Source organism: Manis pentadactyla, chromosome 4, assembly GCF_030020395.1.
Source record: "Manis pentadactyla isolate mManPen7 chromosome 4, mManPen7.hap1, whole genome shotgun sequence".
Classification (NCBI taxonomy): domain Eukaryota; kingdom Metazoa; phylum Chordata; class Mammalia; order Pholidota; family Manidae; genus Manis; species Manis pentadactyla.
Genome location: NC_080022.1, coordinates 77,748,007 through 77,892,185, shown reverse-complemented (window position 1 = coordinate 77,892,185; position 144,179 = coordinate 77,748,007). Strand labels below are relative to the sequence as shown.

At 35.2% G+C, this 144,179-nt stretch overlaps 1 protein-coding gene and 1 long non-coding RNA gene across 16 annotated transcripts; one reads left to right on the top strand and one right to left on the bottom strand.

Moving 5' to 3' along the window:
- Positions 1 to 24,203: 24,203 nt before the first annotated feature.
- LOC130683380 (uncharacterized) lies at positions 24,204 to 25,649 on the bottom strand. The gene is made up of 3 exons (XR_008997062.1): positions 25,537 to 25,649; positions 25,313 to 25,424; positions 24,204 to 24,960 (listed from the first exon to the last, which is right to left on the bottom strand). It is a non-coding gene; the product is annotated as an uncharacterized LOC130683380 (long non-coding RNA).
- Positions 25,650 to 30,724: 5,075 nt separating this feature from the next.
- ZNF644 (zinc finger protein 644) lies at positions 30,725 to 143,434 on the top strand. Of its 15 annotated transcripts, none has more exons than XM_036889247.2 (10): positions 30,725 to 30,980; positions 31,776 to 32,362; positions 34,796 to 34,953; positions 56,812 to 56,872; positions 94,306 to 94,431; positions 120,951 to 123,985; positions 124,171 to 124,776; positions 126,666 to 126,788; positions 140,907 to 141,009; positions 141,736 to 143,434. In XM_036889247.2, the coding sequence occupies exons 4-10, from the start codon at positions 56,829 to 56,831 to the stop codon at positions 141,926 to 141,928; spliced, it is 4,230 nt and encodes a 1,409-aa protein (XP_036745142.2). In that variant the 5' UTR covers positions 30,725 to 30,980; positions 31,776 to 32,362; positions 34,796 to 34,953; positions 56,812 to 56,828; the 3' UTR covers positions 141,929 to 143,434. The 15 variants fall into 15 exon arrangements, with proteins under 15 accessions (XP_036745142.2, XP_036745151.2, XP_036745221.2 ...); XM_057500404.1 differs by lacking the exon at positions 30,725 to 30,980 and adding an exon at positions 30,991 to 31,356; XM_036889256.2 differs by lacking the exon at positions 34,796 to 34,953.
- The last annotated feature ends 745 nt before the right edge of the window (positions 143,435 to 144,179 follow it).

Below are 144,179 nucleotides of genomic sequence, written 5' to 3'. Positions count from 1 at the left end.
TACTGGTGTGAGGTGATATCTCATTGTGGTTTTAGTTTGCATTTCCCTGATGATTAGTGATGTGGAGCATCTTTTCATGTGTCTGTTGGCCATCTGAATTTCTTCTTTGGAGAATTGTCTCTTCTTATTCTCTGCCCATAAAAAAATCAGGTTATTTCCTTTTTGGTTGTTGAGGCATGTAAGTTTTTTTGTGTATTTTGGATGTCAACCCTTTATTGGATCTGTCATTTATGTATATATTCTCCCATACTGTAGGATGCCTTTTTGTTGCATTGATGGTGTCTATTTCCATACAGAAGCTTTTCAGCTTGATATAGTCCCACTTGTTCATTTTTGCTTTTGTTTCCCTTGCCCGGGAAGATGTGTTCATGAAAAAGTCGCTCATGTTTATGTCCAGGAGATTTTTGCCTATGTTTTTTTCTAAGAGTTTTATTTACTGAGGCTCTTTTTGTGGCCTAGTATATGATCTATTCTTGAAAATGTTCCATGTGCACTTGAGAAGACTGTGTATTATGCTGCTTTTGGGTGTAGAGTTCTGTAGATGTCTTTAGGTCCACCTGTTCTATTGTGTTGTTCAGTGCCTCTGTCTCCTTACTTATCTTCTGTCTGGTGGATCTGTCCTTCAGAGTTAGTGGAGTGTTGAAGTCTCCTAGAATGAATGCATTGCACTCTATTTCCCCTTTTAATTCTGTTAGTATTTGTTTCACATATGTAGGTGCTCCTGTGTTGTGTACATAGATATTTATAATGGTTATATCTTCTTTTTGGATTGAGCCTTAATAATTATGTAATGTCCTTCTTTGTCTCTTGTGACTTTGTTTTGACGTCTATTTTGTCTGATACAAGTACTGCAACTCCTGATTTTTTCTCCCTATTAGTTGCATGAAATATCTTTTTCCATCCCTTCACTTTAAGTCTGTGTATGTCTTTGGGTTTAAAGTGAGTCTCTTGTAGGCAGCATATAGATGGGTCTTGTTTTTTTATCCATTCAGTGGCTCTATGTCTTTTGATTGGTACATTCAGACAATTTACATTTAGGGTGATTATTGACAGGTATGTACTTATTGCCATTGCAGGCTTTAGATTCATGGTAACCAAAGGTTCAAGGTTAACTTCCTTACTATCTAAGAGTCTAACTTAACTCACTTAATATGCTATTACAAACACAATCTAAAGATTCTTTTCTTTTTCTCCTCCTTTTTCTTCCTCCTCCCTTCTTTATATATTAGGTATCATATTCTGTACTCTTTGTCTATCCCTTGATTGACTTTGGGGATAGTTGATTTAATTTTGCATTTGCTTAGTAATTAACTGTTCTACTTTCTTTACTGTGGTTTTATTACCTCTGGTGACAGCTATTAAACCTTAGGAACACTTCCATCTATAGCAGTCCCTCGAAAATACACTGTAGAGACCGTTTCTGGGAGGTAAATTCTCTCAGTTTTGCTTATCTGGAAATTGTTTAATCCCTCCTTCAAATTTAAAGGATAATCTTGCCAGATAAAGTATTCTTGGTTTGAGGCCCTTATGCTTTATTGCATTAAATACATCATGCCACTCCTTTCTGGCCTGTAAGGTTTCTGCTGAGAAGTCTGACGTTAGCCTGATTGGCTTTCCTTTGTATGTGATCTTATTTCTCTCTCTGGCTGCTTTTAGCAGTCTGTCCTTATCCTTGATCTTTGCCATTTTAATTACTATATGTCTTGGTGTTGTATTCCTTGGGTCCCCTGTGTTGGGAGATCTTTGCACCTCCACGGCCTGAGAGACTATCTCCTTCCCCACAATAGGGAAGTTTTCAGCAATTACCTCCTCAAAGACACTTTCTATCCCTTTCTCTCTCTTCTTCTTCTGGTACCCCTATAATACAAATATTGTTCCATTTGGATTTTCACACAGTTCTCTCAATATTTTTTCATTCTTAGAGATCCTTTTTTCTCTCTGTGCCTCAGCTTCTTTGTATCCTCTTCTTTAATTTCTATGTCATTTACCATCTCCTCCACTGTATCTAATCTGCTTTTAATACCCTCCATTGTGCTCTTCAAACATTGGATCTCTGACCGAAATTCATTCCTGAGTTCTTGAATATTTTTTTGTACCACCACGAGCATGTTAGTGATTTTTATTTTGAAATTGCTTTCAGGAAGATTCATGAGGTCAATTTCATTTGAATCTTTCTCAAGTGTTGTATTCATTATTTTACTTTGAACCAGGTTGCTTTGGCATCTCATATTTGTATATGGCGCCCTCTAGTGCCCAGAAGCTCTACTCTCTGGAGCTGCTCAGCCCCTGAAGTCTTATTGGGAATCACAGGGGAGCGGTATTGGTGCCTGGGAGGAGGAGAAAGGTGTTTCCTGCTTCCCGGCTGCTATGCCTGCCTCCACTGCCAGAAACAGTGGGCCCAGCACACAGGTATAAGCCTCTATGCTTTGCGTTTGTAGTTGCTATAGATAGGTCTCCCCTCTGGCTGGCCTAACACCAGGGTAGGGTTTGCGAGTTTGCAAGCCAGGTGGGGCTGGCCAGGGGAAAGTGCAGTAGGCTGCATATCATGGAGGGGGTCCTTTGAGCTGTGTAGCCAGCCAGGGAGCTGGAGTGCCTGAAGATCAAGAAAGTTCCCAACCTCCTGGGTAGAGTACACCCAGACAATTTTGTCTACCTGTCCTTTCTCTTGAGCAGTAAGCTCTGTGCAATCCTTGCCCCTTTAGCAGCCCTCTCACTGTTAGGAAGTCTCTTAGACTGTCTGCTTTTCTTTTGCCGCAGAGCAGCCAGATATGGATCCCTGCTTTCCGCAAGCAGCTGGAATCTCAGTCTCTCCAGGTTTTCTGCCTGTCTTAGCTTTCCAACCCTCTAATCATGAGAGTACCATGAAAGCACCATGAAATGTAGGTTTATGCTCCCAGAGCAGATCTCTGAAGTTAGGTATTCAGCAGTCCCAGGCCTCCACTCCCTCCCTGCTCCATTTCTCTTCTTCCTGCCAGTGATCTGGGGTTGGGGAAGGGCTTGGGTCCTGCTGGGCCATGGCTTTGGTATGTTACCCTGTTCTGTGAGGTTTATTCTTTTTTCCAGGTGTATTCAGTTTGGTGCAGCCCTCTTTCCTGTTGCTCTTTCAGGATTAGTCATATTAATTATATTTTCATATTATATGTGGTTTTAGGAAGGAGCCTCTGTCTCACATCTCATGCCACCATCTTTCAATAATTAAGTGCTTTTTAAAGGGTTGTATATGTATACCTAATTTATTTACATAATAGGAGAATATACTAATACCCTCTGAGTTAAAAGTGTCTTTTTCTTTCCCGAGTTATCCTTTAGATTTAGTACTAAGTGCTTTCAACCAATTGACTAAAGATATATTGGAAAGATAAAGTATCTGGGTTATCCTGTCTCTGATAGTTACAACTATAAACCTGGGATAAGTCATTTGCCCCTTTTTCCCTAACTATAGGTCTGGTGGAAGATGAAGTGAGTGTTTAACACTGTGCTTGGTGCACACTTAGTGCCCAATAAACAGTAAACAATGTTTACTAGTGCTACATGCTCCACTGGTCCTGTCTGATTTTTCCATTCCCTATGTACTTAGGGATTTAAGGATAATTCAATACATATATTTCAGCAATTGCCTATTTTTTTTACATGTTGACAAAATGCCCAGGTTAAATATAAAAATGTAATTGAACCTGAAAGTTAGAATAAGGTAGACACCAACAATTTTCACCCTAAAAGAAATTCTTTTGAATGCTTACCCAAACACAAGCCTATGTAGAAATAACTAATTTGATTATTAGACAGGAGGGTCTACCACTTTGCACAATTCTGGAAAGCACACCATTCACACTCTTTTCTTTGTGAAGTACATATGGGATTGTATGTCACAATGGCCATTGGTGAGATTTCTAAAATTGCAATAATATTTTCATATTTTGTTCTAAAAGATTTTCTTGTGCTTTGAACATCATTCAAAAAAACTGGAGAGGCAGTTACAGCTGACTAGTTAATAGTTGGGACCCTAGGAGCTAGTGTACTGAGTTTAGATGTCTCCTTTATTAGTTATTATCTATGTGATCTTTGGCAAGTTATTTGCCTTCCTGTACCTCAGTATCCTCTTCTGTAGAATCAAGAAAACCAAGATGCTGATAGTATCTACTCCATGAGGCTTCTTGTGAGGACTAAATAAGTTTATATATCTATATATACTTATCTAATCTCTATCTATCTATCTACCCATATATCATCTGTCTATCTTTGTCTTTTTCTCTCCATCTATCTGTCTATCTCCCTGTCATCTATCTCAAACTGTCATGTAACAGGCTCTGGGTATATACAAAGGAAAATATAGACACAGCACAATTCCTTGCCTCAGAGGTTTACAATCTATTGGGAAGACACTCGTGCAAAGATACAGTTATAAGAGAGTATGATAACTATTAACTCAGTGGTCTCCACAGAGTGAGTTTGTATGTGGGAAAAAGTGCTGAAGTCTAAATACCATCTATAAGCCTATGACTTCAAACTTTACATTTCTAACCTTGATCTCTTGCCTGCTTAGGCACATACAGAAAGTTATTTGGCATTTCCCCTTGGATGTCTAATGCTCTAATGTGAGTTACTAACATGCCTTTAAAATGGAATCAAGTGGTTCATTAAACAAACAAACAAATATAACACAATATAAACAGAATTCTTGATTTTTTTACCTTTTGGCTTCCCTGTCTTAGTAAATGCACCACCCACCATCCAAGCTAAACCGTTGCAGTCAGCTCCAAGGAAAGGAGTCAAGGAATTAAGAAATCAAGAAGAAGGGCTAGATCTAAGGAATATTTAACAGATTTTCCTTCCAGGCTAATGTGTCAGCAAATGCTCTTAATTTCATTTCTGGTCTGTTTGCTTTGCTCCTTCTCTATGGGGGCCACTCTCAGTAAGGACTCCATGGTATCCTGCTGAACTGCTGACATGACCTTCTAATGGCCCTTTCTGCTCCTATGCTTAGGCTTCTACACTCTGTTCCCCATAGAGCAAGAGTGAAGCCTTTACATGTCAATCAAATCATGTCACTGTCCTGCTCAAAACCCTCCCAATGGCTCCCCATTGCATTTAGCATAAAATCCAAACTCCTCTCCATAGCCTATAAGGCCCTGCATGATCTGGCCCTTGTTTGTATCTCTCTGGCCTCATGTTGGTCCACAGTTCCCCTCAGTACTGCTCTTCCACTACACTGCCATCTTTTCTTTTCTTGGAACATGCTAAATTCTAGGACCTTTTCACTTGAGGTTCCTCTGTCTGGACTGCCCTTCCATGGCTTATCTACATGGCTGGCTCATTTCATCCTACAGAGATGTATTCAAAGCCTTTAAACTCTATCATGTAAGGTCACTCTGATATCAAGGTCACTTCTATCATGTAAATCTGTTCATTCCATTCAAAGCACTCATCACAATATGAACTTATCTTAATTATTCATTTGATTGCTTACTTATTTTTATATTCTTCTCCTCTCAACTGAAATGGAAGCTCCATGAAAGGTTGGACTTTGCATGCCTTTTCATACCATCTACATGGAATAGTGCCTGGCACATAATAGGTACTAAATAATTATTTATTGAGTGAGTAAAAGAGAAACCATCAGGGAAAGTTAATGAGGTCTTCACAGGATGTAGCTCCTGGTTAGGACATGAATAATAAAAAAGTCCTCCAGGTCAATGTGTTCAGAAAGTAAGTGAATAACATGCATTCAGAGAATTGGGATACAAGGAGGACAGTAGTGGGGAGAGAGAGAGTGTCAGGAGAGCAAGCTACATGGGTAGGTTGGGAAAAGAGAAAGATGACATTTTTTTTCCTATGCTAAGGAGCTTAGATTTCATCATTTGTGTGACTGGAGCCACTCATTCATTTTGAGCAGCCAGGCTTTGTGTATTTGTTTCCTATTGATGCCATAACAAATTGCCACAACTTAAAATGACACCTGTAGGTTAGAAGCCCAACATAGGTTTCATGTAAAATAAAGGTGTCATCAGGGCTCTTTCTTATTGGAGGTTCCAGGAAAGAATCTACTCCCCCAATTCTTGTTGTTCATATTGTTAGCAGAATCCAGTCCTTTAAGGTTGTAGGACTAAGTTCTCCATTTCATTGTTGCTGTCACCAGGGGGCCATCCTTAGCATCTAAAGGCCTCTCTCTGGTCTGTGCACATAGGTCCCTACTTTCAGAGCCAATAACAGCCCCATCAAATCTTTTCCTCACTTGATATCTCTCTGAGTTCCCCTTCAGTCATATCTCTCTTTTTCCTCTTCACCATATTTCTCTGACTCCAGTTAAAGAAAGTTCTCTATTTTTAAGGGCTCATGTAATTAGATTGGGTCCACATGGATATTCCAGGACAATCTCTCTACATCAAGGTTTAAAAACTTGATTACTTCACTATGTAATGCAACACATTCAGAGTTCCAGGGATTGTGATAACATTTTCTTGTTAGATTACTCAGCAGGCTGTATAAGGTAATCTAACTAGAATAGAAGGGGGTAAGACTCATAATTGAGTGGCTATTCCAGTGGCTATGATGAAAGACTGAAAAAAATATAAAGAGCTGGAACTCAGGAGTATTTAATAGATTTTATTGCCAGGCTTTGGTAACTGATCAGATGTAGGGGCTGTGGCCAGGAAGACTCAACTCAGCTTTCAGGCAGCATCATTTGGTGGGATAGGGTAGAAGACAAGGCTGAGAAGAAGATGGTAGATTTCCTGAGGCTTTGTAGATACTCCCACATTTTGCTGATGAGTCATTTATGATTAGGAAATTACTCAAATGGTTATGTGGATAATTTTCAACATAGTATCCTTTACAGGTATTCTTAGCATATTGAGGATATTATATTAAAATACAATTAACAATATTTACTCACTCTTTCCCAAACTATAACAAACATGTGATAGGATAACAACCCTAAGTTTTTATTTGCGTAAAGCCTTGTAAAATCCTTTTTTTCTAGATGTTTGTAAACGTTGCTATATGTTTTACTTCTAAACTCTATTTAAGAGGACAAATAATGGCAATATCACAAAAATTACTGAAGGGTACCATAGGTGATACAAGAGGAAAAGGCATAGTTCCTCCTGGCCTTGGTCTTTGTGCTGGTCTTTGAGGGGCATTACAGGTTTGTATTATGCCATAGCTGATTAATTAGGACATACTCAAATCTGGTCACAATATTTTAAGGGAAAAGCAATCCAGGAAAGGATGGTTACTTGATAGGAAAGTGACACTCATCTGGAAAATTAGGACTTGTAAGTTCTAGCACGAATTTACTTGTTTATTTTTAAGAATAGCTACATTTTATTGAATATTCACTCTTAACAACATCTCACTTAATCCTTGTAATAAAACTGAGAAGTAGGGATTATTCCCATGTTCCAGAAAAGGAAACTAAGCCTAAAGGAGGTTACATAACTTGTCTAAATCGCATAGATAGGAAGTAATAGAGATATAATTCAAATCCAGAACTGTTTGATTCCAAACTTCATGCTCTTTACACAGAGCTCCAGGGCCTCATTCTTGGAAATTCAGGGAGAAATGAGACTTTCCAAACTACCATTTATTTGACTTCACCTTGGGGACTCTTCGTTGATCTACCTGACTACATTGTTTCCTTCTGCCTCTGTGTAGTTCCACATATACAACTTTTTGGGCACTTCTCTACAGTCGTAATTTACTTGTGTAATTATTGTCTATTTCCTCCCACTAGACAAAAATTCCATAGATTAGGTACCTCATGACTTTCAATTTACCTTCAAATTCCCACTTCTTAGCTCAGGGCTTAGCACATGGTAGGTAGGTGCTCAAAAACTCTTTGTTCAGTAAACGTATGCATGAATGAATGAATGAGTAAATGCCATTTAACTTCTCTGCACATCCAATCTATCATCCATAAAATGAAGAAACCAGGACAGATTAATTAATTCATCCACTCAAAAATATTTTCATGGGCCTACAAAATGATCTGCAGTTCCCCTCAGAGAGACACAATATAGTGAAGATATATATATCTAGTAGAAGTGTTATATATGTTTATTCCTGTTTATGTCTATCCATCTAGATATCTATCTCCTTTCTATGTATAACATTTTTTTCACCTATAATTGTTCATTACCACTGGGCTATTAATGAAATTCTTTACTGTTGAGTAAATTATTAAATATGCAGAAATATTTGAATCCTAATGTGTTCTACTATTAGTAGTATTATCACAGTTGATTTTTTTGAAATGCGTCCTTTTATATTTGAGGAAATTTTATAGATTTATGAATGCAGTTGGGTTAGCTTTATATCTTTTTCTTTTTAACTGCAAACTCTTTTAATGTTTTCCTGGTAATTGAAGCTGATAACATGAAGCACTGAATATAAGAGATACAAAGTGTTTATGTTGTTGTGTCCCATTTATTTCCTATTCTGCAGTTCTGTAATTGGAGCTACAGAGCACTACATTTTGTTTTCTTAAGGCTGCTGCTTGTTCTTTTTATTTGGTTTACTCTTAGTGCAAATGTGTTTTACATCCTCAAAAAGAGAAATTGTAAAGAAAAAGCCTTTTTTTCTCTATGTAAAGGAATGTTTGCTGTCATTGCTATTTCATTTATTAAAGCTAATTTATACATCTAGTTTTTTAAATATATTGACAGATAATAAGTAGCATTTAAAAAAATCTTTCAGTAGGTTTACTGTTCAGTTGTCTCTTAAATAGTGCAAGGATTAGGAACATCAATACCCTGCACACTGGAAAATCTGCATGTGAATTTTGACTCTCCAAATACTTATCTACTAATAGCCTGCTATAGATTTATGGTAGGAAATGATAAAATAGTCTAGTATCTACATATGTTTTATGCATTCATGACAAACCTAACTTTTTCTTAATATTGTCAGTATTTCTAGGCTATGCAGTTCATCAGCAAATTTTTAAAAATTATAGCAAATCTCCCCAAATTTTTCCAGTATATTTATTGAAAAAAAATCTGCATATAAGTGGACCCACACAGTTCAAACCTTAGTTGTTCAAGGGTCAGCTGTATTGACAATATACAAATATACTAATATTGGGATTGACATTCTTTTATGTATATAAATTGTCTGGTTTGGATAAGAATACTCATTTCAAGACAATTTACTTTTTTTACCTGTTAGTCTTTATGTATTAAAACTGATATCATAACAATTCTTCTAGATTTTTCTAATGATCTTTCAATAACTGAAAACTACTCAGGACTTGAGTATTTATTTTCTGTAAGATCCTCCATTTAATACTGATGAAGATGAACCAATTTAATGACCCTTTCTTACAAGTATCTTACTTGTAAGATACACAGTAGAGAATGATTTTGACCCATTGACCTCTATAGCCCATTCAATACCCTTTCACTGCTTATCTTTTTCCATTGCCAGTGATATTCTGAATAGCTTAAATTACTTCCCTGAGAACAGCTTCACATTCACCTGTGACTAGTAGCTGTAGAAGAAATACATTCTTACTTAATAATACACAGTATTATTAAAAAAAAACCTATTTGATAAAATAAATGAAATAGACACATCGCTAGCCAGACTTATCCAGAAAAAGAGAAACAGTATACAAACAAAATCAGAAAGAAAAAGAATAGTAATGATGAATATCACAGAAATACAACGAATTATAAGAGAATTCTATGAAAAATTATATGCCAATAAATTGTACAACCTATAAGGAATGGAAAAATTCCTAGAAAAATACAGCTTCCCAAGACTGACCCTGGAAGAAACAGAAAATATGAATAGACCAATTGCTAGTAACAAGATTGAATTGGTAATAAAAAACTCCCAACAAAAGTCCAGGGCCAGATAATTCACAAGTGAATCCTACCCAACATTTAAAGAAGAGCTAATACCCATCCTTCTTAAAGTATTCCAAGAAGTAGAAGAGGAGAGATAACTTGAAAACTCATTCTATGAGGCCAGCATTACTCTAATACCAAAACCAAAGACACTACCAAAAAGAAAATTTTAGACCAATATCCCTGATGAGCACAGATACAAAAATTCTCAACAAGATGTTAGCAAACCAAATTCAAAGATACATCAAAGGATCATCCATCATGACCAAGTGGGATTTATTCCAGGGATGCAAGGATGGTATAATGATTATCATACACCACATTAACAAAAAGGAGGATAGAAACCTCATGATCATCTCAATAGATGCTGAAAAAGCATTTGACAAAATTCAACTTCCTTTCATGATAAAAAGTCTCAACAAAATGGGTATAGAGGGTATGCACCTCAGATGCATAGCTAACATCATACTGAATGGTGAAAAGCTGAAAAATTTTCCTGTAAGATCAGGAACAAGACAAGGATGCCCACTCTCACCACTTTTATTCAACATAGTACTGGAGGTCCTAGCCATGACAATCAGCCAACACAAAGAGATAAAAGGCATCCAAATTGGTAAGGAAGAAGTTAAATTGTCACTATTTGCAGATGACATGATATTATGTATAGATATTATATACAGATAGATGCCACCAAAATACTGTTAGACTGGATTCAGCAAAGTTGCAGGATACAAAATTAATACACAGAAATCTGTTGTGTTTCTATATTTAACAATGAATTAACAGAAAGAGCAATAAGGAAAACAATTCCATTTACAATTGCACCAAAAAGAATGAAATACCTAGAAATAAACCTAACAAGGGAAGTGAAAGACTTGTACTCTGAAAACTATAAGACACTCATGAGAAAAATTGAAGAAGGCACAAATAAGTAGAAATTGATCCCATACTCATGGATAAGAATAATTAATATTGTCAAAACAGCCATCTACCCAAAGCAATTTACAGATTCAGTACAATCCCTATCAAAATATCAAAGGCACTTTTAAATAAACTAGTGCAAATAATCCTAAAATTTGAAAGGAATCACAAAAGACCCTGAATAGCCAAAGCAATCCTGAGAAAGAAGAATAAAGCTTGGGGGTATTGCATGCCCTGACTTCAAGCTCTCCTACAAAGCTACAGTATTCAAAACAGTATGGTACTGGCATAGGAACAGATTCATTGACCAATGGAACAGAATTGTGAGCCCAGATGTAAACCCATGCATATATGGTTGATTCATATATGAAAAAAGAGCCATGAATACACAATGGAGAAAACACAGTCCCTTCAACCATTGGTGATGGGAAAACTGGACAACTGCATTCAAGAGAATGAAAACTGGATTATTACTGTCTAACTCCATATACAAATGTAATCTCAAAATGGATCAAAGGCTTGAATGTAAGGCATGAAACCATAAAACTCTTAGAAGAAAACATAGGCAAAAATCTCTTGAACATGAGCATGAGCAATTTTTTCATGGACACATCTCCTCAAGCAAAGGAAACAAAATCAAAACTGAACAAGTGGGACTACATCAAACTAAAAAGCTTCTGTACAACAAAGGACCCCATCAGCAGAATAAAAAGGCAACCTACAGTATGGGAGAATATATTCATAAACAATTTATCCAATAAGGGGTTAACATCCAAAATGTATAAAGAACTCATATACCCCAACACCAAAAAGACAAATAACCTGATTAAAAAACGGGCAGAGGACTGGAACAGAATATTTCTCCAGAGAAGAAATACAGATGGCCAACAGGCACATGAAAGATTCTTCACATCTCTAATCATCAGGGAAATGCAAATCAAAACCACAATGAGATATCACCTCACACCAGTCAGTCAGAATGACCACTATCCAAAAGACAAAAAATAACAAGTGCTGACAAGGATGTGGAATAAAGGGAATGCCCCTACACTATTGGTAGGAATGTCAACTGGTACAGTCACTGTAGAAAGCAGTATGCAGGTTCCTCAAAAAACTAAAAATAGAACTACCATCTGACCTAGTAATTCCACTTCTAGGAATTTACCTGAAGAAAACAAAATCCCTGATTCAAAAAGATATATTCACTTCTATGTTTATTGCCCATTATTTATAATAGCCAAGGACTATAAAATAGTCCTTTGTTGTACAGAAGCTTTTTAGTTTGATGTAGTCCCACTTGTTCAGTTTTGATTTTGTTTCCTTTGCTTGAGGAGATGTGTCCAGGTTATTATTTATAATAACCAAAGTATCCATCAATAGATACATGGATAAAGAAGATGTGGTACATATACACAATGGAATATTATTCAGCCCTATGGAGGAAATCTTTGTGATTTTGAGTAAGCAAAGTTTTCTTGGATATTACACAAAAAGCACAAACAATGACATTTAAAAATTGATAAATTTAACTTTATCAAAACAAAATATGTCTGTTCTAAGAAAAACATTTTAAAAATTAAAAGGCAAGACATAGGCTGAGAGGAAATATTCACAAGACAGGTATTTCATAAAGGAGTTGCATCCAGAATATATACCCTTGGAAATCAAAAATAAAGACAAACAACCCAATAAAGACATGGGCAAAAGATTTGTTTAGTCACTTCATTCAATATACACACATGGCAACAAGCAAATGAAAAGACTCCCAGTATCATTAGTCATTAGTAAGTGCAAATTAAAATCATGAGATACCACTACATACCCACTAGAATGACTAAAATCTAGGACTGACAATCCCAGAGTTGACAAGGATTTAAAGAAACTAGAACCCATACACATTGTTACCAACACTTTTGGACAATTTAGCATTTTGGAGGAAAGTTGCTGTATAAGCCAGAATATCTACTCTTATATATCTAACCAAAAGAAATGAAAACATACGTCCTCACAAAACTCTTTTCATAATAGCATTACTCATAATAGCCAAAAATTGGGGATAACCCAAATGCCCATCAACAGTTATACTCCTATGAACATGTCATCACGTTTCTTTGCAGTCTTGTTTTAATGCATATTTTTATGTACTTGGATTTATAATTTTGTGAGCCAAAAATATTTTGGGAAGCCTGAAGAATTTTGTGAATTATTTGATGAGAAGTTCCATGCAATCAAATAATTATAACACTAAAGGAGAAGAATTCGGGCTAATAATAATAAGTAAGAATATACAGCTCATCAGAATGGAACACAGTGTTAAGTAACAAATACGTATTTCTTTTCACCACTGCCCCTCTCTCTTTGTACCTGTAACTAGTGCTTAACCTAAGAAATACTAACAGGTTTCTCTTTTTCAGGCCTTCTTATCATTAATAGACATAGGAAGTGAAAGGATATTGAATCTCTGTTTTGTTCTAGGAATTGTGCTGATTCATATAGCTGAGGATTCAGCAATGATCAGGAAATAACAGTCTTTCAAAGTCTCTTTCTGGAGGGGAAGCCAGCCATTATACATATAATTATAAATTATTAAATTATTACAAGCTTTGAGACTAAATTTAAACCTGTGTTCATTAGTCAATGCCCAATGTATAAGGCCACCCTCGGCCTTACATCTTCCATGTGCTATCATCCCCATAAGGCTCTGGATTCCTTGACCCTTGTTCAGCCCTTCCCCCAGTGTCCATTGTCTAAAGTCCCTCCTGACCTCTGGAACTGCTTCCCTTAAAAGGGAAGGGAAAGGGAAAAGGACCATAGTCTATGCAGTTGTATAAGCCCCATCTTCTGCTGAGGGAGATTTTCCATGTGTCCCCTTGCTCTTTGCTCTGCAGTTCCTCTGTTCTTTCTGTTCTTGAACGCATCTCAATCTCTCCTGCCCCGCGGCCTGTGATATGCTGTCCCCATGGGAAACACACTTCCTCCTCCCAGCTCACTACTGACTCCTCCTCAATTTTCAGGTCATATCAATCATCACATCCTTGGGGAACTTTTCTGTCCAACCTAGTTCCTTTTAAAGCATCGTGCACTTCTACTTCATAGCACTTTTCATAGTTATAATTTTACATTTATGTGTGTGATTATTCAATAACTTCTTTCCCATAAGGTTCTATGCTATGTAAGGAAGATACCATGTCCCTTTTCCTCACTAATATATATCCCTAGTTTCAGACACAGTACTTGGCCCCTAGCAGATTCTTGGTAAATGTCGGTAATACTGAGACACCAGGGTAAGAGGGGAGTTAGACTGCCAGTGAGGAGTTGTGAAAGTTTTGATAAGGAAGTGGCCTTTAAGTGAGACCTGTGCAACAACTCCATAGTCAGATGAAAATTAGGGCAGGACAGCAAAGCATTCCAGCCAGAGGGAACAATGAGTGGGAAAACCTATGAGGCAAGCAATAGCCTGGTAGTGTACCCCACGAAATATTCTTAAAAGTTTCAGAATGACTGGATCTAGGAGAGTGGTAAGCAGACAGCTTTATAAAGAGTTTGGAATTTATCCTAAGGGCAATGGGAAGCCTTTGAAGGGTTTTAAACTAGGAAGTAACACGGCTAGATTTGCATTTTCTGGGTGATGTGTAGAGACTGGATTGGGTCGGGGGCAAAGTGGACCCAGTGTGGGGAGACAATATGATATCCATACCTAAGAGGCTGAATGAATAGACTTGATGACTGATTAAGTGTGATGACTGAAGGAGAGGGTGGAATCAGGAATGACTGCCAGGTTTTTAATTTGGACAGCACTTGAGTGGATGGTGATGCACTAACTGAGACAGGTAACACTGAAGAGGAGATTTGGAAAGAAAAGTTAGCTTGGGGCATTCTAATTTTGAGGTGTTCTTAAGGTAACCAAGTGAAGATATGCACTAAATAATTGGAAATATGAGTCAGGTGGAGATAGGAGGGTTCATAAGAGACATGTGACACAGATATAAAAATGTGGGAGTTAACATTTAGATGATAATGGAATTCCTTGGAAATTATTGGTAATGGAGGAGGTGGCTTAGGATAGTATATGGCATGAGAAAAGCATCTCAGACAGTCTTGAGGGATTCCAACATCTAATGGTAAAGGAGAAAGACCCCACAAAGGAGACTGAGACAGACCTACCAGAGACTGCACAAAAACCAGGAGGGAGCAGTGTCGCAGAAGTCAAGGGAATACTGTGGTTTTTTGAGGAAACTGCCTCTTATATTAACAGTCCAATTTCTTGGAAGAAACTGATCTAAAATATTTTTCATTTACTGAGCCTATTTTGTTCCATCTTCCTGGAATGTCCTTTCTCCTTCCTTTGCTTTGGGAAAGAGAAAACGAAAGTCACTCTATTATTGTTTCTTAGGGCACCTTTCACATTTACTATAGTTGGTTGCTTCCAGGGCTGTTTCATCATGAGGAACACAATACCTGCCACACAGTGGGAGTTCAGTAAATGTTAAGTAAATGAATGAGTGAATAAATGAATATCAATGACATTAAGAATATCTATCATATATTGAATTTTTTTTCTGAGCTCTTGTGCTAGTGCTTGATTTACAGTCACACTCACTTTTAAGCCTTATAAAAACTTTATGGCCATACACAAAAGTAAATTGGAAATGGATCAAAAACCTGAATATAAGTCATGAACCATAAAACTCTTAGAAGAAAACATAGGCAATAATCTCTTGGACATAAACATGAGCAACTTCTTCATGAACGTATCTCTCCAGGCAAGGGAAACAAAAGCAAAAATGAAGAAGTGGGACTATATAAAGCTGAAAAGCTTCTGTACAGCAAAGGACACCATCAATAGAACAAAAAGACATCCTACAGTATGGGAGAATATATTCATAAATGACAGATTCAACAAAGGGTTGACATCCAAAATATATAAAGAGCTCACATACCTCAACAAACAAAAAGCAAATAATCCAATTAAAAAATGGGCACAGAATCTGACCAGACACTTCTCCAAAGAAGAAATTCAGAAGGCCAACAGGCACATGAAAAGATGCTCCACATTGCTAATCAGCAGAGAAATGCAAATTAAAACCACAATGAGATAGCACCTCACACCAGTTAGGATGGTCAAAATCCAAAAGACAAACAACAAATGTTGGCAAGGATGTGGAGAAAGGGGAATCCTCCTACACTGCTGGCGGGAATATAGATTAGTTCAACCATTGTGGAAAGCAGTATGGAGGTTCCTCCAAAAACTAAAAATAGAAATACCATTTGACCCAGGAATTCCACTTCTAGGAATTTACCCTAAGAATGCAGCAGCCCAGTTTGAAAAGACATATGCACGCCTATGTTTATCTCAGCACTATTTACAATAGCCAAGAAATGGAAGCAAACCTAAGTGTCCATCAGTAGATGAATTGATAAAGAAGAGGTGGTACATATACACAATGGAATATTATTCAGCCATAAGAAGAAAACAAATCCTACCATTTGCAACAACATGGATGGAGCTAGAGGGTATTATGCTCAGTGAAATAAGCCAGGCAGAGAAAGACAAGTACCAAATGATTTCATTCATATGTGGAGTATAAGAACAAAGAAAAAAACTGAAGGAACAAAACAGCAGCAGACTCACAGAACCCAAGAATGGACTAACAGTTACCAAAGGAAAAGGGAATGGGGAGGATGGGTGGGAAGGGAGGAACAAGGGGGAAAAGGGGGCATTACGATTGGCAGACATAATGTGGGGGGGGGGAATGGCGAGGGCTGTACAACACATAGAAGACAAGTAGTGATTCTATAGCATCTTACTATGCTGATGGACAGTGACTGTAATGGGGTATGCTGGGGGGGGACTTGATGATGGGGGGAGTCTAGTAACCATATGTTGCTCATGTAATTGTAGATTAATGATACCAAAAAAAAGAAAACCTTATGAGCAGGCATGATCATCCCCATCTTATCAGTGAAGAAACTGAGGCTAAGAGACACAGTAACTTATCCAAAGTTACACAGTAAGTTGCACAGCTGCAATTCACAAACAAGCAGGCCTGATTCCAAAGTCCATGCTTTTATCCACCACCTCTCCCAAGAGAAGTAAACATTCACATTTTCCAGACATCTGTGGAAGAGACATTTTTGAACTGGCAGCTTTCCCAGTTCATCTCAAATCATAGCACATAAGCAACAGTCTGCTTTTGCTCTAAGAATGCTCTGCTCCAGGTCTAACTGAGCTCTCACTGAGCTGCCCTCCCTAACTACAAAATTTTCTGCATTCACTCACCTGAGCCTGTCGGCCTGCGCCAACTCCAAGCAGGAGTTCTCTCTTCAGATCGGTACCTTAACTTCACTCTTCCTTTTCTAATAGTTATTATCCCACTTGATTCATAGGATTATCTAAGAATCCTTTTCTTGAAGTGTCCAGTATCAACTTACATATCAACTCCTAGAGTTAAACTACCATGAACATTCTAGAATGTAAGCTTCATGAGGACAGGGACCTTGAAATATTTTTCATAGAATTATGCCTAATATCACAAATGGTGTGATTCCCAGCACCCAGTTTGCACATGACAAATAATTTTGATTGAATCAGTCTGACAGTAATGCAGCCCCAAACTGGGCTGACTATCAGAGCAACATAGACATGCTGTGCTCTGGTACTGTACAAAATCCTAAATTCATGGATGCCAAGTACCTATCAAAAGTTCAGCTAAGAAACAACATTTCATGAGGTTTTCCTGAAGGCTCTTCAGGCCAATCCTTCCAGACACAAATCAACGAGGGAGTTAGGGGAGACAGAGTAAGTTGTTTTTGGGAAGAGGGAGAATTCTTCATAAGTCACCAAAGATAATTCACACACTGATCTGTCTTAAAAGTGATTTAGAATTATTTTTATAAGTATTCTTTATTTATTTAAAGAAAAAATACTGAGAGGATATTTTTTATAATAAGCTCTTATAATTCCCTATTCTCCAATCAATGGTTAAGGTTCCAAAGAGCTGGAGGAAATTGTGAATTCCAGCACCAATCTTTGTCATTTGGGGGGGTGGCGACTGATCAAACTTTAGTAAATTCATGGATCTTCTCTTGTTTTCTGTTAAAATTTCAGCAACTTCCTCTGGCAAGTATGATTGCAGACAAAATGTTAATAGTTGGCCAGATGTAGCTTTTACACTTAATTATGGATGGCGACCATCCTGGAATCTCCAGTCAGATTCCTTGCCATCTAAGACACATGGGGAATCTATGTATTGACCTGACTTAGGGAAATAGCTGGCATATGATTACTTTTCCTATTAAAAAATTCCTTATTACCCATAGGGATAGAAAGATTAATACTTTATCTCTTTAGGGATATTGCAGGGAGAGTCCCCTTTTTCTATTTTGTTCCTTAGGAAAATTTCATAGTCATAAGAAAGCTTCTCTCAGGGGCTATTACAAGACCACTTTGTTTTCCTTTGCGATTTTAAAAATTGTTGCTTTTTCAGTCCTGGTGCTACTTTGCAACATTTTTTTCTTATTAGTCATATTGGTTATTACTGCTCTTTTCCAAGGCCTTTTGCCAAACTCATCAATTTCTATTCCCAATTTTTATGGATTCGTTTTCCCCCTTTTCACCAAAAGAAACATCTCCTATGCATCTGTGTATATTTTTAATTTTTTGATTCTCAACAACAGTAGAGAAAAGAACATGCATGTATCTTTTTATACCTATTTTTTTAATTTTATTACTACTTAGCTATCTCTTCTGATTGTGACCTAACAGACAGATTATTGACAGTCAGCTAGATGACCAAATACACAGGATTCTGGCTAAGAATCATAATCTCATATGGGATTTCTTACTGTACTCCAATTAGACTTACAAAGGTAGAAAGAAACTCTTACTTTTCTATTTCCCCTCAAAGCAAGTATAATATGATGCCTAACTCAACATTCCACATACATGAATATACACTCATATGTATTTGACTATTATGCATCTTATATCTCTGTTTTAAGAGGATAAAGAAATAATATATCATTTCCATTTGATGCAGTAGTGCCACATTATTTAATATGCAAATATTTCTTAATAATTTGTTGTCAAAACTGGGTGAAACTGCAGGTTAGCATTCATCTTTAATGGAAGGTCATTGTGAAGGTTTATTGAATTTCAAGGGAAACAAATACCTGAAGATCTCACTGAAAGGGTTGTGCACATTCCCTTTTGCCCTTGGGTCTTTAGTTGCAGATCCTCGGAATTCGTGTTAGCCACATACTTCTCCCAGCTCACAATACCCACACTAGAAAGGAGGAACGTGACATGGGGCCAGTTTGAAAATGGGGACAATGTTGAAGCCACATTGATTATGGGTGACCATATGGCGTGTAGCTGGCATGAGGCCTAGGGGTGACCTACACTTGGGAAGTGTCTCATGCCCTGAGGTCTGCAAGGGACCAGAGTAGAGCCTCAGGTAGGAAGTTATTTAGGCATGGACCTGAAAGCAGGGATCATGTATATTTAGACTACTATATATGATGTATATTTAGACTACTAAACACCTCACACCTAAATTAAAGGGACTCAATAGATATTTATTGGATGAATGAACGAACAAGAAATGTCTTGACATGTTTGGTGAAATGGTGGAGCAGATGCCATAAAAATCTGAGTGTTCAAAAGATTAAAGAAGCTTCTGAAAGATAAGACATGTTCAGAGAAGTGAGAGGCCTGTTCCTTTACTTGTACTGCTAACTCATACTAGAGAAAATAACATAATGTTACAGAACTGTTCTCACTATATTTCTTGGTCTTTAACATCAACAGAAACCCTAATGCCCCCCAAATGCTAAGATCTCTGCTCACCCACTCTCTGTAGCTGCTGTTTCAAACTTACTCCACTCTGCTCGAGCTTTCTGCCTACCTCCTTCACATCATTTTGTTCAGAGAGGTTTGTTGCCAGTTTTACAGAGAAAAGAGACAACATCTAGCAAAAGAAATAATCTTATCTGCCCAACACCCCACATAGAAATGTTTCAAATTGGACTGTTATCTCTTCCTGTCCAAGTCTAATCTTAATACCCGACTCTTCCATCACTTCAAGGAGCTTGCTCCTTCCATTATCTCTCTTTTAGAAAATTTTAGGAGTTTTACTGAAACTCTTTTACAAACAACAAACTGTACTTATTTAAAATGTACAATTTGTTAAGTTTTGACATACATCTACACCCTGACACCATAATTACAATTAAAATAATGAACATATCCATTACCCCCAAATACATTCTCACGTCCATCTCTAATTCCCCCTCCCCATTCCTGTCCCCTTCTCCATAATAGGCAAAACACTGATCTGCTTTCTGTCACTGTAGATTAGTTTGCCTTTTCTAGAGTTGTACGTAAAAAAAATCATATAGTGAGTATTCTTTTGGGGGGCTGGCTGTATAAATTCACCTCCTGATGGATATTTGTGTTGTTTCCAGTTTGGAACTATTACAAATAAAACTGCTATGAATATTCTTATACAAGTCTTTGTGTGGATATTTATTTCTTTTACCTTGGGTAAATACCCAGGAGTGAAAGGGATGAATCATATTCACTATATGGTGTGATTAAGTTCTTAAAGAAACTGTCAAGTTTTTCTCAAGGTGGCTGTACCATTTTACATTTCCATAAGCAGTGTAGTAGAGGCCCAGTTGCTATGCATCCTGGATAACACTTGGCATGGCCAGTCTTGTTAATTTTAGCCATTCTCACAGGTATGTGGTGATACGTCATTATGGTTTTAATTTGCATTTTCCTCATGATTGGTGGACATTTTTCCAATGTTTATTTGATGTCAGTATATCTTTATTGGTGAAGTAACTGTTAATTCTTTTGTCCCTTTTGTATCAGGTTGTTTACTTATTGAGTTTTGAGGATTTTTATACATTATGGATGTAAGTCCTTTACCAATTAAGTGACTTGCAAAAAGTTTCTCCAATGCTGTGGGTTGTCTTTTCATTCCTCAACCGAGTCTTATGAAGAGCAAAAATTTTTAATTTTGATTAAGTCCATTTTATCAATTTTTTTCTTTAATGATTGTGTTTTCAGCTTCTCATACTTCATAAATCTTTGCCTAACTCAAGCTCACAAAGATTTTCTCCTAGAAGTTTTATGGTTTAGGTTTTGCATTAGGTCTATGATTCATTTGGGGTTAATTTTTATATATGGATCAAAGTTCAATTTTTTGTATATGGATATTGAGTTTTTCCAGTATCATTTGTTGAAAAGACTATTCTTTCTCCTCTGAATTGCCTTTTCCCCTTTGCTGAAAATTAATTGACTGTGTATTTGTGGCCTATATCTGGACCCTCTAATCTCTTACATCCACCTATTTGTCTATGATAATGCCACACTGTCTTGATTACTATTTTCCATGCTAGCTATGTCATAAACCACTTGCCCGCCTATGAATTGTTTTTTATAGGTTCCCATTCATGGTCCAGTAAGCTGCTGCCAAGAATTAACAGGGAGCAGGCTTGCAAAATACAAGCAAGACTGAGGATTATCTCTCCATGTGGGCTGAGGACTGGGCAGTTTCCTTAAGCATATACTATGGTTATATAGGCACCAAGCTGTATCTTGAAAACATTCCTCTCTCTCTCTGCATGCAATTTTGCCCCCTTTAATAAATTTTTCACACTGTAGATCTTTCTGAAATGCAAATCTGATCATACAATTTCCTTTTAAAAATCCATCAATAGTTTTCCATTGCCTTTAGGGTAAAGTCCAAGTTTCTTGGCCTTTGAGATCTGATTTCTGCTTTCCCTTTCAGCCTCAATTCTTACTACTCTCCACTCCTCACTCTCCATTCCTGGACTCTAGCCATGTGAATTACTTGCCATTCCCCAAACATGCCACACTAACTTGCATTTCTTAGGCTTTTTTCATGTTGCTCCCTCCGCACAGAATACTCCCCCCACCCTACTCTTTTGCTCCAGCTAGCTAGCTTTTAAAAGTCTTCGTGGTCTCAGCTTAGATATAACATCAGTTCAGTTCAGCAAATATTTATTAAGCAACTAATATGAGTTAAGAGCTGAGCTATGAACATCTAAAATGTCCTCATATAATATATAGTCTAGAGGAGGAGGTGGACATTAACCAAGTAATTATACCAAAATCCGTATCTATAATGATATAGAAAATGACATTGGTAAATCATGTTCCCTGAAAATATAAAAACAACTACAGTACTTCTCACCACTAATCCTGTCTTCTGCCCAGGTCCCATTTTCAGATGTGATGGGCTGAAGTTCTTAATTTGGGATGGGGAGGGGCAAGATTGAATGAAGGAATTGGAATTCTACATTTCCAGTATTCTCCCAACCCAATCTTCCTGATCAGGCAGATGAAGTGAGTACCAGGTAACTGGGATATTGCTGGGATCAGTGTTGTGATCCTGGAATTCCTAGCTAGTTACGGGACCTAGAAACACCCCAGTATATTTAGGCTGGAGAAGTCAAATATGAGCAGATTGCTCCAAACTCTAGCTGAGACCAGGATGGATTTTGATCACACAGACCCCTGGAACTCTAGTCAGCAAACTATGTGGGTTTTCTCCAGTCATTTCATTAGCTTCATAGTAATGTGATCTTGTAATTCATGAAATTTAATTTTTGGGCCCCATTTGTTCAGTTATAATGGGGGTTACTGTACATGTAAAAGAACTGTAAAATGAGGGGAAAGCATAGTGTGCTATTTGGGTATGAGGTAAGGGGGTGGGGGAAAATCTGGGAAAGGGCTATTTAACTGACATTTGAAGAATGAATTAGAGTTAGTGCAGGTGAAGGGGAAAGAAGATGGTTCCAGGTAGACAAAGCCTCCCGCAGGAAGCCTTCCCTGGTCCCCCAGGCTAGAGCTTAGGTCCTCCTTGGTGTTTCCAAGGCCCTACTGAGTGCTTACTCCTATTTACACTTACCACACATATCACAATGGTCTTTTTCTTTGTTTATTTCCCTCCATTAGACTGTAAGCTCCTTCAGGGCAGGGACTGAGGATTTAGGACCCAATCGCCTGTCAACTCCCTATGTGTGAAATAGGAGAAAAGAATTAGAGAAAGGCCCTCTTTGGGCAGAGGGACTGAAAAAGGTGATGATCTTTGCTGAGGAATTAGAAATAGGCTGATACAGGCCCACCGACACAAGGATTGCTCCATAAGGAAAGGCACTTTTGTGGGAAGAAGATGGCATCCTTTCCTGAATAAAGATTCAGCCCTGCACTAAGGGGAAATATTTGGTGAATGAAGAATAGCACTGATTTTAGCCTCCATTTACTGTTTGGAAGAGTGACTTTGTGTAGTACACGAACTCCATAACTATACATAGTGACACTATGGATTTTTCACTACAGTCTCTGCAGTGACTCTTAAAGGGCTTGACACATAGTAAGTAAATGTTTTAAAAACAGTCCTTAGAGGGAAAGGGACTGGGGAGGACGGGTGGGAAGGGAGGGATAAGGGCGGTAAAAAAAGAAAGGGGCCTTACGATTAACATGTATAGTGTGGGGGGTGGGCACGGGGAGGGCTGTGCAACACAGAGAAGACAAGTAGTGATTTTACAGCATCTTACTATGTTGATGGACAGTGACTGTGAACGGGGATGTGGGGGGGACTTGGTGAAGGGGGGAGCCTAGTAAACATAATGTCCTTCATGTAATTGTAGATTAATGATACCAAAATAAAATAAAATAAATAAAAACAGTCCTTAGAAATAAAAGCTTAGACTCCGGATCCTACTGCTGTCTGAGTACCATGTGTATTGCAGATTGTCAGATATGGCTATGCAGGTAGATGTCTCGCAAAAACTGGTGGTGCCATATGGCAGGCAGTAGTTTCCTGCAGAAGGTTTGCAGTAGTCACTGAAGAAAGCTTGTCTTATCAGGGCAATAATGAGGTAGCAAGTAGGACCTGATTCTGAGAACACAGAGAATCCCTCCAGCAGCTCTGCAAGGCTTTCAAGGGTCCTGCAGTACAAACTGGTGACAAAACCCAGGAAAGGTTACTCCTGGGTTACTTTAGGCAAACAGCAAAGAAGGCACTTGTATATGAACTGTACTCCAATGTTTTGTATGCCTTTTGAATTTAGCTCAATTATAATAGCCTGATCAGAATATGAATTGGGTAAAAAAAAACTTGACACAGTTTTTGAACTTAGAAACTCAGTAATGATATTCTGGGAAAACTAAGTTTATGAAAGTCAATTTACCAAAGCAGAATTGGGGGAGTTTCTAAAAATGTCAAACTGTTATTCCAAGATGTCACTGATTGAGATGCCACTATTTTATGAACACTTAAGAAAGAAAAAATGCCAATTACAAACTATGATTTGTAAAACATCTTGATTTCAGAGATTTTACAACATTTTTTTAAAGTGTTACAGAGTTGATGAAACATGGATTAGAAAATACTCCATCTTTTTGTGCTTTTAATATATATATCTTTAAGGAAAATAAGAGTTATTTTCCTGGTGAGAGCAGACTAATAGTTCAAATTCCCTTGATAGGTACATCTTCAAGGCAGAGTGCAGTTTGCTATCAAAGTTTCATGACACCATCTGTTATGATCATTATCATATAATTCCATGCTCATTGAGCAAGTAATTTGGCGTTCCTGGCACCCCTCTCTACAGGGGAGGGAATGTGTTGACCAACCTGCCTGAGTAATCCATTATGTTTGGCAGTCAAAACTTTTACTTTAAATTAATATTTTAACATGTGATTTATACAGTAGTTTCTTATACATTTCATGAATCTGAGCATAATCAATTCTGATCTCTTAAACTGCAAAGCTAAGAGCCAAGTCCTAGGGGAAAATGACTCCACGGCATTATCATCACCGTGGTTGAATAAACTGATCTCTTTGTCAACTTCAAAATGCAAATAGCGCTTTGAGCATGGGGCTTTTGATCTACTGACCATAAAATATTTGAGAGCTGAGTGTGTTAAAAAATATTTATCTTCACATCTTCTAAGTACAGTACTTGAAGCTTGTAGGTACCATATGAATATTAGAAGAAAGGATGATTCCGTATTTTCAGTGCATCTTTCAAGTCTGGGTGGAAGGATTAAATTCACCTGCTGCTTGGAGAACATAGCTGTTCTATGCTGAGGGTGAAGTATGACAATCAGGAAGGAAGTTGACAGAGAGTTTGTAACAGAAATCTTAATGCCCTGGAACAAAAAGAGAAATGGAGAAGAAGAATAAACATGACATTATGTTTTATTTTCAAACCTGTATTTCTATTTCAGGCTAAATGTTTTCTAAATCTATTATTTAAAGGTTGCAACCACCATTCTGGTCCTTCTTACAATATATATTTAGACAATTTAAGTTAATAATATATAATAGATATTTTAAAGTTCATTTTGAAGATATTAAATTTCATTTATAATTGAACTAGAGATATCAAAGTCCAATTTCTAAGTATTGCTATGCAGTTAAAAGAACACATTAGTACAATCATATCTCCCAATTATTCATTACAAAGGAAATTAATACTTATAGTGCAAAATATTGGCTTACTCTTTTATGTTCCTTTTCTTTAGTAAATCACATGGGAGGCTGAAATTACAAATGCCCTTTTTCCTTGGATGGATCTCAACCAAATATGCTGGAACATCTGGAATCTTTTGCTCTGGAAAAAAATAAATGATAACAGCATTTCTCAAGCTTAATGTGTGTGGAAGTTTGATGAAGGCCTAGTGAGGGCTTTCCTCTTACCAGGAGAAGGCTGGCTGGTTACTTACCAAGAATCCTTGAGCAGTGGCATTTATCTGTGCCTTCAGATTAGCCTCTCATCCTTGTGAGCCCCGTTGCTTGATCTTTTTATGTTTCCACAGTTCATCAGACTCAGTTGCTATTTCCTCCTTTTCTTTCCTTTTCATTCACTCCTGACCCCACTGCAGTGGGCTGAGCCACTCCCCTGATTTCACTCTTACCAAGGTCACCAATGATCTTGTACACCCAATGGAAACCATTTATCTTTTATAACCTCTTTGCTACATTTACTCAGGATATGCAGAGACCCTGCATTGTGCTCATCAGTCCCATTTCCTTTTCCTTCAGGGTACACAGCCTAACTACATTTCCCAGCCTCTGTCTGCAGTTAAGCCAGGCCATGTGACTAGCCTGCCGACTAGCCAAAAGTGAGAAGTAATGTTTTCCACTTAGGGGCTTGGCCACTTCAACTTACTGTACTCATGATTCTCCATGTGTGCTCTCTCTGTCTTTGCAGAGGTTCCAGTAGAAGACTCTAAGACATTAGGGAATGGCAAAGCCGTATGATGGAAGGAACTTAAGTACCTGAAAAACTGCTCCAAGGCCTCCACTTCCCTTGCTGCAGTGGTATGGTGACATGAATAAGAAATGAAACTTCACGGTGTTAAGTCATTGGTATAAGCTGTTACCACTTCCTTGGCTTCTGTATTGTTATACTCTGCCTAAATCTCCTATTATCTGTCTGTGTCTCCATTTCTTATTTTCTTGGACTTCTCTTCTACTCATTCCTTAGATATTTTTAATCTAAGTTTCCATGGCCCACTGTTTTCTTTCTCTACATGTGTTCTGTGAACACACTGATATATTCTCATGATTTACTTCTGATAGGAGGATGCATTAGAGTAGTAAATGTGTTCCTAATTATTAGGCATATTTTTACTACATGTATGTATATGTATATGTATTTCTAGTATGAGAATTTACATATACTAGAATACATAATTCTAGTATAATTCAGTATATATATATATATATGTATGTATACACACACATACACAACTAAACCTATTTTGTATCATTTTTTATGAGGTTTTATTTTAACTATGATCTTAAAATCTTTACTATATCCTCATCTCCCCCATTCCATGGTAAATTGAGAGTTGATTGTATCTTTTTGTCTAGTTCTTTTATTGTACCAAAAAAGCTACTTACTCATTCAACTACTATTTACTGGATACCTGTAAGGAACTGTTTCATTCCTCTTTTTGCCTAATACAGTGCCTCGCATAGAGTAAGTATTGTTGCACAGAGTAACAATTGTTGAATGTTGGCTTAATGCAGCAGAATTATGTATTGCTTATGTGCTATAAGTAAGGCTCTGTGCTGGGGTGAATGTGGATCAAAAATAATAAGACTTAATCTCTGTTTCTTCACCTCACTCTATGCCAAATGTCCTTCTACCCCACCCCAATTAACAAACAAATTGTTGTATCTACAGCTCCACAAATGAGACTACTTTACAGTTTTGATACTCAGAGATAGGTGCAGAATTAGTGAGGCCTAAGACAAATCCAAATTTGACTTTATTATGAGAAATTAATCAATGCTTTATTTTTTCTTTTTGCCTGATATTTGGAATTATTGGAATGTGGAGAATTACCTTTCATCCAACTTTAAACTGCATTTTCTTCTTGTTTAGGGCATTTGAGACAATAGTTTACTTTGTATCTTTTATTGGGTAATTCCATTCCCTGGAATAACTAATGGATTCAGATTTTGTGCTAATATTGTCAGATTTTAACATATTAACAATAGCCAGGTCTTGCTTTTCTTTTGTTTTTTTGTTGTTGCTTTTAAAGATTCTTTCACCAGTGTATTCATGAGAGCATTACTTTATTACAGTGAGTAGATGTGCTTTGTGAATTCCCTCCGGGTCAAACTGTTTTCCACATTTTGGTTTTCATTCTCAACTGCAATTTCCTTTTAATGTCTAGATATTTTGGATTGAGCACATAACTGGTCCTTAGATTTTTCCAATTGCCTGCATTTGTTTTCTTTTTGCATTGTCTTATTCAAGCTGTCTGTCCTGATCAAGTTTTCTCCCACTCATAGAAAGTTTTTTGACTTCTATCTTATTTTTTTTTTTGATATTGTTAATGTACAACTACTTGAACAACATTATGGTTCCTAGACTCCCTGTATTATCAAGTCCCCCCCACCTACCCCATTACAGTCACTGTCCATCAGTGTAGTAAGATGCTATAGAATCATTACTTGTCTTCTCTGCATATACTGCCTTCCCATGTCCCCACCCCCTATATTATGTGTGCTAATTGTGATGTCCCGTTTTCTCCCTTATTCTTCCCTTCCCACCCATCCTCCCCAGTCCCTTTCCCTTTGGTAACTGTTAGTCCATTCTTGGGTTCTGTGAGTTTGCTGCTGTTTTGTTCCTTCAGTTTTGTTCTTTGTTGTTATACTCCACAGATGAGTGAAATCATTTGATACTTGTCTTTCTCCACCTGGCTTATTTCACTGAGCATAATATCCTCTAGCTCCATCCATGTTGTTGCAAATGGTAGAATTTTTCTTCTTATGGCTGAATAATATTCCATTGTGTATATGTACCACCTCTTCTTTATCAATTCATCTACTGATGGACACTTAGGTTGCTTCCATTTCTTGGCTATTGTAAATAGTGCTGAGATAAACATAGGTATGCATATGTCTTTTCAAACTGGGCTGCTGCATTCTTAGGGTAAATTCCTAGAAGTGGAATTCCTGGGTCAAATGGTATTTCTATTTTTAGCTTTTTGAGGAACCTCTATACTGCTTTCCACAATAGTTGAACTAGTTTATATTCCCACCAGCAGTGTAAGAGGGTTCCCCTTTCTCCACATACTTGCCAACATTTGTTGTTGTTTGTCTTTTGGATGTTGGCCATCCTAACTGGTGTGAGGTGATATCTCATTGTGGTTTTAATTTGCATTTCTCTGATGATTAGCGATGTGGAGCATCTTTTCATGTGTCTGTTGGCCATCTGAATTTCTTCTTTGGAGAAGTGTCTGTTTAGATCCTGTGCCCATTTTTTTATTGGATTATTTGCTTTTTGTTTGTTGAGGTGTGTGAGCTCTTTATATATTTTGGATGTCAACCCTTTATCGGATCTGTCATTTATGAATATATTCTCCCATACTGTAGGATGTCTTTTTGTTCTACTGATGGTATCCTTTGGTGTACAGAAGCTTTTTAGTTTGATATAGTCCCACTTGTTCATTTTTGTTTTTGTTTCCCTTGCCCGGGGAGATATGTTCATGAAGAAATTGCTCATGTTTATGTCCAAGAGATTTTTTTGCCTATATTTTTTTCTAAGAGTTTTATGGTTTCATGACTTAACACATTCAGGTCTTTGATCTACTTTGAGTTTACTTTTGTGTATGGGGTTAGACAATAATCCAGTTTCATTCTCTTACATGTAGCTATCCAGTTTTGCCAACACCAGCTGTTGAAGAGGCTGTCATTTCCCCATTGTATATCCATGGCTCCTTTATCATATATTAGTTGACCATATATGCTTGGGTTTATTTCTGGACTCTCTAGTCTGTTCCACTGGTCTCTGGGGACATCTATCTTATTTATAAAGAGTTTCACCAACTATTGCTACTTTTACTATTACAATTATGACTATTACTTAACCTACTATTACTATTTCTCTAGTACTGTAGTTTACTTACTGAATTATAGTATAAATAAACAGTTTCATTGGTGAGACAAGTTCCTGGCTTTGGTTGAGATCTAAGTGGCTCTATTTGCTTGTGGTAGGATCTCTCTGCAAATCAGTCAGTCATTGCTGTACATTCACAGCAGAGTTTTAATTTTTGTTGATAATTGCTTTTGTAGTAATAGAATATTTTGAGAATTTTGTCGAACATAATATTTTTCGTTTATTGTAAGTCCAATAGTAAACTGAGAATGTCCAGTTTTAATGGGTTCTGCTGATGAAATGACCCAAAGTTATGCCCTTCAACACACATTTGCTGAAAATACATATATATTTATATTTTACTTTTTACCCATTTGTATAAATTAAGATGGAAAATTTGCATTTTGAAAGATCCCAGAGAGCTGTGTGACTGAGAAAATTATCTAACCACTTTTTGTTTCATTAGGTTATAGTGAATTCAAATTCGTTAGAACAATGCTTCGTGCATAGTAGGCACTCAAAAGTGTTAGCTATTACTGTTAACTAATGCAGCAAGGGTAAATATCTGTTGCTGGGAATCTATGTTTGCTGATAACGATTATGAAGTCACCAAACTATAGGAAGGAGAATGTTTCTCATTCTTGTCAAATAAGTACAATTATAGTGTATTTCTCTGGATGCCATTAACATCTGGAGAGGTTGGAGGGGCATAGCTTCTGATAGCTAATGTAATTTTTTTTTAGTGAAAAAACAGAATCAGAGAAGCCAAAGAATTTCTTAAGGGAGGACTAGTAGATTCCTGTCTGGTTCATGTCAAACATGCTTGCAACTTCTTGTTTGCTCAGTTCAAAAAGAAAAGAGAATAGCCCCTAATCAGTGTTTCTCCAGGTGTGGTGTGTGAAACTCTGCCCTCAGTCTCCGGTGGGTGGGGGGGGGGGCGGGATGCTTTTAAAAAGGAAGCGGTCCAGAACTCTCTTGGGACCTACTGATTCTTCAAAGGGTTAACCAGTATCTCAGGTGCTTCTAATGTAACTTTAATTTGGAGACCCATGACAAATTCAAGAAAGTAGAGAAAAAGTGTCTTCATAGAATCAAATCAGACCAAATCTAGGGCACCTTCTAGGGTAGGCTGTTCCACTGAGATGCCACATTTGATGCTTTGCCTGGCCATCAAGCATCATCTCCCGATTGGTCCCCTTAAGATCCAAAACCCTTCCTCTGCCATTACCCTTCAGTTGTAACAGGCAATCTTGAGGGTATTTTTAGCTGTTTCCTCAACAGTAGGAAAAGGACAGGAATTTAGGCACGCTAGTGACTATGGAAATCAAACACGGGCCTGTTCCACCTTAAAGAGCCCAGGCTTGCCTAAGTGGGTCTTGCGGAGTTTGGGCACCACCATATTTGGAGCGTGCCTACTTTGGGGCGGAAACCTCCTTGAGAGTGATTAGGTCAGCGCTGGGGGAGGTGACCTTGTTTGGTTTCTGGCACCCGAGAACAGTGGTACACTGTTTCTGCTGCCCCCATTTGTGTAATAGGCCCAGACGCTCCGCCAGAGCGAAGCCGCCCAAGAACTCCTCGCTGGCCACCCCCGCGGCCCGCGGCTCGGTAGAGGCGGGAAAGCAGCGCGCCTGCGCCGTGGGAACCGGGGCCGAAGGCGAAAAGCGGGGAACGGAGGGGGGCCGTTGGAGCCGAGTAGCGTACAGAGCGGCGTGTGACGCGGGGACGCCGCGCGCTCCCAACGTCGCCCCGGTTTGACGCACACGGCACCAAACTGTGAGTTTCAGGGATTATTTGATCAGATTTGTCGGGACCCAAGTGGGTTCGGGCTTCTGGGCTGTGGCGGCGGCGGGATTGAGGGTGGCGAGAGAAGTTGGGGACCCGGCCTTCGGTGCTCGGGCCCGGGGAACTACGCCCTAGGCTGGGTCCCAACCATCCAAAAGGACGCATTTTGCCGCACAGGCTAAGATGGCGGCGGCGGCCGAGGAGGCGGAGTTGGTGCTGCACAAGGAGCCCGGGATCCGGGCTCGGGGAGGCGGCCGCCGCGGCGGCCGCGGGGGGCGGCAGAGCTAGAGGTGAGCGGCGGCCTCCGCCGCGGGGCGGGACGCAGCGGTGGCAGGGGGACCTTTCCTCGGCGGCGTCGGAGGATCCGGTAGCGGACACAAAGGGGTGATCTGGGCACTAGACTTGGGGGTTTTGTTTAGTCACATGAAGTGGAGCAGCCAGTGAGCAGTAGGGGGAAGGGGCCGAGATCAGGCGGCTTGGGGAGCCTGGCGGTCGCCATTGCAACGCACTGAGTAACGGGGCGGTCCGAGAGCAGTCGCCAACCCCTCTCGCCGGGGCTGCTCGGTCTTGGCCTGAAGCGCCAGCTCTGGCATTAACTGTATACACCCCTCCCCTAAGGGGGATAAAGACCGCATAGCCCTCTCACCTCTCTCCCCGCCGCCCCGTTCTGCAAGATCTTAATGCCGCTAGGTGCCTGGGAAGTTAACAGCAAGAGGTAAATCGTTCAAAGTGTTTGGATTGCCAGGAGCTTGGTGGGTGTCCAGCTAAAGCTTTTTGCTTCTCCAGGTCTGATTCCCTGGCCTTTGTGTCCCTGGGAGCTTAATCTCTGCCAGAGGAAAGCAGGTGTGCTCCACTGCTCCCGTGAACCTGAAGATGAGTTGTCCCAGACCCTTCTCAGTGATTGGAAACTTAGGTGGTGGAGCTAAAGGTTTCTTGTTACCAGACTTCCGCAGACGACTCTCGTGTTGGGATCCATCCATGGTTTAGCAACATTAGTTGAAAACTTTTCTTGAACTGTTTAAGTAATATTGACATAAATTTAGTTGTTAAAAAACTTTTATGTTTAGTCTTCATATTTTGTGTGATTATTAAGAAGTACTCAACGAGGGGGTAAACACAACTGGGGGCCTAAATGACGGTCCTGTTTTGTATACAAGTTGATTTCAGCAAATACCAAAACAGCATCCTCTATTCTGGCCAGTTTTGATTAATGCCAGGCTCCTTGCATGTGGATTACAAATTAGATCGACCTTAATATTGCCTCTCTGCTGTTCAGTTACATTTTTTTTATTCCACCTGAAGGAAAGCATTTCAAAAGATAGACAACTCAAGTTACTCAAAGAAAGAAAACCTGTTTGCCTTCAGTGACATGTGTGAGTATCTAGGGAACTTGATGGCAGCAATATTTCATCAGTAGGCTTGGTAAGAAAAACATTAGTTTAATAAAGAAGTTATAATTTAGTCATTTTATAGGTGAATCATGTAGGTTTGACTAGTGTCAATACAGTGATAAGTATTTTGCTGTTAAAATCATGGCAGTGTAAGTTTCAGAATTTCTAAAAATTTTAAGTCACGCTGCACTTAACGGCTAGCTACATATTTTCTATATTGGGATTAACTAATATTTGAAGTGCAAAATTTGAAGGTAGCTAATGATTTGTTTTGGCTAAGTCATAACAAATTACTTGAAAGGATACTTTAAACATTTAGATCACGAACTTCTCTGTACAAATTGAAGATTACACTTCTCAACTTAAACGTTTCATTTTCCTTATTTTATACAGATAAATATTTTTCCCCTTCTAGCTTTTCTCCTGAAGGAGATCAATCACCCTTTGTATTAATTAAGAAGAGAGATACCAACATTGATAAAATGTATTATTGAGTCATACAGTTTTAGAGTGGAGGTAATCTCAGAGAACAACTCATCTTACTCTTTCTTCTACGATATATTAAGGGCCAGAGATGGTTAAGTTAGTGGTAAAATGAAAATTCTAAACTTCTACCCCATTGCTCTTTTCATTGGTCACATTGCTGAGATGAGGTGGTGACTATCTGCAACTACTAATGGCTAAAAATAAACTAGAGAATGTGTTTGATAATAATAGATAATATATTGAGAACTTCTGTGGCAGTAAATTAAAAACTTGTCTGACATGATAAGGTCAGTTCTTAAATTGACTTTCACTGAAACAAACTCAGATTCAAAATACATACACTTAAGATATCAGAGCAATGTTGCTTTTCAATTTTGAGGTTTTCAGAAAGCAATTTTGACCCAAAATTAAAAACAAAAACAGGTATCTTGATTAACTTCTTGGATGGTTTGAAATAATTGCTATTACTATCAGTTATTACATTAGAAATGAGATAGATGCTGGAAACAATGATGCTAGTGCCTTTCATTTTGTAATAGCATTTTATTAGTTGGATAAATGGACATGCCACTTAGACTGGCCCTTAAAACAACTTAAAACTGACTGCTAGTACTACTGAGCTGTAAATAGATCTGTAAGATATTAGGAGATTCAATAAATAGTGAAATCATTTATGGTAGGATCCTACAATTATTTTTAAATTCTTTGGAGGTCACAACAGTTAAATCGCCTTGATGTTTTAAAGCTTTTGTGGGTCTTTTAAGGTGTACTTAAATTACTGATTTTTCTAAGAAAGTTGATAAGCTGTTTCTTAATTTTTTAAACTGAGTGGATTTAATCATACTTTAGTCTTGTGATAGTTAGGATTACTTCCAGATTATTTGTAATTATAAAGTGAGTCTTGCCTACAAACCTGAAACATTTTGCAAGTTTTGTTATTGAAGTTATAAGAAGCAACATTTTGGTTGTGGTTGAATTGAGACTGTTATTGACAGGGGGAGAAAATAAAGACTCAAGAACAGTCGCTAGCAATAGTGGGGATAACCTGCAGTTTAGAGAAAATTCTCTCATCCCAAATACACAGTGTTTAAGGTTACTTATTTAGACTCTTTTCTCAGGGTCTGATTTCCAAAGGAAAAGAGTGGATCTTATCCTCGTAGGAATGCTTTTCAGGCAGATCTTAAGGCAGCTGTAGTCTGCATTGAATGCATAAATTGGTATGTTGAATTATCCAGTCCTAGTTTTAAGAAACACTGATTTTAGAAGCTCTTTTTAAAAAAATGTGTTTTAAATTTTATAAAACAATTGATAGCTCTATAAAACAAGACATGAGAATACGTGATAGCTGTTACAATATTTTGAATATCCAAATGAGCTCTTATTTTTTATAGCTGTTTCATTAATCCCTGTGTTATAGAGAATGTCTTTTGTAAATAGAGAATCTGTAAATATTGACAAAGTTATAAGATGTAGCACTGACTGAAGCAGTTTAGGAAGTCTTTTAATTAAGATTTATTAGAAGGAAATAAACTGCTTTTAATAGTGCAAACCATTTACACCTTTGAATTTTGAAAGACTTGAAAATAATCAAACTGATTCTAACATTAGCTCACCCTGCTGGTTGGCTAAAGTATTTCTCCTTACCTCTCTTAAAAATACAAGCATAAAAATCACTTGAGACCTAGAGAGTAAGAGCACCAAATTCAATTGATAGTCTTTCTTCAGGAAGATGGAGTCTCCACGAAAAAGGTGTCTTCTTGTCTCTGGAGCCTTCTGAGTTGCTTTACAATTTAGTTCAATTTTATCACAGATCTGCCAAAATTGAACTGTGGAGTTAACTGTCCTCTTTGCATTTACTGGGAACTATGCAATTATGGGGAGTTAGTATAATTTTGTTATTTCAAGTTCAGATAAGACATCCTTTGGCAGTTGTGAGATGTTAGCAAGAAAAACAAAAAGTCCTGTGAGATAATTTTCTCAGAAGAGCAAAGCAGAGGATTTCAAGAGGAAGAGGAGAGAAGCATGCCAGAGCTGAAGCAGCAGCAACAATGCACATTTCTCTTGGATGGGGGAAAATGAGACTTAAGGTTTGTGTTTCTAAGAGGTATCCTTTGTAGTCTCCCTCTGCTGATTTTTGCCTTACTTTTTCTGTCTGCAAGCTGTAGCCTTCCAATTCCATTTCTTGAAACTGTGATCTTGTAAGTAACTTTGATAAAAGTATAGATAAGTGTTTGTTCCTTGAAATGTAATTCTATTAGTCTAGATTGTGGTACAGTTGAAGTTGTTAGAGTGATAAATACAGATTTTAGGTATTAAGACTTTTACCATATGTATCATTCATTGAAGTTGGAAATACAGCTTTTAATAGACTTTGTACAAAATCCAGAAACTAAAATATGTTACGAGTCAAATGGATAATTAAAAAAATAATAATAAAGTGTTGGGATTAAAGTACTTTGCAGTTTACAAAGCATATTTATCTGTATTATACCAATTATCTATAGTTTTTATAAAAGATTAGCACTTTTATCTTTTCCATGGTGTTTATCCTGTTACTTGAAAGCTTAATGCCTATTTTTTTCATGCATTTCTCAAGGAAGATGCTAAATATGACTAGTACTTTCAAAACACCATTTATTGGGGAGGGGGGAATCCCAATTATTGAATGGTTTGTGAGGGTGGATGAAAACTGGCAAAGTTGCATTTAATTGCCCCTTGCTTACTGTTGACTTACTGAATTGTGCACACGTGCGCGCACACACACGTATGTGTATATATATATATGTACACCACACAGAAAAACATTACGTTTGTAAGCACTAAGCAAGTAGATTTTACAATAATGTCATCTTCATAGGGGCTTAAGGTTTACATTCCATAATTCACATAAAGTCCTTAGCTTTCTGGTACACAATGAATGCTGAGTGTTAGCTTTAATAGTAACTATTAAACCATTATTGTTTTTTTTTCTATAGTAACTTGAAGTTTTCTATAGTAACCTGAAAGTGATTTGGAGTAGTGTACTTTTTAGACTCATGTCTACAAATGCAAGGTTTATAAAAGAAGTCAAAGGTAGGCATCAAAGTGTGCCTTTTCCAGTTTATAGCAGCAAAAGCTACAACCAGGTTCAAAATTTCAGGAACACATTCCTTTTTTATGACTGTCAACTGATGAATAAATGTACTTAGGAATGAGTACATTTTAGTGAAGTTATTTCCCAACAAGTGTGTTGGTTTGTCTTTGTTACAACATCCTGAATTTCTTCACTCTCTCTTGAATTGTTTCCATGAAGCTGGTGATGACCGTTAGTAGAGAGAAAAGGGTGAGTGGCTATGTGTATTTGTAATAAACCCCAGGTGAGAGTGAGAAGTGGTTTCAAATTAGCGAGAATGAAGAGAGGCATATTTTCTCATTACTTAGTCTGAGTCGGGAATTTCCTCAAACAACATTTCCTTTTGCTGTTTTCCTTTCCACACTTCTGTATGTTTGTGCTGGTATGGTCTTAAACGTACTCCCCCCTTTAATTTTTCTTCTACCATCTACCTCTCCCACCACCAAAACAATTTAAAGAAAATTGGAAAAGGCAGCCCAGTAAAAGTAATTTTAAGTTCACATGAAGAAAGGTGTGAGCATAAAAAATTAGAAGTTTCATATATGCTTAAAAATATTTTCAGCAGTTTGGAAAATGAAGGGGGGACGTCACCCATAATCTTATCACTGTTATGTAACTTAGTAGGAAAGGAAAGGGAGATGAGACAACGTTAATAAAGCATCTACATGTGTTCCTTACAATAATACTGTAATGTATATATTCCATTTTACATGGAAAGAAACAAACTCAGATCACATATAGTAAATAATAGAGCAGCCAAGTTTAAAATTTAGGTGTATCTTGATTCTATAGATAAGACCTTTTTCTTCTGCCTTCCTGTTCTTTCTATATGTCAGTCCTTTAATTATATAATTTGTAAATTTTATCTCCTACTTATAAAACTTAATGTTAAAAAAGCATTTTCCTGTCTACCCTTATTTCAAGTGCTGTCTTATTGCCCACATTGTTTATTGATACCACCATATAAAGGCTCGTTGTCTTGGCTGCTGAACATTGGTACAACAACATTGGTCAAAATGGAAGCTGCCTTTTTCTTTGCTGAGTGACTAAGATGAAAAATAATCTCGTTTAATAAGATTGATAACTGTAGGATTAGAAATGCTAAGGGCTTAATATTGCCCTTTCTGGTATGACATTTAGTAACTCAAAATTGCATATATGTAAAATGTAGTTTATGTTATCAATTTATAACCATCTGAGTACAACTTTTCTTAGATTATTACACTCTGAAGTGTAAGCTTTAAGCTTCTTATTAAAATTCTTTAAAAAGTGATGTTAAAATTAAATAGGCACTTAGATCCTGTTTAGTTACTATTACTGATTCCTAATACAATAATATTTAATTTATAAAAGAAAAAACGTAATTATTGAATCCTTATGTTTTTGCTGGGTGAGTGATGTATATTAAAAGACTTGCGGAGCATTTATAAATAGATCGTATAAGTCAGCACTGCCTAGTGAAAATATGTTGTCACAAATGTGATTAACAATTTTTCATAGCCATGTTAAAAAGTAAAAATAATAGGTAAAATTAATTTTATTGATGTATTTAATCCATTATATCCAAAACATTATCATTTCAATATGTAAGCATGATTGAGATATTTTACATTTTTTTTCACTCCCAGTCTTAAACACCCAGTGTTGTTAATGAATTTAAAGCACATCTCAGTTCAGATTAGCCAGACTTCCAAGTGCTCTCTAGCCACATAGGGTCTGCTGTATTAGACACTGCAGATATAGATAGTACTGTATATGAATGAAGAAAGGATAAAGTAGAAGTTGAACTGAGCCTTAAAAGACAGCTGATAAAAGAGTATCCTGGGGGAGAACATTTCTGAAAAGAAGAGATGGGGATTAAAATAGGAAATACAATTTGAAACCAGGTAATTGAGCAGTTTAAATCCAGATTAAGGAATTCGCTTTGTATGGTGTGTGTGTGAGAGAGAGACATATGGGAGAGTGCCTGATTCATGTCTTGTACATGAGCACTGGCTGCATGTTCACTTAATGTTTAAATTAATTAATATGAGGCAGAATAAGAAAGATGCTGGAAGAGTACTGACAATGTTTTGTGGGTCTTCTAAAGGGGAGAGAATTGCATTTAGGGAAGATTGGTGTTCTGTAATTAGCAATATTAAAAAGGATGAGAATTGAGAAAGAATTTTTAGATTTGCTCATTATTGTTGACTTACTTTTAAATGTTTTATTTAAATATAACTTACATGCAGTGAAGTGCATTAATCTTACGAGTACAACTCAGTGAAATTTTACATATAAATACACCAAGGCAAGTTCTCCCCAGATTAAGGTAAACATTATCTGTACTGAAAATGGTACCTTGTGCCCTTTTCAGTGAATTCTCCCTCACAGAAGCAACCACTGTTTTGACCTCTGTCACCATAAAGGAGTTTGCTTACTTTTGAATTAACTTGGCATTTATGTCCTCCTTTCCAAGAGTAGTGAGAATTGGTGCTTGAATCTGACTCTCTTTTCTGTCCTTGTTTGGCATTGTTGTGTGAATTTGGAGGTATATCAGATGATAGGTAGTTGGTACTGTTGCCCATCTGTTGTTTTCCAGTGTGGTTTATGCCAAGATGAAAGAGAATTTTCTTAGTTTTCACTAATAGTAATCTTTGAGAAGTTTTATGGCAAGAAAATTTGTTTAGAATGCAGAGATTTGAATTGTTTCCACAGATAACATATTTGTCTGGCTTGCTTCCATTACAGTATTCCCTAGGCAAATAGCCAAGAAGGTAGAAGAGGTCTTGGATTGCCTCCTTATATAGATCCCATTTGGAAACTCTTTAATTGTAGCCTCTAGGCATTATGTAAGTTAGCTTTCAGGCATTTCAGGTTACTTAAGAAGGTATTTGCGTATTTCTGATTGTGATTGTATGGGTAGAAATAAATTGATATACTTCTGTTTACAGGTAAATGTCCACTCTCAGAAAGATTTTGACATTTATGTGTAAAGAACTAAAATGTTACCTTAAGGACAGTTACACAAAAGTTTCAACGGTTAAAATCCATAAAGGTTAAAATCCATAAAATCAATTTATAAAATGAGAACCAAAATGAAATTATTGATCATGATTTTTTACTTCTAGTTCTTGAATTTGTTTTCTTTTTCAAATGAAATTAATGGTAATAGCATTGTTTTTCATAAATAATGAGCAGTGAACACCTTATTGTAGTATATCAATTGGTCCTTTTGGGAGAAAGTATTTTTCTTGAAATATGTATTGCTTGTAATAAAGTTGTAAAAAGTACATAAGAATGAAAATATGTATCTTCATATTTTATATAGCTTTGAGGAATAGATGTTTGTAAATTGTTCAGAAATTGACATGAAAATACATTCTTATGTTTGAATTATGAATGCTTCTGTTTTTTTTGAATTTGTAATAAGTTTGCTTAATATACTCTTGCTCCAAGAATCTTAATAGTTATCTTGAAGAAATAAAACCTTATGTGTCAACATTTCTTATGTAGGTTTTGTATTTGTGAAGTATAGAAGGCCAAAGTAAAATTAGACATTGGAAATATATTTATCAACTATAAAATAGTAAGACTTTATAGAATATCTTTTGGGGGCTAGATTAAGAAAACCACAAGACAATTAGAAAGAAGGTTATTAACAGCTTTAAGAACTTTAAGAGCTGATTTCTGTGTGTAGAAAAATACATTTAAGGGTATGTTCCCTATTTTTGTGTTGTTTTGACAAAAATGGATGTTACAGTTGAGTTTAGCTTTGGGAGATTTGATATTTTTGTATTCAGAAAAACCTTGTTTGTGTGGTTGTACTTTCCCTAATCAGTGCTTGTTTTAACTGTGTTAGTTATACAAAATTCATTTAATACCTCACTAGAGGTAAGAATGAAAATATGTAGAACAAAGGATATGGTTCCTGTTCCAAAAAACTCATTATCTAAGACAAAAAGAGCATTTAATAATGAAATATTTGAATTACTGAGCTGATACAAAATAATATGAATGGTATATAGTAAGACTGGATGAATTAATAAGGCTTCTTGACAAAAACTTTTTATCTAGATTTTGAAGAGTATGTATAGATTGGAGAGGGAAGGAATTACCAGCTGGGGGAAAGTCATGTTAAAAATCACAGAGAAGGAATTGTGGAATACAAGCATTTTTCTTGAAGGAGTGTCTACTTTAAATGAATGTAATGAAAAATAAAGTTGGTAAGTTGTGGCCTGAGTTGGAAAAATTAAGAGAGTTTGAATTAGAAATAAGGAGTTCTAAAGCCCACTGAACAGTAGTACTACATGAAGAAAAGAAAGATTAGCAGTGAGAGAAGAGACTGAAGTGAGGAAGGCCAGTTAGAAATTACCTTGGTGGTTATTGGGGGAGGGTATATTAAGAGGAAGGATGGGTAGTTTTAAAATAAAGCATGTGAACTATGTGTCTCCTGAATTTGTAGTGCAAAGTTAAAAGACTAATGGACCAATTAAATTCTTTTCTGGTATTGAAAATAAATTTAATTGAACATGTGGTTTGCAAATAAGTTATTAACTAATTGAGGTACTCTGTTTCTTTCTATAAAAATACTGATGAGGTTTTAAAGTTTAATTTGAAAACCAAGTAAAACCCAATAAAGTTATGCTGTAGTGGTATTTCCAAGTTGCTAGTACTTTTGACAAAATATTCAAGATGAATAGTAAAAAGAGCTTATAATTATAATGCTATCTTTTGAGTTATAGTACATTTTAGCCATGGCATAAGAGACATTCTAATTGGTATAGTAGTTGGTGGGAAAACAGGAGATAATAAAAATTAATAATCTGGACTATCAATGTTTGCATTTATTTCAAAATAGATACTTGTTTTAAAATTAAGAAACAGTTCCAATACACTGCTTTTACAGGGGAAAAAACATCCCTAAGATATAGCCCTCTGAATAATAGTATTTTTCGATACTTGAAATGTAAAATGTTTTCTTCACTGGAGTTTTTAAGAGCTTTTGGATTGAATGTATTCTGTGTCTTATAGTAAGATTTAAGATTATTCTGAATATAGAAGAATTAGAAAAATATGAGAATGTTATAGAAGTAATACAATTAAAAAATCTTTTTGTCCCTTTTTTAGAGATAATAAATAGAACAGTTTGAGGGTTAATGGAGTCCAGAGTTTTATAAGATAGTATGTTAATCTTATTATAACAGCTTTACATTTTAACCATTCCAACAGCTAAGATAGGCTTAACTTCAGTAAACAAGTTAGGTTTCTGACAACATGGTAAATTAGGGAGGTACTTTTGACTCTGTCCTATTGAGGCAATAAGCTAAAGGAGAAGAATAGGTTGTTCCCTATTATCACTGGGAAATAGAAATATAATCTATACCTCAGAAATGTGGGATTTTCTGTATAGATAGTATGGGTGAGAAGGGAACAGTAGATTATCAAATTTCCTGATAATTCTGATGAACTAGTGTTATGGGAATAGTAGGCTTGCCTGAAAGCCCAGCCCTGAACCTCTTAATACCTGTTTGTGACTGCAGACTTCTTTGGAAGCAGATGCATCCCCACCTGTGTATGCTACTGTGGGTCTCTGAAAGTTGAAAGCAACTTGAACAATCACTACATGCCTCAGGGGAAGCAGCAGTTTGAAAGGGATAGGACTAAGAAACCAAATTGACTGTTCCATGTACATTTATCCTGCTGAAACAGGAAAGAGGTGGAGGAGATAGACATAATTTTCAGTGGCTGTGGTGGAACAAAAGTCTTAATGTTATGTCAGTGAATGTCTTAATGGTGGCAGTCCCACTAACAGTGAAACAAATGGCACCCTAAGTAGATGTCCTTTAGTGTGATATTGCTGTCTGATCTCCTGGTGTAACTTACTTTCCAAGTCTTACTCACCAACTTTCCTGTCAGGTTTGATTAACAATACCCTTCCAAAAGCTTTTTCTTAATTTAACTGGGATCGATCCCCCCACCCCTTTACAAATTGGATTACAAATTCTTGCCATGTGATTTTATGAGTTTTATCTAAGTCAAAATGTCACAAACGTTTAAAATAAAGGAACGGCAAAAATAATAATAAAACTTGCAAGTGTAATTGATGCTTAGCAAAGAGTAAAATCCTTTAAGCCCAGACATTTAAGTGAAAATAATTTAATTAATAAAAGGGACTGCTAAATACCAGGCTTGAACTTTTGTGTGTTAAGCTCAGACAAATAGTGTTGAAACATGGGAAATAGAGGTTCTTTAGGGAAATGGTAACACCAGTCTTTTTAGATTTTAATTTACCTCTCAGAATTTAGTAGATCAGGTAAAAGGCAAAAATTAAAGCTATAAAGATTTAAATAACATTCTTTATTCAATATGTGGCAAACTTAGTTCCCACTAGAGAATGCATATTCTTTTTAAAGTCCTGTGAATTTTTGTTTTTAATTGTCTTGGCCTCAAAGAGAATTTGAAATTTTAAGTGAGGAATAGGCCAATTATTTTTTTGATGACAGTATAGTAAAATTAGATATTCAAGCCAAAATAATTGTAACTACTTTGATGATGAAAAGTCTGTCCTACTGTAACTTGAATTTAAATTTCATACTATTTAGAAATGAACAACAGTGAGGACATGACATCTCATCAAAGCTGATGAGATGAATGTTCATTTAAACATGGTAGATTAAACAACCATTTACTTTGTTTGCTATCAAATCTCTATTAGAATTATAATAATGATTTAATAAAAGAAAATATAGGATGTCAAGGAAAGGAAAAACTGAGAAGTTGATCACAGAAGTAAAACTTTGGAAGCTGAAAATCAACCAGTGGTCACTAACTTCTGAGAAACTTCATTTTCTGCTGTTATTGGGGAAGGCCTAGAACTGGTGCTATAGGAGAGTCCTGGGGCACTGCAGGAATTGGGGCCTGGGTACAAGTACCCTGAAATAATTGTCTTAAAGTCTATAATAATAAGTAAGCAACACTCATGTGCCAGGACTGGGTCTCCTGTCTTACTCAGGTTTCTTCTCTGCTATTCAAGGGGGAGAATTTCTGTACTTGAGAATACTGAGCACAGCTAGGGTTAGGAGTGTCACCCTGAAAAACAGAATTGAGTAGAAATCTGCATGTTGAACTGGGAATTATATCCCACTTCTTTTCCTCTCCTACTTTGGAGAACACTGGGTGTCAGGCTCCCAACCCCAGATGTGAGATAGGAAGATTCATCCTGTTAACTGCAAACTAATGATCAGGAAAAAAGACCATCAGATAGAGACAGGTGGGATCTGCCAGGGAAATGGCCAGGACTGAGCATCTTACAGTGACACCTACCCACACATTATATTAACACAGAATTTCTAGGAAACTTTTAAATGTTTCATTTAAAAATGTGACCTTAAGGATCATTAAACATTTGAGGATAACCCCAATATGAAAGAGAAGGAAATAGCAACAATTCAAGAAGAAGAAAGTTTTTTTTAAAAGTTACTGACAGTTTGGAAGTAAAGGGATATTTGTGTATTTCTGAAACAGGAAAGGATGCTATAGAGCATTCCTCAGGAAACAAAGGAGCTCTTAAGACAGACAATATGCAATAGTTAATAGAAGGATTGGAAGTATAGAATATGAAATAATTGAGTTACAAATTTAGAATATTCTTAGAGACTTTAGAAAGTTAAAAGACAAAATTTGAGAAAATCTCCCATAAAGCAGGACGAGATAGGAGAAAATAAGGAAATTAAGAGGTTCACAGTTGGCAAGTTGAACCTATAAAAAATAAGAATTACAGAATGGGAGAAATTGGGTGAAGGAACTTACTTAGGAATAATTGAGCAAAAAAAACTTGAGTTTCTATATCAAAATGGCTCACAGAATGCTCACCATAGTAAGTGTAAAAAAGAACCACATACAAGTACATCTGGTGAAATTTCAGTCACCAGAAATAAAGGAGCTCTAATAGCTTTTAGGTGTGGAGCATATAAAAGATGATGAATCAGTAGCATTGGAAAGTAATTGATGATGGAACATCGCCTTCAAAATCCTGAAGGAAACTTGTTTCCAAAGTACTAATTCTATACCTTGACAAACTGTCAAGTGTGGGAATAGGCTAAAATTATGAAACATGAGGTTGTTAGAATATTTACTTCACATGTACTTTATCTCAGGAAGTTACTAGAGGGCTTCATCTAAATAATGGGGTAAATTAAAAGGAGGAAAGAGCCAGCACAAGGAAGAAGTAAAGTGAAAACCTAGGCTGATGGTGAAGAGAGATCCAAAGAAGGTGGCTGTGCATCAGATCTGAAGAATATCCAGTTCAGAGAGATAGGAAGACACAGATCTAGACCTTATGTCTTCAGAAAAACAAAAAAGTAATAGAGGGGATTTTTGTGACTTTATTCATAAGGGATATTTATCTGTAGTTTCCTTTTCCTGTGATATCTTTGTCTGGTGCTGGCATGAAATGGCCTCATAGACTGAATTAGGAAGTATGCCTTCCTCTTCTACTGTATGGAATAGTTTGAAAAGGATTGGTGTCAATTATTTAAACATTTGGTTTAAAGGTAGATTTCATCAGAGAAGCCCTCTGGTTCTGGGCTTCTTTCAGGGAAGTTTTTTCATTACTCAATCTCTTGTTATAGGGTGTATTCAGATTTCCTTGGTCTTTTTAAATCAGTTTTTATAGTTTGTTTTTTCCTACAAATTTGTCCATTTCACCTAGATTACTTAATTTATTGCTATAGTTGTTCCTATTGTTTTCTTGTAATTTTTATTTCTTACTATAAGGTGGATAGTAATGGCTGCTTTTTCATTCCTGACTGTAGTAATTTTTTGTTGTTGTTTGTTGGTCAGCCTAGCTGAAGGTTTTTCAGTGTTTTCAAAGAAAGCTTTCAAATATTGGTTTCATTAATTTTCTCTTACTATTTTTCTGTTCTCTGTTTCATTTATTTTTGCTGTAATCTTTATTATTTTCTGCTTTGGGTTTAGTTTGCTCTTTTTCTGGCTTCTTAATGTGGAGGGTTAGGTTATTGACTTGAGATCTTTTTTAATGTAGGCCTGTTTAGCCATAAAGTTCCCTTAAACAGTACTTTCACTTCCTCCCATAAGTTTTAGTGTATTGTGTTTTTGATTTCAACTCAACATATTTTATAATTTCCCATGTGATTTCTTCTTTTTACCTATTGCTTATTTAGGAGTTCCTTTATTTCCAAATATTTGTTAATTTCCCAAATTTCCTTTTGTCATTGATTTCTACTTTCATTCCATTGTGTTTGGAAAACTACTTTGTATGATTTCATTCCTTTTAAACTTACTGAGACTTGTTTCATGGCCTAACATATGGTGTTTCCTGGAGAAAATTCCATGTGCATTTGAGAAGAAAGTATTCTGCTGTCGATTAGTGTAGTGTTCTGTAGATGTCTGTTAAGTCAAATTAGTTTATAGTGTTCAAATCTTCTGTTTCATTGTTGGTCCTTGTCTGGTTCTGTGCATTACTAGAAGTGTGGTATAAAGTCTCCAGTAATTTTTGTTTTTGTTGTCTATTTCTCTTTTCAGTTCTGTGAGTTTCTACTTCATATATTTTAAGTCTTTGTGGTTAAAGATATATATGTTTATAACTGATATATAATTTTTGATGGATTGACCCTTTTATTATAGAATGTTCTCTAGTAACAATATTTTTATTAATGTTTATTGTGTCTGATGAGAGTATAGCCACTCCAGGTCTCTTTTGGTTATTGTTTACATAGTATATCATTTTCCATCCTTTTACGTTCAACTTACTTGAACTTTAAGTGAGTCACTTCTTGTAGATAGCGTATAGTTAGATTTTTTAAACCTATTCTGCCCATGTCTGCTTGTTGACTGAAATGGCCAATTAATTTGCTTTAATGTAATTACTTAATAAAGGAGGATTTATATCTACCATTTTGTCAATTATTTTCTGTGTGCCTTAAGATTTTTTCAGTTATTGTTCCTCTATCCCTCTTTTATTACCTTCTTTTGTCCTGAATAGATTATTTTCTAGTACCATTTCAATTTCTTGTGGGTTTCTTCAGTATATATATATTTTCATTTTCTTAGTCGTTGTCCGAGGAATTACAATGAGCAACTTCTCCACCTAGTTAGAGTAATAATAGTTTAATTTCAATTATATAAAAAAATTTGCTCCTTTATTGCTCCATTCCTTTACCTTCCTTTGTGCTGTTATTGTTATATAAATTATATCTTAATATATCTTTTAAATCAGATAGAAGAAAAAGTCACAAATTTAAAAATTATACTTTTATATTTACCTATCTAGGTACCTTTTCTATCCCCTTTATTTCTTCAGATAGATTTAAGTTACTGTCTAGTGTCCTTTCATTTCACCCATAAGAGCATCTTTAACTATTTCTTGTACAACAGGTCTGCTAGCAACCAGGTCTCTGGTTTTATTGTGAATGTCTTGAAAAGTAGTTATATAATTCTTGGTTGACAGTCTTATTTTTGCAGTACTTTGTGTATTTCCTACTATTTGTTGCCTTCTGGCATCCATGGTTTCTGATGAGAAATTAGCTATTACATTGAAGATGTCTATATGAGACAAATTGCTTGTATCTTGGCTTTTTGGGGGATTATCTTTGTTTTTTGACAGTTTGATTATGATGTGTGTTAGTGTGTGTCTCTGAGTTTATACTGCTTGTAGTTCTTTGAACTTTGTTAGTGTTTAGATTAATATTTTTCATTAAATTGGGGGGAATTTTTAGTCATTATTTAAGTATTCTTTCTGCCCCTTGCTCTGCTCTCTCTTTTTTGAGACTCCCATTGTGTGTATGTTGGCATGCTTAATGGTGTCTCTTGTGTTCTGGGTTTGTTTTTTGCTTTTCTTTTTTTCCCTCGGAGTGGATACTTTCAGTTGACATAACTTCACATTCACTGTTTGTTCTGCCTGCTCACATCTGCTGCTGAAACCTTGTAGTGAATTTTTCATTTTAGTTATTGTATTTTTCAACTCCAGGATTTCTCTTCTTGTTCATGAGTTCTAAGTATTGATACTTTCTATTTGTTGAGACACCCATTTCATATTTTCCTTTAGTTCTTTAGACACGGATTTCCATTAGTTCTTTAAACATGTTTAGTGCAACTGATTTATGACCTTTGTCTAGTAAGTTCAATGTCTTGAGTTTCCTCAGGGACAGTTTCTGTTGACTGCTTTTCCCTGCCATGTGCATGTGTATGAGCCATATATATATATATATATATATATATATATATATATTCTAACGTCTTTTCAGATTTGTTTTGGTTGAAAACTGTACATTTTAAATAATGTGGCAGATCTGATAGTCAGATATTCTCCCCTCCTGTATTTATTTAGTGGTTTTTGTGTACTCATTCTGTAAAATCTATATTCTTTGTCATGTGTGGCCACTGAAGTTTCTCTACTCAATTAGCTTAGTGTTCAGCTAATAATTGGACAGAGGTTTCCTTAAATGCCAGGAAGCAGAAAGTCTCCCAGTATTTGTTAAGAGGTTCTCTGTGTGTTGGGACACACCTGCTACACTCAGCCAGGAAGTTTGTAACTTTGTTTTGCCTTTTACTTGCTTGTACAGAGCTTCCTGGTTAGCCAGAGGTGGGCTTTTAGGGCCTTCTCAGGCCTTTTCTGAGTATGTGCACAGCCCTGTGTATACATGTGACCATCTAGATTCTCAGGAATATATTGGAGCTTTTCTAAGCCCAATTTTTCTTTTTAAGCATTTTGGTTAGGCTGTTGTCTAAACTCTTAACCACTGTCTCAGCTAGCTGCAATATAAAACAATTGCCTTTGATTATTTTTGACAAATGCCATGTGGGAAGACTTTCTTTGCACTGGGTGATCTGAGCCAGATCAAGTTAAGATAGTTTTGGGAGTGGGGTCTTCTGGAAACCACCAGACAGGTCAAACAATGATAGCCCTCTTGGCATGTGGTTGTGAAAGAGCTCCCACTGTGCTCTGCCCTCTCAAGGTAGCTGCCTGGGTGCTCATTTTCACCAGGCTTGTGGACTGTTGGCTTTCAAAGCTACTATGGAGCTGGGATGGGAGAATGTGAATAAGGTGAAAATTAAATGCTGAAAAATTTTCTGGTCTTACTAAGATACCTTCTAAAATAAACTCTACCAAGACTGCTGCAAACCTTTGGTCAATTTCTTTAGCGTTGAAAATCTTGATTGTTTTTGCCAGCATTCTTGTTGGTTTTATGGAGGAGATGATTTTCAAATGCCCAGCATTCTTGTTACTTTTATGGAAAGAGATGATTTTCAGATGTCCTTATTTTGATCTTTTTGCTGATGTCTTACTGTTTACTTGACAGTTCTCTTAGATACAAGTCTTTGTTAATATATAATTCATAAATGTTTTCTCCACATCTGTCACTTGATTTTTAATCCTCTTAACAGGATCATTCACAGAGTACAAGATTTTCATTTTGATAAAGTCCAATTTATCAAATTTTTCCTTTTATGGGTCATGCTTTTAGTTTTGTAAGAACTTTTTTCCTAGCTGTAGATTCTGATGATTTTTCTTCTGTCCTCTACACTAGGATTAGTAATTTTACATTTAAACCTATGATCCATTTTGAATTAGCATTGGTATAGCAAGTGAGATTTAGGGTGTTCTTCCCTTACCCCCACCCCATGTATATCCAGTTGCTCTAGCACCAGTTGCTGAAAAGACTTTTTCTCCATTGAATTGATTTTGCACTTCTGTCAAAAAAATCAACTAGCCATCCATAAGTAAGGGTATGGTATAATTTTGGGAGGTTACAGAGGGATATAAGAGAGTGAAGTTATTTCATATGTAGGAGGCCATCAGATCCAAAATGAAAGATCAAGATAACTATATAACTGTATTGTTTAAAAATGGGGGAGGGCTAGGGAAGTGGTGTTTGGTTGTGCTGTTTTTCATAACAAGCTTTATTTGATTTTTAAAATGTACATTTCTATAACTTTAATCAAAGTGAAAAATACTACAGGTTAATGTCAGTCCCTTAGGGGAAAATTCAAAGCTTTAGGTGTCTATATGTTTAGTTTTGAAACATCTTTACTGTGAAAAACATACTCACAAGAGTGCATGGAAAAAAAAATTAACTTAAGTATTCAAAAGTACATGACTGCTTAATCAACCTATAGTCAAGAATTCATTGCCAGATCCTCCACTCTGCCCCCTCCCAGCCAAACCTCTCCTTTCCTTAGGAAACTAACATCCTACCTTCTATAGTAGTCACTTTTTTGCTTTTTATTTTTACCATTTAAAAATACATTTTTTAACTGTATATTTTTTCTTATTAATATAATTTATGTAAATAGATCCTGCCTTTTCCTGAATTGTTTGTAAGATTTATCTTTGTTGTAATTAATGGGTTCATTCATTTTCATTGCTGTACAATATATTATATGAATATCCCACAGTTTAGTTTCATTATTGATGGAAGCTTGGGTTGTTTTTACTTTGCTGTACATGTCTCTTGTTGCACACATGCATGCATTTATATTTAGTAAATACATAGGAGTTTAATAGCTTGGTTTTAGAGTGTATTTGTGTTGGAGTTCAGAAGATACTCAAAACTTCTTTTCCCAAAATGTTTATTAACAGTTTACAATCTCATCCACAAAGTTACTTTGCACTTCATCTTCCTCAGCACTTTGTATTGTTAATCTTTAATTGTAGCCATTCTAGAGGGTGTGTAGTTGTATTTCATAGTGATTTTATTTTCCATTTCCCTGATTCCACAGGTGATTGTGCCTTTTTATTGTATTTATTGGCCAGATTTTGTAAATATTTTGTGTGTATTTGAAAAGTGTATTCTGCAGTTTTTTGGGTGCAGTATTATGTATCCTTGAAGTTCGGTTTTGTTAATCGTGTTCAAAACTTACTACATCCCCACTGATTTAATGTCTGCATATTCATTTAGATTTATTAAAATCTACTAGATTCTGGATTTGTCTTGTGTTACTTGTTACTTCTCTTTTTTGCTCTATATATTGGAATCTGTGTTATTAGGGGCACAAATTCAGAATTGTACTATGTTTCTGATGAGTTGAACCTTTTATCATTATTGTTTCTTAATATCTTTTGAAATGCTTTTTGCTTTGAAGTACTTGATAGATAATAACATAGCTACACTAGTTTTCTTGTAACTCGTATTTGTGTGGTTCATTTTCCTCCTCTAACCTTTCATTAAAATTTTTTTCTGTGCCTTTTGTTTTAGAGATGTTTCATGTGTACACCATATTTTTGTTTTCCTTTCAATTCCATCTAATACTTTTCTTTTAGTTATAAAGTTTGTTTGAATGTTGTTTAATTACTAATATATTGAGGCTTAAATGTGTAATCTTACTAAGTACTTTTTATTTATTCTGACTGCTGTGTTCTTTTTCTTGCCTTCCTTGACATTTTTGGGTTAAGCATTTTTATTACTTCTCTCCTTCCCCCACCTTATTTAAAAAAAAAACAAAAACTCTTGGTTTTGTCTGCTGTCCAAAAGTCTAATTTTTGTTTATGTGAAAAATATCTTTTTTTTTTTACATATATTTTTGAATGATAGTGTCACTGTATATAGAAGATGCTATTCCATTATCTCCCATTCCCCTCTTTTTTTGATGTTAGCTGTTACTTGTGTTGTTGCCATATATAACCACTCATTTTTCTCAGGATGCTCTTAAGGTTTCCTCAGCCTTTGTGAGCTTGACTGTGGTATGTATGTAGTGTGGTCTTTGAGTACATCTTGTTTGGATTTGTTGAGATACTTTGGATTTGTAAGTTAATGTTTTCTATCAAATTTGAGATGTTTTTGGCTATTGTTTCTTTGACAAAAGTTATTTTGTACCTTTTTCATTCTTGTCTCCTGCTCCATCTTATTATACATCTTTGTTGTTGAATTGCGTCTATGTTAGGCTGCCTGATGTTGCCCTATTGGTCTCTTGAGATGCTGTTCATTTTTCTTAAGTCATTTTACTTTCTGTTCTTTGGAGTGGGCAGTTTTTTGCCTTTATCGAGCTCACCAATTTTTTTCTTCTGCCATCTCTAATCACATCCTTTGAGTGAATTTTTCATCTCAGTTATTATATTTTTCAGCTTTTTCTTTTTTTATAGTTTCTGCTAACTTTGAAGGTATTTTAATTTTTGTAATGTTCTTAGGATACCTATTTTGAATTCTTTATATCTAACTCCAACATTCAGGGAACTCAGAATTAATGTCTATTGACTCCTCTTTTTTTCCTGCGTATGGATCAGGGTTTCTTGTTTCTTTGTACATAATGTAATTTTTGCTTGAAAAACTTGAGCATTATGAATATGTGTTAGTGGCTCTGGATTCTGTCAGTGTTCTGAGAATTGTTGGGTTTATAGTCAGATTGTGAAGCTTGCCTGATGGTTTTCTTGCTTCTGGGGAATTGCACTAATTCCAAGCTGTTCTGCTGAGTTTGGGTTCTATTCTTGCAGATTTCACCCTTGTAGGGTTTTATCTTCCTGCTCCCCTAACCGCACAGTAGAGGAATGCACCCTGTTGGAAAAGCATTTAACTCTCAGTAGAGCTCTGTTTTCCAAGCATAGTTTTCTCTCTGGTCTCTCCCAACTTCACCCCTTTGGCACCTTCAGTTCTTCACTGTTGCATACTAGTTTATCAGTTATCCAGTGATTTGGGCAAAGTTTGTACTGAGAATTTTTGTTTCACTCCCTCCTTTTCTGGTCTCACTGCCATGCTCTCTTAATTTGAATTTCCAGGTGCTTTTCCAGTCCTAAACCTACAATCATATTATCTGTTTCCAGAGATAATTTTTGTTTGCTTGTACCACACTTGGTGTCTTCAGCAGTCTGGGCTTACCTTATATTTTAGTGATTGAAATTTTTTATTTGGCCACCTAGGTGTCTTCAAGTAGAACTGCAGTAAATGAAATGCAAGGACTTTACTTCTGGCTCACTAGAGTTTAATCCCTTAGGGTCCCAACTCAAATAGTGGGCAGCATATAGTATGGTTCCCACCATTTTTGAACCTTGCACTCCCCTTTTGGTCCCCTAGGTCTACAACAATGTCAGAAATAATGATCGGTTTCTCAGCTGCCTCGTTGGGATTCACAAATAACCCCAAGGCAAAAGCATCTCCTAGTGCTGGGTTTATATCTGCAGGAGTCTCCATCTTTTCTTAGATTTTGGCCTGATCATTCTTCATAGTTGTGAGGCTTTTCAGTGCCTTCAAATTCATGAATTTTAATACTTATATTCAATTTCTCTTGTAGGTCTTGGTAGGAGGGTTGATAAATATTACCTATTCTGCTACAATTATTTCAGGCATGTTTGGATTGATAGGTGCATATGATATCATTCGGATGATGTCTCTATCTCTTGGCTTCGATTTTTTCTGTGGTGGCTTCATTCCTAAATGTTATCTCCACAAGATGCCAAAGGTGGCCGCTGGCTGCTCTGACCTACATCATTGTCATAGCTGTTCTTTCCACCTTTTCCAGTACTTGCAGACATCCTGAGAAGGATTCCAAGTTTCTCAGTTTGGGCTACATTCTCACCCATGAACAAATTAGTGTGGCCAAGAGGACAAGGTACTATGATCAGCCTGGTGTCACTTGTTCATCCCTTGTTCTAGCTGCCTAGGATTGGCACCATTTTAACCGTTGAGTAAGAGTGTTTCCTTAAAGGACAGTCAGGGTGCCATTAATATAAATAGGAAAAGAAATGTTAGGAATGATAGCAGATTGCTCTGTAACAGTTTTCATAGATTTTTAGAGTTCTCTTGAAAATTATCATTGTGTGGTTGAATCCAGTAAAGCTGCCTAGCAACAAAATTTCATAAAGTTATAGTTGACTGGTAACATTACTTGTAAAAATGATTTTGCTCAGTTTATGTATCTCTGAGATTGACAAACTGACAAATGTAGAGTCACTGCCAAAAAAAAAGAATTAAGATTTTTTTACATTTCTTTTTTCCCATGCTTTCAAAAGTTAAGAGCTCTAGCTCAATTGTTAATTTAAAATAACTCTTCTAGGGATAAGAATAATTTATATGGTATCCTTAAGCAGAGTTGCTATATCAGTCAACTATTGCTATGTAACAAATTCTAAAACTTGGTGGTTTTGAAACAGTTTACTATTAGAACAGATCTGTGAGTCAGCTAGCAGTATTTCTGTCTTGGTTGGGCTCATCTATGAGTCTGCATTCAGCAGCATATCAGGAAGGTTGCTCTGCTGCGCTTGGTTGGTTTCTCTAAGATGGCCTGGGGTAGGACATCTGAGCTGTCCTCTCATCCTCCAGTAGGTTAGAGTGGGCTTGTTCTCATGATTGTGGCAGATTTCCAAGAGAGCAGAAGTGTGCAAGGTCTCTTGAGGCCTAGCTCAGAACTGGCAAACTGACATCTGCTGCATTCTTACCTGTCTTCCTTCTAAGGTCAAGCCCAGAGTTTAAAAAGGTGGGAGAAACTGCACCTCTTAATGGGAGAAACTGCAAAGCTTCATTGCCAAATGTGTGAATAATGGGGTGGTACAGATTTGGGGCTGTTTTTGGAGACAAACTTTTTGATTCATGCTGTAAAGTTGCTTTTTCAGTGTTTGTTTAGTTCTAAGTTGAGCCCCATTGTATTGCAGCAGGAATAGTGCTTGAATATTGAAGGTGGGGCAAGTATAAATTTACATCAGTCTGTTCAGTAGTCAAGATGACTCTGGTTATACTTATTTCATAGGATATATCTGATAAGATTTTGGAAGCCTTGTTCATGCACTGAATTACCAATTTTAGGGTAATTGTAGTATCAGTTTTTAGGTGTTGAAAGGATTCATTTGTACTTTTACTCTTTTGGTTATAAAGACAATGTTCTTTATGTGTTCATTATTATTGTTTTTCTAACTTTTAAATTTGAGGTTTGACTTTTTTCCCCCAAGCTTATTATTTGCATATTGTGATTTTTAAAAACAGATTTATTGAATTATAATTGACGTATAAATCACTTGTACAATTTGAACAGATTTGCTGTCTGTATAAATCTATGAAATCATCACCACAATCAAGAATAACAAGAATATCCTTTACCCTGATAAGTTCCCTTCTACCCTTTGTAATCATTTCCTATTTATTGCTCCTCCCCTTATGCAGTAATATTTTTGTGTACATTTTTTCTCTCTGCATCATTATTTCCAGACTTGCCCATGTTGGGTGTATCATTAATTCAGTCCTACTTCATTGTAAAGATACAATGTAAAGATTCATATATTGTTGGACATTTCCCCCTCAGCTTTTGGCTGTTACAAATAAAGATGAACATTTGTATGTTTATTAGGGCTTCAACATAGGAGTTTTATGGGGACCCAATTAGTCCATGATACCTTTTAAGTAGTGCTCTTAATTTATTTCCTACAGAACCTGCCATCCTTAGTATATTAGTTTCCTTTGGCTGCTCTAACAAATTACTATGAACAAGGTGGCTTAAAACAATAGAAACTTACTGTCTTATGGTTCTGGAAGCCTAAAGTCTGAAATCAGTACCACTGGGCAGAACAAGGATTCTTACCTCTGGAGGTTCTACAGTAGAATCTGTCCTTTGCCTCTTCCCAGTTCTGCTGGCTGCTGGCATTCCTGGCTTTGGGTGTATTCTTTAAGACCAGTGTTTTCAAATATTTCTCTGCTTTTTCTTTGCCTTTTCTGTGTATAGTCAGATCTTCCCATCTTCCTCTTTATGAAGATGAATGTAATTGTACTTAGGCTTTACCAAGGTAATCTAGGTTAATCTCATCTCAAACCTTTAATGGCATCTGCAAGGATACAAGGACATATATTGCCATATAAGGAAACAGTTACAGGTTTCAGGGATTAGGGTGTGGATGTCTTTTGCAGTACAGGTTTTCAGCCCATCACAGTCAACAACCCATAGTAGATTTTTAATGTTCACACTTTGGTTTATAGTTTACTTTGTAATTGTATCCACTTCTGGATGGGTAAATTTGATGGCAGTGGGTGGCAGAGAGAATATTCTTGCCTCTTCTGGACATTATGCAGAAAACTCTAGGTCTCAGTTAGTGGTCCTGGAAGTATGAGCATCAGCATCACTTTAGGAATTTACTAGAAATGTGAATTTTCAGGCTCTAATCTTAGACCTACCAAACCAGGAATTGTGAGGGTGGGTGGGCCTAGTAGTCTCTGTAACAAGTCCTCTGGGTGATTCTAATAAACACTGAAGTTTGAGAACCACTTTTCTAGATTATTGATGTTATTAGTATTAAAAATATATATTTGCCCTTACAGCTCTTTTCTGCTAAAGCTAGTGTTTCAGTTAGTCTAGGGCTTATAGTCCACAAACTTTATTTTCTGTACGGATGCAGACATTTAGTACCAAAATGTTTGTACTGATAATCAGTAAAATTAATTAATTCAGTCACTAAAAGGTTGCAATGGGCTTATTTTTGTCAGTTGTGTTTTTACTTAGATGTAAATATGTCATAAAGTAACATTACTGGATCCAGATGATAATGAATTTTTTTTCTCTCATCCTTAAAAATGTGAATTAAACACAGTAGCCTCAACTTCGTTTGTTTATCTTCTATTTCCCCATGTACATTTTGAGATACATTGCAAAATTGTTTTGCTTTTACTGTGTGCCATCCAGTGAAAGTCCTGAAATGAGATAAGTGAATTGTCTTCATTGTGTCCACATATGTGTAGTTCAGAAAATACACAAGTAAACAGTTAAGGTTGATATAGAGCTATCACTGGTTATTATAGCAATTGAGAAAAACAACTTTACACAGCTGAAGACATTAAAGATGGCTCTGCCAGCATGACTGAGCTAAATACTGAAAAACCAGTAAAAAGATGTTAGCAAAATTAGAGATAGAAGGTAGGTATAGTTCACTTTGTGAAAAGGCATGAAGGTGGAGAGCACGGGTACTGTTTTGGGAGTTGATGTGTTTAGTATGGTAGAAACAGAAAGAAAGGGAAAGTGAAGATTGGGAATAGATAGGAAAGGCTGAGATCATTGATGAGCTCTAGTGAACTTGAAGCATAGATGTGACATCTTCAGAATAGCGATTGCAAAATGATTACTTACATAGTTTAGGGAGGAATAACTTGGAGATGTTAGTGAGCCTGGAAAGAGAACAATTATGGTAACCCAGGTGAGAACAGCAGTAGATATGGTGGTGCCATTTTTTGAAAATAAGAACTCACAAGAAGAACAAACCAGTGTGTCAGATAGGGGAAGGAGATGTTTAGAGTTCAAGGTAGAATATAGTTAAGTTTTCAGAAATTTGTGAAATATCATAACATTAGGGGTAGGTAGATTGTTGACAAGTAAATTTTCAGCAGAGTGTTGGGGTGAAGGTCACATTATACTAGTTTGAAGAGGCAGGAGAGTATCAGTGTATGCTTTTCCCTAGAATAATGGTCCCTGGTATTTACTAAGTGCTTAATCAGTGTTAACCACTATTATGGCCACTTTAGCATGTGTAGTAGGTCATCTCATACTGTTTTTTTTTTTCAGTTTTTGGCATACTTTTTGGTATGCACATAATAGTATTAGATAAACATTGATGTACATAGAAGTGTGTGTTTTACTAACAAATACTGAGTTTACTGCTATTGCCATACTGCTAAAACAAATGGAAGTTACACATTTTTTTCAGAGATCTGATTTTAAGTTTCTCATTTGAATAGATTATTGTTCCTCATAAAAGGTATTTAGCAAGTTTCTTGAAGGTTAAAGTGATCATATTTTAGTTGAATACTTTTGGATAGATTTTATATCAAGAAAATAATATGACTTGCAGTTTTAATTTAATGGTTTATCATAGATGTATTTATTCAGATCTAAAATAAAAACTAAATGGTCTTTACATGTATTCTTTCAGGTTTGATTTAATTTCGAATGAGATTGTTCTTGCAGCGAGATGTTAGTAAGACAAAATCTAGGTAAGTAGAACACTACTTTGTTAAGTGTTATATGTCAAAATAGGAGTGATGCAAAAAACTTACGTTTTTAAAATATGCCTTCAATTCAAGAATCAAGGAGTTTTTAAATAAAATCTTAAAATATGAAGAATTGACTGATACACTTGGTCCAGTTGATTTGGTGGGTGTAAAAATACAACTCTCAAGTTACAGAGCTAAGTTCTTAGTTTTCCTTCTTTTTTTGAGTTTAACTTAAATTTTCTATTTCCAGTGACTATTAAACACATTAGAAAGTCAGGTTGGTGTTTGGGTTAACCACTCTAAAACCAGTTCAGTAAGAGATTTGCTAGATTGCTTCAGTGTTCTGTTTTTAGTGGATTACAGTAATTGAGTAATCTGCTTTGTGAATTTTACTTTTTTCCATTAATGAAGCAACTTCTGCAAATAGCTTAAATTTGCCAAATTGTGACTTATGTTAACATAACGTACAAAGTTGTAAATGATTGTTTTAATATTTTTCATTTGGGTATGACTGAATGACTTCTAATTTAGCATTCTGTTTTACTTTAATTTTTTAAGATTTGACTTTCAGAAAATTGAATTGTGATCATGTACTTTTGGTCTGGCATGTGAAAGAATAACTTTTAATAATACAAACTGTTGAAATGTTAAAAAGATACATTTACTATCTATTGGTAAGTGAACATGACTTAAGTATATAAACAGATTAAAACGAAGGCTTGGATAGATTTGCAGTTAACTTGGTCTTTCTCTAACCTAACCAGATGTTTCAGCTGTCAGAAACTTGCTGATCTCAAAGTCAAAAAAAAAATCCTCTGATGAGCAGTGCTGTAGTTGAGTAATGTGTAGTTAAATAATGTATTCTGAATGAGTGGTTTAATTTGAAGCAGTGTTTCCTTTTTATTGTTAATTATGTAATAATAATAGCAGTGGTAGTGTAAAGAGTATTTACTGTTCTATATTGTGTTAAGTTCTCATGAGTTACTAATTTTTATAGTATCTCTTATAAGATAGGTACTGCTGTGTAGAAAATTCTTGTGTTTTTTTTGTTAATAGTTGAGCTATTTCTTTTTCTTTAGGAAAAGCACTTCATTTTTATAGCATTTATTATAAAGAACACTTGTTTATATATTTCCTGAAGGGGAGAAGAAGCTAGACTTCTTGTATTTAAAGTCTTATAGGAATTTGGTATACTGGTTGAATATACAGTGTTTACTAGAACCTTTATTCTGATTTCTTGTAAGTTAGATACTGCTCCTGGGATGACTTGGTTTAGCATATTCTGATCTTATTTCACCACAATTGTATATGCATTTTTAATTTTTTAATTAATATATAATTTACATTTTTGTTGGGTTTTATCTGTGGTAAAATGTGTAAAATTTATAGGACAGAACTGAGTGAGTTTTTACATATATGTTCACATGTGTAACTACCATTTACACCAAGATGTAGAACATTTTCATTTTCCTGGAAAGTTCTTGTGGTCTTCCCTTTCCAATGCAATAGATTTTCCCCCTGAGGTATACATCTTTCTGAATTCTATCAGCATAGCTTAGTTTTGGGTGTTCTTAAACTTTATGTATTTAGAATTATAAAATGTACTTTTGTATCTGGCTTTTTCATTCAATATGTTTTTGAGTTTCTTCCATGTTCTTGTATCAGTAGTTCTTTTTTTATTGCTGAGTAATATTGCATTGTATGAACACACCACAATTTTTTTATGCATTCTCATCATAATTTTGTTTGGGGGCATTGTTAGTTACTTCAGTTGCTGTTGGGCTGTAGGAAGGACCCAATGTGGACAATACAGAGGTAGCATGATAGGCATTTTAGAAAGAAATGAAGTATTTCCCAAGTTTTTCAATTCAGTTGGAACAAAATAGATAGGAATCTTCTTAGTTCAGACCTTAAGGAAGACTGAGTGTTGTTGATTTTGATTACTCTTTACAAATGAAGTCATTAATCCGTTTTATGGAAATCAGAGTGTTTGATACTAATAGCATTCATTTTGTGAGTTTGTACTAGTTATTTCTTTAAAGATATTCAAAGATGTGTTAGACTAATACAAATAGAAGATTAGGAGGACTGGTCACATGTGTAAGAAGGGAAGAAAAATTTTCCTTATTTTCCTGAGGGTAAAAAACTGTTGGAGTGGAGGAAGAAATTGAATCATAGTCTGAAATTGTGATAGCATTTTTAATACCTAAAGCTTGGGAAGCTTGCTATTTGCTGAAAAGTATTTTGAAAAATGTTGTTTTATTATTATAGATCTGTAATACATATACACAATATACTTTGTTAAGAAATGGAACTTTAAGAAAATGTTAAAGCATTTACACTATAGTTTTTTTTTCTTCCATATTTGAAATTTGGTTAGTTGTTTGGCTGTCATCTTTCCTGGGGGATTTTTATGCCTTCTAGCAAGTCCAAAGCAAAAAAAGGTTCTTCCCCATTGGGATCAATTTGTTGCTTTTCCTCTGTAGCTTCTGCCGTAAAGTTTGAACAGAGAGTTGGATACTGACCCCATCTCATGCTATTGCCTGTGTCTCCCTACAGGGATTTTCTTAGAGACAGATTCTTACCAAATGTAGAACCTTGGTTATTTCTTTTATTTCATTCAGGATCTAAAATGTGTTTAGTTTTCTCGTTGATAAACTTTGAGTATTCAGAGTTTAACCTTGCAATTTCTTGACTTACATGTATTTAAAAGATTTTAGGTAATTTTTCTTCTCAGAGACTAATAGGTATACCTCAGTTTCAGACTCTTTTTCATTTTGTGCTTCAATATCTTACAGTGTCACCTGCTGCTAAGCTTTTTCATATTGTGGAATCCTGAATCCAAGGATTAAAGTTCTTTAGGAATGTTTGTCTTACATTAGCTTAATTTCCTTAATTTCCAAGTTAACCTCTTTCTGCTTCAATTTCTTCAGCAGCACCATGGATGTGTTGCCTTTGTTGTAATGTGGAAAAGAAAACTTTTTAGTTAAAATTATTTGCTCTTCATTCTAGATGAGATTACACAATGTACAGTCAACCTTTTCAAGTATATGTCCAAGTAACATTTAGTATTTTTGACATTTTATTTTTTAATAGAAGTCACATGTGCTTATGTATGTGAGCAAATAGTACAGAAATGTTTAAAATAAGAAGTAAAACTGTCCTGTTGCCCACCACTGTAATTCCCATAGATTACCAAAATAGCTGTTATGTATTTTGCATCTTTCTCTTTACTAATATATCTTGGGCATTTTTTCATATATGCATTACATTTACTATAACTGTTTCCTTACTTGGGTAAATCTCAGGTGTTTTTGTATGTATAAGCAGTGCTGCAGTAAATATTCTTGGCTGCACCCATTGGGGTTGTGTCAGAGTGCCTGTAGAATAGTTTGTGGCAATTGATTGTAGCGTCAGTGTATATGTGCACTTTAATTTCTGATATACCACAAAATTGCATTCAGATTGTACCTTTTAAAGTTCTTATTAGCAGCTTTGAGAATATGTTTCTCCACACTGCTAAATACTACTTTGTGTTTTAATCCTTGCAAGTTTAACCAGTGAAAAGTGGTACTGTGCATTTCATTAATTGTGAGGTTTCTCAAAGATGTGAAGTGTCACCTTCATCATAACTTAATTCCATTGGTGAATATGTAATTTGCAAAGATTTTTCTCCTCCATTGTTAAACCCACAAATTAATGCACCTTCATATTTTAATATTGAATAACCAGTTGTTTGCTTTTGCTATTCCCTTCATACTATTTATTTAGGATAAATAATATATATATAATTTTATATATTTTTATGAAATACGTTTTATATTTTATTGTTATAAAACAGTTTTATATGTTTTATAAACTATATATGGTTTTACATATATATGTAAAGCTGATGTTAGCATAGTCTGATAAAAGGAAAATAAAAGCCATTACTAAGCATTATATGAATTACATCTGGATTAGTAGCATGCTGCTCAAAATCTGTTGTCTCTTGCAATTCAAGCATTAGAAAATTTTACTTCTTTGCATGTTTTTTTTTTTACTGCCCTTAACATGTATAATAAGTTAACAATTGTTGGTCTCAGGTCCAGCTTTAAAGTTAAGTCCTTTTTTTGAATTCTTTAGTTGTAGAAACTGGTAGATTTAAAACCAAAAAAAAAAAAAAAATGGGGGCTGAAAAAATCCTTAACATTATTATGATAGTTTTCCCTGAGTTATTATTAACTCAGGTATTGCCTTCTTTTGGACTTCTTTTTTTGTGTATGTGCAATATTTTCCAGTATGAGTCCTTTACTCCTGAATATGTTATATCCCTCTTTGTCTACAGCTCTTAGAACTCATCCTTGGTATCACTGTGTTGTGTTTTTTTTGTTGTTGTTTAAAGGGTTAAGTAGGCTGCATTGATCTGTTTTAAACCTAAGCTGTCAGTCTGTTTCTTAAAGGAATTCTTATCCAGGCCTGTATTTAATATAAACGTTTCTACCCAAATCTGAAGTGGTTTTCAATGTAACAGTTAAAGCCTAAGTGGCAAATGTCATTCCAGCATGTAAACAGGAAACCATAAAACTGCTCTGTCAGACCCAGGAATTTGGCAATTGCTATAGTTTAACCATATGTGATAGGTCTAACCTGTTAGGTAAAACAAGGCATTCAGTAAGCTTTATTGAAACCTAATGTTCTAGGCACTATGCCATATGTTAAGTATGCATTGGTAATAATTAGAATTCTCAGTGCCATATAGCTAATTATGTTAAAAGTCATGAACAGAATACTGTCAGGTATGTGTAGGAGAGTATAGTAAGACTAAGGAGGGAATTTTGAAGGAAGAGATCAAGAGAGGCTTCATAAAGGGAAGGGAATATTTATGTTGGGCCCTGAAAGAAAGAATAGAATTTTGACTGTAGGAGGACCTTGGGGAAATGCAGACAGAAGGGATATGAACTAATGGTCTTATTTTAATTTCCAGAAATTATTGTGTAAAACAGTTCCATTTAACTAGATACCCATGGTGTCAAGGTTACTGGCACTTTACTAAGTGTATGAAACTTTATACTTTACTATAGCTTAGGAACTCAACTGTTTGAAGTTTCCTTGTCCTCTTTTTTCAAACTTTTTTTAACAAGTCTCATTTTGAACCCACCAAGAAATAAATTATACTGTGAAAGGCTCTATGCTGCTCATTAATTTAAGTAATATGATATCACACTTAAGGGTCTGAGGTTTGTAAATAATAAAAGACTGGTGTGAGGTTAGGAAGATAATTGCCAAGACAGAATTAGAACCTAAGTCTTCTGACCTGATAAACTATTCTTTTGAGATGACCATCAAAGCGGGTATCTAGAAACTTTTAAGGGTCTTCTAGTTAAACTGAAGGCTATGGGCCTTCCTGTCAGATGGTTAGTGCTCAGTTAATATTTGTTTAATGTTTTATTGATTCAGTCAGTGTTTTAGGAATTGGTTATTGTAGTTAAATTGGTTTTAGCTCATACTTGATACAAGCTACTAGTCTCAGGAGGAAAGATGACTATGTAATTATAATAAAATGTGATTAGTGGTGTGATAGTGTGTGTTCTTAGATGGCAAGGACCATGTCTGTTTTATTTGTTAATATAGTACAGCACTTAATACAGCATGTACTCATAGTAGGTATTTAACAAAAATTTACTGAGTGACTGAATGGAAATATGGCAAGTCCTCTCAGAAGAAGTGACATTTAAACTAAATATTGGAGGCACATTTGTGATTTATCTAGATAAAAGTTGGGGAAGGACTATTGTTAGCAGAAGAAATAGCATGTGGAAAGGATGAAATCTAAGAAAGGGAAGATTGGTGGAACTGAAACAAATATAGCATGTTTTGAGTGTAGGAATTGTACAGGAAGTGAGGATGGGGGAGTGGCTAATATCAAGAGAGAACACAGAGTTAAGGTTTGAGCTATTTAACTAGGAGTTTTATAAACCACTTTACGAAAGTGTCTATTAACAGAGTAATGAGACAACATTGAAGGAGTATTAGTGTGAGGAAGTGATGTGATCAGATCTGTGTTTTAGGAAAGGTCCCTAATTATAATGTGGAGGACAGATCAGAGGAGAAGTTTGATTGGATTCAGGATGACTAGTAGCAGGAAGATGCTGGCCTGACTCTAGAGTGGTGGTAGAGGGTATAAAAAGATGTGGTCAGATTTGAGAGAGATTCAGATAACAAAATAGATCAGCTTTGGTGATTAACTGTAATGGACCTGGGAGTAGGAGAATAATAAGGAGGGAGTTAAAAGATGATCTTCATGTTTCTGGCTGGATCAGTACTATATTCACAGATAGGAACTGTGGAGAAGAAACAGGTTTGTAGACAAGAGCTTAATTTAGATATACTGATCTTGAAGTAGATCAAGACAGCTAAGTAGAAATGTCAGGTGGCAGTTAGATACAAGGAACCTATATAACCTATGAAAAACATCTGAGAGTCATCAGTATTTATTGATTGAATGACTTAAAAGCATGACAAGGTAAGATACTAAATATTAATCTCACCTACTGCACCCTCTGCAGTTGACAGCTTTTATATTTTTTTGACTGATTAAAGGCTAAGACTATGAAAACCTTATATTTATCTATTTTTTAAACAAAAGTTCATATAGTGTTTACTTTCTCTACATGCTCTACACTCTCTCTACTCTAATTGACAATTAGATATTTTTTACATGATTGATGAAGAACCAAAACCATGAAAAGTCCAGATTGATTTTGGTTAACATTTATATAATGCTTACTATATGCTGGTCATTATTAAAAGTACTTTATAAATATTAACTCAGTCCTCAGTTTTCAGATAAGGAAACTAAGATATAATGAGCTTAATTGATTTAGCAGTGGAAGAGCTAGGATTTGAATTAGGTAGTGTAGCCTCAGGGTCTGTGCTCCTAAAGACTATTTTACTGCCTCTCATTTGAGCTGTAATTTATCTCTGATGAGAAATCATACAGAAAAAGCTATATTCAAATATATAGTCTTATCTCATTTAGACTCTCACTTCATCCTCAGGTTATTTTGGAGCAAATCTAGACACATTTTGGTCCCAAACCAACCCCCATTGGTAATTTTTTAAAAACCTCAAAACAAACATACAATGGAGGGAATGAATAATAGCTGCAAGTAGAGGAGACAGTCAATGACATGAAAATGAGAACAGAAACAATGAAGCTGAGAAACAGAGAGAAAAAAGTATCTCTAGGAATGAAGGAATGATGAGAGCTGTGTGACCAATCCAAATGAAACAATATTCACATAATAGGATTACCAGAAGAACAGAGGCAAAGGCATAGGAAGTCTCTTTGAGGAAATAATTATTGAAAACTTCCCCATTCTGGGGAAGGAAATAGACACTCAGACCATGGAAGTGCAGAGAGCCCCTAACAAATGGAACTTCAGGAAGACAACCACAAGACATATAATAATTAAAATGAGAGAGAGGAGGAACCAAGATGGCAGCATGAGTAGAGCAGCGTAAATCTCCTCCCAAAACCATATATATTTTTGAAAATACAACAAATACAGCTATCCCTAAAGGAGAGACCAGAAGATACAGGACAACAGCCAGGCTACATCTACACTTGCGAGAACCCAGCGCCTCGCAAAAGGGGTCGCGGTTCTCCCAGGAGAGGAAGGCCACAAACTAGAACAGGAACACATAGAAGCTGACGCAGAGAGAGAGAAAAGGATCTCCAGGAATGAAGCAATATTAAGAGAACTGTGTGACCAATCCAAAAGGAACAGTATCCGCATTATAGGGGTACCAGAAGAAGAAGAGAGGGGAAAAAGGGATAGAAAGTATATTTGAAGAAATAATTGCTGAAAACTTCCCCAAACTGGGGGAGAAAATAGTCGCTCAGACCACAGAAGTACACAGAACTCCCAACAGAAGGGACCTAAGGAGGACAACACCAAGACACATAATAATTAAGATGGCAAAGATCAAGGACAAGGACAGAGTTTTAAAGGCAGCTAGAGAGAGGAAAAAGGTCATCTACAAAGGAAAATCCATTAGGTTATCATCAGACTTCTCAACAGAAACCTTAAAGGCCAGAAGAGAATGGCATGATATATTTAATGCAATGAAACAGAAGGGCCTTGAACCAAGAATACTGTATCCAGCACGATTATCATTTATATATGAAGGAGGGATTAAATAATTCCCAGACAAGCGAAAGTTGAGGGAATTTGCCTCCCACAAACCACCTCTACAGGGTATTTTAGAGGGACTGCTCTAGATGGGAGCACTCCTAAGGCTAAATAGATGTCACCAGAGAAAATAAAATCACACCAAAGAAAGCAGACCAACCAAATCCTAACTAAAGGCAAAAAATAAAATCAACTACCCACAAAAGCAGTCAAAGGAAACACAAAAGAGCACAGAATAAAACATCCAACATACAAAGAATGGAGGAGGAGGAATAAGAAGGGAGAGAAATAAAGAATCATCAGACAGTGTTTATAATAGCTCAATAAGTGAGTTAAGTTAGACAGTAAGATACCAAAGAAGCTACCCTTGAACCTTTTGTAACCACGAATCTGAAGCCTGTAATGGCAAAATGTACATATCTTTCAATAATCACCCTAAATGTAAATGGACTGAATGCACCAATCAAAAGACACAGAGTAATAGAATGGATAAAAAAGCAAGACCCATCTATATGCTGCTTACAAGAGACTCACCTCAAACTCAATAATTAAAATGACAAAGATTAAGGGTAAGGAGAAAGTATTGAAATCAGCCAGAGAAAGAAAAAAGATTACATATAAGGGAAACCCCATCAGGCTATCAGCAGAATTCTCAGCAGAAACTTTATAGACCATAAGGGAGTGGCATGAAATATTCGGTATATTAAAAACAAAGGACTTTCAACTGAGAATCCTCTACCCTGGAAGATTATCATTCTGAGTAGAAGCAGGGATTAAACATCTTCCAGATAAACGAAGGCTCAAGGAATTTATAACAACTAAACCAGCATTACAGGATATGTTAAAGGAACTGCTGTAGATGGAAATGTTCCTAAGGCTAAGTCGTTTTCACCAATGAAATTAAACCCAATTAATTACCAAGCAAGTATGAAATTAAAAGAAAAGAGGCAAACCAACTGTATACAAAATTAATCAAGGGATACAAAAAAAAGTGCAGATTATGACATCTAATATGTAAAATGTGGAGGAAGAGGAAGAAAAAAGTTCTTTTAGATAGTGCTTGAAATAGAGTCATCAACCTTATAAAGACTGTTATGTAGTCAGGAAGCTACCTTGAACCTTTGGTTACCACAAAACTAAAGCCAACAATAGATACACAAAAAATTTAAAAAGAGAAATCCAGCCACACCAAGAAAGAGAACCATTAAATAACAAAAGAAGAGTAAAAGAGAAGAGGAACGGAACAGAGAGGACCTAGAAAAAGAACCAGGAAATTAATTAAATGGCAATAAGTACATATGTATCAATAACTACCTTAAATGTAATGGACTGAATGCACCAATCAAAAGACACAATGGCAAAATGGATAAAGAAACAAGACCCCTCTGTATGCTGCCTACAGGAGACTCATTTCAGACCCAAAGACATACACAGACTAAAAGTGAAGGGATAAAGAAGATATTTCATGTAAATAGGGAGAGAAAAGCAGTTTTAGCTGTTCTTATACCAGACAAAATAGATTTCAAAACAAAGTAACAACATTACATAATGATAAAGGGGTTTGACCAACTTAGAGATATCTGTGCACCCAACATAGGAGCATCTAAATATGTAAAACAAATACTAACAAAATTGAAGTGGGGAACAGATCACAACACATTCATTTTAGGAGATTTTAACACACCACCCACATCAATAGATCAACCAGACTGGAAAAAAATAAGGAAACAGAAGCACTGAATGCACATTAGATCAGATGGACTTAACACATATCTACGCAACTTTCCATCCCAGAGCAGCAGGATACACATTTTTCTTAAGTGTGCATGGACTGTTCTCCAGAAGAGATTATATACTAGGCCACAAAAAGTGCTTCAATAAATTAAAAAAGAATAAAATTGTATCAAGCAACTTATCAAACCTCAATGGTATGACACTAGAAATATATTTCACAAAGAAAACAAAAAAGCCTACAAATACATGGAGACTAAACAACCTGCTTCTAAATAATCAATGGATCAATGAACAAATTAAAACAGAAATCAAGCAATACATAGAGACATATGAAAACAAAAATAAGAGTCCAGAATTTGTGTGATGCTGCAAAAGTGGTTCAAAGAGGATAGTACATAGCAACACAGGCCTATCTCTAGAACAAGAACAATCCCAAATAAACAGTTTTAAATCACAATTAAAGTTAACTAGAAAGTGAAGAATAAATGAAACCCAGAGTTAGTAGAAGGAGGAACATAATAAAGACCAGAGCAGAAATAAATAACATAGAGAAGAATAAAATAACAGAAAATTTAATGAAACCAAGAGTTGGTTGAGAAGGTAAGCAAAATGGATAAACCCCTAGCCAGACTAATCAAGAAAAAAAGAGAGTCTACACACATAAACAGAATCAGAAATGAGAAAGGAAAAATCACTACAGACACCACAGAAATACAAAGAATTATTAGAGAATACTATGAAAAGTTATATGCCAATAAACTGGACAACCTAGAAGAAATGGAAAATTCCTAGAAAAATATAATCTCCCAAGATTGATCCAAAAGAAACAGAAAATATGAAAAGGCCAATCACAGGAATGAAGTTGAATTGGAATCAAAAGTTCCCCAAAACCAAAATCCAGCACCAAATAGCTTTACAGCTGAATTCTATGAAATATTTAAAGCAGAGCTAATACCCATCCTTCTTAAAGTATTCCAAAAAGTAGAAGAGAAGGGAATACTTTCAGATTTATTCTATGAACCCACAGTTAACATAAAACTTAATGGTGAAAAATTGAAAGCTTTTCCTCTAAGATCAGGAACAAGACAAGGATGTCCACTGTAACCACTTTTATTTAATATAGTACCAGAGGTCCTAGCCATGGCAGTCAGACAAGACAGAGATAAAAGGCATCTGAATTGGTAAGGAAGAAGTTAAATTGTTTGCAGTTGACATATTTGCAGATGACATGGTATTATACATAAAAAACCCTAAAGACTCCACAAAAAATACCTGTTAGAATAACTGGATTAAGCAAAGTTGTAGGATGCAAAATTAATACACAGAAGTCTGTTGCATTCCTATATAACAACAACAAACTAGCAGAAAGAAATCAGGGAAACAACTCCACTTAACAATTAAATTAGAAAGAATAAAATACCTAGGAATAAGTCTAACCAAGGAAGTGAAAGACCTGTACTCTGAAAGCTATAAGACATTCATGAGAGAAATTAAAGAAGATACAAATAAGTGAAAATCTATCCCGTGCTGATGGAAAGAATACTGCCAAAATGACCGTCCTGAGCAGTTTACAGATTGAGTGCAATCCCTATCAAAATTCCAACAGCATTGTTCAATGAACTAGTACAATAGAACCACAAAAAAACCCTGAATAGCCAAAGCAATCCTGAGAAAAAAGAATAAAGCTTGGGGGTATTACACTCCCTTAAATCAAGCTATACTATAAAACTACAGTAATCAAAACAATATGGTACTGGCACAAGAACAGACCCATAGATCAATGGAAGAGAATACAGAGCCCAGATATAAACCCATACATATATGGTCAATTAATATATGGCAAAGGAGCCATGAATATACAGTGGGGAAAAGATAGCCTCTTCAATAACTGGTGTTGGGAAAACTGAATTGCTTCATGCAAGAGAATGAAACTGGATTTCTGCCTAACTCCATACACAAAAGTAAAATCAAAATGGATCAAAGACCTGAACATAAGACATGAACCCATAAAACTCTTAGATAAAAACATAGGCAAAAATCTCTCGAACATAAGTATGAGCAATTGTTTCCTGGACACATCTCCTTGGGCAAGAGAAGCAAAATAAAAAATGAACAAATGAGATTATATTGAACTAAAAAGTTTCTGTACAGCAAAGGACACCAGCAGAACAAAAAGGCAGCCCTACAGTATGGGAAGTATATTCATAAATGATTTATCCAATAAGGGGTTAACATCCAATATATATAGAGAGCTCATATGCCTCAACACCAAAAAGACAAATAATTTGATTAAAAAATGGGCAGAAGACCTGAATAGATGTTTCTCCAAAGAGCACTTGAAAAAGGTGCTCCACATCACTAAACATCTAGGAAATAAAATTAAAACTGCAATGAGATACCACCTGACACCAGTTAGAATGGCCACTATCCAAAAGACAAGAAATAGTAAATGTTGGCGAGGATGTGGAAAAATGGGAACCCTCCTACACTGTTGGGAATGTCAGTTGGTACAGCCACTGTGGAGAGCAGTGTGGAGGTCCCTCAAAAACCTGAAAACAGAAATACCATTCAACCCAATAATTCTACTTCTAGGAATTTACAAAAGAAACCAAATCACTGATTTGAAATGCTATATGCATCCCTATGTTTATTGCTGTGTTATTTACAATAGCCGTGATACAGAAGCAACCTTCAACAGATGAACGGACAAAGAAGAGGTGGTACATATACATGATGGAATATTATTTGGCCATAAAGAAAGAAATCCTGCCGTTTACAACACCATGGATGGATTTAGAGAGTATTATGCTCAGTGAAATAAGCCAGGCAGAGAAAGACAAACACCATATGATTTTACTTACTTTTGAAATATAAATAAAAAGAACAGAATGAACAAAAACAGCAGTAGACTCATAGACACTCAGAAGGGACTGGTGGTTACCATGGGGGAGGGATTAGGGTGGGTAGATGAGAGCTTGAGGGGGATAAAGGGCCACAAAATTTCTCAATCATAATGTTGGTTGGTCATGGGGATAGTAGGACATCATGGAGAACGTAGCCAGATTCTGTAACATCTTCCTATGTTGACAGATAGTAACTGTGCTAGTGGGATGAGGATTTAATAATATGAGTAATTGTTCAACCACTATGCTGTATACTTGAAACTAATACAAGGTTGCATATTAGTTTTAAAATTTTATGTGAAAAAAAACCCCTCAAAACCAAAACTACAATGTTGATATACTTTCTCACTTCAACAGAAAAGCTACAAGATACACACGCACACACACAGACATGTAAAGGACTCCGTACACCTACGCAGATTCACCAGTTAACATTTTTTTTTCACATTTGCTATTTTCTTTCTGTATATATCATTTGCTATAGGTCTATGTCTACTGTGTCTATATACATATCCATTTGTCATTTTCCTACTGAACTATTTGAGACTAATCTGCAGACATGTCTGTTAGTATGCAAATATTTCAGTGTCTGTTTGCTAAGAATAAGTCTGTCTTACATAACCATTCAGTTAATACCAGGAAGTGTAGCATTGACAGCATATTATCATCTATTTAATCTATAACTCATTAAAATTTCACCAATTGTTTCAATAATATCCTTTATATCATCTTTTCTTTGTCTTAAGTGATTTTGGTATTTTTGAAGAGGGCAGACCTTTTAAATTATACTTTTTATTTTGATATAATTGTAGTTTTACATGCAGTTATAAGAGATAATCGATATCCATTTTACCCTTTACCTAATGGTAACGTCTTGCAAAACTACAGTACAATATCATAACCAGGATATTGATATTGATACAGGTAAGGTTTAGAACAGCTCCCTCATAAGAATCCCTAGTGATATAGTCAATTCCCTTCCCGTCCCCAATCCTTAATCCCTTGTAACCAATAATCTGTTCACCATTTCTATAATTTCTATAATTTTGTTGTTTCATGTATGTTATATAAATAGAATCATACAGTAGGTAAATTTTTGATATTGCCTTTTTTTAATCAGCATAGTTCCATCAAGATTCATCTCAATAGTTATGTTCATCAAGTAGTTCATTTCTTTTTATTGCTAAGTAGTATTCCATGGTGCCAGTGTACCAAAGTTTAACTATTTACCCGTTGAAGAACATCTGTGTCATTTCCAGTTTGGGGAAGAAAGCTAATATAAACGAACATTTGTGTACAGGTTTATCTGTTAACATTACTTTTCATTTCTCTGTAATAAATGGCCAAGAGTGCAATTGCTGAGTTGTATGCTAGTTACATGTTTCGTTTTACAGAAATGGCCATATTGTTTCCCAGCAGTGTATTAGTGATTCAATTTCTTCATATCCTTGCCAGCATTAGGTGGTGGATGTCACTTTTTATTTTTTTACTTTAGCTGTTCCAAGAGATTTTTAGTGGTACTTGACTGTATTCTTAACTTATATTTCCCTAATCATTAATGATACTCAACATCATTTCATGGGCTCATTTGCATTTTGATTTCCTTTTAGGTAAAATGTCTGTTCATGTCTTTTGTCCATTTTCTGATTGGACTGTTTGTTCTTTTACTGTGAGTTTTAAGAGTTGTATATTATAGCTACACTAGTTCTTTGTCAGGTGTGGAGTTTGTAAATACACTCTCCCATTGCATAGCTTGTATTTTTATCCTCTTAATATGGTCTTTTGCAGACCAAAATTTTTAAATTCTGATGAGGCCCAATTTATCAATTCAGTTTTCCCCTTTTTGAATTGTGCTTTTGGTGTCATGTCTGTGAGCTCTTTACCCTAGAACCTGATCACTTTTCCTTACATTTTTTTTTCTTGAAGTTTCGCTGATATGCTTTTTATTTGTATTTCTTCCATGGTGTGATCCATTATGAATTAATTTTTTTAGTAAGTTTATTTTTGCCTATGAATGTCTAATTGTTTGAGCACCATTTTGTTGTAAAGACTGTGTTTCCTCTGTAGAACTGATTTTGGATCTTCATCAAAAATCACTTGGGTATATTTGTATGGCTCTATTTCTGGGTCCTCTTTTCTGTTCTTCTTATGTGTCTATCCAATACCATGATGTTTTGACTGCTGTATAGCTGTGTAATTTGCCCTGATTTAGGGTAGAATGATTCTTCCTATTTTATTCTTCTTTTCAAGATTGTTTTAGCTCCTCTAAGGCCTGTATCTTTCATATAAAGTTTAAATTTGCCAATGTCTGTCAAAATCTGTCCTGGGTTTTTATAGGATTTGCAACAAACCCTAGAGATTGATTTCAGAAGAATGAAATCTTTACTGTGTTCAGTTTTCTAGTCTATATATCTCTCCATTTATTTAGGTCTTTGACTTATTTCATCAGTATTTGTAATTTCAGCATACAGGTGCTTTACATGTTTCATTAAAAGTTTATTCTCTTAGATTTAGATCTTTGATCTATTATGAATTAATTTTTATGTTACAGTGTGAGATAGAGGTCCAACTTAATTCTTTTGGATTTGGATATCCAGTTACTCCAGCATCATCTGTTGAAGAGACAATTCTTTCCCTATTCAGTGGTCTTAGTGTCCTTATTGAAAATCAGTTGTCCATTGATAAATGGATTTATTTCTATACTTTCAATTCTTTTCCATTAGTGTATCCTTATTTCAGTACCTCATTGTTTTTATTACTGTAGCTTTGAAGTAAGTTTTGGTTTGAAAAGTGAGTCTTCCAACTTTGTTCTTCTTTTTCAAGATTTTATTGACTAGTTGGGATCCTTTGCAATTTTACGAAGTTTAGGATAGGAATTTATCTACCTGTCAAAAATGGAATATTGCAGGGATTGCACTTACTTTGAAGATGGTTAGGGGAGTGTTGCCATCTGAACATATAAAGTGTTCCAGACTCTGAACGTAGATATCTTTCCATTTATTTAGGTCTTCTTAATTTTCTTCAACAATTGCTTTTAATTTTTAGTGTGCTAATTTGCTTCTTTGGTTACATTTTTTCATAAGTATTTTCTTCTTTTTGCAGCTACTGTAAATGGATTGTTTTTTAAATTCTATCTTCAAAGTTTTTATTGCAGCTGTTTTTTCTGTGTTGATACTGTCTCCTGCAATTTGCTGAACTTATTTGTTAGCTTTATAGGTTTGTTTTTGTGGGTGTTTGTTAATTGGGGTTTTCTGTAAGGTCATGTCAGATGCAAACAGAGGTAGTTGACTTCTTTCTTTTCAAACTAGATGCCTTTTATTTCTTTTTCTTGCATATTTGCCCTGACTGCAGCATCTGATAAAATATTGAATAGACATGGTAAAAGCAGATATCCTTGTCTCGTTCCTGATCTTAGGGGGAATGCTTTCAGTTTTTTCTCATCAAATGTGATATTAGCATTGTATTTTTCATACATGCCTTTATCAGTGTAAGGAACTTCTAGTCATACTTTATTAAGTATTTTTATAGTGATGGATATAGAATTTTATCAGATGATTTTTCTGCATATATTGACATGCTCAGTTGGTTTTTGTTCATTCGTTTAATGAGATGTATTACATTGGTTGATTTTCTTACATTGAACTACCCTTGAATTCTTGGAATAAATCCCACTTGATCATGGTGCATAGTCATTTTAGTAGGCTATAGATTTGTTTACTAGTATTCTGTTGAGGATTTTTTCATTTATACTAAAGAAGTACTGGTCCATAGTTTTCTTGTGATGTCTTTGACGTCAGTGTAGTGCTGGTGCTATTCCCACTCATCCAACACTAAGTTCAGTGGTGTATTTCTTCCCTACATATATGTATAATAGTAACAATATTATATACAGCATTAATAGTAGTATAACTTCATTTGGGTATCTGGACCCAATTCCAATGTGTGTAAATAAATATGTGTGTGTGTTGGGGGGGGGGTCTTCCCACACACACTTAGACCAAGCAGCTCTTGAACAACAGCAGGGTGTTGGAGAACTCAACCCAGTTCTGGTGCAGTGTGCTTGGAGACAGCACCAGATTCCCAGGTTAAGGGCTCTGTCCTACAGGACTGCCCTCCACCCCCACTCCAGATGCCAAGTCACAAGCTCCAGCAGTTACCTGTGCTTCTGACATACCAGCTACAGATTGGAAGTTCCTACAGCCTCCCCCTTAGGTTTGATTAATTTGCTAGAGCAGCTCACAGAACTCAGGAAAATACTTATGTTTACGAGTTTTATAAAGGATACCATAAAGGATACAAGTTAACAGCCAGATGAAGAGAGACATAGGGCAAGGTCTGAAATAAAGGAGCTTCCATCCTCTTGGAGCTTGAGGCCTGGCTGGTGGCATGTGGAGGCATTCTGGTTCCCCAAGCATAGAAGCTCTCTCTGACCAAGAGGCATGATTCAATAGAGCAGAGCGGAGTGCAGAGAAAAAAGCTCTTCTCAGGGGTTTTTGTGAGGGCTTTATTGCATAGTCATGATTGACTAAATTATTGGCATTGACTGTTCAACATCCAGCCCCTGCCCTGTTACCTTTAAGATTCTGCAGTGTTTTCAGGAACTGTGAATGAAGATCAATATACCTGGGAAATATATATATTTCGAAATACGTGTTTCTTATAACTCATTATATCACAGCTGGATTTATAGAATGTTAGGAAGCATTCCCTCTTCTGTTTTTGGGAGAATTTGAGGATTGGTGTTAATTCCTCTTTAAATGATTGGAAGAATTCACTAGTGAAACCATTCTCTGCTCTTGGGCTTTTTCTTTTTCAGAGAGTTTTGATTAGTGAATTAATCTCATATTTTCTTCGGTCATTTTTGGTAGTTTGTGTTTCTAGGAATTTGTCCATCTCATCTAGATTGTTGGTATACAATTGCTCATAGTATTCTCTTATAACCTTCTTATTTCTATAAGGTTGGTAGTAATGTCCTTACTTCAATCACTGATTTTAGTAATTAGAGCATTTTCTCTGTTTTGCTGGTCAGTCTAGCTAAAGCTTTTTCAGTTTTATTGATCAAAGAACCAACTTTTTCTTTCATTAATTCTGTATTTTTCAATTCTCTGTTTTATTTCTACTCTATTATTTCTTTCATTTTGCTTTCAGTTCTTTCATTTTTGTTCTTTAAAGTATAGAAAATAAAGTTATTGATAAGACATGTTTCTTTTTTAATGTAGGCTTTTATAGTTACAAGTTTTTCTGAGAAGTCTTTTCGTTGCATCCATACGTTTCCAGTATGTTGTGTTTTCATTTTCATTTATCTCAAAGTATTTTCTTATTTCCTCTTGATGCCTTTTTTTGGCCCAGTGGTTGTTTTAAGAGGGTGATTTTAAATTTCCACATGTTTGTGAATTTTCCAGTTTTCCTTCTGTTGTTGTTCTCTAGTTTTATTCCATGTGGTCAGAAAAGATACATTGTATGAGTTCAGTCTTTTTAAATATATTAAGACTTATTTTATGATCTGACATACATCTGTCTTAGTGTTCCATGTACACTTGAGAGGAGTTTATATTCTGTTGTTACTTAAGTGGAATATTAGGTGTACATCTATTATGCCTAGTTGGATTATGTTGTTCAAGCCATTACCTTATTGATCTTGAGTTGGAATCATCTATCCATTATGAAATTAGGTATTGATGTATTTACCTATAGTAGAACTGCCTTTTTTCACTTGTCAATTTTTGCTTTGTGTATTTTAGGTCTTGGTTGTTAGGTGCATGTATGTTTAAACTTGATTTTTTATAATTGGCCCTTTTATCCACATTATGTCCTTTGTTTCTTGTTAACCATTTTTGTCTTGAAGTCTGTTTTGTCTGACATTAGCACCCTGGCTCTTCTTTGGTTGTTATTTTCATGGAATATCTTTTCCCATCCTTTTACTTTTCAGTTTATTTGAGTCTTTCATGTGAAAGTCTTGTGGGAAAATATGGTTGGATCTTTTTCTTTTTAATCATTGTGCCAATTACTACATTTTAATTGGTGAATTTGATAATGTTTGTATTTAAAGTAATTACTGATGGGTAAGGAATTGGCATTTTGCTATTAGGCTATTTATGTGCTATCTGTGTCTTACATCTCTTTTGGTCATGGTATCCCCCATTGTCTTCTTTTTTTTTTTTTTAATGTGGTAAAGAAAACATAAAATTTACCATCTTAACCGCTTTCAAGTATACTATTTAGTAGTACTAAGTATGTTCACATTGTTGTAAAAGAAAAATCCAAAACTTTTTCATCTTGCAAATCTAAAACTCTAAGTCCATTAAATATTAACTCACATTTTCTCCCTGCTCCCAGGCCCTGGTAACCACATTCTACTTTCTGTTTCTATGAATTTGACTACTTTAGGTACCTCATATAGATGGAATCATTATTTGTCTTTATTGTGACTAGCTTATTTCACTTAGTATAATGTCCTTAGGGTTCATCCATTTGGTAGCACATAACAGGATTTTATTTCCTTGTAAGGCTCTATAATATTCCATCTGTGTTTATACCACTTTTCTTTTATACATTCATTGATAGACGTTTGGGTTGCTTCCACCTGTTGACTTTTGTGAATAGTGCTGTTATGAACTTGGGTGTGCAAATATCTCTTCAGGATTCTTTTAAAATTTCTTTTGAATACATACTCAGAAGTGGGATTGCTGGATTATATGGTAGTTCTTTTATTTTTTTAGGAACTTCATACGATTTTTTCACCACTTTACAATACCACCAGTAGAGCCTGAGGGTTTGTTTATCCACATCTTCACCAGCATTTGTTATTTCTGTTGTTTTGATGCAGACATCCTAATGATGTGTGGTGCTCACTCATTTTGGTTTTAATTTGCATTTCTCTGATGATTACTGATGTTGAGCATCTTTTCATGTGTTTGTTGGTGTTTTGTAGAGATCATGTTTGGAGAAATGTCTTTTCAAGTCTTTTGTCCATTTTTTAATTAGTTTATTTGGTTTTCTTGATGATGATTATTGTTGTTTTGTTGAGGATTTTTGCATCAGTATTCATAAAGGAGATTGGTCTATATAGTTCCCTTGTTGTATTCTTTATATATTCTGGAGTTAACCCCTTATCAGCTATACAGTTTGCTAATATTTTCTTCCATTGCTTTTTCACTTGTCTTTTGTTTGATTGTGTTCTTTAATGCACACAAGTTTTTAAGTTTGATTTACAGATTTGTCTGATTTTGCTTTTGGTGTCAAATCCAAAAAATCATTACCAAGTCCAGTGTCAGGAAACTTTTCCCCTATATTTTCTTCTACAGATTTATAGCCTTAGGTCTTACATTTAGGACTTTGATTCATGTTGAGTTAATTTTTACATGTGGTGTAAGATAAGGGTCCAGTTTCAACCTTTGTATGTGTTTATCCAGTTTTTCCAGTACCATTTGTTGAAGAGTCTCCATCCACTCTCCATTGAGTAGTCTTGGCATCATTACCAAAGGTCATTAAACCATATATGTGGGTGTATTTCTGGGCTCTCTCTTCTGTTTCTTTAGGTGTTTATTTGTTTTTATTTTTTTTTAATTTTTTTTTATTGAAGGGTAGTTGACACACGGTATTACATTACATTAGTTTCAGGTGTACAACATAGTGATTCAACATTTATATGCATGACAATTCTAGGTACCAGCTATCACCATACCAAGCTGTTACAATATCTTGACTATATTCATTACATCCCGGTTACTTATTATTTTACCATTGGAAGTGTATACTTTTTTTTTTTTTTTTTTTTTTTGTGAGGGCATCTCTCATATTTATTGATCAAATGGTTGTTAACAACAATAAAATTCTGTATAGGGGAGTCAATGCTCAATGCACAATCATTAATCCACCCCAAGCCCAACTCTTGTCAGTCTCCAATCCTCCGAGGCACAACAAACAAGTTCTTACATGGAGAACAAATTCTTAGATAGTGAATAAGTTCTTACATGGTGAACACTACAAGGGCAGCCATCACAGAAACCTTCGGTTTTGCTCATGCATTATGAACTATAAACAGTCAGTTCAAATATGAATACTCATTTGATTTTTATACTTGATTTATATGTGGATACCACATTTCCCTCTTTATTATTATTATTTTTAATAAAATGCTGAAGTGGTAGGTAGATACAAGATAAAGGTAGAAAACATAGTTTAGTGTTGTAAGAGAGCAAATGTAGATGACCAGGTGTGTGCCTGTAGACTATGTGTTAATCCAAGCTAGACAAGGGCAATAAAACATCCACGTATGCAGAAGATTTCTCTCAGAACGGGGGGGTGAGGTTCTAAGCCTCACCTCTGTTGATCCCCAATTTCTCACCTGATGATCCCCCTGCGACTGTGCCTGTCTTAGGTTGTTCCTCCCTTGAGGAATCTTACCCGTCTCTGGCTAACCAGTCATCTTCCGGGGCCATACAGGGAAATGTTAAGTTGGTAAGTGAGAGAGAAGCCTTATTGTTTGAAATGGTTAGCTTTTTATTTCTTTGCATATTTATGCCCTGTAGCTTCTATGCCCAGCATTTGTCTTGAGGTATCTTTACCACTTGGAGGAGTTATGATACTCGGTAAATTTGATATGAGGCACGAATTCTATTTAAGAATTCGTTGTAATTAGGAAGGAAGAAGAAAAGCTATAGAAGTAGCAGGCGGGAGAAAACATGGGAAGATTGATTATTTCTTTGACATATCTTCTTGTAGAGTAACTTCAGCATGTATAGATTTTAAGCTACTACTTAAATTGCGCACACACATTAACATAATAGGAGTATAGTTACCTAACCAAAGCATACCTGTAATTACCAGCCATCTCCAGTGAAACCAAGAAAACCAGTTAGGCACCCTAGGCATTTGTGAAAACTTATCAATGATATGATGGTTATTATCTAACTGAATTTGAATAGTTTGAGAAAAATCAGACAAATTAAAACAACCCATTCCTGGGCACTGTTCACATCCCATATGTTCTTTTAACAGTAAATAGTCTGTAGTTGTAAGATTTTGGAGCGCTACAATTTGCACTTCTCCTAATTCTTGATTGAGTTCCAACAGTATAGATCCAGTCAAATTTGTTGTTTTACTGTATGCACAGGCCAGCTTAGATATCTCCTTCCTCATTCCCATGGCAAGTCCAGGAACCAGTGGGATGAGTGCATCTACAGCTGTAGCAGTGCGTGGATCTTTGTTGGGGTTTTTTGATGATCATCTTCTGGCATGAGTCTTCCAGAGAGTGCTGATGTTGGAAGTTCTTTTTCATATTGTATCTTAGTTCATTTTCGGGGTAGCCCAATTGGGCTTTGATCCTCTGTATAAACACAAACAGACCCTTTGCCTACACTTTTATATGCCCTTTATACTCTTGTGTAGAACTCATTGGAGGTTACCACACAGGAACTGCCCTTTTATTTTTTTTATTTTTTATTTTTTTGGTATCACTAATCTACACTTACATGATGAATATTATGTTTACTAGGCTCTCCCCTATACCAGGTCCCCCCTATAAACCCCTTTACAGTCACTGTCCATCAGCATAGCAAAATGTTGTAGAATCCCTACTTGCCTTCTCTGTGTTGTACAGCCCTCCCTTTTCTCCTACCCCCCAAGCATGCTAATCTTAATACCCCTCTACTTCACCCCCCACCTTATCCCTCCCTACCCACCCATCCTCCCCAGTCCCTTTCCCTTTGGTACCTGTTAGTCCATTCCTGAGTTCTGTGATTCTGCTGCTGTTTTGTTCCTTCAGTTTTTCCTTTGTTCTTATATTCCACAGATAAGTGAAATCATTTGGTATTTCTCTTTCTCCACTTGGCTTGTTTCACTGAGCATAATACCCTCCAGCTCCATCCATGTTGCTGCAAATGGTTGGATTTGCCCTTTTCTTATGGCTGAGTAGTATTCCATTGTGTATATGTACCACATCTTCTTTATCCATTCATCTATCGATGGACATTTAGGTTGCTTCCAATTCTTGGCTATTGTAAATAGTGCTGCGATAAACATAGGGGTGCACTGATCTTTCTCATCCTTGATTGCTGCATTCTTAGGGTAAATTCCTAGGAGTGCAATTCCTGGGTCAAATGGTAGGTCTGTTTTGAGCATTTTGATGTACCTCCATACTGCTTTCCACAATGGTTGAACTAACTTACATTCCCACCAGCAGTGTAGGAGGGTTCCCCTTTCTCCACAGCCTCGCCAACATTTGTTGTTGTTTGTCTTTAGGATGGCAGCCATCCTTACTGGTGTGAGGTGATACCTCATTGTAGTTTTAATTTGCATTTCTCTGATAATTAGCGATGTGGAGCATCTTTTCATGTGTCTGTTGGCCATCTGTATTTCTTTTTTGGAGAACTGTCTGTTCAGTTCCTCTGCCCATTTTTTAATTGGGTTATTTGTTTTTTGTTTGTTGAGGCGTGTGAGCTCTTTATATATTCTGGACGTCAAGCCTTTATCGGATCTGTCATTTTCAAATATATTCTCCCATACTGTAGGGTTCCTTTTTGTTCTATTGATGGTGTCTTTTGCTGTACAGAAGCTTTTCAGCTTAATATAGTCCCACTTATTCATTTTTGCTGTTGTTTTCCTTGCCCGGGGAGATATGTTCAAGAAGAGGTCACTCATGTTTATGTCTAAGAGGTTTTTGCCTATGTTTTCTTCCAAGAGTTTAATGGTTTCATGACTTACATTCAGGTCTTTGATCCATTTTGAGTTTACTTTTGTATATGGGTTAGACAATGGTCCAGTTTCATTCTCCTACATGTAGCTGTCCAGTTTTGCCAGCACCATCTGTTGAAGAGACTGTCATTTCGCCATTGTATGTCCATGGCTCCTTTATCAAATATTAATTGACCATATATGTCTGGGTTAATGTCTGGATTCTCTAGTCTGTTCCATTGGTCTGTGGCTCTGCTCTTGTGCCAGTACCAAATTGTCTTGATTACTATGGCTTTATAGTAGAGCTTGAAGTTGGGGAGTGAGATCCCCCCTACTTTATTCTTCTTTCTCAGGATTGCTTTGGCTATTCGGGGTCTTTGGTGTTTCCATATGAATTTTTGAATTATTTGTTCCAATTCATTGAAGAATGTTGCTGGTAGTTTCATAAGGATTGCATCAAATCTGTATATTACTTTGGGCAGGATGGCCATTTTGACGATATTAATTCCTCCTAGCCACGAGCATGGGATGAGTTTCCATCTGTTAGTGTCCCCTTTAATTTCTCTTAAGAGTGACTTGTAGTTTTCAGAGTATAAGTCTTTCACTTCTTTGGTTAGGTTTATTCCTAGGTATTTTATTTTTTTTGATTCAATTGTGAATGGAGTTGTTTTCCTGATTTCTCTTTCTGTTGGTTCATTGTTAGTGTATAGGAAGGCCACAGATTTCTGTATGTTGATTTTGCATCCTGCAACTTTGCTGTATTCCGATATCAGTTCTAGTAGTTTTGGAGTGGAGTCTTTAGGGTTTTTTATGTACAGTATCATGTCATGTGCAAATAGTGACAGTTTAACTTCTTCCTTACCAATCTGGATTCCTTGTATTTCTTTGTTTTGTCTGATTGCCATGGCTAGGACCTCCAGTACTATGTTAAATAACAGTGGAGAGAGTGGGCATCCCTGTCTAGTTCCCGTTCTCAGAGGAAATGCTTTCAGCTTCTCACTGTTCAATATAATGTTGGCTGTGGGTTTATCATAGATGGCCTTTATTATGTTGAGGTACTTGCCCTCTATTCCCATATTGCTGAGAGTTTTTATCATGAATGGATGTTGAACTTTGTCAAATGCTTTTTCAGCATCTATGGAGATGATCATGTGGTTTTTGTCTTTCTTTTTGTTGATGTGGTGGATGATGTTGATGGACTTTCAAATGTTGTACCATCCTTGCATCCCTGGGATGAATCCCACTTGGTCATGGTGTATGATCCTTTTGATGTATTTTTGAATTCGGTTTGCTAATACTTTGTTGAGTATTTTTGCATCTATGTTCATCAGGGATATTGGTCTGTAGTTTTCTTTTTTGGTGGGGTCTTTGCCTGGTTTTGGTATTAGGGTGATGTTAGCTTCATAGAATGAGTTTGGGAGTATCCCCTCCTCCTCTATTTTTTGGAAAACTCTAAGGAGAATGGGTATTATGTCTTCCCTGTATGTCTGATAAAATTCCGAGGTAAGTCCATCTGGCCTGGGGGTTTTGTTCTTTGGTAGTTTTTTGATTACCGCTTCAATTTCATTGCTGGTAATTGGTCTGTTTAGATTTTCTGTTTCTTTCTGGGTCAATCGTGGAAGGTTGTATTTTTCTAGGAAGTTGTCCATTTCTCCTAGGTTTCCCAGCTTGTTAGCATATAGGTTTTCATAGTATTCACTAATAATTCTTTGTATTTTTGTGGGGTCCGTTGTGATTTTTCCTTTCTCGTTTCTGATACTGTTGATTTGTGTTGACTCTCTTTTCTTCTTAATAAGTCTGGCTAGAGGCTTATTTATTTTGATTATTTTCTCGAAGAACCAGCTCTTGGTTCATTGATTTTTTGCTATTGTTTTATTCTTCTCAATTTTATTTATTTCTTCTCTGATCTTTATTATGTCCCTCCTTCTGCTGACCTTAGGCCTCATTTGTTCTTCTTTTTCCAATTTCGATAATTGTGACATTAGATCATTCATTTGGGATTGTTCTCCCTTTTTTAAATATGCTTGGATTGCTATATACTTTCCTCTTAAGACTGCTTTTGCTGTGTCCCACAGAAGTTGGGGCTTAGTGTTGTTGTTGTCATTTGTTTCCATATATTGCTGGATCTCCATTTTGATTTGGTCATTGATCCATTGATTATTTAGGAGCGTGTTGTTAAGCCTCCATGTGTTTGTGAGCCTCTTTGCTTTCTTTGTACAGTTTATTTCTAGTTTTATGCTTTTGTGGTCTGAAAAGTTGGTTGGTAGGATTTCAGTCTTTTGGAATTTTCTGAGGCTCTTTTTGTGGCCTAGTATGTGGTCTATTCTGGAGAATGTTCCATGTGCACTTGAGAAGAATGTGTATCCTGTTGCTTTTGGATGTAGAGTTCTATAGATGTCTGTTAGGTCCATCTGCTCTACTGTGTTGTTCAGTGCTTCCGTGTCCTTACTTATTTTCTGCCCGGTGGATCTATCCTTTGGGGTGAGTGGTGTGTTGAAGTCTCCTAGAATGAATGCATTGCAGTCTATTTCCCCCTTTAGTTCTGTTAGTATTTGTTTCACATATGCTGGTGCTCCTGTGTTGGGTGCATATATATTTAGAATGGTTATATCCTCTTGTTTGACTGAGCCCTTTATCATTATGTAGTGTCCTTCTTTATCTCTTGTTACTTTCTTTGTTTTGAAGTCTATTTTGTCTGATATTAGTACTGCAACCCCTGCTTTCTTCTCGCTGTTGTTTGCTTGAAATACGTTTTTCCATCCCTTGACTTTTAGTCTGTACGTGTCTTTGGGTTTGAGGTGAGTTTCTTGTAAGCAGCATATAGATGGATCTTACTTTTTTATCCATTCTATTACTTTATGTCTTTTGATTGGTGCATTCAGCCCATTAACATTTAGGGTGACTATTGAAAGATATGTACTTATTGCCATTGCAGGCTTTAAATTCGTGGTTACCAAAGATTCAAGGTTAGCCTCTTTAGTATCTTACTGCCTAATTTAGCTCGCTTATTGAGCTGTTATATACACTGTCTGGAGATTCTTTTCTTCTCTCCCTTCTTATTCCTCCTCCTCGAGTCTTCATATGTTGGGTGTTTTGTGCTGTGCTCTTTCTAGGAGTTCTCCCATCTAGAGCAGTCCCTATAAGATGTTCTGTAGAGGTGGTTTGTGGGAAGCAAATTCCCTCAGCTTTTGTTTGTCTGGGAATTGTTTAATCCCACCATCATATTTGAATGATAGTCGTGCTGGATACAGTATCCTTGGTTCAAGGCCCTTCTGTTTCATTGCATTAAATATATCATGCCATTCTCTTCTGGCCTGTAGGGTTTCTGTCGAGAAGTCTGATGTTAGCCTGATGGGTTTTCCTTTTTAGGTGACCTTTTTCTCTCTAGCTGCCTTTAAAACTCTTTCTTTGTCCTTGATCTTTGCCATTTTAATTATTATGTGTCTTGGTGTTGTCCTCCTTGGATCCTTTCTGTTTTGGGTTCTGTGTATTTCCGTGGTCTGTTCGATTATTTCCTCCCCCAGTTTGGGGAAGTTTTCAGCAATTATTTCTTCTAAGATACTTTCCATCTCTTTTCCTCTCTCTTCTTCTTCTGGAACCCCTATAATACGGCTATTGTTCCTTTTGGATTGGACACAGAGTTCTCTTAACATTGTTTCATTCCTGGAGATCCTTTTATCTCTCTCTATGTCAGCTTTTATGCGTTCCTGTTCTCTGGTTTCAATTCCATCAATGGCCTCTTGCATTCTGTCCATTCTGCTTATAAACCCTTCCAGAGTTTGTTTCATTTCTGCAATCTCCTTTCTGGCATCTGTGATCTCCCTCCGGACCTTATCCCATTTCTCTTGCATATTTCTCTGCATCTCTGTCAGCATGTTTATGATTCTTATTTTGAATTCTTTTTCAGAAAGACTGATTAGGTCTGTCTCCTTCTCTGGTGTTGTCTCTGTGATCTTTGTCTGCCTGTAGCTTTGCCTTTTCATGGTGATAGGAATAGTTTGCAGAGCTGGGACGAGTGACGGCTGGAAGAACTTCCCTTCTTGTTGGTTTGTGGCCCTCCTCTCCTGGGAGAACAGTGACCTCTAGTGGCTAGTGCTGGGCAGCTGCGTGCAGACAGGGTTTCTGCTTCCTGCCTGGCTGCTATGGAGTTTATCTCCGCTGTTGCTGTGGGCGTGGCCTGGTTCGGGCCTCTGCTCCAAAGTGGTGGAGTCGCGTTGGAGGGGGAGCAGCCTGGAGGCTATTTGTCTCCATAAGGGGCCTCCCTGCTCCCTGCAGCCCAGGGGTTAGGGTGCCCAGAGATTCCCGGATTCCCTACCTCTGGATTAAGTGTCCCACCTTGCCCCTTTAAGACTTCCAATAAGCACCCGCCAAAACAAAACAACGACCACAAAAAAAAAAAAAGTGGCCGCTCGTTTTTCTTTATTCTCCGGCGCCAGCCTCAGGCATCTGCTCACCAGTCTTGCTACCTTGTTTCTCTAGTATTGAGGGCCCTATCCCTTTAAGACTTCCAAAAAGCATTCGCCAGAACAAAACAGCAACAACAACAACAAAAAAAAATGGTCGCGCGCTTTTCTGGTGTCCTCCGGCGCCAGGCCACCGGTGCCTGCTCACTCTTCTTGCTGCCCTGTTTCCCTAGTATTGGGGGCCCTATCCCTTTAAGACTTCCAAAAAGCGCTCGCCAGAACAAAACAGCAAAAAAAAAAAAAAAATGGTCGCGCACTTTTCTTATGTCCTCCACCACCTGGCCTCCGGTGCCTGCTCACTGTTCTTGCTCCCCTGTTTCCCTAGCATCCAGGGCCCCCTGGGCACATACTGTGTCTGCACTCTGGCCCGGATGGCTGGGGCTGGGTGTTCGGCAGTCCTGGGCTCCGTCTCCCTCCTGCTCTGCCTATTCTTCTCCCGCGGGGAGCTGGGGGGATGGGCGCTCGGCTCCCGCCGGGCCGGGGTTTGTATCTTACCCCCTTCGCGAGGCGCTGGGTTCTCTCAGGTGTGGATGTGGTCTGGATATTGTCCTGTGTCCTCTGGTCTTTATTCTAGGAAGGGTTGTCTTTGTTATATTTTCATAGATATATGTGGTTTTGGGAGGAGATTTCCCCTGCTCTACTCACGCCGCCATCTTCCACCCCCCTATTTGTTTTTCTTGACGCCAGTACTAGAATGTCTTGATTTCTGTAGGTTTGTAATTTATTTTAAAATAAGAAGTATGAGACATGTATCATTGTTCCTGTCTTTCAAAATTGTTTTGGCTATAGGGATCTCTTGAGAAGTCATATGAATTTTAGGGTGAATTTATCAACTTCCACAAAAAAAAAAAGAAAGCTACTGGGAATTTGATAGTGATTGTGTTGATTGCTTTGGGAAGTATGGACATCTTAAATATTAAGTCTCTTAATACTTGAACATGAGATATCTTTCCATTTATTTGTGTTCTCTTTAATTTCTTTCAGCAGTGTATTTAGTTTTAAGTGTAGAAGTCTTTCATTTCCTTGATAAAAGTTTGTTCCTAAGTATTTTATTCTTTTGATGCTATTGAAAGAGATTGTTTTCATTTTTTTCAAATTATTTGGAGTTTAGAAATGATGGGTTTTTGTCTTCATTTTGTATCCTACAACATTGCTGAATTTGTTTGTTACAATTTGCTTATCAGTCACAATTTGTTTTTGTGTAGTATATTTTGGCTTTTGTACATAAAGCATGTTGTCTAGAAGGGAGATACTTAATTTTTTTCCATTCCAATTTGAGTGCCTTTTATTTCTTTTTCTTGCCAAATTGCTCTGCTAGGACTTCTCAGACTATATGAATAGAAATAGAGCAGACAGCCTTGTCATGTTCCTGATCTTAAATTTAGGAAGAGCTTTCAGTCTTTCACCATTATAATTTTAGTTATGTGTTTTTCATAAGTGGACTTTATTTGGTTGAGGTTGTTTCCTTCTATTCCTAGTTGATTAAGTGTACATATCATGAAGTGGTGTTGAATTTTGTCAGGTTTTCTATGCAGCAGTTGAGATGGTTAGGTTGTTGTCTGTGCTGTTGATGTGGTATGTCACGTTGACTGATTTTGTATGTTAAATCATCCTTGAGATCCAAGAATAAATCCCACTTGGTCATGGTGTAATACTCCCTTCAGTGTACTGTTGAAGCCAGTTTACTGTTGTTTTGTTGAGGATTTTTGCATCGGTATTCATCAGGGGTATTGGTCTACATAGTTCCCTTGTTGTGTCTTTGTATGTCAGACAAAGCTTAACTTTACACCTCTAGACATTTGCAGTGTAATAAATTCAACTCAAATTGAAATATTTGAGTCTTTGTTCTTTTCTTAGTCTAGCTGAGGACTTGTCAATTTTGTTGATCTTTTCATAAAACCAACTGTTTTTGTTTATATTTTCTTTAATATTTATTACTTCCTTTCTTTTGCTAGCTTTGGGTTTAGGGTTCTTTTCCAATTTCTAGAGGTGTAAAGTTAAGCTTTGTATCAGGGAAATGCTGGCCTCATTGAATGAGCTTGGACATCTTTCTTCTTCCAATTTTTTGGAAGAGTTTCAAGAGAATTGGTGTTAATTCTTCTTTAAATACTTGGTAGACTTCTCTAGTGAAGCTGTCTGGCCTTGGGTTTTGTTTGTTGTAGGGTTTTGGTTACTGCTTTAATCTTACTGGTCATAGATCTGTTCATATTTTTTTATTGTTACATGATTTAGTCTTCATAGATTACATATTTCTAAGACTGTATCTGTTTCTTCTTGGTTATCCAGTTTTTTGGAGTACAGTTTTTCGAAGTGTTCTCTCATAATCTTCTTTATTTCTGTGGTATTTATTGTCTGTATTGTGCCCTTTCATTTGTGATTTAGTTATTTGAGTCTTCTTTCTTTTTTTCTTAATTTATCAAGCTGAGGACTTCTCAGTTCTGTTGATCTTTTCATAAAGCCAATGCTTTGTTTCATTTTTTTTTTCTATTTTGTTCATCTTTGCTTTAATGTTTATTCCTTCTGGTAACTTTGGGTTTGGTGGTCTTTTCTAATTTCTAGAGGTATAAAGTTAAGCTGTTGATTTAATATCTTCCTTTTTAATATAAGTATTTATAACTGTATACTTATATTTTAGCATTGCCATCACTGTTTTGGTTTGTTGTGTTTCATTTTCATTTGTCTCAAGTAATTTTCTAATTTCCCTTTATTGTGTTTTTTTGACCCACTGGCTCTTTAAGAGTGTGTTGTTAAAGTTCCACAGATTTGTGCATTTCCAGTTTTCTTTGTGCTTTTGATTTCTAGCTTCATTCCATTGTGATGAGAAAAAGTATTTGTATAATTTCAGTCTTCTTGAATTTGTTATAACTTCTTTTGTGACCTAACATTCAGTCTATCCTGGAAAATGTTCAATGTGCACTTGAGAAGAATACATGTTCTGTTGTTCTTGGGTAGATTATTTTGTATATATATTACGTCCATGGTTTATAGTGTTGCTTAAATTCTTTATTTCCTAATTGGTGATCTGTGTGATTGTTCTATCCATTACTGCTTTCTTTTGTACAGTTGATCTTTTGTTGTGCATCATGTTGAATTTCTTCTCATTACTTTTATGTATATTTTTTCAGTTAGTTTCTTGTGTTAATCTTGGCGATTATTATTAACATTTTAGGCTTATAATATTCTGGTTCAAATTAATACCAACTTTGTTTCAGTAGTGTAAAAACTATGTTGCTATACAACTCTGTTCCTCCTGTTTTGTTATCCCTGTCTGAAGTTACATCTTTATACGGTAATACTGGCCCTTGTGTTTACCTGGATAGTTGCCTTTATTATTGTTCTTTATTCCTTTTTATGGCTTTGAGTTACCATGTGGTTTCCTTTCATTGCTGCGTGAAGGACTGCGTTTTAACATTTCTCATGGAGCAGATCTGTTAGTGGTTGATTCTCTTTAACCCCTTTAAGCTTTTATTTATCTGGGAGTGTTAATTCTGCTTTCATTTTTTGAAGAATACTTTTTCTGGGTGTAGAATTGATTGACAATTTTTTTTCTTTCAGCACTATAAACACCATGTTGATGCTTTCTGACCTTCATGGTTTCTGATGAGAAATTAACTTTTAGTCTTATTGAGGACCCTTTATTTGTGACTGGTTGCTTCTCTGTTGCTGCATTTATTATTCAAGTTCTTTGTTTTTGGGTTTTGTTGGTTTTACATTGATGTAACTTAATCTAAATTGCTTTGCATTTATCCTACTTGGAGTTTGTTGAGTTTCTTAGATGTTTAGATATATTTTATCAAAGACTGGGTGTTTATGACTATTTTCTGAAATATTCTTTCTGCCTTTTCCACTACTTTGTCATCTCTGTAAATATGTAGTTACATTTGATAGTGTCTATAGATCTGTTAGGCTCTGTTCATTTTCCTTTATTTTTTTCCTTTCTGCTCCTTAGACTGCATAATTTCAATAGGCTTATTTTCATATTCACTGATTGTTTCTTCTGCTCGCTGAAATCTGCTTTTGAAATCCAGTAGTGAATTTTTCATTTTAATTGTTGTTCATCTCCAGAATTTATGTTTGGTTCTTTTTTTTTTGGTTGGTTGGTTCTTTTTTATATTTATATGGCTCCTTTCTGTGTATTGATATTTTCTATATTGAGACATTGTTCTCCTGGTTTCCTTTAGTTCTTTCCCTGGGTTTCTGTTACCACTTTGAGCATATTTAAGACTGTCAATTTAAAGGCTTTGTCTAGTAAGTTCCATGTCTGTGCTTCAGAGATAATTTCCAGTGGTTTTATTTTTCCCATGAATAGGACATACTTTCTTGTTTTTCTGCATGCCTTGTAATTTTTTTTCTTGAAAACTGGGTGTTTTGAATATTATAATGTAGTAACTCTGGAAATAAGATTCTTCCTTCTCCTCAGGGTTTCTTGCTGCTGTATGGTTTGTAGTCATGAATTCCTAAAATTTTTCAAGCTGTATTTTTGTCATGTGTCTTTGAAGCCTGTATCCTTTAGTTTGTTGTCACCTAGTGGTTTGACAGAAATATCCTTAAATGCCCAGAGCCCAAGACAAAGAGAAAAATTTTAAGGAAAAAAAAACTTTTCATGTCATTGCCAACTGTCCTTGTATTCAGATACTCCTTTAATTCTTACCCGTATTATTTAAAACTGCCTCAATCTTTACTTCCTCCTTGTACTGAGCCTAAGGATTAGCCAGACATGAAATCTAAGGTTGTTTTTTTTCTGATCATGTCTTACCCTGCACGTGGGTGTGGATTTCTAGATTCCCTATTCTATACACAAGCTTTTCAGATTCTTATTCACTAAAGTACCTTTTACCCAGCTTTTCTTTCCAATGTTTCTAACATCCTCTACTTTGTTACTTTTCTGTCCTGCCTGAGACATTTTTGAGTTGGGTGAAGGAGAGGCACATGCATCTTGTCAGTCCTTAATCAAATCCCCAAATACAAAACATGTTCTTCTCTCTTTGGAACAGATTTTCACAGCAGGAATGCTGGCTGATGTCTTCTTGACTTTGCTGTGCTATGCAGGGGGGTGGAGCTAGACTAAGTTAAAATGTCATAAAGCTTTCCTAACATTATTAAGTTGCGTTTTTCTTGGTTTAGCATTCATTTTTTTGTAAACCTTTTACTATTTTCCAGAGTTTCAGTGAAGTTGCTTCTGAAGATTTTTGCTCTTTTTTCCAGTCTTTCAAGGGCCTGTTCCTTCAAAGAATTTTCCCATCGTATTCATTAAGTGTTCTCCAGAAAAGCAGAACCATTAGGTTGTATGTACATGGGAAGGGATTTATTTAAAGGAATTGGCTGATGCAATAGAACTAATGGAGGCTGACAGGTTCAAAATCTATAGGGTGGGATGTCAAGCTGGAGACCCAGGAAAGAGCTGATACTGTAGTTTAAGTCTAATGGCTGTCAGGCTAAAGACTCAGGAAAGAACCAATACTGGAGTTCACATGAGAAGGCCATCTGCTCTAGAATTCCCTCTTGCCTAAGGGAGATAAGTCTTTTCTTCTATCCAGGCTTTCATCTGATTGGATGGACCTACCTCATTATGGAGAGCAATCTACTTAGAGCCTATCAATTTCATCCAGAAACATGTTCACTGGAACTTCCCAGAATAATGTTTGACATATCTGGATACCATACCTGCCAAGTTGACATAAAATTAACCACCACACCTACTCTGCCATTTTAATACATCCTGCAGTTGATTTGTATGTGTTTATCTTGTATCCTATGCCCTTACTAAACTCATTTCGTTCCAGGAGGATTTTTGTCAGATTCCTTGGAATTATTTATATAGGCAATGATCTGTCATGTGTGCAGATGGGGGCAATTTTATTTTCTCCTTTCCATTGTGTATGCCTGTCATTTCTTTTTCTTGCCTTTTTGCAGTGACTGGAAGTTCTAGTAATATGTTGAATTAGAGTGGTGAGGTTTGACATCCTTGCCTTGCCCCCAATCTTAGAGGGAAGTATTCATTTTTTTTTTTACTATTCAGTATTATGTTAGCTGTAGGTATTTATTTTGTTGATACCCTGTATCAAATTGAAGTAGTTTCCCTTTATTCCATATGCTGACAGTTTTATTAAGAATGGCTGTTTGGTTTTCAATTAATATGGTCATATGATATTTTTTCTTTAGCCTATTGATAATGGCAGATTACATTGACTTTTTTCAAAAGTTGAATCAGCCTCACATTCCATGAGTAAATCCCACCTGCTTGTGGTGTATAATCCTTTTTATGCATTGTTTGATTCATTTTGCTAATATTTTATTGAGAAATTTTATGTGCAAGTTAATCAGAGATAGCCAAAAAAAAATTTTTTTTTGTACTCTCTGTCTCGTTATGGTGTCGGTGTAATACTAGCCTCATAATATGAATTTGAAAATGTTACCTCCCCTTCTCTTCTGGAAAAGGTTAGATAGAATTGGTGTTAATTCTTTTTTAAATTATTTAAAATAATTCTCCAATTTGGAATTCCCTAGTGAGACCACCTTGACCAGAGACTTCTTTTTTGGGAGTTTAATAATTCTAAATTCAACACCCTTAGTAGTTACTGAGCTATTAAAGATTAATTAAATATTAGGTGAATTGTGGTTGGTTGTGTTTTTCAAGATACTGAGCCATTTCATCCAAATTGTTAAATTTGTGTCCGTAAAGTTGTTTATATTATGCTCTTGTTATCCTTATGATGTTGATAGAGTCTGTAGCAGCGGCCTGTTTGTTTCCTTTGTATCTTTGTCAGTCTTGTTAGAACTTTATTAATTTTAATTTTTTTCCCTATAGTTAGCTTTTGGTTTCAGTTATTTTTCTCTTTTCAGTTTCATTTATTTCTGCTTATTTCCTTCTTTATGCTTGCTATAAATTAATTTTGTTCTTTTTCTATTCATATGAAACCTTTCTCTTTAAAGATGCAACATTTAAGAAATAAATTTCCCTGTCATTATTTTAGCTGCATCCCTTATATTCTAATATGTTGTCTTTTCATTAAGTTCTAATTTTTAAAAATTTCCTTTAAAAATTTTTGAGCCATGGATTATTTAGAAGTGTGTTGTTTAATTTTCGATTGATAGAGATTTCCCTGTTATTGTTTATTAGTTTTTTCTTTGCATAATTTTTATACTGGTTCCTCTGGCTATTAAAATACAAATACATAATTTACTAGCAGTCTGCCAGTGTCAACCATTTTTACCACTAAGAGTAAAGTCTAGACCTCACTTTCATTTACCTTCCTTTTACCTTTCTCACTTCTAAATATTGTGTTAAGTATTAGTGATAACATTTTGTTTCAGTCATCAAAGATAATTTATAAAATTTATAGTGAAGAGCTTAGTCTGTTATGTTATCTATACTTATGTTCTTTTTATTGTTTCTTCTTTCCTTATTTCCAAGATTTTTTCTTCTACCATTTCATGCTTGATGAGTATCCTTTACATTCTTTAGGGGTAGATCTGCTAATGACAAATTTTTTAGTAGTTTAGTTTTTCTATGAGAATGTTTTTATTACTCTTCATTTCTGAAGGATTGTCTCAGTGGCTGTAGAATTCAGGGATAATAGTTATTTTCTTTCATCACTTGAAAAATAACCATGTAACTTCCTTTTTATTTCAGATGGGAAATCTGTAATTTATATTTGTTTTCCTCCATAGCTAATTTGTCATTTCTTTCTGGTTAGTTTGAAGATTTCTTCTATGTTTTATGCTTTCAAATTTTTAAATTATGAGTCTTAGTGTAGATTTGTTTAGGTTTGTCCTTTATAGGGTTCACTCAGCTTCTTAGTGTGTAGGTTTGTGTCTTTCACCAAATTGGGAGGTTTTCAGCCATAATTTCCTCAAATATTCTGTCAGCCTCACTTTTCTTTCTTCTTTACTTATGGAATTCCAGTGATACGTGTTTTTGCTATTTTCTCACAGCTCCCTAAGTCTCTGTTCTTTATTTAGTTTCTGTTTGTTGTTTATAGATTGAGTGAATTTTATAATCTGGTTTTCAGGTATACTAATTCTGACCTCTTGTCGTCTTTATTCTACTATCAAGCCCTTCCCACAAATTTTTTAAATTTGTTGCTGTATGTTTCATTTAAATAATATCCATTAGCTTTTTAAATAGCTTCTATGTATTTGCTTAGACTTTCAGTTTTTCATTTGTTTCAAGAGAAAATTGTATTTGCTTATTGAATTATTTTTACAATTATTGTTTAAAACATTTGTCAGATTTTTCTGACATTTGATTTCTCTTGTTGCTGTCATTTGTCTTTTCTCAATAAAGTTGTGATTTTCATGATTCTTGGTATGGCAGTTGATTTTTCTATTTCATCTCTTTTTTGTCTGTTGTCAGAGATTCTCACAAACCCCTTTAAATTACTTTGTTTTAACAGGTATATATCTATTCAGATATAGTATGTAGGTCTTAGCGTACTTTTGTGGGCTATGGTTTCAATGGCAGTCTAATTATGTAAGTATTGTTTTTATTTACTTGATTTATTTCATGCCTCTGGGGCTCCTACTGGTTCCTGTGGTGCTGCTGTAGGTAGTGGAAGATGCTTCCCCAGACTGGGGACCTGGTGCCTTTAGGTTAGGGAAGATAGTCTCTGGTGGGGACAAAGAATGTTTCCTGGATTTGGTGCTTATTGAAGTAGAATCCCTCTTCCTGATGCTCCCCATCTACACACTACTTCTGGGTGGGGGAAGGTAGTCTTTCACCTGGCAATGAGAATAGTACTTTTATTATCAGCAGAGCTTCTAATTGATACCCCTTGTTGCTTCTGCCAAGCTTATGTGGCTGGGACACCTGTTTGGTCCAGGGAAGGAATAAACCTACCTTGGCTCCTTCTGGTGCTTTATTGGGAAACAGTCAGCCTGGGTTACCTTCTTTTGTTGGGTGCAGGGTCATAAGATGCCTTATTGCTCTCCTCCAATTCTAAGATCCCTAGCCAGTTCGTTTTCCTCTTGCCATTTTTCAGATTTCTACTTTGGCTGTCTCTTTTGTTGTTCTTGGATTTTATAGTTGTACCAAGCAAGGACAAGCAAGGAGAGGGGAATCTGCTCCGTCTCATCTAGACCAAAAGTGCTATGATTACAATCCATGTTAATTGCTGTATTTTATTTATCCTATATGAGATTATTTTCATAAAAATCATTAGGTTTAAAATCTTTAAATAATAATGCCTTTTAAAAAATAGTAGCATATGAAATTAGTTGTTATTCCATGAATACAGTATCTGTTCTGGAGTGATAGATTTCAAACGTTCTAAATGACAAGGTGACTTAAATGAGAATAATTTGCCTGTCATTTTATGATAATGCTTTGAAAAGATGTAATTAAATTTATAATTACAATAGCTTTAATCTTTTTATATATAGCAATAATAAAGAGGTTAAACCTTAACTGTTATATTTACCTGTCTTGTTCATTCCTTTCAATCTCTTAGAATATGCCTAACTAGTTTTAAATAAATTATTAGGAGATGGAAGAAAGAACAAAATGCCTGGAAGAGAATTCTACACTACTCAATTCTTATTTATGCCAAAATGACTGTGAAACAGTTGTTTTTCGAGTGGCTCTTCTCACACAGTCAAACCTGCCACAGGTAAACAGGTGCATTTAATCTGCAGGTTGAAAATATTTCTACCATTGGCTTTCTTGAAGATACTTCCTTTAGTAGTATCTCTGCAGTTCACTGCCTATGATTTATAACTACAGTGATGGTGTTTGACAAGGATTTTTAAAAATTTTGTTTCTAGGTACATATGTGGTCTGGAGGGATATTTGGTCAATGAAATACTAAAATTTCTGGAACATTACCACTTATTTGAGGGGTGTGAAATAGGATGCTTGAAAAATTGTCCTTGAAAATCTAGAACTGTACACATATACTATTTAGTTGCAAAGAAGGGTGAGAGAATAAACTAATTAATGAGTGTTAAAGAAGGGCAAAGGGAAATGGTTATATTAGAAAATTTTAGCTAAAGGATAACTTGTACAACTAAGCAGACTGTAATGCTCCATTTCTCATTGGAAAAAAGAGACCTGTGTATTAGCCCTTATTGTCACCTAAAAGGGAAGAATAAGAAAATTAATTTTCCTTGCATTAAACTGGAGAATTTATCAAATGGATCTTTATTATGTCGAGGGGCATTGAACTACATAATGGATAGTGCTTTTAAGGGAAGTTTTATATAAAAAGGGGTGGAATTTTTTTGTTGTTTTTGTTCTCTTGAGACATTTTTATGTGTATGTGGTCATGAAGTTTAGCTTTCTGATGATTTGACTTGATACAGAGATCTACTTTAGAGACTTAAGTCTCTAGGCTTTAGAGGAATGAGTGGTTGATGTGTTCCTGTCTAACCTCTAGATATGAAGTTCTCAATCTTTGTGTTTTTTTTAGAAAATTCCCTGCTTCCATTGTTTTGCCCTGTTTATTCCTAATTTTCTTTTTTAAAACAATGTTTAATTGTGGTAAAATAATACATAACATAAAATTACCATCTTGACCATTTTTAAGTGTACAGTACAATAGTATTAAGTAGTTGCATTGTTATGTGACCTACTGAAACTCTGTATGTTCAATGAGTTTCCCAGTCCCCCTTTACCAAGTTCTTGGCAACCACCATTATACTTTGTTTCTTTGAATTTGACTGCTCTAGGTATCTTATATAAGTGAAATGTTACAGTATTTGTCCTTTTATGGCTTATCTCATTTAGCACAATGTCCTCAGTGTTCATCCATGTTGTAGAATATGTTAGAATTTCCTTCCTTTTTAAGATAAATAATATCCCATTGTATATACATGCTATATTTTGTTGATCCATTTATCCAGTTAGTGGATACTTGGGTGACTTCCACCTTATAGCTTTTGTGGATAATGCTGCTATGAACATGGGTGTATACCAATATTTCTTAAAGACCTAGCTTTTAGTTTTTTGGGGTATATACCTAGAAGTGGAATTACTAGATCATATTTTAATTCTATTTTTAATTCTTTGAGGAACAACCATACTGTTTACAAATTTTACATTCTATTTTAAAATGACTACACCATTTCTCACTCACAGTGCATAACAATTCTCACCAACAGTACACAAGAATTTTAATTTCTCAGCATCCTCACTAACACTTAATATTTTGTGTTTTTTCTTTTCCATGTAGTAGTAGTCATCCTAATGGATGTGAGGTGGTGTCTCATTGTGGTTTTGATTTACATTTCCATAATAATTAGTGATCTTGGGTATCTTTTCATGTGCTTTTTTGGCTATTTGTATGTCATCTTTGAAAAAGTTTCTATTCAGGTCACCTTCCCACCTTTTTCATCATGTTGCTTCATTCTTTGTTACTGTATTTTTTATCAGGAAGAAGGTTCCCACACTAATTACTTCTCCAACTGTTTAGATACCAACTAGCTGTCCTACAGGTCATTTATGAAACCAGCTGCTACCTTGGGGGTTAGTGCAGGTTTAGTGTTCAGTCCCACAAGACTGTCCACCACCTCAGGTGCCAATCTCAGGTAGTGGGTACCCAGCTTACCCACACTTCTGTCCAGAGTGGCTACAAATTAGGTTCCCATGACCTGCTCCTCAGGCTTGATAATTCGGTATAGCAGCTCACAGAACTCAGGGAAACACTTCTGTTTGCCAGTTTATTATAAAGGATACATTAAAGGATACAGATGAACAGCCAGATGAAGAAGAACTGAAAGGTCTGAAAGGGTTTCAAGTGCAGGAGCTTCTGTTCCTGTGGAGTTAGGGTGCATTACCCTCCCCATGGGGGTGTGTTTAGCAGTCTGGAAGCTCTCCAAACCCTAGCCTTTAGGAAGGTTTATGGAGTCTTCATGACATAGGTATGATTGATGATCAACTCAGTCAGTGTTTAGGCCCCCTACTCCCCTGCAAGAGAATGGAGCAGAAAGTTAAAAGCTTCTAATCATGGCTTGGTCTTTATGGTGACCAGTCCCAGCCCCCACCCAGGAGCCTATCGAGAGTCATCTCATTAGAACAAAAGACACTTGTATCACTCAGGAATTTTCAGACTTTAGGAGCTCTTTGCTATGAGCCAGGAGCATAAACCAAATAAACATTATGTCATAGAGTTTTTCATGTACTGTGGATATTAAACTCCTATCAGATATATGATTTGCTAATATATTCTCCAATTCCATAGGTTGCCTTTTCACTCTTACGTCCTTTGATTCATAGAAGTTTTTAAGTTTGATGTCCCATTTATCTGGTTTTACTTTTGTTGCCTATTCTTTTAGTGTTGAATCCAAGAAATCATTGCCAAATCCAATGTCATGAGGCTTTCCCCCATCTTATTCTATGAGTTTATAGTTTTAGCCCTTACATTTAGCTTATTAATCCATTTTGAGTTAATTTTTGTATATGGTGTGTCTTAGTGCATTAGGATTGATGTAACAAACCACCACAGACTGGGTAGCTTAAACAACAAAAAGTTATTCCACAATAATGGGAATTGGAAGTCCAAGATCACGGTGCAGCATGGTTGAGTGAGGGCTTTCTTCCAGGTTGTTGATTTCTTGTGTCCTCACATGGCAGAAGAGGCAAGGGAGCTCTCTAGAGCTTCTTTTATGAGAGTATTTATCTCACTCATGAGGACTCTGTCCTCGTGACCTAATGATCTCTAGATTTCAACGTAGAATTTTATAGGGGCAAAAACATTCAGACCATAGCATGATGTAAGGGAAGAATCCAACTTCATTCTTTCACGTGCATGTATCCAGTTTTCCCCACATTATCTATTGCAAAGACTGTCCATTTCAAAATGTTGAATGGTATTGGTATCTTTGTCGAAAATCATTTGATCTTATGTATGAAGAATGTATTATTGGGCTTTCTACTGTTGTTCCATTAGTCTGTATGTCTGTTTACATCAGTATCATACTGTTTTGATTACTGTGGCTTTGAAGTAAGTTTTGAAATCAGAAGTGTGAGACCTACAACTTCATCCTTTTTCAAAATTACTTTGACTCTATGCGGTCCTTTGAAATTCCATATGAACTTTGGGATGAATTTTTCTGTATCTGCAAAAAATGCCATTGGGATTTTGATAAGCAGTGCATTAAATCTGCCTTGGGTAGTACTGACATTTTAATCCATGAACACTAGATGTCTTCCCATTTATTTTTGTCATCTGCAATTTATTTTGGCAATGTTTGCAGTTTCTAGTATACAAGTTTTTAGCCTTGGTTAAGTTCATTCCCAAATATTTCATTCTTTTTGATGTTTTTATAAATGGTATTGTTTTCTTTCTTTCTTTTAGATTAGTCATTATTAGTGTATGGATATGCAGTTGACTTTTGTGCATTCGTTTTTTTTCTATTACTGTATATTTTTCTAGTTTTATTGTTATATAATTCACATACACCCTGTATAAGTTTAAGGTGTATGGCATAATGGTTTGGTTTACATATATTGTGAAATGATTACCACAGTCAGTTAGTTAGCATCTATTATCTCTATAGATAAAATAAAAAGAATAAGCAAAAAAAGAGAAAATTATATTTTTCTGTGATGGCAGACAGCTCTTAGGATTTACTGTCTTAACAACTTTATGTACATCTTACAGAGGTGTTAACTGTAGTCATTATGATGTGCATTATATCCCCAGGACTTACTTAATCTTATAACTGGAAATTTTTACCTTTTGACCATCTTCACCCATTTTGCCAAGTCCCCAGCCCCCTGTCTCTGGCAGCCACTAGTTTGTTCTATCTATGAGTTCAGTTTTTTTTTTTTAGTTTGGGTTTTTTTTGGTTTTTTTAGATTCTACATTTAAGTGAGATCACACAGCCTTTGTCTGTTTCTTACTTATTTCACTTAGCCTAATGCCTTCAGGGTCTGTCAGTGATTTGCAAATGGAAGTATTTCATTTTTTTAAATTAAGGTATCATTGATACATGAAGGTTTCACATGAGCAAAGTTGTGGCTACAACATTCACCCATGTTATCAAGTCCCCCCCCACAGACCCCATTGCAGTCACTGTCCATCAGTAAAGTAAAATGCTGTAGAGTCTTTACTTGTCTTCTTCATGCTATAATGCCTTCCCTATGACCTACCTATATTATGTGTGCTAATTATAATACCTCTTAATCCCCTTCTCTCCCTTCCCACCCACCTTCCCCTATCTCTTCCCTTTGGAAACCGCTGGTCCCTTCTTGGAGCCTGTGTGCCTGCTGCTGTTTTGTTCCTTCAGTTTTGCTTTGTTGTTATACTCCACAAATGAGGGAAATCATTTGGTATTTGTCTTTCTCTGCCTGACTTATTTCCCTAAGCATAATATCCTCTAGCTCCATCCATGTTGTTGCAAATGGTAAGATTTGTTTTCTTCTTATGGCTGAATAATATTCCATTGTGTATATGTACCACATCTTCTTTATCCATTCATCTACTGATGGACACTTAGGTTGCTTCCATTTCTTGGCTATTGTACATAGTGCTGCAATAAACATAGGGGTGCATATATATTTTTCAAACTGGGCTGCATTCTTAGGGTAAATTCCTTGGAGTGGAATTCCTGGGTTAAATGATATTTCTATTTTTAGTTTTTTGAAGAACCTCCATGTTGCTTTCCACAATGGTTGAACTAATTTACATTCCCAGCAACAGTGAAAGAGGGTTCCCCTTTCTCCACATCCTCGCCAGCATTTGTTGTTCCTTGTCTTCTAGATGTTGGCCATTCTAACTGGTGTGAGGTTTTCATTGTGGTTTTAATTTGCATTTCCCTGATAATTAGTGATGGAGCATCTTTTCATGTGCCTGTTGGCCATCTGAATTTCTTCTTTGGAGAAGTGTCTTTTCAGATCCACCATTTTTCATCAGGTTTTTTGCGTTTGGGTGTTGAGGTGTGTGAGCTCTTTATATATTCTGGATGTTAACCCCTTATCAGATATGTCATTTACGAGTATAGTCTCCCATACTGTAGGATGCCTTTTGTTCTGCTGATGGTGTCTTTTGCTGTACAGAAGCTTTTTAGCATGATGTAATCCTGTTTGTTCATTTTTGCTTTTGTTTCCCTTGCCTAAGGAGATATGTTCAAGAAAAAGTTGCTCATGTTTGTATTCAAGATATTTTTGCCTATGTTTTCTTCTATGAGTTTTATAGTTTCATGACTTACATTCAGGTCTTTGATCCATTTTGAGTTTACTTTTGTGTATGGAGTTAGACAGTAATCCACTTTCATTCTCTTACATGTAGCTCTCCAGTTTTGCCAACACCCGTTGTTGAAGAGGCTGTCATTTCCCCATTGTATATCCATGACTCCTCTATTGTACAGTAATCGGCCATATATGTATGGGTTTATATCTGGGCTCTCTATTCTTTTCCATTGATATACAACATTTGTTCTTATGCCAGTACTAAATTGTTTTGATTACTGTAGTAGAACTTGAAGTTGTGGAGCATAATCTCCCCAGCTTTATTCTTCCTTTTCAGGATTTCTTTGGCTATTCAGGGTCTTTTGTGCTTCCATGTGAATTTTAGAACTATTTGTTCTAGTTCGTTCAAGAATGCTGTTGGTATTTTGATAGGGATTGCACTGAATCTGTAGATTGCTTTAGGCAGGATGGCCATTTTGACAATATTAATTCTTTGTATCCATGATCACAGGATAGATTTCCATTTATTGGTGTCTTCTTTAATTTCTTTCATGATCATCTTGTAGTTTTCAAGGTATAGGTCTTTCACTTCCTTGATTAGGTTTATTCCTTGATATTTTGTTCTTTTTGATGCAGTTGTAAATGGATTTGTTTTCCTCATTTCTCTCTTTGCTAGTTCATCATTAGTGTATAGTAATGCAACAGGTTTCTGTGGATTAATTTTGTATCCTACAACTTTGCTAAATTCAGTTATTAGTTCTAGTAGTTTTTGGGTGGATTCTTTAGGATTTTTTATGTGCAATGTCATGTCATCTGCAAACAGTGACAGTTTCACTTCTTCCTTACCAGTCTGGATGCCTTTTCTTTGTGTTGTCTGATTGCCGTGGCTAGGACCTCAAGTACTATGTTAAATAAAAGTGGTGAGGGTGGGCATCCTTGTCTTGTTCCTGATCTTGGAGGGAAATCTTTCAGCTTTTTGCTGCTAAGTATGATGTTGGCTGTGGGTTTGTCGTATGTGGACTTCATATATCCTGATATACCTCATATCTATGTTGAGGTACTTGCTCTCTATACCCATTTTGTTGAGGGTTTTTATCCCGAATGGATGTTGAATTTTGTCAAATGCTGTTTCAGCATCTTTTGAGATGATCATGTGATTTTTGTCCTTTTCGTTGATGTGGTGTATGATGTTGATGGATTTTCGAATATCGTAGCATCCTTGCATCACTTGATCATGGTGGATGATGTATTTTTGAATTCTGTTTGCTAATATTTTGCTGTGTATTTTTGCTTCTATGTTCATCAGAGATATTGGTCTGCAATTTTCTTTTTTTGTGGTGTCTTAGCCTGGCTATGTTAAAGTTTGGGACTAAGTCCTGAGAGAGGATAATGTGCTCCACAGAGGAATGATGAAGTTGAAAAGATAACTCTGTCTGTAAGTATGAAGAACTTTTCAGAGAGGAACTAATAGATGCATTTAGAAAGCAAAGACAAATTAATTTTTTGAAATACCTTCTGCTTATGATAATACACAAAAAAAGCAGTGTCGCTAGGTACTGTATCAGATGCCAGGGTGTGTCAGTGAAAAAACGTTAGTCTCTGCCCTCAAGAAGCTTCTTTGTAGTGGGGAGAGAAAATAGACAACTAAATAACTATATAGTCTGTCAGATATATAGTCTGTAGATACTGTGAAGAAAACAAAACCAGAGAAGAGGTTAAAGAGAGACTAAGATTGCTGTTTTATTTAGGATCTTCTAAGAAGAACTGAGAAGGAGATAATTGGAACTAAAGGAACTGATCTATACATACATATGGAGGAAAAACTCCAGCAGAGATTATTAAGTACAGAGTATGTGGGGCCTGGTCAAGGAATAAGGTCTCCAGTGAGGAGAGAAGAGTGTTAAGAGATGAAGTGTAGGGCTAAGAACATTATAATTGGGTTGGACATAAAGTATATGGTGCTTATTACGTCAACATTTTCTGTATATATCTTTGTTCTAAAATATAGTCATTTGTTTTGCTGGTAGTTGTTCATGAAATTAAAATAGTATTATTTGGATTCAGGACCCACTTCCAATATGTGGAGGGGACTTCCTCCCAGACCACCAAGTAATTCGCCAGACATCAGCTAGGTGTCCTGCAATTCAACCCAGTTCTGACACTATCCAGAGACTGGCCCTGACACACACACTTGAGATGCCAGTCGGCGAGCGGCAAGCCCAGGTCATCACAGATTGGAGGCTACGGATTGAAGGTTCCCGTGACCCTTTCCCTGGACTTTAGATGCCAGTTGGAAGTCCCAAGTTGTTACTGTATTTCTGACAGACTGTATATCAGAGGTTCCCAACCTCTTCCTTGGGTTTGATTGATTTGTTACAGAACTCAGAAAACCTGTTTACTCACTAGATTACTAGTTCTTTATAAAAGAACCTAAGTCAAGAAGAGCCAGGTGGAAAAGATGGAAGAAGTCAAGGTATGGGGAAATGTCATGGAGCTTCCATTCTCTCTCCAGGCATGCCCCCACCCACCCACCCTTTTTTTTAATGCAGGCATGACCCTTTTATAGCACTTCCACTTGTTAACCAACCCAGAAGCTCTCTGAACTCCATCCTTTTGGGTTTTTAAGCCGTCGACCATTGGTGATAGATCCAACCTGCAGCCTCTCTTCCTTTCCTGGGTGTCAGGCGGGTGGGACTAAGTTCCAACCCTCTAATCACATAGTTGGCTCTTGTGGCAGCCAGCCCCCATCCTTAGGTGCTTTCCAAAAGTTATTAACATTTTAACAAAAGGCACCTTTGTAATTCTCATCACTTAGGAAAAGGGAAGACCAAATATATGCTTCTTATAAATCACAGTACCACAGGTATTTTGTCATTAAACAACTTTTAACAGCTATTCTTGTTTTCCTGCTAAATAAAAAAATAGTCTTATCAAAAATACTCAAATAGAGAAGAATAGTGTTATTGCTTGAATTGTAGTACCCGTTCCCCAACTCCAAATGCACTTGCTCTGAAGTCCTAATTGCCAGCACCTCAAAATATGACCAGAAGTAGTACCTCAGAGTAGGACCTTATTTGGAGACAGGGTCTTTACAAGGGTAAAAGTAGGTTCTTTAGGGTGGGTCCTAATCCAGTGTGACTGGTGTCCTTATAAAAAGGGGAAATTTGGACACAGAGACAGTCATAGAAGGAAAACAATTTGAAGAGATGTAGGAAGATGGTGAGGTCTAGAACCAGGTCCTTTCCTGCTCTCCTCACTCTCTCCCTATTTAACAAAGGTAACATTGTTATAATACTGTTTATACTGTTAGCCTTTTTCATTAATTTCTAAAGCAGTATAAGTCTTTAAAGAAAATATGAAATTAAAAACAAGAAACAAAAAGTAAACACTTGTAGCATTATAGTTATAGTTCCTTGCTTTAAAAATTTAACTTTGAAACTTGTAAGTCCATCACAATAATACATTCAACTTTTCTCCAAAAAGAGTGACTCTTTGGTTTTGTTTTTAAACTTTTGTACCAAGATATTTCACAATCTTACTTACTTAAAATTTACTGTAAGATTGGTCTTTTTTTTTCTGTTACAGTATTATATTTGCAGTATAAATTTTTCTATTCCTTCAGACTGGTATTTTGGAAAAAGAATTTGCTACCACTTGGTGGCACTACTTGGCTTAAAAACAAATCAGATTGTCTGTTATTAACTATATGTTCTACATAAATGATTGAATTCAGAGGAGATTTATTTGGTATTAAACAACAATATTATAAATCTTTGATTCTTATTTTGTAAATAAAATAATTGGTGTTGTAAAATTGAGTTTTATTAAAATGTTATATGATATACAAAAATACAAATCGAGGCTTGGGAAGCACACAAATTTTTGATAGAAACCTCTTTTTGTTCGGATATAATTTATGTTCTGCCTTAATCCTCTTTGTGTCTAAATTCCAGAAAAAAATATTTTTAATGGAAACAAACATCTTCACCTTCCCTTTTATGTTAGTATTTTCCAAAATGTATACTTAATTTAGTTTTATATAAAGCTAAGAAATAGGATATTTTTCAGGTGATCAAGGTAAATGAAACATACAGGAAAACAGAAAATTTAAATGTATTTTTGCCTACCTGCAGCGTACTGAAAACTCAGGCAGGCCTTATTAAGAATTTCTTTTTATTTTATTTAATTAAACAAAGGATCCTAAAGTGTAACCCACATGTGGAAGGTTATGTCCCAGACATGACTTTTACCACTAAACAATTGATATCTAATACCATAATAGTGAGAGTATTTGTATAATTATTTCTTCAATTGCGTACATAGTATATAAAAGATAGTGCTTCATATCTTTTTTAAAATTGAACTATACCACATACAAGAAAGTACACAAAATGTAAGTATACAGCTCAGTAAATCACCACAAGATAAATGTCCCAGGACCACCACAGATCAAGAAATATAATACTGTCAGCAACCCGAAATTCCGTGTGTTTTCCTTTCCTAATCACTCTGCCTTTCCTATTTTTGGAGTAACTACTGGCCTGGCTTCAAAAGAATATAGCTTTTTTTAAACCTGCTTTTGGACTATGAAAATAGAATTATATAGTAATAGTAGTATGGCTATGCTTATTTTGCTTAACATAATGTTTGGGACATTCATGGATGTTTTCAGATATAGCTGTAGCTCATTTGTACTGGTACTGCTTTATCACTCACTGTCTTCTTACTTTTGGACATTTGGATTGAATAACTCTGTCATGGACATTCTTGTATGTATTTCTTGGGGCACATGTACAACATTTATTTTGAGTATATACCAGAAATAGGATAGCTGGGTCATTGGTGTATATATGTTCAAATTTAAAAGATAATGCAAAAATTGTTTTCACTGTTGCACTGAGGTAGTACCTAACCCATCAACTGAATATGAAGCTTCCTGTTGCTTTATTCTCACAAATATTTTGTATTAATAGCTTCTTTAATTTTTGTCCTTTTGGAAGATGCATTTCCTGGATTCCAAATAAGATTTAGCTTATTTATGAAAATTTTCATAAATTTATGCACTGCTTTGATATTGCCTTTCGTGAAGTTTCTTCCCCCCACACCTACCTTTTTAAAAAGTTATTACTGTTGAGCTTTCTATGTTACCTATTTATAGGAGTTACATATTTTACAGATAGGAGCTTTTCCCCCTGTTTTTAGGAGTTTTTGTGTGTGCTAGATAGAAGCACTTTGTTTAGTTATATTTGTTGGAAAAATACATTCCACTTTGGCTTGTTTTTCACCCTATTAATATTATCTTTTGATGAAAGGAAAAAAGGAAGGTCTTAATTTTAACAGTCTTATTTATCATTGTTTTCCTTTACAGTCAATGCTTCTTGTGTCCTGTGTAAGAAGTCTTTTCCTGCTCCGAGGACATGAAGATAACCCCTTATGTTATCTTCTAGAACAGTGTTTTACCTAGCCCAAAGTGTTACTAGTAGTGCTTAGGTTTCAAGATACTGTCCTAGAGGCTTTATTATTTTGCTTTCTACTTTCTACCTAGAACTGATTACTGTATATTATTTTGTATATTGTTTATTATGTATTTAGATTTACCTTCTAACCTAGAACTGATTCTGCATATTATGTGAAGTATGAAGATCACCTTTTTTTTTATGGAAATGCATTTTATGTACTTATTGAAAAGATGGTCTCCCCACTGTTCTGCAGTATCCTCTTTGTCACAGATCAAGTGACCACATACACATGGGCCTGTTTCTGGGCTTTGTTTTTTTCCATTGGTTTACTTTATTAACACTTGCACATGGCATTATAAGAAGTCTTTACATTTAATAAGGCAAGTTTTCCCACCTTGTTCTTCTTGACTCAGCACTCCATATAAATTTTACACACATTGTCAGGTTTCCAAAAATGTAATCTTCATTAATTTGAGATAGAGTTCAGTCTTTATGCTATTGTCTTCTAAGCCATGAATGTTTTATTATCCTTTCTTTTATTTAAGCCAGTGAGTCTCCAACTCTGTTGTTTCAAAATCCATTTAAACTCTTAAAAAAATATCTTTTATTTGGTTACATTAGTTTTACTCAACCTTCATGCAGTTGACATTTGGGGTCAGATAATTTGTTGTTTGGTGAACAAGATTATCCCATTACATGTTAACATAAATAACATAATTTTGTGAAAAACATACTTTTCAAACGAAAATTGAGAAAAGTACCATTGTTTTACATTTTTGCACATCTCTTTAATATCTAGCTTAATGGAAGACAGCTGGATTCTCATACCTGCTGCTTTTAAGTCTGTTGGATACCACAAGCCATACAGATTCTGGACAGTTCTATTATACACTGAGAGAGTGAGAGCAAAAAATGAAAATAAGGTCTTAATTCTTTTTATGCAAACAGTTGTGATTTTGAGGATCCCCTCATAGGGCCTTAGGGACCCCTAGAGGTCCACGAACCACACTAGTGGGAACTGCTGCCCTAGAGATTGCAACTTGCATCCTTGAGCCTTAGGAGTCTGAATTAGTTTGTCTTTCCTGACAGTGCAAGGAACCTAAAACACTTTAATTCTGCTAATCACCCCCCTACCACACACACACACTCACACACACACACACACACACACACACACACACACACACACACACACACCTCTTACTCAGTTTATTTGCTATAACACTCATCTATTTTTAACTTCATGTATATTTTAATCCCCAAAAGACAATATTATTGTTTATGTCATTATTTTAGATTTGTCCACAGTTAACATATTTAACTTCTATTCCTTCCTGCATTTTCAGTTCTCTGTGATCACTTCTCTTTTTTTGGAAGGACACCTGTGCTGAGAAATTGTGCTACCCTGTTGTAGTCATGATTTGTATTTCACCTTCACTTTAGAATGATAGTTTTTTTTACTGGTTAGAATTCTGGATTGGCAGTTAATTTTTTTTAACTAGGATATTTCCCCTTTGTTTTCTGGCTTCTGTTGTTTTTGTTGACATACTAGTTGTTAGTCTTGTCAATGCCTTCCAGCCAAAAGACCAGCAAGCATACCTGTAGTTGAACAAGTTTTTATTTATTGCAGTGAAGGATTCCACACACTATGGGGAACCTCTGGGTGTATTTTTAAGGTTTGTATTTTAGAACCTATTATAGGATTTGGACTTGGGTTGTGTAATTTTTGAGGGGGTCGAAGGAAGTAGAAGTTTGCTTTAAATTTGGGTATTGTCAGAACATAGGAGAGTTTTTTGATTGCCATTTTTTTAATTGAGGAAAATTCACATAACATTATCATTTTAAGTATACAAGTCAGTGGTATGCAGTATATTCACAAACTATGCAAAATTCTCTTATTTCAAAACTGTTTAGCATCCTTGTATCCATTAAGTAATAATTTCTTATTTCACTGTTCTATTACCTGGTACCCTTTACTTTCTGTCTCTGTGGATTTACCTATTCTCAATATTTCATATGAAAGGGATCATATAATATATGAACCTTTGTGTCTGGCTTCTTTCACTAAGCATGTTTTCAAAATTCATCCTCCAAGTTGGAGCGTGTACTGCATTTCCTTTTTTGGCTATTATGAATAATGATAATGTAAGCATTCACATACAAGGTTTTGGTGTGTACCAAATGAAATGAAAATAAGTTTTCATTTCTCTTGGATGTATATCTAGGATTTTAATAACTGGGTCAAATGGTAATTCTATGTTAATCTTTTTTTAGGAAATACCAAACAGCTGATGTGCTGTTTTAATTTTACATTCTCACCAGCAATATATAAAGATATTCTCTACATTCTTATGAACACTTACTGTTTTCCAGATTTTTTAAAAATTAAAGTTAGTGGGTATGTAGGGGTGTCACCTTGTATTTTCATTAGCATTTTATAATTGACCAAGAATGACCATCTTTTCATGGGCTTGTTAGCCATTTGTGTATCTTTTGAGAAATGTCTACTCAAGTCCTTTGACCATTTTTAAAACTCGGTTGTCTTTTTGTTGTTGAATTTTTTACACATGTGGTTAAACCCTTATCACATATATTTTAGTAATGTTAGTTGTTACACAGAAGCTTTTTATTTTGATCAAGTTCAAATTATCTGCTTTTTCTTTTGTTCATGATGCTTTTGGTATCAAATTTAAGAATCCATTGCCAAATCTGACACAATAAAGATTGATCCCTAAGCATTCTTCTTTTCTAAGAGCTTAACAATTGTAGTTCTTCTGTTTTATTGATCCACTTTGATTTAATTTCTGTATGTAATATGAGGCAGGGATCCAGTTTTATTCTTTTGCATGTGATTATCCAGTTGTCCAGTGCCATTTGTTGAAGACTCATCTTTTCACATTTCATTGAATGTTTTTGGCACCTTTGCTAAAAATCATTTGACCACAGATGTTTGGGTTTGTTTCTGGTTTCCAAAATATATTCCACTGGCCTATATGTCTTCCCTTATGGCAGTACCATACTGATTATTTTAGTTTTGTAAGTAAGTTTTTAAATCAGTGTTAAGTCCTACTTTCTTTTTCAATATTGTTGTTGATCTTCAGGATTACTTGCAGTTCCATATGAATTTGAGGATTAGTTTATTCATTCTGCAAAAAAAGGCCATTAGTATTTTGGTAGGGATTGATTAGAATCTGAAATCACTTTGGAAAGTTTTGCCATCTTAACAGTATTTCATCTTTGAATCCATGAACATCGGATATCTTTTCATTTATTTAGGACTTGCTTAACTTTTTGCAGCCATGTTTTTGTAGCTTTCAGTATATAAGTCTTTTACCTCCTTGGTTACATTTGTTCCTAGGTATTTTATTTTGGATGCTTTTGTAAAAGCAGTTATTTTCTTAATTTCTTTCTGGATCATTCATTGCTGGCATAAGAAAACCACTGATTTTTGTACATTGATGTTACACCTGCAAATTTGCTCAATTTGTTTATTATGTTAGCTCTGGTAGGGTTTTTTGTAGAGTTTATGGGATTTTCTATATATAGAACCATGTTATCAGCAAATGGAGATATTTTTACCTCTTCCTTGTCTGTATGGATGCCTTTTATGTATTTTTCTTGTATAATTGCTATGTCTAGGATTTCCTGTACAGTGTTAAACAGCAGTAGCGAAAGCACAGTCTTGTCCTGTTACTTGTCTTAGGGGGAAAATTTTGTCTTTTGCCACTGATAAGTATGATGTTAACTTTGGGTTTTTCATGGATGTCTTTTACTGTGGTAAGGAAATTCCCTTCTATTCCTAGTTTGCTGGGGTTTTTTTTTTTTTTATCATGAAACAGTGATGGATTTTGTGAAGTGCTCTTTCTACATCTATTGAGATGATGATGTATATTTCTCATTTGTTCTGTTAATATATTAAATTGATTCCTTTTCTTATATTGAATCACCTTTGCATTCCTGGAATGAATCCCACTAGGTTATGATGTATAATCCCCTTAGTGTGCTATTGAATTCAGTTTGGTAGTATTTTGTTGAGGATTTTTACATCTGTATTCGTAAAGGTCTGTAGTTTTCTTTTGGTATGTTTGTCTGGTTTTGGTTTTAGTGTAATGCTGGCCTCATAGGATGTGTTAGGAATTGTTCCCTCTTCTGTTTATGGAAGAGTTTGTGAAGGATTGGTGTTAATTTTCTAAATGGTAGAATTTACTAGTGAAACCATCAGGGTCTTGACTTTTTCTTTTTGAGAGGTTTTTGATTACTGACCTGTTTTCATTACCTGTTGTAGATCTGTTCAGATTCTTTATTCTTGAGTCAGGTTTAGTAGTTTGTGTGTTTTTAGGAGTTTTCCATTTCATCTAGATTATCTAATTTGTTGGTGTCCACTTGTTCATCACAATTTTTTAAATTTCTCTGACTTCTGTAGTAATGTCCCTACTTTTATTTCTGATTGTAGCTATTTGTATTTTCTCTCTTTTTTTCTTTGTTAATTTACTTGTCAATTTTTTTGATCTTTTAAGAAAACCAACTTTTGATTTGATTGATTCTCAGTTTTTTACATTCTCTTACCATGCTCTACTATTTATTATTTCCTTTCTTCCACTGGCTTTGGGTTTAGTTTGCTTTTCTTTTTCTAGTCCTTAAGATGTAAAGCTAAGTTACTGATTTGAGATCTTCTTTTTTAATGTAGGCATTTAGAGATACTAATTTCCATCCAAATTCTGCTTTTGCTACATTCCATAAGTTTTTATATGTTTTTATTTTGTTTCATTTATCTCAAGATTTCCATCTTAATAAATTTCATCTGTAGGGAAGCCAGACTGAAGCTGGGATAAGCTTATAATTGGTAAAGAAGGTAGCAGTCAACTCAGTGAGAGAAAGGGATGTTTCATACTTTGTATTGTACAGTGACCTAGTCTAAAGTGAATATTGTGTGAGATATTTATATGTTCAACAGGAAAGCAATATGATTTAGTTGAAAGCATCAAATTAATCATTCTTGGACATCTGAAGTAAAGTGTAATTCTTCTATTTTTCCACCTTAAGAGTTTCCAGTACTTCCCAAAAGCTGCAGCTTGATGTCTTTTGTTGGTTTTAGAAAATCATCCACCATTGTCTCTTCAAGTATTGCATCTGTCCTATTCTTTCTCTCTGCTTCTGGGATTTCCATTAAATATATGCTAGCTCCTTTCACTGTAACCTTTTTGTGGTTCTCTTCTTTTCTCCATTTTCCACCCTTTTGTCTCTCCTTGCTTCATTCTAGATACTGTGTTTTGACCTTTTTCTAGTTCACTAATTAACTCTTTTTTGTTTTAATAGAGACTCTTTTTTTCCCCTGGTTTTATTAAGAAATAATTGACATTCTGATAACTCTTCAATTGTTTTTAATTGTACCTAATTTAGTTTTGTTGCATGGTGGCCAGAGAATATGGTTTACATGATTTCTATCTCTGTTGGAAATTTCTCTGTGATCATTGTAATATATAGCAGACTTACAAGTGTTTCACTAGTATTTTGAAATAAGATTGTCTACTTCTTGTTGTATATAGAGAGCTCTCTATATATTTGATCTTTGGTCTTTAAACATTTTCTTTTTATATCCCCAAAAAGAATTTGGAAAACTTCAGTATTTTTAAGTTGGCAGTTGTAATTTTGTCACAAATGAAAATAAGTATCAGTGTTCATATATTGTATACATGTTTTAAATATAATTTTATAAAAATATTGGCACTGTAGTTTTAATTCATTCAGTTTGCAGAAAATACATGCCATGTAACAAAGCCAGTCTTCACAGCTAAGTCAAAGTGACCTTTGTCAGTAAAAACGTGGCTTCACTTTTTAAGTTTAAGTATTGTACATGTTACTGTTGACAGCCTTATCATTTCTGAATTAAGTCTAAGACTGGGAAGTAGGGAGAGTAAGGAGAAGAATAAAAGAGAGGAGAAAGTAGGTATGGAGAGGGAGAAAGAGAGGCAGACACTGGAATCTTGTTTTGAGTGGTTTAAATGAACTAAGGCTATGTGGCCTTTCCATATTGTTACTTTGCTGCCATGGCCTTCTCTCTGAGGAAAACAGTATTCCCAAGCTTCTTTATAGTTGGATCCCCAGAGATTTTTGTCTTCATCCTGCTGAGCATTCATTGAGCCCTTTTAGTCTGAATGTTCTGTGTTTCTTGAGCTCTAAAATTTTTTTCTATTATGTCCTCTTCTCCATTCCCCTGGTTTTGTCTTCTATAATTCTTACTTAGCATAATTTGTGAACTTAGACTTCGTCACTCTTAACTTCTCTTTTATTTATCCTTTCAAAAAAGTCCCTGCTCTGGAAAAATACTTCCTTTCCCTTTCAGCAGCTGTGTCCACTCTGCTTTCCAGCTCACCTATTGAACGTTATTTTTGTTTTTTGGGGGGGTTTATAGTAATTTTTCATTTTAAAGTTATTTGTTGGTCTCTGACCAGTGTATATAGTATTTCTTTATTTAAAACACAATAGTTTATAGATTCTAGGGATATTAAATAAATAATATGCTTACTTCCTCTTTGAATACTTCTAGTGATTAGCCTTATAATTTTAACATTTAAATTTATATATTTCAATTGCTATTAATAATAAGCATCTATAACCTTGCATAAATTAATTAAAATACACTTAATGCAGCAATTTTGACCGTTTTCAGATCCCCCATACTACAATCTTTTGGAAAATTTTTTGAGATATAGTTGAGTGCCTTCACGTTGAATATTATGTAATTTGTCTCTGTATAGGATTCTATAGTCAAAATAATTTTAACCCCAGATTTTGAAATTATTGCTGTATTAACTAAACACATAGTCTTGATGGTGAAAAGTCTGATGCTATACAGATTCATATTTTTTTAATATGAAACCTGCTTTTAGTTTATTTGAGATTGTTATCTCCATTCTTTCCAGTGACTCTTGTCTATGACTGTTGTAGTTTATGTTTTAATCCATCTTGGTGTGTCTCTCTCTTCTAGACCATCTGCTTTTATTTCATTGGCATTTTATGAGAGAGGAAATATAAATTCCTGTCCTCAATAGACCCTAAGGAATCAGAAACTCTTAAATTCTGAGTGGCTACTTCATGTTCTTTTTCCTTGGAGCACTGGGTCAAGCACTGTAACTCTCACCTCTTTATTACTTATTGAATATTATTTCACTTAAGCCCTGCTTTGTCCCCACAAGAGTGTTACAGTTTTAGCTCCAGCAACTCTTAACATACGCCTCTTCTCCTGATTCTTAAGCTTCTGCCTATTTATCCTCTTTAATATACCCTGGGAGTGATATAAGGTCCCAGATAACTCCTCAGAATAAATTCCTGCTTTAAAGGCCTCCATCATTAGGAGCAGTATACAAATTCAGTGTCATCATTCCATGAATGAAACAAGTTAATGTCATGCATCATAGGAAAGTAACACATAATGAGTAATTACTAAGTGTCAGGCTCCATGCTGCATGTTTTATGTACATTGTTTTACTTAATCTTCACAATCCTGTAAGGTTTCATCCTTATTTTATTGATGAAGTAACTGAAATTTAAGGGAAGTGTTATAACTTTGCCCCAAGCTAGAAGTTGTGAAGCTAGTCTTCAAATCCAGACATGCCTGCCTCCAAAGAGTGATTCTCTTGGCACTACAATATAAAACTTAGCTAAAACCCTTTCTTTTCTGTGAGGCTTTTCTTAGCCATGGTATTTTATAGGACCTCCTCTGAACTATAGACTGTATATTCCGTATTGCTCACAGGAGATATAATGTATTGCTCTTTATTGGTAGCAGTTTTTATGCATGTATGTCTTATGTGGTCTTCCTCATATAGCAGTTCAGCAAAAAGAAAATTTAAAGAAACCACTACCAGCAAAGCTATTTTGCTAGTGTTAAGAATAATTAAAAATTTCCATGAAATGATCTCAATTTTAAATATACTTTAGTCACCTTCTATAAAAGAAAAATGTACTATTGGTAGTATTTTGGTTTGGGGATTGGGTAAATTGAAATTCATGCATTCTGTAAGTCTTGTATAGTTCAGAATTGCTGCTCTTGGCCATGTCGTTATTCTCTGTTAATAGGAATAAACCTGAAGGAAATGTTTTAAAATCATAATTGTTTGAATAGACCTATACATTTGATTACTAATAAGTACTTGTATTTTTCTGAATACTTACAAAGTGTTTTCTATAACATTTTGGTGAGATTTTGTAATTATTTAAATGCACAATAAGTAAACATCTCTGGTTTTATAAATGAAACTCCAGAATTGAACATACAATAAGCAACAATATGTTAGCAGCCCAAATGTTAAATCAGAAAAAAAAATAATGACTGGTTCGTGATTTGCCATCACAAAAATATATTTACATTTTTTTTAAAGACATGGTGTCAGAGAGGTGCATACTACTGCATATTTTGTTTTAAGAAAAGCAAATTTTGTGTATTTGATATTTTACCTAAGTGAAGGTAATTGTAGAGAAGTGATTACCTTGGATTATTTCTCTTAGAAGATAACTCGTTTTTGGGGGCTGATTTTCAAGAAAGAAAAATTAAGTAAATGATAATATCAATAAGAGAGTTCACATTTAATTAAAATACCATTTTATAGAAGACAAAATCTGTAGTTTTATTTTTCTAGTTCTCAATAGTGTCATACTTGTCCATCTAAATATATCTAAATTTGAATTTACATACTAAAGTTTAAATGTCTGTAATATAGGTGAAAGGTTAAGTACTCATAATTCCAGAATATTTTCTTATAATCTAAACTCCCCTTTGAATAAAATTATTTGTAATTCAATGAAATAATTTATTTTCTGGATGTCATAATGTTACTCCCATTAGACTAAAAGAATTTTGTATTTTCTAAATATGATTAATACATGATTAGCAAAATTATACTGGAACTTTATAATGAGAGTTTAACTATTAAGATCTACAAGAGTTTAAAAAACGTGCAGTTGAAAACATGAAGTTTTGATTATGAAAGAGCAAAACTGTTTTGTATTAGAAGGTAACTAGCATAACATTTGTTATATTTCAGTCAATGTATTAAGGCACACACACCTCTTCAGCTGTTGTAAGGAATTCCTTCCAAGCCATAGTTTGCATTTGCAGTCATACCACTAACTTTGATGTACACACCCATTGTATCTTGATCCTGTGGCATAACGCATGGTTGGGGCAGAAGTTTCATGAACAGCACTTTGAACATTCTTAGCTTTTAAGTTCTTGAACAGATTCATAGCCTTTCTTGTATAACAGGCTATAGACGTCTGACGTTGATGCTGATTATGTACTTAAAAATGTCCTCTGTCACGTTTCCTTACCTCTGTTGATTATTGTCAAATATATAGGCACAGTAATTTTTTAATGGTGATGTTAAACTCTGAAACAGTTTATTCCATATATATTTATATCTGTCTTACCATGGGTATTTTTTACTACCTCTGTTTTCACCTTTCAATGTGTTTTGTCTTCCCTCGGACTTTGAACACTTGTACTTCTTTTGCACTTACTGTACTTGATGGGTTGATATTTCTAAAGTACCTCGAAACTAAGCACAAGTAGCAAACTCATCATAGACAGAAGAAAACTGAAAGACCTTAAAAATGAAGTAACAATTCATGGCAGTTAATACTGTGTTGATAGAGGGCAGAGTTGACATGCTACCTCTGGAATGTAGAATGGACACATTTTTTACCTGTGTTAATTATACAATTGTGGTCAAAAGTTTGGTTTGAAAAACATAAATAAGACGTCATTCATTTTAATTTAAAAATAGCATGAATTTCTCTTGTTGGAGCCTTGTACCTATGTGCATCATTTACCCTATCAAAACTGAGATAATCACTTTCATTTTGACTTTGAAAGCATAAACAGCACAACAAGCAGTCAGTCCATATTGAATATGATTTAGCTCTCTCCTTTGTCTACAGCTAAGTAACTGCCTTGCCTCTTCCAATAGCAAAATTATTCATTAGGAGATTAACCTTTGATTAGTGGATATGTGTTCGTTTTTCTACTACCATTGTTTTCATGATAACTTTCCCAGGTTGTTAAAGTTAGGCCTTTGTAGCCCTCATCCCCACCCACTGTTGTCCTTGCAGTTACCTCCTTGAGTTTACCAATAGCGGCTTCTTGAGATGTGTCAGATTATGTTTAGTATTTAGATTACTTTGCAGTAAGAATCACTTCGTGTTATTTATTGTCTAGTATCTTACTATTTGTAACTTCTTCCTATTAAATAATGAGGATATTTCATGCCATCAGAAACAGAATCATTCAACAAGTTCAGTGTAATTTGGTGGTAGGTGGTAAAATCACATGTAGATCATTAGTTTGTCATAGCATTGCCACATGCTGCTGACAAGAAAACATTATGTGCCCAGTGTATTTTATTTTTTATTTTTTTTCTGCTCGTTATCTATGTGTTTTCTAGATGTTCAAACTCAGTGACAATTTTTTTTTTGGTGTTGCCAGTAGAAAAAACCTCTTTGACTATATGTAGAATTTTTATGATGTAGATAACTGACCTCTGTGTGTTTGTCATTTAGAGCCATCCTTTCATTGTTCAAGAATCAGCTTATCAATATGTTACATGTTTACTAAGGGATTATTTAAGGGAATTTTGAATTTAGAGAATGTTTTTAAAGTCCAGTAATGTGATTTCTTTTCTGTTTTTAGCTCATTATTTCAAATAATGTTAAATGTTATATAACCAAACATTAAACACAAGATACATATGAGAAAGGATCTTAGAAATCTGTGTCTCCAGTGTTTTATTTCCTTCGTTAGTGTTCCTGAAAATTAGTCCCAACTTGCTGAGCTATCCAATTCACTGTTGTGTATGACAACCCTTTGCAGTTTGGAATGATTCCTGTTTCTAATTTTTCTTGAGAGTAAATGCACATCTTTATGAATCAAACACATTTGATTGTATGTTCTTCTATATGCCAAACCTTCAGACATTTGAAGATTGTTAATTGTGTTAATTGTTAGACTAAACCTACAAAGGTTTCTCTTCATGTCATTATGGGGCATGGTAGATACCCTTATCAATGTTCTGTGTTTTTTTAGTGTTCCCTCTCAATGTGACATTCAGAGTAGGATACTACCTGGATATGGTTATGTAGTATACTCTGTCTTCACTTGCATTGTACGCAGGGTGAGACTAGGGTATATACATTTTTATATTGTGTATAGTATATATAGCCTTAAACACTGCAGTACTTTTAGATGTAGTATTTCAGTTAATTAAGACTTATTTTGCAATTAGAATGACAGTTGTGAATGTTTTTCTTTTCTTGACTCAGTCTCATATATGACTAACTGAACTTGTCATGTGTTCTCAAGGATAATTTAAATGAATATGGGGTTTGTGAAAATCTGACAGATCCTAACAGTAACTCAGCTAGTAAGCAACATTATTTATAGCTGTGTAATACAGTGTAATACAGTTATTAATGAACTAATGTAGAGTGAGGGCAAATTGTACTACATTTTTGTGTGAAATTATACTACATGACAAAGGTTGGCATTATGTAATAAGTACCCACAAAATATTAACCTACTTGCAATAAATACAATTAATAATGTACATAAAAGAATGAAATTAAGCTAATTTTCTATCAGAAAAGAATTATTCATGAACAGAAAGTGGACAGCATAGATTTGATGACAGGAAGGTTGTATCTAATCTGAATTACTGAGTGACCTAGGAAGCTTGCTCAGAGGGATTACAGAATAATTATGTTAATATGCAATTATCACCTCATTTCTTCTGTAGTAACCTCAAGATGTAGTGTAGTGAGGGTGTTATAGCAAGTGCTGATAGTTTGCAAAAATACTGATGTTTGAAATTTCTAAGACAATAAGTCTAGCTTGAGGCATATAAGTGATGATCTGTCATCTTGAAGACAGATCTGACCTTTGTACTTTTTTTTTAGTGCTCACAGTATATAACTACAGGCAGTTATAGCTGTAGAACTAATTATAATTTTTTAGAAACTGAAATATGTTTCATGTAGATTTAAAGTTCCATTTGCAGCTTTTTACAAAGTGTGATTTTTTTAAGGAACATTTTAAAATTCAGTTAAAAGAAAAATTCTGTGGCTATGGGATTACATGAAAGAGGACCTAGTAATTGTGTCTAAACATTTTAGTAAAATATCCTAATTGATACAGCAAAATTCATTGAAATTTCAGAAGTCTGCAGTGTAACATTATTTATCTAAATTTATTAGTTTCCTGTTTTTAAACTTAATGAAAAATGCTTACCTTGAAATATCTCCCGTTTAGTTATATTAACAAACTGGTATTGATGACTCTATGACATACATTTGACTATATAAAGGTAGTTGGAAAAACTATTTGAGACACTGTGAAATTAGCTTATAGGTCAGATGCCACACAGCCATCTGTGAGTGTAAGGAAATAATTTTTGATGTAAAAATTCTAGGTCCATTATTAGTGCAAACAGATTTTGATGATCCATTGTTCCACATTGCATTTCAGTGCAATAGCTATGAGTCCTAATATTGAGTCAAAATGCTTAATATGAGTCAAAATACTTAAGAATATTTTGAACATTTTTCAGTTCCAATATACTCTGAAAATCAAACCAGGAAAATTTTTCATTGTTGCTAAAATACTAGCGTACTGAGTCAGTTTCTTACAGCATATTTTTTAACTGAAGGAATAGATTTGTAATATGTGCTAATACATTTTTTTCTGAAAAAGAACTCAGTAGATACCATTAATTTGGTGGCAAGTAAGGCATATTTCACTATGTAGGTGTGAAGGAAAACTTTGATGGTTTAAGACCTCACTTTATATATATTTTAACTATATTGATGTTTTGTTTTTCTTATTGCAAGATGTGTTTTGTACATAAGAGATCTGTTACAGAATGTTTCAGTGTTTTTGAGCAAACAGTTTGCTATCTTCAGAATATGAACTTAGGAAGTCTTAAAAAGCCATTCTGGTAATGAGGATGCGGTCTCCAAGCCGACGTGATATTCTCATAGTTTGTCACCCTGCTGTTCAGGGGGTACCAATGAAGTTGCTTTAAATGGGAAGCGTCTGTTCCATCTCTGAACCTCTAACACTAGAACAGATGGGTGGAACATGGAACATGGAAGATTTTACCTCTGAGGTGGTAACAGTGAAGCCACTCATTAACACTGAATTTACCACTTCGTTAGCAACATTGCTTCCTGTTGAGAAAAGCTAATATAGGCTTTCAAATTGACTGAGCATATATTTGTCTACCTCTGTGATTATAATAAGTAGGAACAGAAAGTGCCTTTCAGGCCAGTTTCTTAAAAACTCTTCCATCCATTTCAGATTTTTTAGATTGTTCCTATTTGAGCATTTTCTTTTTGCCACCTAAAGAGAAATAACCAGGAATGGGTAATAGTATAACATCAAGGTTTGCTTTTCTTTTCCTTGACATTTGTGCACTCTTTCCTAACACATTTATGTGCTGCCCGTCTTAACGTCTGTGGCTGTGATGTAGAGACTCCTGCTGGTGCTGCATTAGCACCATTTTGGGGTGATATCATTGAGTATGATCTTATTGGAAGTCTGCTTTTATTACTGTGGAAGTTTGCCAATCTCAGAACAATTCTAAGAGCTGTGAGGGGTGATAAAATGACTGTTGGTATAAATAATAATGCCAAAGAAAGCTATTTGTAGTATTTATTTGTAATGTTGTATTAAAGAGCACATCTCGTGGAAACAATAAGCTCATATTTGTAAGTGCTTGTTCTAAGTTGTGAAATAGGAAGGTAATTTGAAACAATTATTTTATTCTTGAACTAGATACAGTGTTTTACAAAGTACATAATTAGTACATAGAAGATAGAGATAATGAACTTAACTGAAAATGTTTTAATTTCTGAATATCAGATTGTAAGTTCCTTCTATCCTAAGGTAGTACTACTCATATTCAAATTAAAAATACTCTAAAAGAACAATTGAAGACTTTCTTCTTTATCTGAGATCAGGACCCTAGTCTGTCTTGTTTACTGCTGTATCCTTAATACTAGAGCAGTGCCTGGCACATAGGAAGGGCTCAGTAAATAATTGGAGAGTGAATAAACTATACTTACTGCTATGTACAAAAGGAAAAGAAATAGGAAATTTTATACAAGTATTTCACATATTAATACCTGTGTTTGCCAACCAGCACATTCTTTAAATTGTATGTAAAAATTATTAGATAATTTGAAGGCCTTCCTACAATTGCTGAGTCAAGAAATCAGAACCGTGATGGACTTTGCATTATTTGAATGGGGTATCCAAATTTCATTGGAAGAAAACTGTTTTTCTTCTTAAATAGGAACCTTTGCTTTGATTTTTGCAATTGTGTTTTTATTCATTCAGCACTTTAGTCTTTTATTCACCAAATACTGCCTGAGCACTTACGCCAAGCTCTGTGCTTGGTTCTAGAGATATGAAGGCAGCTAGGTCACCGTCCCTGCCCTCAAAGAGCTTACGTTCTTCCAAGGAAACAGGCAATGCCTGTATACTGTGGCTATTTCTAAGAGCAGGATGAGAACAGGGTTCCAGGGAACTCTTCATAGTTGGCAGTAATACAGCCGAGGTACATGTCTCCCAAACTTTCAGTCTCCTTTCTTCTACTCTCTTCTCATAATGGTTAAATATATTATCAAAAATGCCTGAAATTTTTAATCTGCATTTCATATAAAGTAAACTAAAAACATATATTTCAGAGTAGAAAATTTTAGGCCATTGCAGTAGAGCATCAGATCGTAAATATGATAACTGCCTTTAGGGAAGGCCTAGAATTTGGGGGCCCAGGTTATGAAAATTTAAACTACCATAAAACTTGATTAATTCTAACTTTACTAATTTAGAAGTGAAGGTAATTTACATAAGTGAATGAAATCCTGTGAAAATATTTTTTATCTTGGTAGAATTTTATAAGAATATGAAACATTGACTGTAAAGCAGTTTTTCAGTTTTTTTTAAAGAAACAAGTACTGTTTCATACAAATAAGTTCATTCAAGTAAGGCTCTTTACTGAGTATATTTTGGTACCTTTCCTTGTAAATGGACCTTGAAGTTCAGACAAAACGTTTACTTCTCTGCAACTTTAACAGTTTACATTGTTCTCTAATATAGAGTAACTGTCCCTAATAAATCTATCTGAGATAATTTCCTTTTTATTAGCGTTTATATGAGAATCTAAAGGTTTTTTTTTCAGTCTGTAGCATAATCATTTATATCATGTTATATCTGTGTATTTGTGTTTGTCTTACTTTTCCCTAGACATTTTGTATATATGCAGTATTGGGTTGTTGTTTTTGCCTAGCACAAAGAAAAACTTCACCTTTGAAGTACCTTTAAAGTCTTTAAATTTTTTAAGTGCTTCCTCATTCTTGAAAGATTATTAGGAGTTCAATATAAAGAGTAGAATTAAGCTAATAAAAATGTGTACTTTGAACTCTCTATACATTCTAACAGTATTTTTTCTTTCATACAAACCTAAATGATTTTTTTTCCATTTTCTAGACTAAATGTGTTAAATGGGCTTGTCAACAATATGGATGATTTGAAGATAAACACCGATATTACTGGTGCTAAAGAAGAACTCCTAGATGACAACAATTTTATCTCAGACAAAGAGAGTGGAGTTCATAAACCAAAAGATTGTCAAATATCATTTGAGAAAAATAATACATTCACTCTGCCTGAAGAACTGTCAAAGGACAAAACTGAAAAAGCCTTAAGTGGAAGCCAGTCTACTCTGTTTATACATGCTGGTGCTCCTACTGTTGCTAGTGAAAACTTTATCTTGCCTAAAGGAGCTGCCGTTAATGGACCAGTTTCACACTCCTCCTTAACTAAGACTTCCAATATGAATAAAGGCAGTGTTTTATTAACCACTGGACAGCCTGTGGATCAGCCAGCAACGGAATCTTGTTCAACTTTGAAGGTGACAGCTGATCTTCAGCTGTCTCCATCACAGAAAGCAAGTCAACACCAAGTTTTATTTTTGTTATCAGATGTAGCACATGCTAAGAATCCAGCCCATTCCATTAAAAAACTACCTACCTCTGCTTCAGTTAGTTGCGAGATTCAGAATTCAGTAGGGAGTAGTATAAAATCTAATAGCACTTTAATAAATCAAGTAGAGGTGGGTGAAGATAGTGAAGATGTATTGGTAAAAGATGATTGTATTGATTCATTAACAAGAATTTCCTCAGGTACAGATGAATTTAGGTCAGAAAATGATACAAACTGGGATCCCCAAAAAGAGTTCATTCAGTTTCTTATGACTAATGAAGATGCAGTGGATAAAGCTCCAGTTCACTCTAAAGTAGGTCTAGAAAAAAAGAGAAAGCGAAAAATGGATGTAAGCAAGATAACTCGTTATACTGAGGATTGCTTTAGTGATTCTAATTGTATACCCAATAAGTCAAAAATGCTAGAAGTAGACTTTCTGGAACAGAATGAAGAACTACAAGCTATAGACTCACAGAAATATGCATTATCAAAAGTGAAGCCTGAATCAACTGATGAAGACTTGGAATCTGTAGATGCTTTTCAACATCTAATTTATAACCCAGAGAAGTGTGGAGAAGACAGTTCACCTGTTCATACTAGCACTTTTCTTTCAAATACCTTAAAAAAGAAATGTGAAGAAAGTGATTCCGAGTCACCTGCTACTTTTAGCACCGAAGAGCCATCATTCTACCCCTGTACAAAGTGCAATGTGAATTTTAGGGAGAAAAAGCACCTCCACAGGCACATGATGTATCATCTAGATGGGAACAGTCACTTTCGCCATCTTAATGTCCCAAGGCCATATGCTTGTAGAGAATGTGGACGGACATTTCGAGATCGTAACTCACTCCTAAAGCATATGATTATTCACCAAGAAAGAAGACAGAAGTTGATGGAGGAAATTCGTGAATTGAAAGAACTTCAGGATGAAGGGAGAAGTGCACGATTACAGTGCCCTCAGTGCGTGTTTGGTACCAATTGCCCTAAAACATTTGTGCAACATGCTAAAACCCATGAAAAAGATAAAAGGTACTACTGCTGTGAAGAGTGTAACTTCATGGCAGTGACGGAAAATGAATTGGAATGCCATCGAGGCATTGCCCATGGAGCAGTGGTAAAATGCCCAATTGCCAGTTCTGACGTACCCCAGAGAAAAACACAAAGAAAGACTTTTATGAAAGACTCTGTTATAGGATCATCCAAAAAATCAGCTTCTTACATATGTAAGATATGTCCTTTCACTACTTCAGCCAGAAGTATTTTAAAAAAACACATGGAGTACCTGCATTCAACATCATGTGTTGATTCATTTCGCAGCCCTCTTGGACTTGATAAAAGAAAAAGTGATGTCCTTGAAGAACCTATAGATACTGATAGCACAAAACCATTAGTTAAACAACAGTCAACCACATTTCCAAAGAACTCAGCTTTAAAACAAGATGTAAAGCGAACATATGGATCAAATTCACAATCAAGTAATATTTCAAAATTCCATAAACGACCGCACAGAATACAGAAAGCTCGGAAAAGCATCACCCAGGCAGGTGTAAATGTGTGCAATCAAAACAGTTCTCAAAAGACTGTTACAATTAAAAGCAGCATTGACCAAAAACCTAAGTATTTCCATCAAGCAGCAAAAGAAAAGTCTAATGCCAAGGCAAATAGCAACTATTTATACAGACACAAATATGAAAACTACAGGTTGATCAAAAAATCAGGTGAATCATATCCTCTGCATTTCAAAAAAGAGGACGCTAGTTCATTAAATACTTTACATCTGTTTTCATCATCCAGTAATTCTCACAATAGTTTTATTTCAGACTCTCAAAACTCTGACACCAAAAGGCCAGGAAGCTTCAAAGACCACAGGCGTGTAGCTGTAAAGAGAGTAGTTAAGGAATCTAAGAAGGAAAGTTCTGTTGGAGGAGAAGACTTGGATAGCTATCCAGATTTCTTGCACAAAATGACTGTTGTTGTTTTGCAAAAACTTAATTCTGCTGAAAAGAAAGATAGCTATGAAACAGAAGATGAAAGTTCCTGGGATAATGTTGAGCTAGGTGACTACACTACACAGGCTATAGAAGATGAAACCTATAATGATATTAATCAAGAACATGTGAACTTATTCCCTCTATTTAAAAGCAAAGTGGAAGGTCAAGAGCCTGGAGAAAATGCTACCCTTAGTTATGATCAAAACAATGGTTTTTATTTTGAATATTATGAAGATACTGGAACTAATAACTTTTTGCATGAAATACATGATCCTCAGCATTTAGAAAATGCAGAAACGTCACTGTCAAAGCATAGTTCTCTTTTTCACTGGACTGATTTATCTCTTGAGAAGAAATCATGTCCTTATTGCCCAGCAACATTTGAAACAGGTGTTGGGTTGTCAAATCATGTTCGGGGACATCTTCACAGAGCAGGGTTAAGCTATGAAGCCCGTCATGTTGTGTCACCAGAGCAAATAGCCACAAGTGACAAAATGCAACATTTCAAAAGAACTGGCACAGGGACACCTGTTAAACGAGTTAGAAAAGGTAAGTTTCCATGTAGATAATTTTGGACTAATATGTCTGTATTCAGTTTCAAAGGATTTGAAGGTTTTGCTCAAATTTGGTCTTTTTTAGAGTCACTTGATTTCGTATTTCAGAGTTAATTGGCTTTAATTTAAGATGGGCAATTTATAAAAATTCTGATATTACTCTTCAAAAATTTTTTTTAGCTATAGAGAAGTCTGAAACCAGTTCTGAACACACTTGTCAGCTCTGTGGTGGTTGGTTTGATACTAAAATTGGATTATCAAATCATGTTAGAGGCCACCTGAAAAGACTTGGAAAGACCAAATGGGATGCTCACAAATCTCCAATCTGTGTTCTGAATGAAATGATGCAAAATGAAGAAAAATACGAAAAAATCTTAAAGGCATTGAACAGTCGTCGTATTATTCCCAGACCATTTGTAGCTCAAAAACTTGCATCAAGTGATGACTTTCTCTCTCAAAGTGTTATACCTCTTGAAGCATACCGTAATGGCCTAAAGACTGAAGCTTTGTCAGTGTCTGCATCAGAGGAAGAAGGGCTGAGTTTCTTAAATGAATATGATGAAACAAAACCAGAACTGCCCAGTGGGAAAAAGAACCAGTCACTTACATTGATAGAACTGCTTAAGAATAAAAGGATGGGAGAAGAAAGGAATTCTGTTATTTCTCCTCAAAAGATCCATAATCAAACTGCAAGAAAGAGATTTGTCCAGAAATGTGTTCTTCCATTAAATGAAGATAGTCCGTTGATGTATCAACCACAAAAAATGGACTTGACTATGCATTCAGGTAAGAGGACATTTATGACTATTTTACATAAACACAATTTAATTATGCTTACTCTAATGGAATGTTGGTAGAAAATACTTTCTTAGAACCTTTTTATTTAACTTTTTTTTGCAGAGCAGAGATTGGTTTTACTGTCATTTCTGTATCAATCATCAGTTAGTGCTCATCAGCACTGAATTTTGTATGCTTCATTTCTTGGTCAGAATGTAAGGTGAGAACAAAAGCAAAAACAAACAACAAACAAACAATTGATCTACAAAAAAAATTTGCTGTGGCTGGGGAATGGGTCTGTGAATGGGAGGCTGATGTTCAAAAGCATAGCATTACTGAAAAGGCAAACAGCTGTCATATTTTTGCCAGTGATCCAGAGTGAAAATGTTTTCAAGATTCAATTGTTGGTTTTCCTACTGCTTTGGTAAAACAAGCAAAAAAGACTATTTAAACTGAATGGATTGGTGTGTGTTGTGTGTTTGTGGTTAACCCAAAGAAACTTCCTCTTCTCCAATTCCTCACTGTATTGTGGGATTGTTTGGTTTGGGAGACCTGTTGTGAGTATAACGCATTTACTGGGGTTTTAGATTTTACAGTAGTGTTGTAATGGAACGGAACAGATGGTTTAGCATAGTGCTTGTGCACCAGTAGTTTTTCCTTTTCAAAGGAATAATTTGTATGTATTGGCAAATGATGTGGCAGGTAAAGCAGCCAAACTTTATGTGGTATTGCTAAGTGTGGTTTATACTTTTAGATGAGAAAAATTTTAAGTGTCTTTATAGGTTTCTTTTGGAAGTTAAGAATGTTGAAGATTAATTTAGATGGTCTCATAATTTTGGCCCTGAGTCAAATGTGTCGAAAGTAAAAGTAATTGGTTAGTGGATTACTAATGTTGATTTGTTTACTTTGGGCTGACTTTGGGGTATTTGAAATATTGGTAGTGCAGTTTTGATTTAAGGATAGGTTATTTTGTATTGTAAGTGGTCTGAAAAACAATTTATCTTACATGGCTTCTGGTTAATAGGGCTCTATCTTTTGTATGAGGTCTTTGAATGTCAATTTTTCATTTTTCAGAAGGATAAAATGTAAGGAAGATGTGTTAGCTGTGTTGACTAAGGTGTAGTACACTTCAGAGGTGGAAAGCATATTTGTGGCTATCACAGTAATGTTGGAGAAACTAACTGAAATGTGCTTGGGGAGTGAGGGTTGTCTGAGAAGTTAGGAGTTTATTGTCTCAACGTGTTTTCTTTCCTGTGATGACTAAGATGTTAGCTTGTTGATCATTTATTTAACACAAAGATTTCAGCAAAAAACTTCAAATCATTAGCTTTCATTATTGATTGCGCGTTCAGAGTAATGAACATAAAATGCCCTGAATAAAATATTGTGTCTAACAGCTGTTTAGTGGTGTGTTTTACCACCTTTTCTCCCAGCCTTCATCAGAAAGCCTAATTTAGTATTGAGCCTTTTACGGTTTTGTGGGTAAAACACTTTAATTACCACTTTGTCAACTAGACTTTTTAATTCTTTTTATTGGTAACGTTGTAAGCTTTGAAACTTCTCAACAGAGCTGTGCTATTCAAATCTCAAGATTGTATTTTAGGTCTAGGAAATTATCTGCGTAACACAGAAATCTGCAAGAAAGTGATAATAGGTATTAAATCGAGAGGAGCTCAGGTTCAAAACACTCCTCTTCCACCTTTCCAGAGAGCGTGGGTTGGCTCCAAATGCTAACCACAAACAAATAATAGTTAATTCCCCCTCCTTATTTTAAGTTAAGCTAATTCAATGAACGTTTTTAAACCCTCCTTATTGTGGTACTTCTCTTCACGCTTTTAGCTAAGAAAATTTCACTTTTTGAAGTGAGAACTGGATTATAGTTTTCTTTTGAATGATAGGTATGCCTGTGAAGCTTAGAACATGTGTGCATTGCAATACGACGTTTACAAGTGCTGTTAGCCTGTCCAACCACTTACGCGCTTATGCACGAAAGAAGAGTGCTGGACTTTTGACTGGTACAGGTATGTTTGAACAGATAACACAGCAAGTCTGTTTGATACAATACACTTTTTTTCTCACCAGACTGGTGTTAATTCAGATGATATTTATAACTTTCTTTGGTAAGCAGCAGCTGAGTCTGAATACACATGAAACTTCAGCAACTTGTAAACTGTTAGATATAATTTTAAGCAAGTTATTCTTTTTCATTTGGCTTTTATTGATTTGGGGGAAAAAACAACAGCTGTGTGGAACTTTTGAGCCTACATTATTCCCATTGATTTTTTTAAGTATAATATTTTTTATTTTTAAATTTATTTTTGTTAGAGTCCAGTAGACCTCTCTTTGGTAGAAAGATTGTAGTTCTATAGCTTTGGGAGATGCTTTCTTAGAAAAGGAGATTATTATGAAATTTCAAATATATACGTCGATTAGAACACTAGGCAAAACTAGTAAGTTTCAGTAGTCTATATAGATCAGATCTTTAAAGGGGCAAACCTTAATTAATAATGGCCCATGTTGACGACTGAGTAGATTTTTCTTTTAATGCTCCTAAATTATATTTAGGATTTATAAATATAACGATGCCCGTAAGTGTTAACATGCACATTTCTGTGTTATTTTTGGTTGGTTAGCCCAGCCTTGCAGATACCTCTTCATACTGCTAGTCTCTGAACATTTTAATTAGCTTACTCATATGTAATACTGCTTCTTACCCTACAAAATGCCTTGCTCCTTTTGTTTGTAGCCTTGTCAAGCTACTCTGCTCTAGCAAATCCCATTTCTCTCACATCTTAAAATATGCCCTCTTTTATAAGCTACATAAATCCTTTGGCCTAAAATTCTCCTTCCAGTCTTTTATTTCTCTTGCTCTTTTAGATCACTGCCTTCTGCTTTCTTCTAGTTGCTGTTTTCCCAACATTTTTGTTCTTCCCCACGTCTTCCTATGGCTTAAATCCAATATGTTCTTGCTATCAAAGAAACACTTGTATTCATACTAATGTCTTTCTTCTGCTTCTTTGCTTTATCCTTTGACTTGATACTACAAATGACGAAGGATAACTGTTGACTGTATTAAAAGGAGGGGAATAGAGTTTTACATTACTGGATTAGTTCTCCTACTGAGGTTTTAGTTTTTATGATGCTGCTCCCACCTTCATCAACTTGGAAGGTGACTAGAGGCAGGGAAGCACTGAAAATAAGAGACTGTAAGAAGAGAAGGTCATCATTATTGTTATCATAGTTACTAACTTTTATTGAACACATTTCTATGTCAGGTACTATGGTAGGCAGCTTACATGCATAACATTCAATCTTCACAACCACCATATGAGTTATAAGTACTATAGTTTTCTCAATTTTACAGGAAACTAGGGCTTAAAGAACTTAAACAAGGTACCCAAACTTACATAGTTATTAATGGCAAAGTTGATTTTTAAATCAGGGCTGTCTTACCCTAGACCTTTGTTTTTAATCACTATTATCTATCACATACAGAATGAAAGCAATTGAAAATTGTAAAATGAAGTTGGATTTAAGGTGGAGAGCATTCTAGTGAAGACTGAATAATAAAAGCCTAATTAGAAAGAACAGAGACCCAAGAAAAGGTTAGACCTAGGTTGGATTTTGGGGGAGTTTAGAAAATATTCCATTCTGAGAATTCAGGCAGATTATGCAAATATTCAACAGGCAGATCTCTTCTAGTACAGATTTGGTAGTCCATTAAAAAATACTTTTACCTCATCTGAAAATCCTTCAAAACACAGGATTAATTGCTTATAAATAACTGATAGAAATCATCCATTGACCAACAGTGCATTCTAACGAACAATTTATTATCTAGAAACTTTCATTATTAGAGAAAAAAGCAACATAGGATGAATGGGGATGCATCTGAGCATAAAAAGGGGGAGGATATTATTTTTTAAATATCATTAAATACTAAACAAAATGTCAGAAGTGTTAGGAAATATAAAGTGTATGTTTGGCAATCTTAGGGCAGAGAGAAGGGAAATGAAAGCTCAAGAAAGTCTAGGGGGTATTTTCTACAGCTCACAACCACTTTGAAGAAAGTTTTAAAACTCATGCTCTCTTTTCTTAGAAATTCTGAAAATTTTCCTAATTTAAAAAATCTTCTTGGCCAGTAGAACTACACAGAAGGTATCTGTGTTGTTTATTCATACCAAGCAGTTTTCTATTGGCTTTATTAATGTCCTCTGTTTTCTAAATAGAAAATTGCATGTTACATCTATAAATAGCACATACCTATTTTCTTCCCCCTTATCTGTTTCACTGGTATAAAGTGTAGTGGTCCCAACCTATGGGCCTGGAAGGTTCCACTGGATTATTATGAAGATTAGACAATTCATATGAGGAACAAGTGTTATTTTTCAAGAATATGTACATGCTCTTTTGATGAATAAAATACAAAATCATTTTGAAAAAGCCTTACATTTAATTCAAGTATATCACAAAACTGGAGCAGTGAAATGTAAAGGAAAAACAGGTAGGACCAAAGTCTCCATAACAACGTCTAGTATCTGTGTTCCTCATTCAAGCAGTCTTCATTCATGTGGATTTTTAATTTTTAATTTTAATTTCTGTTCTTGAAGAAAAAACTTAGACTAAATGCTAAAGTCAGCTCATTTACTTGTGACAGAATAACTATCAAGCCTTTTTGGAAGCCACCAGCCCCTGGACTCTTCTGTGGAAACCCCTCTGCTTCCCCAAATAGTTATTTACTGATGACTCAGATACACCTAATGATTCCCAGTCTTTTTTGGGTCATTGACTGCTTTGAGAATTTTACGAAGCTGTGAGCCCCATCCCAGAAACATGTACTTATTCATCCATAAATAAAAATTTTTCCATATATAGACTTTGCATATCCCTTGAAGGTTATTGTCCATAAATCCTTGCTGTGGTGAAAAACTGTTAACGGGGAGATGTCAAAATAAAAGTGAAGTGGAAAGAACACAGAATTGGGTATCAGGAGCCCTAAGAAATATATATTTTTTTTATAAGAGTTAGAAGATGCTTAAAGTACCAGACCTGTGTAACAACAAAACTAATTTATGTAGTCACAAATATAAATTACAATAAAACATCCTTCCTGACTTTAGTAAAGGAAGTGATGAAGAAAGTAGGAAAGCTTTGGAACTGAAGACATGGAAGAGGTACCCATACTTGGGACAGAGTTAAATTGTCAAAAAAGAGTAACCTTCACAGATTAAAATTTTGCCCAGAACTAACCCAGTTTATTATCAGTTGGGCAGATTCAAATAAATTGTTTAAAAATTTCCATGTGCTTTCTGTTGTGGATAATCATTTTTGAAGATATTTCACTTTTTTTTTATTTAAGTAGATTTTTCTATAAAGAGACTTGTACCAAAGGGTTTACTTTATGTCCTGTATTATAATTCAGTGCATACTTCGTATTCAAGAATGTATTTCAGTTAATATAGACTGAAGTATTGGTAGGCTTCTTTTTCAGGTTTTGTTCTCTTTAGATTGTTTTACATGCTCATACAAATTTTTTCTTAGTTAATTTCTTATACAGTCTAATAAGAACATTATATAATTTTCATTAAGAATAAAAATTTCATACAATTCATATCAAATGTTTTTGGAGTTTTTGTTTTCACTATTGGCTTTTTTATGTTTGATAATATTTTAATTAAGTGATATCTTTTCTATACTGGCAGTATTAAGAACACAGTCTTACTAAGTTATTAATAAAGTGCCCATACACACTGATGTAGCCCTGTTGTTCCAACTGAGTAACAGTGCCTCTTTCATAAGTGTCCTGGATTGGATGATAAATTATAAAACTTCTAACATATTTAAAATTATTTAAGGCAAAGTGTATTCTATCAGCTTAATCTGCAGTCAGGAACCAAAAAAAAATTATTTTTTTGAGGTCAAAGTAAGAATAATTTTCAACAGGTAAAAAGACAGAAATAATTAAAGTCCAACTAGAGAGAATGTTGTGAAAGGAAATACATCAGTAAGATGAATGCCTGTTTGCATTGTACTTCTCTGTGGTACAGAGCAGTGTTAGCTCTTGAAAAGGAGAAAGAATAATAGTGGTGTTCAACAGTTTTGTTGGGATTCCATGTTACACGACCCTGTATACCAACTCAGATTTAAACATATACTCAACTTGTTCACTCACCTGAATTGAGTGTGATTGTGATGCACCCTAATATTTTCTATTTTATTCTTTTTCATTAAAAATTAATGCTGGTCATGACCCAGTGAATTGATTTACTACTGACTAAGAAATCACTACCCACAGATGCAAAACACACATGACTCATTCCTTTAGAGACTGGTACTGACTAGAGTCAACAATTAGAAATATTTTAGAAATCATAATACTTATATATGACAGCAAGTTAATTTTCTTTACTCATTATATTCAAATGTTTACAGATCATATTTTATTAATAAAATGCTGACCTTCAACTATTTAAAAAGTAAATTAGAAATTTCTAATTACTTAAAGTTAATGCAAGAAAAATAATTTTATATGCAGATGTATTTGTGGGGTCTTAATTTCATTGTTTTCGGAACACTTCCATGATAACATTTCAGAAGTAAAGCATGATTGTTGCTATTCTGCAGCAGACTTACCATTATAATTAAAGAATGACTTTTCCAATGAGAAGAAAACACTTAGAAAAATTGGTGTTAGAGCCTTTCAGTCAGTACCACTATTGTAATATATCTACATTCTTTTTTAGAAAAGTCAGTGTTGTTTTTCTTCATACCATCCACTTTTAAGTGGAATTGTAGACTGCATGTTACCTAATATAGCATCTTTTGCCTGTTTTCAGCTTTAATGATGTAATTGGCCACAGGGGCCTACAACAACAAGTGCTAATGAACATGTAACATGGTACCAGGTGTGTGCTGAGTGAGTGGATGAGCCACTTTAAAAGTAATTCTCATACTGTGGAAAATGCTATAGGAATACTTTCTGCTGTTACAGAAAGAAAAAAATAATATTCTGAAAGCTTCTCAAGGTTGTGTTACTTGTCTTTTCATGAGTGTCTCTGCAGTGTCTTTTAAAGTATTATTATTATATTGCTTCTTCAACAGACTGCATGCTTTTATAATGATTCATTCAGCCCAAAAGAGGACAAGTAGAAAATTACCTCCTCCTTCTTATGATTAAAATCTAAAGGAGCAAATCAGCTTCTAGTTAAACAAATACCTTGATAACTCCTGCAGACGAGGCTGTATGGGAAATACATAGAAGTATGAGACCTGTCCCGATCATTAAAAGAACGTTGGGGAACGCTATTGGTCACACATACAAAACTATCAAAATTAGAGAACTATGCAAATAGTATACAAATAAATGGTATATTGGCTGTAAGTGCCATAGGATATAAGAGTGTTTGTTTTAGTCTAGGCCTCCTTTCCAGGGCAGTTGGGAATTGTATTGGGTTCCTTTATTCCTGCTGTCCTTGCTACTTATCCCATTGTTAAATACAGTCTCAGAAAGAAAAGGAAATAAGAAAAATAGTTCATGCTGGTATATTTCTTGTCATTATATTTAAAATGAGAGAGAAAGATAAAACCAGTAGTCAAAGACAATTTTCATTGATTCAACAAAAGACCCTGCACTCTAGCTACATAAACATAATCATTATCCAGTGGAATAAGTGCACATGTCCTGTTACAGAAAGCTTTATTAAGGTTTAAGCTACACCCTGAACATGAAGGATGAGTAGTTTTAGGAAAAAGAGATGCAGTAGACATTCAAAGTAGAGAGAGCATAGTGTGGGCCCAAAGGGATGAAATTTGGGGCTCAAGAGGTGCTGGGAGATTCAGCTGTAGGTATTTGGGAAGATGGTCATGCTGGAAAGGTGGGGTTAATGCTTTGACAATGCTTGCTAGAAAATTTAGGAAGTCATTGAAGAATTTTTTTTTAAATAAGGAAGTAATGTGTTCAAACTTTATTTTAAAAAGTTATCCCTGATACATTGAAAAATGGAGTTCTGTATTTTCTTGGTTATATAACTTACCTCTGCAGTACTGTGCTTCATTAAAGGTGCATGTATCTACATGTATTTATCTGCACAGTAATGTATCATTTATTCAGGATTAGCAAGGTAATGAATCATTCAAGTTAAGTAAATTTTCTGGGTAATCGAAGACTAGTTAGTGTCAAACTTGATATTATCCTAACCATTTTGATGGTAATGTTTCTAAAATGTTCATGAAACAGAACACTGAATATAATTTAATCATTTGAGTATTTAGAGTCACCCTTGTGGATGCTAATTGTGTTATTATGCCAGTAGGAATTGGGCTGTTTGCCCACAATACTAAAAAATTATTGGCTGATTAATTCACTAATTCAAGAAGCTTCTTTTAGCTCCTACTGTTGTTTACGCATTGTGCTAAGTACTGCAGGGATAAATGAATTTACAATGTAGTAGAAGCACATTTATACATAACACATATATACATATATGTAATACGAAACAGATTGTGTCACTGGAGAGGTGTGCATGAAATAACTGTGTAAGTTCGGAGGAAGAGGAAGGTACTTTCAGCTAGACACAGCAAGGACTCAACACGGGTTTTGGAAGTAGCATTTGATTTGGACCCTGAAGGATAGCTAATTAAAATGGAAATGGGGGTTGGGATCCGGAAGGAAGATACTTGTAGGAAGGAGCAACTTAGGACAATGTGGGAATTTTATTGAAAATACTGGGAAGTAGGAGGTAAGGGAATAGAGGTAGACAGGTAAATAATATAAAATGCTATCTATGGCATTGGAATTAATTTTGTAGTGAGGAACTAGTAAATATTTTTTTTCCAAAGATTTTGAGTAAAACTTTTAAAACTGTCTTGTAAATTAAATTTAAAGACTTTGGTGGGGAAATGGAGAAATTAGAGGTGAGGTCACTTTAGGAGTCCTGAATGAGGACACTGACAATGGGAATGTAAAGGAGGGACAGTAGATGGGCAGATAATACTATGGAAGTAAGTAAGCAGAACCTGGCAGTTAGAAGTAGAAGAGTAAGAGGAAAGAGACGTGGCTCAAGGCTTTAAATCTTGTTATTGGGAGGATGATGTTAGCAGTACAGTTAATGAATCTACTACCATGTAGTCATAGGCTTCATCACTTCTTTGGCTGTCTTTGGTCTAGCAACACCTCATCCATGCATCTGTCTGCAGTAACAAAGCAAATTTTAGCCACACCGAGTGCATCAGTAAGTTTGTTGTTAGCAGAATGGAGCCTAAGAGTATTGTAGCGTAGAATATTTACATTTTATTATGTCTGCTTTTGTTAGTCATTGGTTATTATATTTAGGAATTCTGTTTGGTTGGTAATCTTTTTTGACCAACATCTTGTTTTTTGTAAAAGTCTTAGTCCCTTAGCATTCCTATTGGTTTGGTTCTGCTACCTACTATTTTTCTGAGTTTTGCTTTCTTGTGTCTTTTCCTGATTTTTTTAACAATCGACTTAACCTGGAGGTTCTATATTCAGATTTTTTTTAATGTGTCTATTATCTTTATATCCTCAGTTGTAATGTTGTGTTTGCCATGATTTCTAATGGAACATGAGTTTTTGTTAATGCTCTTTGTAATCTGGATTAAGATAGGATTAGAGTTTACAATAATAGGGCATGTTTTGGCTAGAGCTAAACTGTAGGTAATCTGCTTTAAGTGACTTTATTAACAGAATCATACACAGTCTTCCTGTTTTGGGGGTTAGGGCAAGAAGATGGCTTGTTGGAGATGGGTGGTTCCTCACTTATCTAAGAAGTGGGAAAGTAGGATTTACTATTTCTTTGTTGTGTCTGGAGTTTGAGAAATGAGGTGAATTCTTGCTATACAGTATGTAGAATATCTATTTAATTGTGGTCTTTGATGGAAGTTAGCTAAAACGGAAGATATTCCTGGTTGGCAACAGGTTTGATTATAGTTTGGATTCTAGCTGTCATGTGTAAAGCACTACAAAATTATAAAAAGCCAAATCAGATCTGTTGGATTGTGGATTTGTGACATTTAGACTTAACTGTTATAATTATTGTAAAACCTATCTAATGTAAGTTGAACATGATGATATCAAAGATAATTTAATGGAAATTTAAAAGTAAGGTGGTTTCTTTCACAAGTTTTGTAAGCAGGGACAATTAATTACTCCTACTAAATATGAAATGGTATTTTGGAAATACTTAGACTTTCAGAGGGCAGGGAATGTGATTACATTCAAGTAATTCTAAACAAAAGTGATTTAAGGCAGGTTTGTCATTGTGTATTTTAAGTTCATTTCAGTTTTGGATGTGCCTTGGTCTAGAAGAGCAGTTGATACTGATAAGCATTAATTTTGCTTAAATAAACAGCAGCACCCAAGTCCAATCCACCTTAAGGAGACACTTACATGTTTTTTTCTTACCTTTTACCAAGGAGAAATAATAACATCTGGTATTCTATTAACTTTAATTGACCAGTAAGCAACTTGTACTTTGGGTATTGTTAGCTTTTAGTTAATGGCAAGCTGGAAAAACTAGTGGGCCAACAATTCCTCTGTTTATAAAAGTGTATGATAAAGTATCATATTTATGTTTAGTTTTTTTTTTCCCTTCACATCTTGAAAACACTTACTCAGAATATTCTTTTACTAATCATCCTTTCTATGAAATAGCAGAGGCCTCCACAAACAAATGTACTTTTCTTCCCCCAAGTAGACCCAAATTTTTTTAAAAGCCACCTTTATTTGGTTTAACTCTTTCTCTGAACCAGTCTATGACTGCAGCTACCCTTAATACAATCTTCTACTTTATAGGGCCAGCTCAAGTTACCTGTCTCTTCTAGACCAATACTGTTAGCCATAAGCCTCACACTTAAAGGAAATTTGCTTTTCAGGTATTTTGCATTTCATCCTCTAACAGGTAAAATGTTAAATCATGCAGGATCAAATAAACTTTGCTGTGATTGCTTTATTATTCTGGGTTAGTTACTGTTTTTTAGTCATTGAGAAGAGAAACTCTAAAAATTGATGAAAGTAATTTAGGTACGGAAAAAAATCCAATTTAGAGTGAAAATTTCAAGGGAAAATGGTGGTCAGTGTATACTTCTGAGGTTGCTAATTGTGTATCTGTCTATATGTGTAATTCTGATTGAAAGAGGGATGTTACTTTTCATAACAACAAACCACTTAAACTGCTTGTCTCTACACACTTGAAATAATGGCTCATTTGATTATAGCAGTACAGCTAAGAACAAAAAATTGGTACTGGGAGTAGGGAAGTCCTTTCCAATTTTAATGGTCTGTAGAGAGAGTGAGATTTAAAAATTCTTTTCTTATTAACTATTTTATTTTTAATGGGCCAAGAGATAAAGAAGAGGTGGAACTGAGGGCTGCCTTAGGGTAGTATCCAGGACCCAGACCTGGCTACATAATTGTCAGGGCCCGGTGCAAGATGAAGATGTAGTTAGCACCACGTGTTCAAAAATTACTAAGAATTTCAAGACTGCAAGAACAGAACATTAAAACAAGTGTGGAACCCTATGTGACTGTATACTTCATACCCCCACAGTCTGTCTTGTAGGCACTTTATGGAAAGAGAAAAGTATACACTGAAGAAATAAGAATTTTGTTTCTCAACAAATGGCTTCCCCTGACCCCATCTCTATTTTATACACGCTAACGTGTTTCTTCCCCTTCCACCCCTACCTCACCCCAAAAAAGCCATGCTTCTTGTTCAGTTGGGGCTGAGGGAAAGAAAATACTATTTGCACAGTCCTATTGCTATGCTTGGGACTTATGAACCTTGAAGGATTAATGGCAGCAACCAGAATTGAATTTATTATCTCACACTTGTGTACCTCTTGGGAGATATGCATCTTCTTCCCACTTCACCACTGCCAGTGCCACCTCCATGACCAACCTGATAATGGTGGTAAGTAATGGCTTACCTGTTTCTCATTTTTATCCCTACTGTTTTCCTGAATGAGTATATACTAAGTTACACTATTGCTTACCCACCTTATACAGGTGAACTAGATGGAGAAGAAATTTTCTTCCCTCTAGTAGGGCTATACACATGACTCTTACTTTAGATATGTATAATGTGGCCATTATATTAAGTTTCTCTCTACCCCAGAGATGACAACAACCAGTTAGGAATGGAACAAATGAAATGGGGTTTCCAACTAAATGAGCAGAGAAGGATGACTGCAAATAAAAATATTTTGGTGATGAATGTTAATTTACTTATGATGTGCTTCTTTACCACAGAAGCTTCAGAGGTTTTAAGAAATAAATCCTCATTCTTTGAGGTCACTTGTGATAGTGAATTAAAAAGAAAATGAAATTCACTGAAGCAATTATTGTATATAAGGGGCAGAAAGGTGGAAAGGGCTTAAGGACTAATAATGCAGAGCCCAAAGTAAATTCTTTTTCTTCTGTGTATAAAATTAGGTAATGTCTCAGAAAACAGACTTGAATTTGTATGTCTTGCGTTATTCATTGATTTGCTTTCCACTGATCTGGTTTAGTGCTTTAAACACATATATGTTGTATTTTGTAACATAGCAGTATCATGTTCTTATAAAGGGCTTCTAAGTCTTCTGTATTTCTCATTCCTATTTGCTCAGAGCTGTTTTATAGAAAGGTATATTCCATAACTTTCTGTATATAACCTTACAGCTCAATTCATCCTCCTTACAAGTAAAATATCCCCAGTAGTAATTTAGATCCTTTATAATTCAGGTAACTGCAAAGATTTTTTTATAGTCTCCTGGTTAAAATTGATCACTATTTTCTGCCACTCTGAGGAAGCTTAGGAAGGCTTGAGTGAATGGGTTTGTTCCTTTCTTAAGCAGTTATACTTAAAGAAAATAAATTAAGAATTTCTAGAACTAATATTTTCTATAAGTTTCAAGTATGGAAACAATGTTAGATTTAAAATACTTTGGAACAAAAGTGTGTGTGGTTTTTATTTCTTGACACAAGTGCAAATCCTATTATATACAAAGAAAAGCTTTGTATATCTGTTTGGCAGATTTTTAATATAAACAACTTTGTTAAACCTTTGGCTATTTATCAAAATACTGATGGACCCCATTATACTAAAAATATGAATATGTTGGTGATGTTCTGTTTTTAATGTTTCTGCGAATTTTGGTAGAGTCCAGAATAAAAGTGCTTTTCCTTCTAAATATAATAAAATCTGTTAAATGAGAACTGTTAAATGAGAACAGAAATGTTTGTACATCATCTTTTTCATTTAGTGGAACATTTTGTGTAAACCATCTTTTTCATATAGAGAATACCATATAGATGTCCCCTCTGTGTGCATATTAATGATACGTTAAGTACTCAATTTTTTAAACAAATTTTTCTGAAATGTTTGGGCAGTATTTCAGGGGTAAAGGTTGGGTGTTGGTATTACAAAAAAACTATTCCTGTAAAATGTATTCATGTTTTGCCTTCTGAAGTAACTAAGTGACATTTCAGAGGATAGGAAATTTAAAAGTAATCATGAAGCTACTAAGATACTGGCGTGTTTAGATATAATTAATTACCAGAAATTCCAGGTTTTAAATCTCCTTACTTTATGGACAAGCTACCAAAGATTCCTCATGCATTTGGCGCTCTAAACTTATCTGGAATCCTGTATACTGAAGATTCTCAGTCATATGCTGGCAGGGTTGTCCTACTTTTCAAAGCCGTAATACCTTCAAATATTACTTACTGTAAAACTATGGCATTCTCATTTAAACTTAGATATGGTCATTCATAAAACAGCCTAAACTTCAGAGTGCCTAGAGTCTATCTTGCCTCAAAAGTCAGAAAAATTCTTTTTTTCTCTATTAAAATAAAACATATTTTTACACCTCAGAGTAAGCTTGTCCAATTCAAGTTTTAAAGTATCACGGCATCTAAATGCAACTTAGTTTGTAAACAGATAAAACATTGTTTGCATACCTTCCCCATCACCCACTGCCCTTCTCCCTCAATTTGCTTTACATAATTTAACTTTAGCATTTTGTGAACATATTTTTAAAGGGTTGTTATCATGTATTCTATTTGTACACTACAGTAATTTATTTACATTTTTAAAGGAATTTGAATACAGTGTGGCAACTTTGACAACCAGCAAGCTCATCAAAGTAAGAGTCTACCTGTAATCTCTTGATACAACAAACACTTCTGCTCCATGTAACAGGGATTGTGTGTTGTTTACCTTACAGATAGGGAAAAAGTAGCTAACATCTGGTAGCACTTAGCCCTTTGAGTTCCCTGAACTCTTTATTTCTAGTGTATGAACTGTTTTAAAATCCACTTAAATTCTAATCACTCACCAAAGCAACTAGGAAAAAGAAGGTACTGATTGCAAAATATGTGATACCTCATTCTTCCTACTGGTTGTGAAGAGTTTAAGTGTGACTGCTAGCAACATATTCATTCAAAGAAATGATGCAGAAGTGTTCTACAGGAATGTTGTCTACATTACATAGTGGTGAAACAAATTGCCATTTGTGTGCTGTCTAAATGTCAACAGTTAAATTACTGGGTTTTCCTTTATATTTTACTCCAGGACTATTTGTTGAGTTCCTACTGTGTGCTAGGCTCTTGACTGAAATAACCAATGAGAACTTTATATAAATAGATTTTTCTATTCCAGATTTTGGTTTTTTATTTGAATTAGCCATTCTTCAACACTTAACTTCCTGTAGTTCTTTACTTAATAGATTCTTCTCTGAGGATAAGCAGAGAAAGACTATGGACCCTAGATTTTACTCTTTAAAGAGGCAGGTGACAGGAAGCAGAAACCAGTGGCTTGAATGAGATTTAGGCTTCTCATGGTTTTTAATTTTCTATATGACATCTCCTTTAACGTTGCCACTTGACTACTACAAAGAACCGTGTTTACTTGTTTTGTAATGGTAGCATCTATTCTTTTGCAGCCTGGACCTTGAACAACTCATTTCATAGAATCATTGTATAGCCAGTTCCTATTCTCTCTTACCTAGAATTTTTCCAGGCAATCTCACATGCATATTGACAGAAGAGAAGCCATTTGGGTGACTATTTTGTACATTTGTTTCCCTCCCCCTTGGATTCCCAGAGAGAAACTCTTACTTTCTCTTCCTGCTAATTAACCAGCAGCACCCTGGAATGCTATCATCCCTTTGTCCAAAGGAATAGTATACTTGTACTCAAAGACCAATAAAATGTTATGTCTTGTCTATTCCTACTTATTAAAAAAATCTTATGTTTTCCATTTATTAAATTAGATTTTTTTTTGGAATAGTGTTCAAAGGAAAAGTCAAGTAATGGAAAAATTTCAAGAACAGCACTAAAATTTTGATCTACTTTAATATAAAAATCTTTTTTTTCCCCTTTTTAATCACATTTTTAAAATAAGCTATAGGAGAAAATGGAAAACAAGTAAGGAATAGTTAGCACTAAACTTCCAGTCCACTTATAAACTTATATGAGATCATCTGGACTTACATTTATTTTGTAATAAAATAAAACACATGATTGTACGTGCAGTACAGGTTGAATTAAAAAATGAAAGTTAAGCTTTTTTTTTTTTGCCCTTTCAAATGTAGGACCAGCATATAATTTCAACAGCTATTTGCTATCATAGAACTCAAAGTGAAGTGCTATAAAATTGGTCTTTATGAACTTTTTATTTCATTGCTGATGTTCTTTACTAAGTTTTCAAAGCATATGACACCTGCTTAATGGAGTAGTAATCAAATGCAAACTTAATTTAACAATCTTAAATAAAAGGTTGTAATTTTCCTGGAAATAAGGAAGATTTAACCAGGTGTTAAAATAATGTATGTATAAAAGAAAAGATTATCTACCACTGTTATACTAATTGACCAATTTAGTAATTTCAGGTTATTTAGTTACACTTTCTCAGTTCTAGTTGGTATGGTAAAGCGTTATTTGAAAAAGCAGAATAGGAAGAATGTATGCAGGTACTGGTCCTGCTGTTAGAGAACCAGCTGCAGGTTTAGTGCATGCTTCAGGAACTACCAATGAATGCAGACTTTTTCTAACTTGATTAAGATAGTCTGACCTCTCTAGAAATATGTATGTATATTTTTTAATATATAAGAAATGTTAAGTGTTTCTCTTCCCTTTTTAGCCTTAGATTGTAAGCAAAAGAAATCAAGGTCAAGATCTGGAAGCAAGAAGAAAATGCTAACATTACCTCATGGTGCTGACGAGGTTTACATTCTCCGATGCAGGTATATGCCTATATTGCCAAATCTGCTGTTTCTTCGGATTTTTGTCTTGAGACATATTAGCTATTATATTTGGGATTTTCCATTTGTGGCAGGAGGTACATTCTCAACAATCAAATTATTGTAAATAAACTTTTTGGTTTATTTACAGGTTTAAAATCTTATTCAGCTCGTAATCTGTACCTCAGTAACTAATGAATCAAGTGTTTTATATTAGCTAATAGCCTCTGATACTGTGATTTTAAAAAATAGCTTTTGTTGGTGTATTTTATTTATTTGCCTTGTTCAGTTGAATTTGATTTTGTTTTTGTCTTGAGTTCCTGCCTACTGGGAACGCATTTTCTCTCTACTCATATTTCTAAATATAGGTATACAGACTCATTCACACTTCCTTCCATTACTCACCCTCATGCAGTCTAAGGAATTCTGAATTGGGGAAGGGTCTTTTGAAAATAATGGTACATTTTGGGATTATGGTTGTTTTAAAGTATTAAGATATGTAGGTGTTGAGACCTTTTGATTAGTTTTAACCTAGTAACGTTCCCACTTCTGCACATATTACTGGCATTGTTACAGGTGTTAATATGAATTGGCAATTTTGATATATTAAGTCATTTTGACTTTATATGAATTTAGAAACTATTGTTAGGTACTATCTCCAATATATGGTAAAGTTCGCTTCTTATGTTTATGGATTTTATGTGAATTGGTTATCAACTTCCTCTTTAGGTTTTGTGGTCTAGTCTTTCGTGGACCATTGTCTGTTCAGGAAGACTGGATTAAGCACTTACAACGACACATTGTAAACGCTAATCTTCCACGGACTGGAGCTGGCATGGTGGAAGTCACATCACTACTTAAAAAGCCTGCCTCCATTACAGAAACTTCATTTTCTCTACTAATGGCAGAAGCAGCTTCATAGAACAAGGAAACCTTTTAAATAGCAGATTTGAATTGGATGTAAATTTGAAATTCTTTGTCCTTTTTTTTAAGCCACATTAAATTATCCATTTATAAATACAAAAGCAGGAATATGGGGAAAAGTGAACTACAGCGACATCAGCGCAAATTGAGTTCTTCAAACAGTAAGTAGTCTATATATTTTATATAGGCTGGAAGATGTGTTTTTAAGGTTTACTAAGTTTTGTCAGTTAACTGTTCATTCAATAAAAGATCAGTATGAGTAAACAGTCATTAATAAACTGTTGTACATGTATACTTAAAGACAGGCTTATTGGAAAATTATGTTTTCTGCAGTGTTACCAGAATCAAGGTTCTGTTTATTCCCCACAAGACTTGCATTGAAAAATAAGATATTATATTTTGTTTGTATGTATTTAGTGTTTTGTATATTACCAGGAACTGCTAATTAAATTTACTCAATTTAGGGCATTAAACATCATGTACTTCATAGTTTAAGACTGTTCACTCAAATAGGGCAGAGTACTATTCTATCTAGATGTGTAAGTGTTTTTTTAAAATCACATGGAACGGTTTTTTTTATACTAAAAAGTGGAGGGAGATTTGTTTAAACAAGTATTTCTAAAAGAAATATGTACATAGTCCTGGAAATTATTTGTGGTAAGGAAATATTCTTTACTCCAGTTGCATTTCTCAGACAATAAAGTGGTGCATCCATGCTACCTCCTACTTTGTCAACAAAGATGCTATTTACCCTTTACATTTTTGTATCATAATAGATTTAAAAAATCTAAAGTTCTTTATTGCAAGACATCCTTTTGTTAACAGATTTGTTTCTTTTTAATGTTTTACCTAAAATATGACATGCTTACAGGACAAGTTTGCCTCTTTATTTAACATTGTAGAAATGTAATTAATAAACAATGCTCACTACACAGTTTAGAATAGGCTTTCTCATTTATAGTCTCTTCCAAATTTGATCAGTTAGCAAAACTTAATACACAAATTGAAATATTTCTACATATGATGAGAATGTTTACAATTTAAATTTTAGAACTTGTTTTGGATGTGATTATATGTATGAAAATCATGTAACACTATGCTCATGCTAAGAACCGACATAACAGAATTACTGAAATAAATGTGCTGTGAGGAATGGAAAATATGGTGCAGATGTCTTGGTCATAATAAATTGTGATTCTTCTTATAAACTCTTTCCAAAAACAAATTAGTTCTTTTAAACTGCAGTCAGATTCTTTTACAAATAATAGTTTTTGTATGCAAGCACCATTTCATTTTATTTCATGTAGTATGGCTAATACTATAGTTGAAACAAGGATATGCATTGATACTTTTCTTCATATGTAAATAAAGTTAAAAACAGTTAAAATAAGGAGTATTTTGGTAGAGTATATACATACCTCACTGCCAGTGAAATTGCTTTCCTATGGTATATCTCCTTACCAGAAAAATCTCTAAATAAAAAAAGACTTAAAGAAAAATACAATGTCTATAGTGTGAAACATTTCTTATTTTTATCACTGGTGGAATTAGTCCACTTGAGGTTGTGTTTCATTTTATTTAAATTGTTTATTTACCAGGTTACTTTACTTACATACCTTATACGTGAAATTAGGAAGTTGGACTAGATGGATCATTCCCAACCCAGGGTTGTAAGATAGTTTCATTTTTTGAAATGCCTAAAAGAAACTGTGTATTCCTCCACGAAGATTAAAGACTAACTAAAATGTCAAATTTCTTAACTTTTGACTGAAAATATACCAAGTCTATGTATGTAATATACCAAGTCTGTGTATATAATATAAAACCAACTAATATTAGTTGGTCTCTTGCTGAGCAAGTTTCATTGATCAAATAGACATATATGAATATATATTTTAAATTGGAGGACATACTACAGAGCAAGTAGAATACCTCATAGGGAGACTAGCAGTGACTAGAGCTTCCCTGGGCTCCCTGGTCAGCTCTCATTGTTTTAGTTCTTTGCTTTTATCTTATTAAGCCAAGTATCAATATGTGGGACTACAAGAAGAATAGGTACTTCCTCCACAAATCTCATAAGCAAATCAAGATTAAATTTTTTGTCTTAAACTGTATTTAAAACAATTATTTCACCTTATAGATATAAAGGAATTAAATCAAAATAATCAAAAATCAAATAATTCAAATTAGAAACAGTAAACTAAAGGGATTCCTGAAAAGTAAACTAAAGAACATTTTTCATAGTAAAG

Bases quoted from the DNA above. Each gene is read 5' to 3' on its own strand.
- ZNF644 (XM_036889265.2), top strand. From the start codon at position 56,829: ATGAGATTGTTCTTGCAGCGAGATGTTAGTAAGACAAAATCTAG. The intron at 123,986-124,170 runs GTAAGTTTCCAT...AATTTTTTTTAG, and splicing joins TGTTAAACGAGTTAGAAAAG to CTATAGAGAAGTCTGAAACC. The intron at 124,777-126,665 runs GTAAGAGGACAT...TTTGAATGATAG, and splicing joins GGACTTGACTATGCATTCAG to GTATGCCTGTGAAGCTTAGA.